The sequence below is a fragment of the Euwallacea fornicatus genome, chromosome 5 (assembly GCF_040115645.1).
Source record: "Euwallacea fornicatus isolate EFF26 chromosome 5, ASM4011564v1, whole genome shotgun sequence".
NCBI lineage: Eukaryota > Metazoa > Arthropoda > Insecta > Coleoptera > Curculionidae > Euwallacea > Euwallacea fornicatus.
This window is the reverse complement of record NC_089545.1, coordinates 2,529,398-2,640,067: the sequence shown is the minus strand read 5'-3', so window position 1 is coordinate 2,640,067 and position 110,670 is coordinate 2,529,398. Positions and strand designations below refer to the sequence as shown.

The window sequence follows — 110,670 nt, the reverse complement described above, 5'->3', positions numbered from 1 at the left end:
TCTCACTGCGTCTAAACTATTAAAGATGCACGAAAAATGAAAAAAAAACACGTACTACTTAATTTTTTAGAGCCATGTCATAAGTGTCTTTGCAAGGATATGGAATGTTTCGTAAAAGTGGGTCATGCTATGGACGACTCTGCTAGGATTCACCGGGACCAATTCTATAAGCTATTTTACGTCCCCATTTTTCCTTAGTGTATCTTTTTTCACTCTTAATCCGCTATGTGTGCACTGCATGTTGTGAAAATCAAGTAACTTGAACTGCCAATGAATTTCTTTTCATACGCTCCTTCAAGGTCCGAAACATTGGGAATTCTGAACAGCTCTTCCTTGAAAGGAATTTAAAATAAAGACATTAAATAGCAATCACGAAACAAGCAGACACAAAGACATTCCCTTATCCCACAATAAGCAAATTACACCAAGTTCGCGGAAAACTTTTTCAAATTCCTCCAACCACCCACCGCCATCCCTGGCAATGCCGCCTGGATTGCGCCAAGATAACGTTTCCAGAGAGTTCACTCGGTTACTCCGTGTCAAGGGTGATGTTCGATGCAGGCAGAGGATCTGCAACATTCTGTCTGGATATCTATGCAGTGTTGCTAAATGTCACAAAATGTTTCATATAATAAATACATAAAATGCAATAAATAAATGTTGGAATTAGAACCATTTAGAAGGGCTAAAACAATTGCCGATATTGCAATAAAATTGGTCCGAACAGACAGTGGCCATTTATTAGTACCCTTGTGGCGTCATTTTGTCGATAGAGACGTGTCATGCGTCGGCGCAATCGGCGAATATATAAATAGTAAGATGTGAAGGTGACGTCAATTTTTTAGATTTCGACATCATAGATTAATGTCCAATTTATAAAAAGGAGAGGGAAATTAAAAAAAAATATTTGGGAATTTTATCAAAAAATGGCATACTACCCACAACTGCAGTGCCAGTATGGAGGTGAATTTTTGAAAACATTAAAACCCTGAACCACCATTTTACAAATTTTGAAACGGCGGCGTTCCAAGTTGCTACCGCAGAGCACTGAGCGACAATGTGACTTCGGTGTTGCGATGGTAACCGAACTATACCGACTTAACCCATGACGACATTTGAACCAAACTGATCAGTGGCCATACCGCACAGGGTATAGAGATCTAAGCCCAGCTAAGTTATCATAGAGACACACCTCCCAACTGTACACCCTCTTCCATCCTTATTTGTTTTGAATATCCAACGTTGAGTAGTAGTTAGATAATAATGACATTTTTATAGGTGGCTCCATCTCACAATCCCCTAAATAAAATGCGATAAAGTGAAGAATATGAAGAATCAAAAGGTATTCTGCGTAGAGCAAGTTGTGCAGAGCCGCCAGAAGATGGCGAGGAAGCCGAGATGAACTTTTCTCATTGGATCTGAGTTGCTCCGTTCAGACAGCCAATAGTTGTACACTTGCTGACGTTTCTCTTCCGCTCAATGCCACGATAACCCCTTCCAATTCAAAACATGTTTAATTGAAAGCTTATTTTTATTGTGAATTTCAAACAGACTGAGCTTTACTCTGCCCAACGTGTGCAATGATTGTTGAGCTTGTCGCTTGGTACCTATATGCTTCCTCTTCATTGAGAAAATGCAAAATAAATTCAAAAGATCAAAAGATGAATAAACAGGGTAAAGTTCCCCCTCGTTTAATGTGGATACCGGTTGCCATCAACATCAGCTCTGCATCAGACGTTGGCGGGCGGCATGGGGCGGGGCCCAGAACACGTTTCACCGTTTGGCGGCAGCGGTTCGCCCTGCTTATTTTCTCCCCCGTATCTGGGGCTTTGATTTGGGGCCATTAATTTAACGGCGAAAAGGAAAACCTGGTTGGAAAATGCCTGTTTCTTCCAGTTATAAATGATGCAAAAATGTTCCTCATTAAATGATAAATAGGCGGCCGTTTGCGCGGACTCAAAGAATTTGATTGCCGCCTGCATCCGCCTCTATTATGTTTTGATTCGTGTAATTAAAAAAAAAAATTGTTTTTTTTAGATTTCATGGGTTGCGGGAATCCCGAATGAACTTATTACGTGCATGATGGTACTTTCATTTTCATAGGATGAGCAAGGGCTGCTAGTTCTCGAAACTGATGAAAATCAATCAGATCAGTGACTAGATATCTATAATAACAAATTGGTTTACTCATAAACCTACTGAAATGAAGAACTAAAAGCAATTGCCTTCGCCATTTGGTGCAGAAAACAATTCCTTTACTGTAGGATTCAAAGAAATTCTGTTTCTCCGTATCTCTCGTATGGCTCAGGCACAGATCATATTCCCTGATTTCTTAGACTTTCTCTCTCATTTCTTCGAATAAATAGACCAAGGAACCGATATATGATCGCGAAAGCATCGAGTATTGTTTATATGGTGGAAGCACATTATTTTAGATTCCTGTTTTGACTTTTAAGATTAGTCCAATTACTGATTTTTCCGAGTCTGACAAGTTAGAAGACTTTTAACATTTTTCAAAACTGTCAAATTTGACATTTATGTTTATCTTATATTGCTGATAAGAACGATTGGATCGATCTTTCTGGTAGAACCCTGGACACTGTTTTCCATTCTCACACAATTACGTTTGTGTTTAAAATGGATGCCTATTGGCTGGGTGACAAATTAAAGAAACTTTATATTTTTCTACCACAGATCAGTTTAAACTTGCCTGTCCCTTTGTGCCAGCTTTCCTCTGTTACTCCGCTGTGGATATATCCAATGATAACTTGGCAACCATCCATTTTTCCAGCAGGGATAATCCGTCCCTGAACTCAACGCCAGACCGGTGCTTCCTGGATTCGCCCGCGTTTTCCCCTGCGAAATTATTGCAGCAAAATCCAGACGGGGTTTATGGGAGCAGGGTGCACATCTGGATGCAGGTTAATGACTCTACTGTTTGGCGCGGAGGGAGGGAGAACCGCGTGGTTTTGAAATTTCGCTAAACGCGTTATTCTGTTATCGGACACCCGTTTTTGGGCTGCACTCAATAAAGGTAATCTTCCTCGTGAATGGTCATTAAGTTTTCCACAATGAACAAATTTAAAATAAGGATTTTATTCGGACAAGGGCTTGGCCGCCATAAAGGGATTTGTCTACTTAGCACAATGAAACTCCCTAAGTTTTCAGGGGAAGCGGGCACTGCTGCTCCTATATTTCGGCAGCTGACAGTGATTAATGTTACATTTAACGCTTAGATTAGATATGCGAACTAACCGATATCAAGCCAAAATGTTTAGGGTTCAAGTCTACCTCTTTTCTCGCCCCTTTAGGACTTTCGAGCCATTTTGTTTTAAAAGCTTTATGTAGAGATATATAGGTATGTAAATAATTTTTCAAGTTTTTCTTCAATTTCAGATTTCTGTCAACGCGAAAAATCCATTTATATGCAAATCTGGAGAAATCTGTCCCCAGCTGGGATATGCGATATTTTCCGTGTCATTTTTCTTCCAGATCCTCGGACTAAACCGCGCATTTTTTAGCTTTTACCCTCTGTTGCAGGGCGACCCTCCCTCGAAATTCAACAGTGATTTCGGGAACAGCAAACAGAAGCCCACAATAAATCTGGGCCCTTCTCCATACAGAAAATCTCAATAAAAATAACGCTTGTTACTTAAAGCATTCGCAATAATTTCGTCGATCTGCTGAACTCTGTGACCTTTTGTAGAGGGTAATACTTATACACGGTGGAAAATAAAGCTAAGATAACCTTAAAATCTCAAAAACTGTCTGTTGTAATTCAGTATTTTTTGGAGGGAGGCTAGTATTTTTCAGAGTAGCTACCGAACCCGATGAAAAAGGCGTCCGAACTTTGTTTTCATATTGAACACCCTATTTAAAGCTATTGATATTAGCAGAACTCATTAAGATTATTCCAGTATATACCGGGTGCAACATATCACTGTAGAGATATTTCGTAGGATGATGGTACTTTGCAAAATGATAAATGAATGCTAATAAACCCAGGATCTACAAAGAATTGGTACCTTTTCTACCACGACTGAAAGTTTCGTTTTTTGACAATAGGGGTACCAAATTTGAAATTTGAATGTGAGAAAACCGCAAAATATAAGAAAAAATGTAAAACTCTTCCACCCTGTATATTGTCATACAGGGTCTCTCAGAAAAATTTGTAAAAGTGAAATATGGCTCAAAATTCATTATATAATTTTATCATATATATTCAAGTAAATATGTCTTAGAATTAAGTCGTTTGTCTTCATTCTACAGGACATTTAATTTTCTTTTTTATTCTGCAAATTGGAAATATTTCTTGCAATTGTTCATTTACCGGTTTAAAGATGCCCACTTTTTAGACCCGACCAGTCGGACACCAAAGATTTTCTCAAGCAAGTTCATGCAATTTCTATAGGAGGTTCCTCTATTTTAAACGATTTATATGGATTATGCACTCTTAACTTCCTGGTCGCCCCCCATCACACTTTTGTCGCTGATTGATGGCTAAGGCAGACCTTCTCACACAAGATAGTGCTAAGAACAGACAACCAGTGGGGGTGCTTTTTACGCTTCTAGGCAACGCAATAAGTAAGGGCAAGAGCTATTGCGGTGGTTTTTAGATTAGCGCTCATCCCACAGCTACTTCCTGCCAACGGATGCAAAAAGGTCCCCTCAGATGTTGAGTTTGCTTATAGATTTTAGCAAGAATCACGCTTAAATGAATGTAATTAAACATGCCAACGTGCGTCCCAAATATCTAATAAGTTAAAGGGCGACCTGAATGAAAAGAGACCGACAAAGCACGATGTATTTACAAAGAGTCTGCTTCATTTTCCTGTTATCTCGTTTTAAATGGGGGTTGCTATGGAGTCCGGATGGGGGGTGACGCGAAGTAGGAACAGGTGATCAGAAAATAGTCTCCGCAAATTAGATTACAGACAGACATCTCAGATTGCTTCACTATTTCACAAATTTCACAAAGTTAAGTGAATGAGGAATGGTGCAATGGTAAGTCTCCTGATAGAGAAATCATTATTTTGCTTTTCGTCTCAATGATCAAACTTTTTTCGACAGAATTCACCAAAGTTTATTGAAAAACTCAAAACAAATTTTTGAAATTATAAACATTTATTTTTTATCGTGAAACTAGAAGAAAAACTCTTGGTAACGCGAATGACGACTCACACACAAGTAGAGACTATTGGAACGTTGGAATTGCACACTATTCTCAGTTAAAGTTAACTGAAAATAGCGTTTACTTTTCACTAACGGGTCGAATGAAAATCCTTATTAACTCTTCGGTGACGTATCTGTTCTATCTTCAGAGCAGCCAGAAAAATTGCTGAGCAATTCTCAAAGTAGCAGGAGTAAAAGGAATGTAATGTCAGTTCGGAAAATATGTGAAACTCTCTGAAGCTTCGTCGTTGCAATGACTGATAAATGACAAATATGTGACATACTTCAATTGTACATGTCAGATATAACACATTTTGACATGACAAATACGTCACCGTCTTCACAACCAAAAAAAAAATTCTTATTACGGAATGTCATTATGTAAAATATATGAAACACTGAATATTCCTCGTCTCAATCGCGAATAACTAAAAAATGCAAAACCTTCTTACCGAATACCTCGCATGCTTGAAGAGGGCACGGGCATTTGACGTCATGTTTCAGTAGGGCATAGCAGGTTTGGGAATATTTATCGAAAGTATCGATTATGTGAAACGATTTGAACTATAATGTACAGCTCAGGACTACACAGTAAACGTATACATAAATCCGCACCAAGACAATGAAAAATTCGATTATTCCACCGACATGCAAGAATTCCTCGATACTAAAGAATTCACCCTCAATAAAGCAGCTCTTAAGAAAGAACTTGAGTTTAATAAAGCTTTTCTCACTTTTAATATTATTGGGTACGTTAAAGCCAGTAAAAGTACGCCAAAAAGTTTTCTTTTCAGATTACGGGGCAAGTTTCTATCGACACCAAGCCGCCTCCTACTCTTACATTTCTCTTGGTACAGTGTGAATGAAAAATTAAGTTAATAATAGAGCATTTTGTCAGTATAAAATTGTCAAAAATTATAGATTTATTTTTGATATACGAAATGTATTTGGGAAAATTTCATGAAACGCATCGTCGAAAAAATCGGCTGCAAAACCGAAATTTTCAGTTCTTTACAAGATTTTCAGCGAGCAAGGAAAATTATCACGTGATAATGCTCTATATGCGAAAACATGTTTTAAAATTATTGTCCAAATTCAATTTTTACTTAACATTAACACATTTGAGTGATGCCCGCCGCGCACTTATCAATAGCCAGCGGGCAATTATCGTTACGTGCCGGACAATTACTACTTCAATGTTTCGAGAATTGCATTCTTCAATCCTACAGTTTAAGATAGAATGGAAATAATCACGTTAATTGCACTGATATAAATTATCTCCGTAATTCATCAGTCATCAATTCAGTGCAACAATGAGAAATCAGAACTGCATTGTTGAAATATCAAATCAGATTGATAAGTAAAATTTTCAGTTACCTAGCCAACAAGATGACTTATCCTTGTGAAAAGTGACTTTTCGACACTACTTACACAACGTATTATTCTATCTCCTTGATGCCTTCATTGCTGCGTTTAAAAAAATGTGAAAACAATTCACCATATCCGTTAAAAATAATAAAAATGGAATATCGTACAAACATGATGTAGCTATTTCAAATTCTATGTGTATTCGAGGTTAAAATTATTAAAAGAATTTTATTCATCACCTGTTCTGGTATTTCACGTTTAGGTAACAATTATTGTAACTACCGTAATATGCCCTGAAATAAAATATATCTCAATACACTATTATAGAGCATGTCGATGTTCAGTTTGTATTAATACACCATATTTAATCTTAATGGTATTTAAAAAAATCTTAATTTAATATAATATTATTCTTTATTTAGTTTTAATTTTAATTAAGACTTGTACTAAATTTAATATCGCCAGACTTTATTGTACGATATTATTTACCAAATACTCTAGTGAAATCACAGCTGTTTTACATTCAAATGCATACTAATGGCAACATTTTCCTGGACTAAAAATCAGACGGAAAATGTAGAAATCACTCATTTCATTCCAGAATTATTTAGCATCGATCAAGGAAAAAGCTCGAGTAATTTCCTTTGCCGACATTCTTGGGGGTATAATTATTTTCAATTTTATACTTTGAACACAAACTTTAATCAAATTCCGGTTAAAATCTCTTCAAGGCTGGTTGTATAAATTATAAGAGGCACAAAAGATTAAAATGGTTAAAGGCTCGTTTCATAGCATTCGTTTAACCTATTGTTAAATTTTCAATTTATTGCAAGCTTAATCTCGAGATTGATCTAAAGGTTAACACAGACTCGATATTAACCGTTTTCGCGTCATCCAGTAAACGTACATTACAAATGTAATAAAAACATCTTCAACTCTAATACGGTAATGTATTGCTGTGTTTTAATATACTAAAAAATTGAGTAGAATCCTGCTAATTTGCCCAGGAAACCGATACTACAGAAATAGGAGAGTGAAAATTCAACTTTTGAGGACGCTAATATCCCAAAAAACTCCAATCGCAAATTTCATTAGACAAAACTTTCATTTTCACTTCCATTTATTCCTTCCTATAGGCCGAGAAAAACCATGAATATTAATGACCAGATGAACGCTAAATGTCCACGATATTAATTTCCAACTTCGTCGGTGTACTACAAGCTGAAGCTTTAATGGTGAGGAGTTAAACGACATAATGTTATCAGATTATGAATTTACAGAAATCTCGCAAGTAATCGTAATCTATAAAATGTGGCATAATTAATGTTATACGAGATCCATCCATTCTAGAGAATCAATGCCATATAAAGGACGTGCTGTCTCTGAAACTGTTGCATGCACAAGATCTGTTAAGTTAGGAAAAAATTGCCTTTTGTCACGATCACTTAGGAAACCTCCATAATGATATGAAATTTTAAACTGTTCATGAAATATTTAGTAAAATATGAAAAACTAGCACCAACTTAGAATTTATCGATGATGGCTTTTTAGTATGGAACCTTTAAAAACTTAATCAAATAATACACCTTTGTAACAATATTTCAAACTATAAAATAAAATTTCCAGGTCTATATTTACGAAAATTTTTTAAGTGGATTCTCGTAACTCGGTTGTTGAACTACGAATGGAACAAGATATATCAATTGATATGTCAAATTCTGTGATAAATTTTTTTTCTCCCCAAGTAATTTACAAAGTACGACATTGAAATTTTGCCCAATTTTCACATTTTTCCAAACATTTCGTAAATCGTTTAAAACTAAAGCAGAAAATTTCTCTTTAACATTTTTTACCGTTCTTCCTGACATGAACAGAAGATTTTCAGGAGAGAGGAAACAAAGGATTACAATTAAGGGTTAAAGAGGTTGCTATAACTTACACCTCTGCACATAACAAAAAAACGAAATTTGCGAAGTCCCTAAAATTTCTGCTTTTGACCATACCCCTCAACTCCACGAGGAAATTCTCCACTGCATCGCGCCATGGCGGCCATCGATCCCGCTGCACCCGGCCGCCGGTCCCCCTGTCCCTCCCCCCAACCTCAGACTGACTGCAGCCCCCCATTTCCATCCGCTGCTGCCGGCTAGGAAACCCCTTCCGTGTTTGCGTTCTGATTCAATCCTATTAATTTTGCACTGGAAGCTACCTGAAATGGGAAAAGTCCCCAGTAGAACCGTATGCTGATTCGGCCTATTCAATATTTTTGTATTGATGTAGAAAAAGAAAAGAAATCCTTCCTTTTCGCGGAGAACATGCAATATTGTTACAATTTATTAAAAATCCCAACTTTTCATCAATACCTCCCCTGCACAAATAAAGGAAAGTGACAGGTGCCGATATTTAACAAATGAGCGAAGTTAGAAATTTAGTAGAGTTCAATTTTTTTTCCGATATGCAGTAAAATGTTTCTTTCTGCACTTGTTACGTAAATATCTATAATAAGTATTTGCTATATTTCGAAATGTTTTACTAAACGAATAAGGCTAGAAATGCAGCACGTTCCTAATAAAATGTTATTTCTAATAAAAATTCAACAAGACATGGGTGCACCCTGTCACTTTAATCATTTAATATTGGGAAGTGGCCACAGCTTTTAACTTTCAAATGGCATCCCCTGTATATATGGATTCAGCAGATCGCTTTATTTATGATCATTTCCGCAACTTTTTAATAAAATGTGAAAGTATTTGCATCGATGTCTAGGTTTTTGATAAGTCACTGAGACCCACCCCATTTCCATTAAAAAAAATTCCAATTGCAATAATTTAGTATCCATTTTGGGGTTTTCAAAGCTCATGTATTCTTTAAATGCATAAAATTAGAGCCTCAACTGGTAGGGTTTTTGAGAAAATGCGTTATGGGGAAATAAAATATTTAAAATTGTAAAACTCTCAACCCACATCACTCTGAAGGCACAATAGAAACCACGATAAAAATATATTACAATTTTTATGAAATTTGGGAAAAAGTTGCTCATTGCAAAACCGGAAATTAACTTTTCATATCCACATTCTTAGTTGTCTTTGACGATATCAATAACGGGCTTAAAGATAATAATGGAAGAAATACAGTTCCCAGGTTTTGTGAGTAGGGCAAAAAGTGAATTGAGGAATTCATATATTAGCAATCAATGTCGTGGCAACAAACTTCTTTTTGCACATGAAAGTAAGCGAAAAGGGGCAATATATGCTAAGAAACGGGGAAACCAGAATAATTTGTGAGGGTTTTCCTGTCTTTTTTCTTAATAGTCTGGGAGCTAGACTAATACTTATCCCAAAATTTAGTCTACACGATATACATAAATTGTAATCACGGGAAGAAATGTAAAAAAAGAAACCGTTTGTCTATGGCAAGCCAGAAATTACGCACTTTCTATTCAAATTTCATATTTGAAAGTGACGTTTTGTCGGTCAAGACCCAAAATTTGGTCTAATGGATCGGGAAAACTGTTTTCCGACCCGTTTTACATTGTTTTCATGATCGCTCTATCTCGATTCGAAATAACTGCTGACTCTTTTCAAAGAGTCCTGTTCTAGATGATATTTTTAGTACGACTTTTCAAGTTCTATTTCACTTTTGCCATTCATTACTGATACTCGGGAGTTTCATCTCAAGCACAGTGAAGATTGAAGTACGCCAAGGGCCGAAAGCGCCGCAAAAGAGAGCAGACAAACTCTAATTGAGTTGTTGTGTTGTGATAATCCGAGAGGCGGCTTTTAACTTCATTTTGAAGGGATTTAGGAGATGTTAGAGAATGTAAAAATCTTGAATACTGTTTTCCTACTTATTGCTTTACCACCAGATCCTTCCAGATGGCTAAAAATATCTAATTTTCCGGTTCGTTAATCCTAATTTCAGACAAAACCGTTGACATTGTTTTTTTCCAAAACTCTAATTTCAACTCTCAATCAAGGCGATATTAATTATTTAAGGAGGATATATCGGAAGAACCTAAAGTCATTCAGAACCTCAATATGGACCAAATTATTTAATAAGTAGAAGGTATAAAAGAAAGATTAAAGAATCATATGAATTTAACTCCTCTGTCAATAACAGAACACCTAAAGTTACTGCATAAAATTATTTGAAACCTTTTTTTAAGAGAAGAAAATTGGTGGGCCATTTTAACCATCAAATTAATACTCCTTCTTAGACTACCATCTGGGTATTCCAAAGCCCAAAATTCGGACCCAAATGTGCTTAAAGCATATACGATAATGGTGAAACTTGTCTCGAAATTTCCCAAATCGCACCACTCTGTGGCGGTCTGGGTCGACGACGGTCGTTCACCTGGAGCAGCTCCGGCGGAGGTTCCGCATTTGACGACCGTCCGGGATATCGAATAGGGATGAGGGTTGAAACGTGGTTTCACCTTCATGACTGATGATGTGTTCCGCTAATGTAGTGTGCCGGATTAATGTATTTTTCTTCAGGGTACAACCACCTAAATTTCTCGTCACAGACAGGAAAATAAGTAGGTTGAGACGGAACTTTGAACTCGGGCTCGAAGTTAATATAATATAATATATCTACACTCCTACAACTATAGAATAATAATAATAATTTATGATTTATTAATACAGATGAGTGAACACATTTGGCGAGAGAAAATGGTGGTGCTGACATCTTCGCTCGCTTAAAACAAAACAAGATTAATTGTCCGCAGGAAGCGGCAATTTAATCACCATTACCCCAGTCTCATACAATTTTTAGGACAAAATAAAAGCCGGAAAATGTATTTGGAATTATAAATGATAGGGCTAATTCCTTCTTTTAACACTTTACTTTAAATTGCTTTTAAATGGGCACTTTATCCCCCTTGCCGGCAAATGTTAAAGCCGCACAATATTATTTTTAGCAACAATTTATTTCGCATTTAATTTCGAAATGAAAAGCTATAGCTATGATAACTGGTGATTAGTTAAAACAATACCTCAATAAGCGCTGAAATATCACAGGTGAATCTTGGATAAATTCATATTTTATCTGATGTTTGATGGTAACTAGCAAATGGCGTAATCAATGTTCTACGTTTACGGTTCGCAGCCTATTGCGAGGTTTTCCCGTAGTAATGGCAAAAACAATCAAGATTTGTTAAGTGCACGTAAGTAAAGTCTATTATGTGCACGTAATTTAAATAAAATAAAAATTACAGTATTTCAGAGTGTGTTCATATAATACTTATTGCGTGTATTGCTCTCTTTAAGTATGATGCTATAGCAAATAAAACAAAAAATACGGCTAAACCCGGTCGTCTATACATACCCGCTGCATGCATGGAATGGAAATATTGAGAAATTAATTTTATTTCAATTTTTCATTTAATTTTTTGCAAATAAATGAAAGATACTTTAAAAAGAAGTTGAGAATTTGGTTTTCGCACATATATCTTTGGGCGCATTTGGAGAATTGTATTACTCTTTCACAGGTTTTAACCCTTATTAGCTCTGTTCCATAATCTAACCAGTTGACTTTCGATCATTTTACCACATGCAGAAACGTGAGTCGCACGATGTTATTAACCAAATAATTATCAAATTTGTTCATTGAATCCCGCATTATAGCGCTCAAGAACCATTTTTAATCTCAAATATATTTCGCTTGTTTTGCCAATTGAAAACAAATAAAATTTCTAGAATAATAAATCTTATCGACTACAGCCATGATTACAATGGAGCAGCTGGAGCCATATACGAAGAGCTAGACTAAAATACAACGAAATTCTGGAAAATAAGATCAAAATAGAGGATAATTACTCATCAACGTTAAATGATGAATGGATACTTTTCAGTTCTAATGCAAAGAAATAATTTTTGATGGAGCTTCCAAGTACTTACATGAAATAGATATAATTCATAAAAGACTTTAATATGGAAAATTATGAATCGGATGAGAAACTTAATTTCTGTGGTTGGTTCAAATACAGGATGTATGCACAGTAAAAGTCTTTTCGGTATATTTGGCTGTGTAAAACTCCTTACGTTAGTAAGTCTTGAATTTGATAAGATAGGAATCAAAAATGTTTTCTCATATAATGAAATCTTGGAGCTCAACGTGCTGAATATTGTTTCAGACTTGTAGGAGTCGGTATACACAAGTTCTCCATTTCTTGAAAAGATGCAACCAACGAATAGACGGCAGTAAAGGCTTTACCAGACAATTTAAATGTTTTCAAACGTTTTTGACCTAATACAAAGCTACGGGACTTCAAACTTAAAAACGATGCTATATCCATCTTTTCAAGATCATAGGGCTATACTATTACTATATATTACTAAATCTCTGTTAAATTGTGTCTTCTGAAGTTTTAAAGATATTCACATTGAAACTTTTCAAACTGAACCCATATGTACATCTATGTTACCCCGAACAATTCTGTTCGCCCTATAGTTGATTCCCAGAGTCAATCTTATTACACTTAAAAAAAGAAAGCTCCTTTAAAGTGTCATCTTGTCAAGATCAATTATTACGTCAATTTGTCAAATATGTGAAACATTTAAGTCAAATATTGGAAAAATAGTTTTGAAAACAAATAAGTTCACCAAAATTTGAATTAGTTTGGATTGAAACTTGCAAATTCGGAAGAAAATGCCATTATTGCGTGACCGTCCTACTCTCAATCAGATCACGAAGACACAGTATTTATAGCAGTGGCAATTTACAATAACACGTAACACGCAATATTTCCATTGAACGATGTCTCATCCTTCAGTACATAACAACATCCCCACGAAGAAAATGGGGCAAAACGGTATTATCCAACCCCTACTTACAGATTTGTATCAGATTACTATGGCATACGCTTACTGGAAATCTCAGAAAGACAGAGCTTCAGCAGTCTTCGATTTGTATTTTCGTAAAAATCCATTCCATGGAGAGTTCACTATATTCGCCGGATTAGAAGAGTGTCTCAAGTTCCTGGATAATTTCAGCTATTCAGATAGCGATATTGAGTATATTAAGCAAATATTGCCCTTACATGTTGAAGAAGAATTTTACAATTATTTAAAATCTATTACTGCCAAGGATATAAAATTATATGCTGTTAAAGAAGGTACTGTAGTATTCCCTAGAATGCCTTTAATGAGAATTGAAGGCCCACTCATAGTGGCACAACTCTTTGAAACCACATTACTAAATTTAGTGAATTATGCCAGTCTAATGGCTACTAATGCTGCTCGATATAGAATGGCAGCAGGAAAGCTTCAACTTTTTGAATTTGGACTGCGCCGAGCACAAGGCCCAGATGGTGGCTTGTCTGCATCCAAATATTCATACATTGGAGGGTTTGATGGCACAAGTAATGTGCTGGCAGGAAAACTTTTCAATATTCCTGTGAAGGGCACACATGCCCATTCTTATATAACGTCATTTAGCGGATTTAGTGAAATGAAAAACAAAATATTATCACCCAAAACTGATGGGTGTCCTAAGAACCTGCTAGACCTAGCCATAAGTTTCAGAAAAAAGCTTGTCTCATTGTTCAATGTACTATTGTCTGAAGTAAATGATGGAGAACTGGCAGCATTTGTATCATTTGGCATTGCCCTCCCTGATAGCTTCATGGCCTTAGTTGACACCTATGATGTAATAAAAAGTGGACTAATCAACTTTAGTGCAACAGCTTTAGCTTTACATGAATTAGGGTACCAAGCTTTGGGTGTTAGATTGGATAGGTGAGTTTTTTAAAGCTTATTTCAATTGGCGGTTAAATGTTGAGTTTAAGTGGTGACCTAGCTTATCTGTCCTGTGTGGCAAGAGAATATTTCAAGAAAGTTGCTAAAGACTACAACATTCCATATTTTGCGGATTTGATGATTATGGCTTCAAATGATATTAATGAAGAAACTATTCTAAGTTTGAATGAGCAGGTGCATTGTATTGATTCATTTGGGATTGGCACTCATTTGGTGAGTATAACTAGTTTTGTTTTTTCACAAATGGGACTAATTAGAAGATAATTGTATAAGGAAGTGATGGTAAAAATAATTCTGCAAACACTTTTCCCCACTGTTGAATTCCTTGCTGTTTTCTGGCCAAAATGATGGTCATTATTTATTCTCATTATTGCGTGACTATGCACAAGAAAACCCCCTGCAAATCCCAATTTAACAAATACTCATTTGGTTTTTACTTGAAAAGTTGACATGATTTCACTTACCTGGAAGTTAAATTAAACTCAATGTACAATTTACTTTCTGTAGGTTACATGTCAAAAGCAACCTGCTTTGGGCTGCGTTTACAAAATGGTTGAATTAAATGGACAACCTCGGATAAAACTTAGTCAAGATGTCGCTAAAGTGACTATTCCTGGCAAAAAAGATGTGTATAGACTTTATGGTGAAGCTGGATATGCCTTGATAGATATTTTACAAAGGTCTTCTGAGGATTCTCCAGTAGAGAACAAGAAAGTTTTGTGCAGGTAATAACCAGGATTTAAAAATTAATTGTGTGCTCAAACACATTTGTATTTGTTTAGGCACCCATTCCAAGAATCCAAACGAGCCTTTGTAACGCCTTCTAAAGTGGAAAAATTGCTGATTTTAAGGTTTGATCAAGGTCATATATGTCAACCTTTAGAAACGTTGCAAGAAATGAGACAAACTGTAGAAAGTTCTCTGAAAATTCTTAGACCAGATATAAAAAGAACTCTTAATCCGACACCGTATAAAGTGTCTGTTAGTGACGATTTGTATCAGTTCTTGCACGCACTGTGGCTGGCAAATGCACCCATTGGGGAATTATCATAGAATTAGTATTAAATTCTTTTAGAAGAATTCTTTTTGGCACAACTTTAATTAAAATCAATGTTTTAAACAGCATTTAAAGAAACCTGTTACTTTTATATTGACAAAACATATTTTTATTTCTTATATGAAAAATGCGAGACTTAGGTAGAATGAAGTTTGTTAAATATGTATTTGGACTTTAGCAATTATTAATTTAAGTTTTCTGTTTTTGACTGTTTTATGTGAAGTCTAAAACTATATTGTTGAAAGTAAGATAAGTACCTATTAAATACCTAAGACTAATACTGTAGTCTATTGACAAATTGAGGAGCAGAATTTGTGTATTTTCATACTGCTTTAGTGACATTCACTAGGCAAATATAAGAATACATAATTTTCGCATTATTTTTCCCAATAGAAAATGTCACAACAAACCTATTTAAACATTAGATATATGTGCTTCTTATACTTTAGAATTAATTGAAACCCATAGAACTTATAGTTTTTTTATGTAGATAAAGCAGCATGAAGTAATGAATATCAAGAATTGATAAATAAGTACCTAGACAATTCTAAATTAGTAAGTTTAAAAAGGCATCGAAGAACCTCTACTAAAAATTTTATTAGACAAGGAATTTTATGATACGAATGTAATCTATAAGAAACAACAGTCATTTTTCATTATAAACATGTGGGCGTATAAATATTGTAGCAAAGAATGACATCAAGATATTTATTAAAATGTTTAAGTTTTCCAGTTGTGTATTTTCATTTTCTTATTACTTACTTACTTCCAACGATAAAATACAAGTGTTTACCTTTTTGCCAAAGAAGAATAATTTTAGAAATTACCTCTGGGATATTACTAATTAATGTTGGCCAGAAGATCTCCCAGGGCTCCATTGAATTCTTTACTATTTCTTCCACATTATGTAAACCGACTGAGCGAAAATGACTTGAATAGTAAATAATTGATTTCTGAAAAAGCGGAACTTAACATGGAAGAGTATGCATTTTTAAAATGGTGAAAGAACTAGGAATAATCAAGGAAAAATAAAAACATCTATCTATAGATCTCAAATTTTTTTATGTAGCAAATATGTATTTGTTGCACCCATCGATGCCTTCGGATCGTCCTCAACTTCATATAGAATATACGATATGAGCTTTGCCCATCCCGAGGATTTGGAAGCCTCACATATGAATAACCGAACTTAGGCCGCAATACCATACTAAATCCCAGTTCAAGAATTTAAATTGGGTTGTCAAGTTGTGCTACGAATCCGGCGACATTCGGGGCTGGCAGCGAAGCCAAATCCAATGGCGATTTTATAAATCCGAAGTAATGCTTTTAGCTACTTGAGTTGTCGTGAACTTTGGAGTGATACTAAAAAAAAAAAAAAACATTTTTACACCCGATAGTCAAAGGATGGGGAAAGTAGCGACATCGATCTTTATTTCTATGTGCGTTACTGATGTGCCATAAACAAATTATTATTGATCTCTTACTCAACTGTTCTGTTTTTGAAAAAAGACAAGCAAAGTTACAGTTGAGTCATTCAATACACCAAATAATGATGCCTTTTTCAGCTACAAGAGGAAAAATTTATTAAAACACTTCTGAAAATTACCATTAACACACAAAAACTGCTGAAGTTCTTCCCACATGTCGGGCATGAAAACTTTTGTGGCTTTTGACGATACTTGTCGTGTTTTCTTTGAATATGTGTCCTAAGGTGTTGTTTCAATTTATATCTGTTGCCACATGAGTAACATATGAATTCTTCGCCTTTGTGATTAAAGGCTGTGTGAAATCTTAACTCTGGAAAATGCAACCGAAATATTAATGCACATTTCATTTGATTACGTCTTGCAACAATTTATTTTGGAGATTTTCTAATTTACTGTACAATGTATGTCAAGTCCTAGAAAGGTAAAATATTCCAGGAATAACTTTCTTATGAGCACTTTATAAAGGAGAAATGTTATACTCAGTTAGTTTTAACTGAGAATAGGGTGCAATTCCAGTTCTCCAACAATATGTGCTGGTGTATAAGTCTTTATTCGCAAATACAAGAGAAAGAAAGTATTATTAAAGTATTTGTTATTTTCTAGTAAGATCTTCAAAGCAGTTATTTTTTATTTCTATTCAAGGTTAATTTCGTTTAGTGCATTAACTTTTCGCATTTTTTAATATGCATAAATATTAAAATTAAAATAGGCTATCCAAGATGCCAGATGTCCAATTTTGAGGATGAAATATTTCCATAATGTAGATATAAATGTATGTTCAAATGCATACATACATACATATATAATTTCGTATTGTGCATCGCGTTTCGAACCTGTGAATTGTACGTTTACAAAAAACTAAAGTTTTTTTGTGCGTTTCGAGGCGATATTATTTCGTAGATGATTCAGTTGATTGGTGGTGCGGATACAAAGCAGGTGCTCGTAATCCGGAACTATTAATCGGGACAGTGCCATGTTCGATTGTTCTACAGTGTCGTGAGATATGTCACTAGTGTAGCGGATATTTAGTGACCGAAGTGAATGTCGTGTAACTAACTTCAATGTGTGAAAGTGAACATTACCAAATACTTTTTCCAAAGAAACGCAATCAACTCACAGGTTAGTTGTCATTGGGAATTTACCATGTTACTTTACTCGCTGAAATTTGTGACCTCACCTGTGACTCGGTCATCAACTTTCGTTTTATAACATGCCTCTTACTATTCTTGCGATATAATACATTATTAACATTATTAATGAAACATGGAATATTCGTACCTTTCGAAACATATCACCATAAATAAAATAGATTAATGACAAAATATAAAAATTATGAGAATCAAAAATACAAAAAATGTACTTACTAGAGCCAGTTTGAAATTCCATATTACACGTTGAACATTTAAATTTTTCTTTCCAATTCGGATTATGCATAGAACTTTTGTGCCGTTTCAATGCAACTTTATTATCATAAGCGGAGTTGCATATGTCACATACATATGCCGCGATATCCTCTTTTTTAAATTGATCTCTGATTATTGTTGGTTTACAAATGTTTTTCGCAACGGTTTTGTCTCCATTTTCCACATCCGCTAGCGACATAATAACAAAATTCTTGAGGGATTTCTGCTTTTTTAGCACAGATGATATCTCCTTAAGGGAGTCAGTGTCTTCCATTTTTGCCGACTTTGCAGATTTTTCTGACTTTACGTAAACATGTGATTCCCTCTCATCCCATTGTAATTGATCAATGGACTGGTCTGAATATAGGTTAATATCTTTGTCTGTGTTATAAATAGAAGAATCATCATCACCAGTTGCTTTTTCAGGTTCAGATCTAACGTCAATTGGTTCTTCTTTTAGTTTGAATTTATCGTTTATTAACAAATAATTATTTCCAGTCTTTCCACACACAACTTCTGAATGAGAAGAGCTTTGGTACTTTTTCAAAAATTTCTCTGATTCCTTGTATAATGCAATAAAATCGTAGGCTGCTTTCAGAGCCACTATACATGACGCACATATTTCCTTCACAGCTGCCTCAGAAATTATGATCTAAAAGTGAGACATAGAACATATGTAGGTGTTGCTATGATCTTTTCAGAATATAATTTTGTGGAATTGTGTTGATTAATGCAATCACTCACTAGGCCCTGAAGCACATTATAGCCAAAGAAACATCAGTAACCCTTGGGGAATTTGCAATGACTGTGAGAATGTGTAAGTGATAAAATTCTCTTAAAGGATGTATTTTTCCTCAAATCAAACTTTCCAGAGAATGAGAAGATATTTTGTGTGGTATGTTTTAAAATGAAATCTCTATATACTTTTTCATATTACATACTTGAAAAAAATTTTAAAAATGGTTTGGTCCATAGGACCTCATCCATTTTGCCATTGAATTGTAAATTGTGTAATCAAATTACTTCTACACTGATTTAATTGGAGGAATGTAATTTAATTACTTAAATTAGATTAAATTACTATAATTGCCCAGGGAATTACTTTTGCAAGTAATTGGTATTTAAATTACTTTTATTTTGCTCTCAAAAACTAGTAGTTTTAACTGTTTTGTTTAGCTAAGAGATTTTAAATCAAGATGGTTGTATAAGTATAGGCCAATCAGGAAATTAATCAACCCAAACAATATAAAAATCCTTTTGCACTCTAACCTATTGTCAAGTTCGAAATATCGACATGGTTTGCAATACCTTATTTGTGTACAGAAAAATACCTCAGAGATCTGTTCCTTACTTGACTAATTATATGAAAATTCTGTTAAGTGACTGGAGCTTTTCCACATTTAAGGTGTTGATAAGGTGATTCTGACTTTTCAAATAATGGTTTTTAAAATATTTAATCCAAAATTTTGAATATGTCAAAATAAAATCAGCATTTTGATGACAACTAGAAATAGAAGCTTATTATGATGTTTGTAAAAAAAGTCTTTGCTTGTATATTATGTAGCTTGGCTTTGATTTAAGTATTTTCCATTTAACTTGAAAAGCTTGAAGTAAATTTGACTGAAAATAATTTTTTCAGTTGTCATTCAAATTGGCATATCATACTGAAGGTAATATATCAAATTTCAAAGGCCTGCTAGGCAACCACTGTCAAGTGATGCAAACTTTATATCAGGTTTGCCCTATTTACTGCGGAAATAGGAGTGTCCTGTTAAAATTTGACCATCCGGTAGGTACATTAGTACATGCCGGATTTGCCTATACCTACCTAACATTCAAAACAAAGCTATAATGTAAACACTATGAGAATGAAAGCTTACTGAAGATGAAGTCACTATTTCCAATACTTCAAAGATGGACTTGCCATTCTTCCCGATGTCTGATAGAAGATAATCTAGGGGTATAAAATTATTACTTTCTTTAGTGTTTAAGCAACATATACAGCGAACTTTCTCCATAACTGCAACGCACGCTTTTTTCCACTTATTTTGATTTTTGATTAACTATACTCAAATAATCAAATTGGAAACACTGCAAACTTCACAAAACTTCAATCTCAAATGACAAAAATGAAATGACTTACGGTTGGACTCCGAGGTCCGCAAAGATGAGCCATGAAACTGAAAGACAACACCGCATTTGCGTGACGTAAGCTATCCTGTATTCTAAGTACATGTATCGAGGATCAGCACACGTAAATAAATATGCTATAATTAAATAAATATTTAAGCGTCATTAATTAACTGCTTTGTTTTATGAAAGAAAATACTTCATAGTTACTCAATTTACTTAATAAAATGGTGTATTTTAAAATTAATAATGGAAACGATATATTAAATAAAGTATCAAGATTAGAATGAACATGAAATATCTGACTAGCAATAAAAATCCTGATGGTCCCTCAATAATCCTCGCGGCCCCTCAGTGTACTCGCACAATCCGAACTTCTTAAGCAAAACGCATTTAGTCTTTGGGTTGCCCCATTTTCCTTTGAAACTCATCCAAGGAGGCATCTCGGTCAGCCCGAAATGGTGGAAACTTATGGAGGCCCAGGTCTTCCACGGAGTCCCATAACCTGTTCGGTCCAAGACTTTAGGAACCCGGATAAATTCATGGTCGCCCGGGGTTGACCAAAGGCCATGGGAGCCTTCCGCTGCGAATACTACTGGATGTCCGCCTGCAAAAAAAAACAGGTAATGGGTGTTTATGGAGCCCCATATCATGTTGACTACCTTGTAACCTAATAAATTCGGGGAACGAGGGAACTTGCGCTACTCCTTTTCGTTTAAGTTTGGACTCAAATTTAAAGACGTTGATGTTTCTTTCGTAACTGTAGTAAGCACCTGCATCGTGGACCGACAAAAACAGTTTGTCTGGATGATGGTGTCCAGAAAATGACAAGCTCATGTGTTCCCAATCCCCGATATGGTTCCCTATCTTACGATAATGCCCCAGGCATTTACTAAATATCAGCGGTGCCGGTACTTTCCCTATAAAATCCCTACGAAGTTAACTCATCAAGTTGCGAAAACCCACTGACCTAAAAAGCAGGCATCTTTCCCTTCGTTGAAGGGATAAAACATCCAGTAAGTTACGTGAAATGGAGGAACTAGGTCGATTCTTTGACTAGTGAGATCTCTGAAAGCGGGCGCGGAGCAATAATTCACAACAGCGTAAATAGGAACTGAATGATGCCCTTTTGGGTTCTTCCCGTAGAGAAATGACGACACGTTGAGTTTGAGTCCTTCTAAAACACAAAAATTCGTCATTATCAATTTTCTCATTAACGGTCCATTTTTAGTTTTCCTCTACGGTTTTTCATTTTGCGCATGTTGACTATTAAATTTACCTAACGAGTTGTTGGGCACTAGAAAATATTTCTTCGAATTATACTGTAAAAATCTAGCAAAATGTTTGCTTTGCGTTAAAATAGATCCCTTTTCGTCAGCTATGTGAGTGTTTTCTAGAAATTTATCTACATCCAATGGCATGAACTTTTCGTCTGGCGCTAGCCAGATAAGGGGAGCCCATTGTCTCACCAATGTTTCAACTAAAAAAAAAAGTGCGTATTATATCAACAACATAGCTTTGCTAAAAGTGTTCAAAATTAAAAAAAAAATTATCAAAAAATGAGCGTTCCTCCAGCAGTTTTCAATCGTTAACTTTTCGAAACCAGATCAAATTTGATGTAAACTATACTGCATTAAAGTTATATAATTAATTTATAATATATATTTTTACTAATAATAGTAGTTTAAATATATTACTCATAACAAAACTGTTTGGGATACCTAGATTTTCTAGTTGGCATAGTGTGTAATGATAGGATGAATTTTTGTGATGCCTGTTATTTCAGACTATTTCGAGGTAGAAGCAATAAAAGCTATGTATGTTATCTCTTTATAAACAGCAATGAGGGAAAAGTAAGAAAACACATAATCTGCAACTTTCTCGTAACGCAAAAATGCTATTTTCTCTTTTAAAAAAGAAATGTAAGTGTTTCGATAGTTGGTTATCGCAAGATATCTAATTTATCATATAACAACTATGATACACAATGGTGGCCAATAACTATCACATAACATAAAGAGGCCCTATACATGCAGGGTGGCAGTTTCACGTTTTTTTCTCCCATTTTATGTTTTCTTATCTATGCCTTATGTTAAATTTTTGATATTTCGTGCAGCTATTTTTTTAAGGCTCTCTAGAAGAATAGATTAAAATCGTAGGTACCCATATACAGAGTGTGATGTTTTTTGGTTCATGTATTATTTTCTGCTTTGTATTTTTTTTGCAATACCTTATATGAGTTTTGACACTTAATTTAAATTTCTTTTTCAATTCTTTAGCTTTTTGGGCGGTTACAATATTTTTATATTTTTTACCGTTTTTACCTACCTAAATTGATATATACTTAATTATAAATTTTGTCAAAAAATATATTGAAGACTTATCTTTACTCTTAAAAAAAGTTGTGGATAGTTTTCCTTTTCTTTTGAAATTTCCAATAAAATATTAGCACTATTACGTTTTAATTATTAATTTAGGATATGCACTAAAATTATTTTAATTTTTTTAGTTGGAAACGGTCGGCTGAACGAAAAAATTTCAAGGGAGACTATTTCTTCAGTACTGAAGGAATTCAAGAATAATTTTTTATTTTCAGGTATACCAGTAGCGTACCACTTTTTCTGAAATAATATATCCTAACATAGATGTAGGCACGCCTCAGGGAAAGCTAAAAACTATTTTTCAATTAAAGCTATGCGTCGTTTATAGTTGCCAACACCTTCAAGATTTCGTTAAAAATGCGAACCGTTCGTTCTTTTTGAAGAAATTAATATATATATTTTTTTAATTAAATTTGAACCCCCCGTATCTGCTGAATGAAGGTTTTTTCTATGTTAGTTTATATAGCAAACTGACATTATTTTTGGACGTTTAATAGTCTATGAAAGTTATGCGGGTTAAAACTGAAACATCCTATATATTTAGAGGAGTAAATTTCTTCGTTTGTATAACATCTAGACCTATTGTTCTGCTTTGGCTTCATATGAATTTAATTAGCGGCTTCATGTTATTGTTTTTGATATTGTAGCATGAAAAAAACTTTCTCTCTTAAACCATTTTTGATTCGGGCGATGTCGTAACTTGTATGTACGTATTTCAACCTAATTATTTTATTACGTGTGCATTGTAATCGAGAATTATATATTCTAATCTTCAAACATCAGTGCGCAAACACTTAGACATCAGCCACTCTCGGGGCGAAAATGTCATCAAGCGTGAAGAATAAGCAATTATGTTTCCTAACAAAATAGAATTAACAAATATCCATGTGCGAAACGAGCGCTAGAATACTGAGGCAGCCTTAAACTTGAAGTTTTAAAAGGAGATAAGTTTAAAATATCTATGCGATGAAAATGCGAAAATCGTGAAAAGTCAAGATGTTTAGGGTTTGTTATTAATTAATTAGCGATTTAAAGATAAATCAGTTAGAAATTTGACACAAAACAAATCGTGTGTAAATCAGCCGTAAAGGTAAACCTAAAGATTTATTTAACTGAAATTGTTCTTTAATTTGGCAAAAGTACTGATGTTTGGCTGCGGTCACCGACAAAGTGTGGTCTTGCTCTCGCATATAATGGACATCATCCCCGCAGCAGAAAGTACTACATTTTTAACTAGTGTTAAAACTAGCAAGTATTAAAGGGATAGTTTGTATTGCAAAATATGCTATTCTTCATATTTTTCTCAGTGTCTACAAAAGAAATACAAATTTTAAAGTAACGTTGAAGGCACAGAATTCAACGACGTGTAACGTTTGTTCTAAAATAGTGAAACATCTAGTTCACGAAAAGGAATGCATTATGAATCAATATTTAACATATAGGTTTTGTTGGAAACTGGGTTAATTGGTAGATTTTCATTCGCAAGCGAGTAGCGCAAATGATCACCTACGTAACATTATATGCATACTTTTCTGTTTAATGTTAAATGGTGCTGTAACCTTATCTCTTTCACATATCTAAAATTGCCTAAAGGCGTTCTAAAACTACTTACTTTTTCCAAAATCGTACCAACTGCCACCATCGCAACCACCAAAGAAGCACCAAAACACTAACAGAACTAGTCCAATTCTAGCGCTGGACATGTCTCACTAACGGACATGCTTACGTCCTTAGTCAGCAATCCTTAGTATCCAACAATTATCATTTGCTATTGTTCAGTGTTTTCAATCTTCATTTTATTGACCTTGATTCAGAGATACTCACCCGTTAACCGATATTTGGCGAGTGCAAGCCTTCATTATCAACCACTGTGAAAGAAGCAGCATTTGCTGAGCTTTCACTTTGTTTTCCATCAGAGTAGGTTTAAGTGTGTTGTATTTTTATTTCGGAAAGGTACAAAGGGACTCGTCAAGGGGGGTTTATATGTAGGGACGTTGCACGGGAATAGTGCATTGCAAATATTTTTTTCGGGCCTGCTTTGCAGGCGCGAAAACACGACTTTCGCGAATTTTTTTCTAGCTCATTAAGTGAAGTTTGTGTTTGGGATTTTAAAAAGTTGATTAAAAAAAATTGAGGTTTGAAAAACACACAGCTTTTAAGTCAAAAAATGATTTAAGAAACTGAAAACAATTTTCTAGCAGTCCGGAAATACAGGGTATTAATTATGTACATTATACAAACTTTAAACAGTGTTTCTTATACTAATTTTGAGATAAGCACACACATTAACATGGGTACGTATTAGTCTGGGTCTTAAGATATCAGAGCTTCAAAAAAAATGTTTGGGTGATATTTTGATTATATTTCTGTTCAATAACAGGTCAATTTGACGAAATTTTGGATACAGGGCGTATCGGTGAGAGAAACTCAAATATTTGCTTAGTTTTTCATATTCATATGAACTCTTTATCTTAAAATCAATCAAAGATACATTCTTTAAGGTTTGTAGAAGTACATTATGAACACCTTATATAAAAATATATGAATAAAATGTCTAGAAATCGGTTTTTCCCTTTTTCAGCAGATTTAGATTTGGATAAAATTATACAAAAAGTGCAACATTTGCAAAGCAAGTAATGTCCTCGCTCTTGAAGAGTTTCTAGGTCGTTGCGTCAAGAAGCGGTACCTGGGTCAACTGTTACTCAATAAGTCGTTTTACATATTCCGTCAATTTGCGAATTTAAGGTCAGATAAATATAAAATTGTTATTAAGAAATGACCATTATTATATTGAGGAATCGCTATTTAGCACTTAATTTGGATGCCTACGATCTTGCATCTCAGATCTGTTAAGGACAATTTGCGCAACAGAGCCGCATTTGTCCTGATTAAACTTATATTTTTTTTAATTATATTTCATTACTTATGCTATTTTTTAAATAATTATTTACACTTTCTATTTATTTATGTTTCCATTTCTAAAAGATTTTCTAATAAGCACGTGGTGCATTTTTCAAAACACCCTTAAATAAAACCACAGTTTTCATACTCTAAATTCATAGTGTTTCCACTAATTATCACTCACATGGCTCTTTCAACTGTCTTTTGCCCAGAAATCACTAAAACATCCTCATATCTCTGTTATCTCACTTCATCCTCCCAACTTTCTTTAATCATATCACTCGCCTTCTCCCCAATCATGAAGATAACAGCGTTGGTGTGTCCGGCCACAACGTTGGGCATGATGGATGCATCCACCACCCTTAGATTTCCAATACCATGGACTCTGAGCTGCGAATCCACTACTGAAGATGGATCGTCAATGGGGCCCATTTTGCACGTACCCACATGATGCCCCAGGGTGGTAGCTAGTTGCCGAAGAGAGCACGCCCAGTACTCGTCCGAGTCGAGGACTAATTGCTCGCAGTTGGGGAAAGGTAGTGGACTGAGGGTTGCGTTGTAGCGTTTGAAGTGGTCGGAACGGGCTATAGAGATCGCCTAAAAGAAAATCCAAGTTGATTGGATATGGGAGTAATTAAGTGTGCAGAGATACTGTTGAGGACCATCTGATACTAAGAGGAAAATTTCATATAAACGTGTCTCAGCAAAAAAAGAGGTTTGGAGCGAAAAAGGGAGGATTTCATATGTTCAACTGAATATCTCAAAAACTAAAAAAACTGTTTTATTAGAGGCAAAATCGGAGGCTTTCTTGAAGATTTCCGAAATGTCTACATTTTGAAAATATTTTCAATTAAAAAATCTTGGACTCAAAGGGCTGCATACCAAACTGTAATTTTCTAGCTTTTGCAACTCTTTAAGTATTTCTAATAGGCACTCAGGTATAGACATTCTAAATAAGAAACAATAAAAAAAGGGCCATCATTTTTGAAAGCTCTTGGACTGCGCTCTTAACCATTTTAAGTGCGTAATACGACCATTCACGTTCGTTAATTAAGTTTTCCCACACAATGAAATCGAGCCCTATGGATGACACTAGAGCTATAATTTACCGTAATAAAGCAGTATCGCAAGTTGCGACCTAAAAACGATACCGCTAACACAGACCCTTAAGGTCCTTTAATGTTGACATACACTTTGTTTCCATGCCGGTATCCATGGCACGCAATGACACCCGTATGGTCTTCAACCTGAATTTCCATCGATCATTCCTTTCAGCCCTCTGTTTTACCTATTATAACCATGTAGCTTCTAAGTCACATTTCGTCAAACATGCCCTCAAAGGGCTTCTTAGTGAAAGTGGAACTCGGGATCCAAAAAGTGAGCTGTCCGGGTGTTTGGTTGTGTTCCAATGGAAAAGTATCATTGCAGCTTTACATGCTGGACTCTACCATCCAGACTGACTCCCACAAGCCCTTCTTTCCGGTTAGCTTCAAGGAGAAGTTCATATTTTACAAGACCTTTTTGAAGGAGAGGAGGCTCGGCGAGCTACAAAGAACGTTGGGAAGAGAGTGGATTTGTGTCGAGTTTATCCAGTGGAAAAGCTGCGAGGAAGGAGTGATATTGGCTAGTTTCCAAACCACTTTAGACGACCTCCTATACCCAACAAAACCTGTAGATCGAAAAAGCACTGAGGTAGACCTGCTGATGGAACCTACACAGATATTCCCTGGCACCATATCTCCTAAGTTAGAATTAAGAACCAGAACTACTATAGAAGAAATCACAGTTCCAGACCAGGATCTACAGCGCTTTGATGGTAATTTTAGAAAGCGGACCTGCCCCAAACATAAGAACCTTTGGAGGAGGCCGCAAGTGCACCCCAAATGGGTGTGCCACAGTGTAGCCTATAGCAAAGCTCAGCAGCGCTGTTCTAAGGGTTGCAAGGGAGAAAAAAGGCCCGCATTCAAGTATAAAAGGGCAGAAGATGACCTCATATTGAGGCTTAATCCGAATAAGGTGACCAAAAATGACGTGATTAAAGCCGATACTGGTAAAAAGCACATTAAAGAAAAACGCTGTTATTGTCGAGATGTTTCGCAGGAAATCGACGAAACTGAAGATGATAACTCAGAGATAAAGTTAGAGCGATCCACAAAAAGTAGGCCGTATGGGTGCGTCTGTGGAAACCAGCATACTCCTCAGCTATGCCCAATTTGCTCAAAATACGAGGGAACATTTGCCAGAGATTCAACCTTCAATCCACTTTCAAAACCGAAAAAATTTCTTAGTGCGACAGAGCCATTAAATAGCGTGAAATATTATTGCTCCTATTGCAGAAATACATATCTAGTCAGAAGGTGTCCCTGCGAGGATATAGAGGTGCCATCGCAGAAGAAAAAGGTTTGTTTGTGTGTGCCTGAAGAAAGTAGGGCAGAAAATTTGGTGACGAAGTTGCATGAAAAAGTAATGAATACGGTCCAAGCTGGAAGAGTGAGAATCGATGATTGCATTGGAGATTGTGAAGTGGCGGAATAGTGATTTTATATGTATGAAACATAAGTTTTATAGAAATTGTTTCACATAATGGGTGCGAAATTATTCCATGTCTCGTTTAAGCGTTGAGAAGATAAAAAAAAACTCTTTGTTCTTCCTGGGTCGTTAGGCAAGAAAGCACCCCCTCCATTAAAGATTTTTGTTTGAAGAAAGAAAAATCATTAACCATCGCTTTTTCAAGATATGACTGAAAGTTACATTATTTTTTAGTACAGACACCTTGTGCATTGTTATTAGAATACAGGGTGTTTCAGTTTTACTCTGCGGCCTTTCAGGGGGTGGAAAAATATCGCAAAATGAACGTCTTTGCGCGGAAAAATTTTTAGATTTTCAGATAAAAAAAAAAAAGAAGATTCCTTTGCAGTTCTTGCAATTCTTTTATTTGCACAAATTCCTATTCAAATTTAATTAGAGAACGGATACGGATGAAGTTGAATTTTCAAACAAAGGTGTTTCATTTTGTAATTTTCTGAACTCCATTCGAGAGTGGGAGATTAAAACTGACTAATGCAAAAATATAGGGTTTAGTGATAATTAGAGGGCTTTAATGATACTTATTTCAATACGTGTTACCTTTATTTTGAATATTTTCAACGTTATCGTTAGCATTACTCGAATTAGCGGTCATACGTTTCACTATACAGGATGTATCTTGTTATCATGAAGATATTTCAAGAGGCGATAGCACTCTGCAAAATAATTTTAAAAAAATGTTAATAAACCCATGGTCAAAAATATACCATTTTTCATAAATAAGATGGCAAAATTTCGTATTTTTTCTCAAATTTTACGTTTTTTTTAACCTAAGACGTGCATTAAATTTTAAAAATTTAGTACATCTATTTTCGTCAAGGCCTTCCACAATAAAATATCAAAATCGACGGTAGCCATACACTGAGTGTTATGTTTTTTGGGTCATGTATTATTTTCTACTTTGTATCTTTTTCGGAAACATCTTGTACGCGTTATGGTGAAAATATAAATTTCTTCTGCAATTTTTTAAGTTTTTAATCTCTTGCAGTATTTTCGTATCTTTCAATATTTCCGAAGAATTTTCAAAAATAAGTATCAATGCAAATTAACAATAGAAGGAAAGTAAAGAAAAAAACAATCATCCTACTCCATTCTCAATTATCTAAAATAATTTGTAACATTTCATCGAATTTTTTAAAATAAAAATGGTTTTAAACGAGAAAAAAATGATAGAAACTGTTGAAAATATCCTCCTCCTCAGTGATGCCCTCCTAGATCTCCCGATCTGAATAGCCTAGATTTTTCTTGGGACACCTCAAATCATTGGCTTATAACACCGCAATTGAAACAGAAGAAAAATTGCGAAATGGAATAGTGGATTCCTACATTATCCGCAATACTCCTGGAATATTTGAGGGAGACCATTAGTTTTTGAGGTAAAGAGTGGAGTCTTACATCTGAGTAGGAGGACGTTTCCAACAATTTTTAGGGAAAAAATTTGAAACTTTGCTGTATCTCCAAAAATAGTGCTTCTTTCACCATGAATCTGCGAGCATTTTTTATTATTCTACAAAGTACTATCGCTCCTTGAAATATCTCCATGATAATATATTATACTCTCTACAAACAATACCCGTTAAGTTAAGCAATCCTCTAATGTGTTACCGATAGCGATGATTTTGCAATTTTCACTATGGAAACTAGCAATCGCTAAAAAAAGCGAAATACTGCCAAGGTTCATGGCTAATGTTAATTACGTTTACGTCTTTTTCTCACGCGATATCAATTTTGGTAGTGCAAGAACTCTCTATTATCTGTATTAAGTTAACGGCAGTTAAAAATTTCTATTCTATAGTATTCACCTTTTTATGGAACAAAAATGCTTAATTTGCGGGAAAACTATTAAAGGCACTTAATATCCATAAAGTTTAGATATAATAAGGTAGAGCGATAGAGTAACTCGTTACGCATCAATTGGAAATTAATGTGTGCTCTTTATACTTTAGGGCACTAAATTAAATCATTAACTAATTTTAGACGTTGTTATGTCTATGGTTCTGTTTGGAAATTTAATGAATTATTAGTTCATTAAGGAACAGTGTATTAACATAATAATTTCAGCGAAACTGGTACTGACTTAACATGACACACTAACTTACTCTCACTGCAACAGACTTATAATCCATATCTCAAGTAACTGGGTTGATCACGACTATAAAGAATGCCGTCGGGGAAAATATGCAGGCATTTTCAGAAAAACTAAAATATTTGTGTGCAACTAATTTTGCAATTAAATCAGATAAGTGTGCGTGTGCCGTACGTCCAAACCAATTGGGCTGGAAAATGACCCATTAGCACCAATGCAAGAGAGCCACTTTCTTACGAGTTTTATATCGTTATTTTTCCAATAAAGAAATATGCTGTTAGTCATGTTACGTTTTTGCCTTTGCGCGCTTAATTTCCATCAACGTTGCTTAATTAATAAATTTATCTTACCATTTTAATTCCTTCCACCATCGTCTGGACATCCTTATCTTCAGAAAGGTAATTGGGGTAAATAACAGGCCAATGCCACGGGTTGGAATCCTTCAACATCACTCTGCCCCTGCTTTCTGGCCTCAGCAGGACCACGGCTATGCTGAACGACGGAGTACCAATATAAGGGGCATAGATCTTTTGGAAGGTGCTTTCAGGGATCCCTATGTAACTATACAGCTTTGCTCCAAACCCTCAGAGCCACTTACCCAACAAACTTCTGAATCCGCCGTAAACATCCCCGTTCAAAGCTCCAGCCCCCAACACGAGTTCGATATCTGGATAATCATTTCCTTTGTCAGCAAATTTGGTCTTAAGAAAAGCCAGCGCTTCAGCTCCTCCGGGTACCGTGAAAGGCCCTCTCCCTTTAGCCAGATAGTTAAAGATATCCTTAGGATTTTGAACGCTCAGATCCGAGATAGTCACACTTTCATTCACAAAAATTGGAATCACCGACATAGCCAGATGATCCTGGAAATTATAGCCCACAGGGAGGTCTGCCAAGACATCGATCCCAACACTTTTCAGATGTTCCTTGGGCCCCACGCCACTTAGCATCAACAATTGGGCACTATTGATGGCACCTGCGCTCAAAATCACCTCTTTCTTTGCTAAGATTGTGTACTTCAGCTTATCTTTAGTAAATTGCACCCCATAAGCCCGCTTTTGATTTGAATCGATTAAGATCTTTGTGACCCTACTTTGGATGGATATGTGCAGGTTTGGTCTATGAGCTACAGGGCGAAGGAAAGCTTTTGAGGCGCTGCAACGTCTGCCATCCTTAAGGGTCGCCTGAACCCTTCCAAAGCCTATAGATTAAATGATGATTTTTGATGGTTCATACACGTACCATAGTGTTAGCTTTACCTAATCCTGCATCGGCATTGAGGTCTACATTCTCGTATCCTAGGTCTTTTCCGGCTCTGATGAATCGTTCCAAAAAGGGGCTCTCGTATCGCGGGTGTTCAACATGTAAATAGCCGGATCTTCCGTGAAATTGCTCATTGATGTTTTCGGAGATGGAGCAATTTTCGGATTTAATGAAATAAGGCAACACCTTTGGGTAGCTCCATCCTGAAAATATTAAAATTAATTGTGTTGAAGGTTGTATTATATCGTTATTTTGAGTTTTAGCTTTTTTATATTTTCTTTCGTATATACAGGGTGTCCCAGTTGTCAAGGTAGTAAATTCAACCACGTATTCTACATTGGAAAATATTGTAGTTTGTTATATAAATTATATACCAAAAATGCTTCGTCACGAAAGTATATACTTATTATTGTATATATACTTAATTAATTTATTATTTTTTATTATTATTATTAATTTTTTTATTGTACTTTTTACTTACTAGAAGTTCAAATTAGGAAAGCATAAATGAATAAATTTACAACAAATTCGTTACCCTCACCTGCATTACCCATTTTCTCCCACATATTAAAATCCTCCTTGTTCCCTCTGGAATAAATCATGAAATTCAGAATACTGGTACCACCTAACCCTTTGCCCCTGGCCATGTTGCAGCGCCCTTCTACGTGCCCCAGACAAGCTGTCTTCAGTTTTTCACTCTTGTACCCCCAATTGTATCCAGTGATAGAAAGAATGGAAGCCGTTAGGGGCACGTCAGTAAGGAAAATTTCGTCTTGTCCCGCTTCGAGAAGCAGGACTGACCAAGAAGGATTTTCGGTCAGGCGGTTGGCCACCACTGACCCTCCAGATCCTTGCAGAAATTTGTTGGTTAAAGCCCGGTATTCAAAAATTTTTCGCAATATAGCAAGCATATATATTCACTGAATATCTAACACTTACCTGCACCGACCACTATGAAATCATATTCTTTATAAATTACACTTTCGTCGCGAATGGTATTTTCTTGACCCGCAAACAAGCTTCGAAAGCTCCGTAAAAGGAATTCTGATAACTGAGCATCACACAAGATTGTCCTGGATAGCACGAAACCTAGTAACAACCAGAAAAGCGTCTTTTGACCCATAACGTTTGCTTTAAACTGAGCAGTAAAAATTTTGGCGTCTTTCCAATGTTATCAGGTGTGTATTTCTTAAGCAGCAACCAACCTTGGAATCAAGATCCTCAGGTTAATTCGAATTCATAGTAAACCCATCGGACTCGGTAAATGTTCAAATGTTGTAGTCCATAAACGACAAGAGCTGCAAATATTGCATAAAGGATCTGCTTGATTTAAGGATGGTCAATACATAATTTAGTCCTTGTCTGATGTGCCTGTGTGTTATTAAGCACATCTAACAATAGCGACTTATTCGATTTAGTGCTCAGCAACATATGCATTATTCAGATCGATAACATGCGTAATGGGACCTCGTTACGAATCTTTATTATCTTGACGATCAAAATCTTAATCATATTCGCGAATAATTAGTGTGTAGCATCGTATACGGTGAAGAATCTTTGACCTGAATCTATGGAAATTTATATCTAGAGGAAATCAGCGTCTTAAATCTTCATATGTGACGTTTAGTGTTTACTGGTTTTGAAAAAAATCAATGCTTCAGCTATTCCAGTGTTGATTGTGAAAGTCCTTTCCTATCAGGCAATTACTTAAAAATACCTGAGGCGAACGGAAAAAAAAATGTTGAAAATGTGGTTCGCAGCCGTGGCCTCCCAGATATCCCGACCTGAACCATTGAGACTTTTTTTTAGGGACACCTGAAATCATTGACTTAACAGCCCTAGTTATAATTCTAATAAAGCTCTTCAATTTTATTATGTTCACACGTTAATAAAGATGAAATTATTAATATATACGACGATTTTCCGTTGACCGAAACGCGAAAAAACGAAAGTACATTTCGACCTTAAATTTAAAAAGTCACTTTACTTGTTGAACACGGATTTCCAGTTTAGCCGTATATTGAAAGTTTCTGTGTCAAAAATTGATCGGCGATGAGCCGATGACGTGTCAAGAATAGGTGTTGTAATTGGTCAGATAGAAACAATCATTGGTGCCGCAGCCTCACCAACCCAATCACAACGCGCAAAAGTTAATGAAGAATCATATATTAATTAGGGACATTAATGGACGATTTCGTGTGCATAAGTTAAAAAAAAAACTTTGTAATGTTGAATTGACGGAAAAACATTTCTATTTTCCTTTTGAAGAATTCGTGGTATTATCTCGTCGACGTTTTTCCGAGACGACATGAGTAAGTGAGCTACGCAACAGCGTTACTCATTAGAGTCATTTTGAAATAATAAATAAATATAGTTCTAATTTCCTCACTTACGTATCGCGGATTTCCATTATCATCCGGCAAACTGATAACGATAATATGATAAAAATATCAACCTGCTAATGAAGATGAGGGAACAGTTATCTGCCTCTTGTTGAAGCGAATCAGCCTGAATTAAATATGTAATATGTCAAAAGAAGTATAATATATATAACTTATAATCATGATTAGGCTGGTAATCGGCACAATTGTAGTTCTTTCGTGCTTCTACCATCACGTGTGCCCTCAGGAATCCGAGGCTGACATTGAGGCCAGACTAGGTAAGATCACTGAAGCACTAGGTAGGTGAACATTTTTATCTCTATCTTATGTGAGGTGATTTTTGTGAGCGATAAATAATGCCGATTGTCATAAACTGTATGTCATTTTTCTATATTGTAGTGTCATACCAAAGATGTCTAGTCGATGCCGATTGCAGAGATAATTCATTTTGCTACGACAACGACAATAACAGAGTAGGTCTCTGTAAGTGCCAAATGGGCTTTGAGTTGCTTCAGAGGAATAGGACTTTCTATTCCTGCCTTACACGTGAGTTAAGATGCATGTGGTACTGCTTATTGAAACGAATGTGTAGAGCTGCATCGAAGGATTAAGTGATTCTGTTACAATGTCAGGCTCTATCTATGTATGTGCGTATATAAATTTTTTTCAATATCTGCGTTATGTAATTGTATAGCGACTTAAATTCCCTTATTTACTTCGTGAGTTATTTAAGGAATTGGAGGTGCATGCGATTAACCACGTTCCCCTTATTTTACAGGGCGTTTCATAATGGCATGTCAAAAATTCAAGGGGTGAATCTGTGGATAATTTTAAGCGAAAAAAGTTCATATAAATGAGAGTCCGTTTTCGCTCGCTTGTCGGAAATGCAAACTGATATAAATTTATTTTTTTAGTTTTTTGTAATAAGTCCGTTTGAGCATTAAATATTTTTATGGACGTTTGATAGCGTGAAATTTATAGACACATTTTTAAAGGAAAAAAAATTAATTTTACCATTGGCGTCCCCATTGATATTACTCTGTGGATTTTAACCGAAAAACAATTTCTGATTTTTTAAAAACTAAAAAACAGTGAAGCCCTAAAATGCGGCTAGACCGACGAAAAAGTAACACCCTGTAGATTTTCACCTTAGGGGCTTCGCCATGCAGCTCTTTAACTTCTAACCAACAAGCATAATTTGATTTGATAGTTCTTAAATATAAAAATATTCGATTTTGTCTTAGTTGCCAAACATAACGAACCATGTCAAATAGACGAACAATGTGTGGATAATCTAGGATCTCTGGCAAAATGCGACACAACCTGCGGTTGCCAAAAGGGATCCTTCTTTTTCCAGCAAGACGGAAGATGTCATACTGCTGTTTGTAAGTACCAAATCGTTGTAATTAATATTGCGCTGTTTGGAATTGTCGTTATTAACACAATTGTTCAATAGATACAGGGTGTCCCACAGGAACAGGAGATGTAACACAATCCGTCTTCCAATTTGAACATTTTAAAGGGGTGATTTCCAGGGCTGAAAGGATGATATTTTGAAAATGACTTTTTCACCAAATGATATCCCTGTCCTTATTAAGGTTGACGTGTTTTGGCGATTTTTTTAGTAAACAATAGAAACGATATTCAGAGTGCACAATTTTCCCTGGGACACCCTGTGCAAAAGTAAATAGTTAATACCTTATTTTAATTGGGGTAGTGCTCGAAGAGTTCTGCAGGACAGACGCAAATTGCTTGTTGGAAGATGGTACTAGAGCCTACTGTACCTATGGTCAGTGCCGATGCAATTTAGGGCAACGTCCTTCTACTGACCGAAAACGCTGCGTGGTAGTCAAAAATTTAGGAGACACTTGCACAGATGACTACCAATGCTCTTTCATAGGAAATGGCCTCTGCAGAGAGGTGTGCAGATGCTCTTTGGCGTACGTCATTAGCAGTAATGGTACTAACTGCTTGAAAGGTGACACAAAGTTCAAAATTCTTATTATCTAGAGAATAATCAAATAACGTCTATAACAAAACATTTAAAATTCTTAACGTTTTAGCTGCGACATATTTCAATGAACAATGTGAGGAAAACGCACAGTGTTCAGAATACCTCCGTGATAGTGTGTGTTCTGGCGGAATATGTACCTGCCAAGAAGGGTACCATGGTTTTGCGAATAAATGTGTTAGGGATGCAGGCGTGGGAATGACCTGTTCAGGTATGCAGATGTTGTTCTGTCGTCAGCAAGTAAATCGAAAATAAGTTCGTCAAAAATTGAGAACTTGCCTACGATGTCGTGGGAGGCGTCACAAAGCGCATTGGATATTTGCAATCATAGGCACTTTACAGTATAAAACACTCAAAATGCGATTTTTCTAAGGAATATAAAGTCATCAGTAAAAGACAAATTTCTCCTGTAATCCCCAATTTGTATCCGTTCAGTAACCCCCTGATGGAATTAATAAAAATTATCAAAAGCTTTATAGCTTAAATGTTTTTATGCTACCGCCCAATATTGAAAATTTACGATTTCCTATTCTGTTTATCACAGTAAAGTGTTCTTTTGCATTTTATTTTTTTAATATAAAATCTAGAGTTTTTTTTCTATTTGGCTTTAGCCACAGAAGAGTGTCTTCCCAATGATAATTACCGAGGTATGGCTGAATGCGTGGAAGGTGTCTGTCAGTGCCTACCAGGAGTCTCAGATCCAGAAGGACGACTTGCTTGCTCATCTGTGAAGTTCTATATTAACGTATTTTTACATTTTTTTGTTATCTTGCCATTGTTTAATTTATTAATGTGAGTGTTTCTGATTCATAATTAGGGACAGCTTATCTATAAATCAACGCTACGTTAGTTCCGTCTGAAAATTCCTACGAGCGCTAATTTTCTCCACTTCAGTTAGTTTTTTACAGGCATCTTCATAGATAGCCTGGCAATCAAGATTCATTAAAGGCATTTCTAAAATCCCTACACTGTTTAGATTTTTTTTTATGCATAAAAGCTGCTGGTAGAATTTCTTATGGCGAATTCGAGTAGCCAAAAGTGCCCACTGAGTGCGGCAAATGATCGACAAAAGCTATCTGTGCCTGTTTCAATTAAAAAAAAAGGACTGACAAACAATGTTACCATATTGCCGCACTGGCGCGTATACCCAAATACGCCATTGATTTCTATGCAAAGGCAAGAAAGTACAAATGGGGTTTTCATTTAAACAGAATTTTTTATTATTAAGACCTCTAACGTTTAGTAGTTTGTAAGTTACTGTGACGCTTATTTTGATAATAAAGAATTTATAATGTGAATGTGAAACATATGTTGCGAATAAATCAAACGATAATTATCAATTTGAAAATTAACGTTTATTTTTTTATAAAAAAATCAAAATGTCTTTATTAAACAACTAACAGTTATAGAGCGCATTTTAATCCTATACCTAACAAGTAAGTATATTTACAGCTTTGGTTCGTAAGTAATATGTATTTTAAACATAGAATCATGGAGATCTAACGATATAAAGACTAATGGAAATGAACGATGCATACAAAACCAAAATTTCCTTTTTTTTACATTTTTTGTAGTCAATTCTCACTTTAATTAGTAAAAATATTTAAAAAAAACTTTAATGCTTCATCAGCTTGAACAAATTCTATTTTCTACTGTAAAACTTAAATAGACATTTTTGTTCAAAACCCAACTGTGTCTAAATAAAATATAGACATTTAGAAAATATGACACAACAGCAACTACTTTTTAACAAGTAGTATTATGGCCTCTCTAACTATTAGAGAAATAAATTAAATCTTTGAATGATTCTACTACGCGCATACCTTTGTATATACACAATATCTTATTTGTGATGGGTTTCCCAGATACCTAATTTATTAAAGAAGATGCGGTTTTCGTGAATGATTGTTACTTTTTTGAGAAAGAAACAATGACAGAAACATTTTTTTTCGCCTTTTTGATGTTCATTGCATAAAGCAATTTGAAATTTGATATGTTCAGAACGCAGTTTTTTCAATTTTTTGATAAGTGAAAAACGCTACCCAAGAAAGTTTTTGATTTAAAATTCGATTAATCAAAAAAAGCAATAAGTAACAAAAATGAGATTTTATATCATTTTCTCTTTAAAATTATATTCTGTTACTTCTTTAACAAGTAAGATATCCAGCAAAAACAACGAAAATTGAACACCCTGTGTATCAATGGTAGAAATAGAAGAGCTTAATAATTTAACTATAAAAATATATATAAGAAAAGGTAATATATTACTACCTACGTGTAAAAAATAATTCTTAAGTACCCATCAAATTCCAACCGAATAATCACACTTTTAGTTGAAAATTATATCACCGTTCACTAACACAAAAATAATAATTTAACAAAATTAAACAACACTAAAAAACGTAACTAAAAAAAGTTCGTTAGTACATACCGCTTAGGAATGACGAATTCCTATTTTGGCCTATACAGGGCGCGGCAAAAATATAGCACCATTTCATTTAAAACTTTGAAATTATTTCCGGAAAAATACTCGAATGTTTAAATACGCATTTTTCAAATAATAAAGAAGATATACAGAGTGTCACAAAAATGAAAATAACTTTATTTGTTCAAATGGAAATTCGAACTGCCAAGAGTTTGTGAAAAAAGCTAAAATGTGTTATTGGATATGATTAGAATTTTATGTAGATTCGAAAACCAAAATAAACGTTTTGGCTTTCTCGTTGAAGAAATAAAGTCGTTATCATTTTTGTGCTACCCAGTGTATATCGTTTATTATTTTAAAAATGCGCATTTTCCAGATAATATGGCATCAGTTTTGAATGAATTTTTTCCCTACTTTTGCCTGGGCCTGCATACTTGAGACGAGTTAAAACTCTTAACGAAAAACACTGCAACTTTACCTCTTTCATAAAAACATAGTTTAAGTATTAAAGTAGAGGGCACCCGAGACTCCTAAGCTTAATGCCCACATAGTCCAAAGTTGTCCAACTGCTGAACCTGAAGAATCTGCAATGGGACGATCTTTTGTATTTTATTATACATCGCTATTCTTAAGGAGTCAAACGCAATTCGTCGATACTCACTAACGCAGTACAAGTTGTCCTCACTAGGATAGTAATCGTCTTGTTCTCTGCATCTACACATTTCCCACCCTTCGGTACCGGTACAGTAAGCGCCCTCAATACATTGGTTGTCATATACACATCTGGAACCTACGTCTGAAACAAAAATATTCGTTTACCCTACTAGTGCCAATAATTATATTACACAGTTAAAGCCAGAAATCAACATTTTCAGGTTTTTTTTCAGGTACAATGAAATTCTTGTATGAGATGTAGCGTAAAAAAATCAAGATTTCCCGAGTAATTTTTAAGATTGTCTAAAGCTAGCTTACCAGCATTGAGCGGTAAAATAGTAGCATAAAAGAAAAAATAACCGTAGCAGTACGGTAATACAAATCATAACCAAGGTGCTAACAGTGCGGCAAAGTGACCACAACCATTCTGAATTAGGATAAAAAAAGGTATTTTTAATCTCATCTGATTGTTTTTAAAGATACTTACGCCCTATACACTTCGTCCATTGCCTGTTGGGTTTATACCCTGGCCCGCATTGGCATGTCCTATTGCTTGAGCAGAAGTACCCTATTCTGTTGCATTGGCTTACGTGAAGACAACGGCCGTTTAAATCTGGAACAGAGTTTTCATGATTAAATGCGTAATGAAAATAAATAGTCATTAAATTGAGCAGATAGTTAAGAAAATTGAGTATAGAGTTCTCGTCCAGTTTCAATCCATTATAAGGGGATTGAAAAACTACTTTCTACACGTGCCTAAGTGAGTCTGCTCCGTGAGTGCCCTTTATCTAAATTTAAGATTTTTTAAATAGTTTTTTGAAACAATAAGTATTCGAATAAATCTGCTGTGACAGTTTCCATGTGTGAAAAAATTGACCATTTTCTAATATTCTCAACAAATGAGGAAACATTACGAAAAATTAAGTCGACCTGAAATACTGAATGGTACCAATACATACTCTCCCACACAAATTCATGATGTCCAGTTGTGCGACATCACAGGCATTAATAATTTTGCAAAACGTTGGACATCGTGAAAATGTGTTTTTTTTAACATTAATTGAATTAAATTAATTACAGGTCTTATCTTCGAGTACGGAATAGATAGCAATAATTTCGTGTCTAAATTACACAAAAAAGTATTTACTGCAATTTTTTTGGGTAATTCGTGCTTCCTCAGACAAATACTCAGCTGATAAATAATTCATAACACGTTTCTCTACAAAATGTTGCTGTTGAAATTGTAGTAGCTGGGCTGGTTAACAGCTAATACCCACCAAGCGTATAACTTGAATATAATAATGCTTTTCTAGGTACATGGTCGCATTAACAAAGGAGCTGAAATTCTTTGAACTTTGCAATGCAAAACGATGCAATTATTTCTAATAAGGTCTTGGTATTAAATTGCCATTAGTTTATTGCATCAAATATGTTATCTGAACTTTGGAAAATAATATAAGCGAATTCGATATTTTAAAGGAGGTGGGGAGGATATTAATCTACCTAGAGTGAAGAAAAATTAAAAAAAATAATAAAAATATAGCGGTAATTTGCCTCCATTGAAGGATGGATTTATTTTTTTTTATCACAAAGAAAACTACGGCACTGATAAGGGAGCTGAAGAGAAGAACGAAATACCACTAGTGGGCATCTAAATGCCCAACACCACATATATATTTTTTAACCAAATTGTTTAAAGAGCATAAACGTTTTCTTTGACATTTACCCCTCTGCGCAGGTAACTCACATTTAGCAGCAGTAACCCAACGCAAAATCACGTCTGCGCACTAATCAAATCTAACATTTCAAGAGCGCCCAAAGCAATTACCGACACACATTCGTCTGGTATCCCAAAGACCACTTTTTCCACGTTTCACACCAATTTACACGCAATAATCTTCTATAAGCAGAAAAAAGGTAAACAAAATTAACGAACCTTGTCTTTGCTGGGCAAGAAGCGTGGTAGTTCCGCAGGCCATTAATAAACAAACCAATATGATCAAATCGGTGCACTCCATGACTGATTCACCGACCTTTTCTTTCATGTGGTGTGAGACGGCCGGTTATCCTTGTGGGTACCTACTGCCCGTCGATGTGCTGCGGTGGTACCTCTCTATGTATTTCTTGTCGGTCTAAAACGAAAAGTTATTTAGTCAAGGTCTGAATATCATTTAAGATTCAAAAAAAAAAATTATGAATTTGGTAAGACTTTTTTGCCTGTTATAAGTTTGTGAAAATGTTATTTTTTAAATGATGACATAACGTTTCAGATTTTGTCGGAAAAATGTTAGAACACTTTTTTGCCCCATTTAGAAGTGACTTTCACAATATGAAGGTCTACAGCCGAGCCCAATATGTACAAAGTTTTAATTCAGGCCCATATTTTATGATTTTTTCAGGTAAAATTCCATTTTTTTTTGCAGTACCTGGGTGTGCAGTGGTGACTGATGATATCCCTTCTTGGCCCCGCCCATATTATTTAAATAGTACGAATAGTGCAATTAATTATTGAGTCCATGACTACATTTGCCAGCACACCCAAGATAATTACAAAGGTAATAAGGAAAAATAAAAAGTATTTGTCTTGTAAACATAATGGAGGGAAAGATAGGTCAGGGTCTATTAGAGCCCATTAAACGGCAATAATGGAGAGATAGCAGGGCAATTAGTAGGACAAAACTGACGGGAGATGAGTATTATATTGCCTAAAATCTTTTCAAAAAGTTTTTTTTATAATATACATGGCTTTCATAATAGTATGTAAAAAATTTAGGGCGTGAATTTATGGTTAATTATAAGAAAAAAGTTCATATGAAGATAGTTTCGTTTCAACTCTCTGTCTGAAATACGGTGTTTTTCTAATAAGTCTGTTCTGATACTAAATACTTTTATGAAAATTAGGGGTCGCAAAATAGGGATAAAGATGCATATTTTGAGGAGAGAACAATATTCTGTATTTCATCAGTGGCGGCCCCATTGACGTGACCCTGAACATTTTAAACGAAAAAAATTATACGCTATTGTTTTTTTTAATATAAATAATTTTTTTCAATGCTCTATATTTCTATGAAAATAGGTCTCTTGGAAAATTTTCATAACGTTAATCCTTTTAATGGAATCTATAATTAAAATTCCGCTTAAAATAGATAAAAAATGCTCATTTGGAGTATTAAAACATGCGAATTGCAATATTTTTTGACATAGTAATTCGATCCTTGCTAGTTTTCAGAGTATCCCGAAAATACATGTCAAAAATGGTATCATCAGATTATTTGGGTCAATATATGATAATATTTCAGCTAATAAAATTATTTGAAAAAAGTATCTCGTTTAGATACTATTGGCAGTCAAAGTTCTTGAAAAAAAGTAGTTTTTGTTGTATCTGAAGAATGCTTCAATAGATTTCAATGGAACCCTTTGTGCATTTATTTATTAGTAGAGGGATTATTTCCATCCAACATTCATGTCTATTCGCAATGTGCAAGGGGCAAGTTCTTAGCATTTTTCGTAGAAAATTGATCATAACTGTTTACTGCATCGCTGCATCACATTGATTATTTTCTGGTAATACGTAAGCTCTTTCTCCAACTTTTCCATCTCTTGGAAAATTTTCGTGCGTTCGAAATTTTATACCACAAAAAATTATTCTCTTTTCTCAGATAGAATACCAATTTGCAATGACTTCGATAATACAATTGTCGATACTTGTCGATGTGAAAGGTGATATCACTAATGGAAAATGTCGCGAATATTTGTCAACAATTTTTCAAGTTTCTTTTGAGATCAATAATGGCGTTCTTTTGATAAATTTTTTTTTCAGTTTTCGTGCAAATGGTTTCACAGTTGAATGACAGGTCAGCCCTTCTAATCTGTGCCGAAGACTGAACTAATAAAAAAAATAAATGCACTAATAAAAAATAATTTAAATAAATAGTGAAAAATCCAAAATTTTAACCATGTCCATCATTTTTTCATCAGAAAACGCCATTATTAATTAAAAAAAAAACAACTAAAAAAAACTTAAACATTTTGATAAAATTTTGAGACGTTTTCTATCAGTGACATCATCGTTCACATCGCAAAGTATCGATAGTTATCAAAGTGATGAAAAATAGGCATTCTGTATAATGCACAAATTTTTTTCTCAGCGTGAAATGTTAACTGTACGCGAAGTTTCCAAAGAATAGAAAAGTTGAAGGTACGGCTAATGTATCATCACAAAAAAAAATCAATACGATGCAGCTACTCAGTGAAAAGTTCTGGTAATTTGTGTATAAAAATTGCTAAGAACTGACCACTTGCGCATTACGAATAGATACGAATATTACATGAAAATTACTCTTGCACTAATGAATAAATGAACAATGGGTTTTGCAAAGATCCATTGAAACATGCTTCAGATATAGCAAAAAACATGTTTTTTTTTTCAAGATGTGTGACCGCCACTAACGTCTAAACGAGACATTTTTTCCAAATCATTCATACTATCAATCTTCATTACCCAATCATTCATTCCCTCACATTCTTTACCCAAATAATCTAATGATACCATTTGTAACATGCATTTCCGGAACATTTTGTATTTTTATAGGTATAGTAAGATCGTTCCAATAGGAACGTAAAACGACTTTGAAAAGGGATCACAGTAAATCTGTACCTACCTTTGCAATTTTCAAATATCAGACAAATTGATACTGAAAGGTGCTTTAACAACGTTAATATTGCACAGTTCATGCAAGGAAATCAGATATCAAAAAGTGCACGTTTTTGTACGAAATGTGTTTCGCTTGCATTCAGATTTTATCAATGGGAACATTCTCGTTCCTGCGACTGAAGTCGGGATACTACGCACTTACTACGCGGGAATGGGGCCAAAGCGGGGGATCCTGTTCCTCTCGGTCCCCTCTTTGGACCGTTCGTTATCAGCAGGAACTTTGATAAAATTACGACCAAAATGGTCCACGTACGTTTGTTAAATGTTTACCTAGTAAAATGCCGCGGCATGTAATATTCCTCACAGGTGGCACCGAATGTACAATTGTGATTAATTATTTTATTTTCGATTATGTGAGTTTGTAAAAAGGTAATTGGTTCACCGAAACGCGAAGGTTTTATATGACGAAAAGTCCTTTTTAAGTTTCTTTGCACACTTCCACTGAGCTATTATGCCACTGAATACTAACTGTGTGCAAAGCACACTGTAGGAGGGTTCAACGTGCCTACCAGGTATCAACCCCCTTTTGGATGTGTGAATAAAAGAAAGGAGATTTAGCATAGGCTACGGTAATTTTTCAAAACTAACCGTTAAAACTTTTCTATAGAGTTTTTTCGACACTTTGTTTCTACTATAATAACACCTCCTTTCGGGAAACCAGAGATTGATCGTCCCATACAAAAAATCTACAGGGTGTTGCGTCACGAAATGTAGAGTGCTAACACGGGAGACTTACAGGCAGCACCGTACACTCTATTTACGCTTTGTGAGCGTTGCGTCGTTAATACTAAAACTACAGGGCGTTCTATAAGTTTCGACCGAAACTAAAATCGTATTTCTATGAGTTTCTAATGATATGAATTCACGCTTTGTGAGCGTTTAAACTGGTATGCGCTGGTCAAATTAAGCTTTTTACGAAAATTACTGGGTTTAACTCGGTCACAGGCGAATTGTGGATTATTAAATCCCTTCAGATTGAGGACGTAACGTGAGGTGACTGCCAGTGGTTCTGGTAAGTAATCCAAATAATTTTCCGAAAAATCCTGAAGCAAAAATTTTTAAAATGACCAGAGCCGGACTAAGACCACGTTTTGACAGAAATTTCGGAGCGCGATTTGCGAATTCTACTATGAAATTCTATTGTCAGCTCTGAAATTCGCAATGGTCATATTTGCGATTTTGCCGCTCCGCAACGAATTAAAAATCGGTTGAATATATTGTTGCGTTTTTTGCGCGAAAGCGCAATGGAGACTTTACTCACGGGCATAGATAAGATGGGCTCCGGACAAATATTCAAACAAATAAAACAAGATAATCTTCATAGCACACAACAATAATATTAAAAAAAAAAACGTAATTTCACGTTCCAATTTGAGGTGATTTTGCTGATTTCGCGAGGATGCGAACAGAGACAAATTTAAGGAAAATGCGGACTCAATTCCGCTTCGCGTTCTTCGATCGACTGCAAATCAGTGTGTCAAAGGACATGCAAATGTGATAAGGCAAATTTAGAGAATTTTATCGAGTTCTCCATAAAATCGGGTTTGAAGAAACTAGGAAAACTACGTTTTTTCACATAAGTAATAAAAATAACTCCTAAAATGCAAAAACTCCTAAACGTATTTATTATTTGCTACATAAAAACCAACATTAAATTAAAACTTCGTAGTAATGATGAAAAGAGTCATTTCAAATTGAAGCCATTTATCTTCCTAACTTATATCGATTTCAAGTTCCGATTAAAAAACATCGGTATCACCCCTTCAACTAGATTGACACCCTTTGTTTGTTTTCTGGGTTACCTTGGATTTCCACTGAACTACTTTTTCAAATAACCACTACAAAGCAAAAATAAATTTACTTGAGGACTAATTTTCCTCAAGGAGGACAGTGCCTTGAGTAAATATGTATGTGAACAACGAATTTGGCAACTCTGTATACATTCCAAATTGCTGTATGTACCAATTATGTTCCAAGCAAATTAAAGTTCATATTTCCTTACGGTATTTAGAACATGATAATTGTTTTGAAGCATAACTCAAACGATTATTATTATTTCATAAAATGATACGTAGGGTGTCCTAAAATTAGAAAAAATAATTTTTCAACTCCGCTCCCTACTTTTTCAGAAGAAAGTCAGACCTGTAAAAGAAATCATGAAATACTAGCAGATATTGGCAATATTTTAACGTCCCCTGTATGGTCTATCATGTTTGATTATCAATTTCGAAATGCCCTGTAAAATCTTTTAATAATGGAAGACAACGATCTTTAATCAGGATTGTCTTTAATGAACAATTAGGTAACAACCAACAGCTAATTTAATCGTATACTAAAACGGTAACTAATGATGAACTTAGATATACGTTTTGTGTTACAGCTTTGGCATTCAATACTAATTGATTTATGGCCGCAGTATCATAACAGTTTTGCTTAGAAAATAGTTAAGAGACTGCATAACAGTTTTTCATCAAGGGCGTGAAACTCAACTTTTACGTCCTCATTTGTTCGTTGCTCTCGCACAATTCGGGACCGCTTGCAGCAGCGGTTTTGAATGTTGGGTTCTAAACCCTCTGTGAAAACATCTATTGTGCATTTCGAAATTTGAACAATTTATACAAATTCAAAATGTTCATATTTTTAGCTAAATTTTGAGCCTTTAAGATATGGCACTGCCTTCATAAAATATTACACACTAATAACTTATTATAATAGGTACCTAGCTACGTTATTTGCCTACATATTTACACAACGATATAGAGGTGGAGCCTGAGGTTCGATCTCTCCTTCTTCTAACTATATTAGATGTACCAGGCGGCCTAAATATCCCTCCCCCCTTCTGTTAACTTTTTAACAAATTATTCCACCACCGTGCATTGAGACGCACGGTATACAGAATGGTCCGTAATGGATACATCTCACTCCTATGAAATTTTTAATCGTGCTATTCTCATGCCTAAAATTCACTATTACTCTAGAGTAGACATTATTTAACAGAGTGGTTAAGAAAATCAAAGAGCATTCACTACCTTCGATAACGTTTGCGACGAACATGCCGATATTCGAAATGACCTTGGAAGTACCTTTGGATTTCTGTTTAAGTACTTCATCCTATAGTCATTTTATTTTCAGTTGTCCACGTCATATTCATTTCAAAAGGCCAACTCAGTACCATTTTGACGTTATAGTCATGATTGCATATTAAAGCGGACGCTTGTTAATTCTCCTTGACTTTCCTATCCACCTAGCGCCGTGATTGTGGCTGTACGTCGAATTTATAGGTACCACCATGTAGGCGCACTAAATTTAACAAGAATAACTGTCAGCAATCACTGCAGTCACAGGACACTAATTAATCCTCGTCATCTCTTTGAGTCATCGAAACAAACCATTAGTCAGAAATACACCAGCCCACAATAGTGATAAATTTGACACGATCATAGCGGAAGATTTCCTTCTTATCGAATACGAGGAATCTGCAGTAGGAAAATCAATTTTATTATGATTGTCATACTCAAAAAATCTACAATGTTTATATACAGCGTGTTCAAAATTATATTTACAGCCTAGTAAACTTGTAAACAGTAGGAGACGATAAAGTTGATTTGTGCAATATAGAGGTCAAATAAAAGCTGCATGGAAATTTTATACTTCTAGTCCCGACTGCGTTGGCATATGTCCAAAATAACCGAATACTTCAATTTTGTCCTTACGAAATAATTAGAAAGCTATTCGTCATAGTCAAAAAGTGAGTCTTTAACGCGATCAGTTAATTATTCTAGTGATCCATGTCTTCTTGAACACGCTGTATGGATCGGTACTCACTGATGCAGTGCAAGTTATCTTCACTGGTGTAGAAATTGTCCTGGTCTTTGCACTTACACTTTTCAAAGTCTTGAGCACCGGTGCAATAAGCACCTTCTATACATTGGCTGTCGTAAAAGCATTTAGATCCAACTACTGCAACAAATGGAAAGTATTGTAGCTTACAATTCTGTGCTTGAATGTAATGATCCTTACAACCAACACACTTGGTCCATTCTCCATTGGGGCGATAACCTGGGCGACACTGGCATGTTTTGTTATTAGAACAAATGTACCCTATTTTCTTGCATTGAGTTATATGGAGGCAATGGCCGTTTAAGTCTGTAAAAAATACTCAGAAGTGTAGAGACAGGAAGTGTGAAGACTACCTGACTTCAAGTTTCAAACTCAATCTTAAAGAGTATTTCAATTTTATAACAAATTTGACTTTAATCTCTTAGCGAAATATTCACTGGTTGACAAAATTATTCACGCAACGAGATCGGGAAGTAAAATTTTACGGGCGAGCCAAATTAATTCTCGCGCGAGCTCTATGTGAGCCCTGAAAACTCGCAGAGCTAAACACATAGTTGGGCGCGTGAACTAGAATATTTGTACCACTCACCTTTAGCTGATAATAGAGTGGCAGGCTTATTTTATGTTTTTTTTTAATGAGATGCTCTATTATAATCTTCTATTTTTCATAGTGTCTAAAGGGCTATAATTTGCGAATTATTTGAAATAAAAGATAGCGATTTGGGCTTTCCTACATCAACGTTATTCCATTGTAGATATTTCCCCTAATTACTATTTTTACAATGATCCACAAAGAAAAATCAGTTACTTGTAGTTTCATCAATTCTTCATATTTTTCACAATGACTCATATTCGCTACTCTCATAGTACATACTCATAATTCCCAATGGAAAATTGTTTGTTTACGTTTAATTTCAATTTACACCCAATATTCAATCATAAACTAGTCGCACAAAATAAATAGCAGAAAAACGAACCTTGTCCTCGCTGGGCAAAAATCATGGTGGTAGCGCAGACCATAAATAGGTAAATTACTGTGGAGAAGGTAGTGCACTCCATTGTTATTATACTTGAAATAATCCAATTTTCATATACAAAAATTGAGTTCCTATTGCCTGTTGGTGTACTTTTATAAATTAGTTGCAAACCTAAAAAATAAGATTATTCAATGTGCCTTACCTAAATCTTTTGTTGATATTTAAGTACCTAATGGAGTTACCTAACGGTACCAGGACATCACTTTAATGCTTTATGAAAAAGGTTTGAAGCAGTTCTATATAATGAATGATGCTTTCCGGGATGATGTGCCTAAATATTTGGGGAACTGATTTGTTTATTTGGATTAATACTTTATCGGTAAACTATGTGTTTACAAAGTTAATATACCGAGACGTGAAAACGAAGTCATATAATTTATTAGAGATACAAATCTTGAGACATAAATATGTAGGTACCGTATACGGTTTTTCATAAACAAAAAAATCTCATGGGAATAACATTCACTTACCATTTGGATTGTAAATCTCAGGGAATTTTCACTCTTTTAATACTTTTTTAGAGCAATTTACTGCCCTTCTGTAAAACTTTCTCTTATGCATGTGACCCAAAATCATGCACATATATAGTATAGAAAAAAAGCAATGCAATCGTTGGAAAATATGATCATGAAAATTATTTTTCTGAATATTTATTGCTAAACTTAGATTACTCCACCATTAATTAATCAGTTGCCGATTTCTTCATGTTTGCATTTAATTTCCTCAATTACGTAATACACATTAAGCTATTACACACTCCAAAACTAACTCCCCAAATCTGCAGAGCCGATATCCAAAAACATTGACATTCCTCAAAGCCTTAAAATATTGTTTCCCCGAAATGGCAAAACAAACTAAGAGGGGTTGGAAAATGGTTTTTTCAATCCCTTGTGTCATCTTTCCGGCCTTGGCCGGTAAAACGCTACTTTCAGGCAGAAAACTTCAACAAAAAGTGCATACTTTCTGGCTAATCGTAAAACAATGCTTTCATCTATCGCTCTAAGAAATGTTCAGTAGGGAGATTAATTCGTCTACTTTATATGATTACTTGATGTTTCATGTTAGCCAAATTACATATTCGTGTGACCGAATACTGTGAAATCCATTCAGTTTTTAAAAAATGGCGTGGAAAGAGTCAAAGAATAATGAAATTTAGAAATTCGAAAAAAAAAACGAAAACCCTGGGGTTCGCAGAATTGATTGAATTTATGAATTAATTAATTTATGAGGAAATTGGACAGAATTCAACCAAAGATGAAGAAAGATAAAATTTAGGTAATAGATTGAAGAACTTAAGAAAAATATTAAAGTTCACTAACGGCCTAAGAGCAAAATTTTCTAAAACACTTTATGGACCAAGACTTCAGAACATACACTACCCTGGATAGTAGTTGGGCGCCAGCTACTCTCATATTAAGCAACACCTATAACCTACTAGGCACATAAAATTTGAAAAACCTATTACTAGTACGTCGACCTTAATAAAATAATGCTGAATTTTTCTTAATTTTTAACACCCGCTACCACGCACACCCCTCAACTCTGCTACTGATCGAGATCGGACACATGCTTACATGAACTTCTTTCTTTATTTTCTACTAGAAAATATATACTTCAAATAGTGCTACATAATTCTGAGACACCCTGTATTTAGCGCACGAAAGATAATTTTTACTTTTGTAATAAAACTACCAAAAAATTAAGTGATTTCGATTTCACAGTATTTTTTTCTAATTATTCAAATTCGACGAATAATCAATCTCCCGATTGCAGGTTTGAGAAGTAACATTTTTTGAAGTTAAAAAATTCAAATTTAACGTAAACTCTTTGATAAAATCTTGATAAATATCTCTGAGCAACGCTACAGATAGGAAAAAAGGCTTAAAAATTAGTCCGAAAATTATCCCAGGCAATGCCTAGAAATTGTAGAAATTCATTTCACTCAATTTTAATGATTCATTGATACTGTTTGTTGATCACTTCACAGGATGGTTTGATCAATACAGAGCAGAAGTTTTGGAAAATTAAGCGACTGATCATTTGTGCGTTTTCTGATTGAGTAAATCAGACAACGATTTCGAGTTTGTTAGTTTGTACGGGTGAAAAGGAGGAAAAAAATTATTAATAAAAAAAATTGTTAAAAATATGAACTGAGAAAACGAACCACTGTTTATGAACCCTGAATATTTGTATGAATTAATGCAGTTGACAAGAAGGGATAGACGGCAAATCGATGAATTAACTTCAAAAAACATTTTTAACTTATGCATTGTCTGGTCCTAGTTAAAGGAACAATTTGAAAGTAAACGATGGAAAAATGTTTAGCTTTTCTTGATCTTTACGTAAATTCGTAGTCACCGGGAACGAAACAACAAAAATACCGGAGCCTTCGACGATTCCGATGCTTTGATCTTCCGAGACACCTCCGGATTGGTGCAGTTTTCTGAAAGGAATCTGGAGATTTTAGTGGGTAAGTGGATTGCTGTAAGCGAATCCCACCCTACCCAGCTGCCAGAACAACGCGCTGAGAGTCTTTAGAAATTTTTTTCTAATTTTGAAAAATTTTACTCGTGAAAAAAATGTCCAAGAAGTAATCCATTGATCCCACTTGGTTTTATAGGAAAAGCAGGTTGATCGTGGGGTGCTGAACATCACCTAATTTTCAATAAACAATAGATCTACTTACCGATAAGTCTGCCCCTAGACTACTCACCGTTATCTCTGCTGCACTCAAGAAACTTAAACAAAACTCACACTACAAATTTGCATCATCCTCGATTATTCTCATGTGAAGAGACACCATTAGTAAATCCATTGACACCTTCCTCATTAACATATTACAACGCACGCAAAAATTGCCAGCAATTATTTTTAATTCTATAGTTTCGCCTAATTAGCGTTCTTCCACTATGGTGGTGATCTGCCTCGACCATTCTTCCAAACAACACATACTTTATATGTTGCTACATGTGGAATGTTGTTTTTTTTTTATCACGAAAAAGATCAGTTTGAAAGTAGTTACTTTCAGCACGGTCATCTGTTTTTCATAACGCGAGTTCAGCATTGGAAATAATGAAGGATCATATTTCCATATTTCTTGCTGTGTATTAATACGGGGTGATGTCCGTAAGATGTATGTGCCGAATGGTTCATGTCTTGCCCTTACCTTAGTCATCCGAAAACCCCGATGAAGGAAGTTGAAACTTGCTTTCTGCACTTAACGACACGTTTTCTGCATTTTCATTCACTTTTTCCTTACTTGTTTCACTCTTTGCGTTCAGACGAATGTCTGCACCACCGCAGTCCACTTTTAACACTCAGACAAACACTCGTTTGTATTTTGCCAATTTGCATGAAAAACACATACTTGTAGGATGGTTCTGGGTTAGTACATACTAAATGTAGATGAACTGTTGGTATTGAAAGTAGGTGCGCTTTAAAGGAGGCTATGATGGTGTTAATTTGCATATGTTAGCATAATGGCTGGAATTTTACGGGGGATTTTCTGAAAATATTTATTGTGATTACTTGCCGTTTTACCAAAAAATAATAAATAATATGCACTTACGATAATTTTAAGTTAGAAATGTTGCTCGGTGGTCATATCGCTCAGTTCGAATGCACACACTCATTGCTGAGCAAAATCACTTCATAGGAGAAGTATTAATTGCTTTAAAATCGCTACAGGAAATTCGAGTTTTGATATACATTTATGTGCGACAACGGGCAAGCATTGAGATAAACTGTTGTGAGTAATTTTTTATGTATAGAGATTTATGGGAAACGACTACAAACCGGGAAAATAAACCTGAAACCGATAAACATACATGATGTTTTGGTATGAAAACATAAATTCCAATATTAACACATTAATTTGCAATTCTCTCATTTAACATTGAGTTCGTATTTTCATTTACATTTATATGCAAAAATGTAAATGAAAACAGTTGTTTAATGACTCAACGCGTCATAGGTATGCAATAGTACTACTTATAAGCGATAGTCTTTAGGCGGCTCCAGACCGATCGCGCCACGTTGTTAAAATTTACTCTGCGCAATGCGACGCGTTAGATACGACAGGTAATCTGCGCGGAACTGCGCCAACTGGAACAAAGCACAGATTCAAATTTTCTTTCAAACATTCAGCGCTAGTCAATGCCACTCCTCGCCGAGCTGCGCAGTTCAGCGCGGCGCAGCTCAGCTTAGCGCAACGCTTTAAGGAACAACATTTGCTGTTGCAACATGTTTCTAGAATTTCTTCGATGTAGACACTACATTTCCTACATTAAATGTTGTTCCGCACTAGAAACGTCTCGAAAAGAGATGCAGATCTTATGGATATTTGATTCTCTGTTGTTGCGACATGTTGAAATTATAATAAAAATAGTTCAACAAAGCTTCTCTGTGAGCGAGCCAATGTTTCACTTTAAGACGGCTTGATTAAGAGTTTGATTAGCAGGCAAAACGGTTAGATTGTACATAACGTGAAAATGTCCAGCATGAAGATATCGTAAACGGTTTGATAAGAGACGCAAAGCTAAATATTCCGATTAAAATTTTTTCTATTTAGATGAAAATTCGGAAATTACTAATCGGAAAAAGAAGATTATAAAGCATCATACAGACACTCTATGGATAATTTAAATCATCCAAAACACAAATCTACAGGCAGAAAATCCATATTTGTTATGGCTGCATGCGCCATATTCAGCGTCATACAGTCGTATTATGGATCGGTCAGGTCACAATATAATCACGGTCATGTTATATTCCGGTCACGGTCAGATCGGAGTCTGGTCACCATTAGGTCAAACACTGAACATTAATTTTTTGTTCCTTATTCACACATGAAGTCACAGCCAAATCACAGTCAACCAATACAACATGTATGGTAGTAAATCAGATTTGACCAAGATTAGAACGGAACCTGACCGATGATATGAGCCTGCTTTAAAACTGCAATTTGGTTTGCATTTTTTGTGCTTTAATTGACATCGTTTGCTTGGGTGCACTGTATTTTTCATGCCTAATCTGTGATATCTTGAACTGAAATAAGTAAAGAAAAATAACGCACGTATTAGTACTTATATCTTGATTATATCGTAATTTGGTATATTTTCAATAATATTTTCATATTTGTTGATCTTACTAAAAGTATTACGAAAATTTGTTATAATTTGCCAGTGCTCCGAAGCCTATAGGACGAAACGTAACTTGGAAAGTTAAAGAAAAAAAATACAAGTTACAAGAAACGAAAACGAACCCATGTTCCAGTAACATTTTTTTTTACTCATCCACACATTCACCCCCCGAATATATGACATATTATTATGAAACGCGCTGTATATACGAACGTTTAAATTCCATTTCCGCATTTACCGAAAGTGACTTATCCTTCAGAAAACACCCTGAGTATAGAGTAGTTTAAGATTGACTCATCCTTAAGGTAGCTCTGTGAAAAATTTTCCCAGTTCTTTATTGCTAGTTTGGCGATATTGAATATATTCGTAAGAGTGAATAGAGGGAGCATTGAAAAAAACGAACCTCCAAAATATTAAATTTCAAAAAAAGAAACAACCTACCTATACAGGAATATTACTGTCTAGAATGGTCTAGTTGAATATAACGAGGAAATTCAATGCATTTTCTCAAAATAACATGCGTTTTGGCCGACAGACAATTGAATCTTTAAGAAAATAATATGAGAACGTAAAGAAAAGACCGAACCTTAACCTCTTAAACAGTTTCAACTAGTTAATACTTTCCAGACAATTAATATAACTTCTTTAATTAACTTTTTTTACAAGTTTCCAAATACCTTCCTAAGGAAATAAATAGTGAATTTTGGGCATTATTGTTACACAAACTTTGAGGAATGTTAATATACACATTGTGCGGTGAGAGTAAAAAAAGTCTTTTAAGAGAATTCATGCCAAACCTGTTTTCTTAGCGAATGCTGGAAAAACACACATTAATCCTTGCAAGGTATTATAATATTTAACATAAAACTAAGCATTTAACTTACCACAACGTTTTAAAAAATACTTTCACTCCATAATTTATTTGAAATTTTCAATCGTTTTTTTTTAAATTAAAATCATGAATAATTCTAGATACTAAGTACTAAGCAAGTAATACGCATCTAAAGGATCATTAAGAATTAAGATATTTTATAAGCTCAGCCTAAGAATACCTTTTTTGTACATCTTGTTATTCTCAATCTATGCCTCCGTACAGTACAAATTAGTATTCCAATATGGCCGACAATATATATTGACGTTGCCACATTTCCAATTACGGCTCTTTAATCACATTAGTTGTCTGAATTAGCGGACGTTGACTCCGTAGGAAACGTCAATTGTCATATCAAATTGAGTATTGTTTGGTGTTTTCTGTTTTCTCTTTTCCTAATGCTTTTTCCTAAAATTTACGGCTGATTTTTGAATATCTTTATACTTCTGGGATAGTTCGCACTGAGTGCAAGTCAAGTAAGTAATTAAAAAATATTCCACATTCGTTCTACTAACTCCAATTAAGTTACCACTAATAGGCATACTCAATGCTAGTCCATGCTGCAGTTGCATTATGTAGCTGGGCGCTGGATACTGTTACAAAAATTTTTAGCTTAAATTTAAAAGATTCTTTTATCACTCGAAATAAACTATTTCCATTTGTGTAAAACTCCTTATGACAAAAATGATTTTATGTAGTTTCATTTTTTATTTACTCAAAAACAACATCGACCATAGACTTATTTCTACTCATCATTGCTAGACAGGACTAGTCGGATTAGTCACACTGTGAAATAGACGATGGCTAGTCCATCTCCTTCCAGCAGTCCAATGCCACCTCCACAAGCTCCCAGTCCAATGGGTGTTCCACCATCACACAGCCCCGCTCCTCCTTCACCAGCATCTTCGCAAAGCCCATACCCTCAAGGAGCTCCTCCACCACAGGGACCACCAAATGCATGTAAGTAAACTGCCAAAGGAATTATTGTAAAACAATATGTAGCAATATCTATTTCTCTAATCAGTGTTAAAAGATTTTAGGAAAAATATTAGATTTAAAGTCTTAAGTTGTTGATGAGGAAATTATCATAAAATTGTACACCAAAATTACACTTTTGAAGTAAAAAATGTTTTAGTTTAGGTTTTTATATAGTTTTAAAAATTGCCATTTAACGTTATAGCTCATCAACAATATGGTGGATACCCTAGTCATGCTCCTCCTGATGGGCCACCATCGCATGTGCCACCACATGCATTGCAAGGTCCACCACATCATACCCAACAGCAAGGATATCCTCCACCACAAAATCATCAAGGTACAGATTTTCTACTTAATGATGTTTTCACTTTGATATGAAAAAATATAAAATAACATAATGTCAATGAACTTTTAAAATATTTTCTATATTCAAAATCTTGTATATATAGGATGGCCACCACAACATCAAGGCCATGGTCCTCCACCCTCGCAGGGTCATGGCATACCCCCACAAAGTCACGGCCCACCTCCACAGGGTCATATACCACAACAAGGTCCACAAGGTCATCCCCCTCAAGGTGCTCCAGGTGGTCATCCCCAGGTTGGTACATATTAGCACCTGTCCAAGTACTTGATTGTGTATTTTAAATATTTTACACAGCATGCCCCACAAGGGCATCCAGCACCTCACCAGGGCATTCCACCTCAAGGACAGCCTCCTCAAGGCTATCCTCCTCATCCACAAGCAGCTCCTGGCCAATATCCAGGTCACCCTACTCAACATGGTGGAGCGCCCCCTCATCCAGGAATGCCGCCACAGGGGCCGTATCAAGGTCATCCTGGATATCCACCGCAGGGTAGACAGGTAAACAGTTTCTTGATTTATTCTTAGAAATTAACACAACAAAAAACATTACATTAACTTTGTTTTGTTTAATTCTGCATTCTATATGTTAATTGTCTATTAAAAGTGTTTTATGTGAGAAACATATAGTAAATATTTATTATTGATTTTAATATCTCATGAAGAGGAGTGAGAATGACCTCTACTAATATTCTTTCTCTAACCTTGCTCAACCATAAAAAACTTTTATGAAAAAAAGTTTTTACTTCTCTTTTATTAAAGAACCCAACCTCTCCTGGGCCTCAACAGCCCCCACCAGGTCCTCATGGACAACTACCAAGACCTCCAGGACCGTCGTCTGAAAACTTAAATGCCTTGCAAAAAGCGATTGATACAATGGAGGAAAAGGTATTTTAATTGACATATTTTTATGATTTTAAACTCTTTTATTTATATTTTTGTTGAATATGAATTGTTATGTTTTTATATAATATTTAGACATTTATTGACAAATACAAGTTTTGGTATTGGTGCAAATACGAAGAAAAATTTTTCAGGGCATGCAAGACGACCAGAGATATTCTCAACTCTTGGCTTTGCGGGCGCGCACAGCGCAAGCCCAAGCCAATGCAGTATTTACTTCCTTTCAAATGAATCAGCTTCGCAATCAAATTATGGCCTATAGGTGTCTGGCTCGGAATCAGCCGATTCCGAGCCAAGTGTTAATGGGTCTACAGGGTAAAAGACCTGATGGAACTGGGCAATTTCCGACTCCACCGACTAGTCCTTTTCAGCAGGGTCAAAGCGGAGACCAACCTGCGCAGGGAGCAGCGGAAGTTCCAGGTAAGGTGATCTTACTAATTGAAGCCGCACACTATGTAAAATAACACAATAGCAGCTATTTCTTACGCGCGGCCTAATATCAAAGACATATTTAGAAATGTGGGGAAAACATTTCTGGCACCGTAATTGTATCTTGGAATAAAGCAGTACAATTCAATGAAATCAACGTTTATTTATGTAACGTTTTGAAATGATTAAAATTGTGAGATTTGACATTTCCTATTGACTTTTCATATGTAATGTTTGAAAAGTTTCAATATCATTCTTACATCTGAATACCATTTTTTTTTAAACTTTAGTAGATCAAAATAAACCCGGTCCTTCTCAACAAAGACCAGGTGGTCAGTTGGTAACTACCAAACAAGCCAGGATCACCACTTTGCCTAAACCATGCGGTATTGATCCCATTGTACTGTTGCAAGAGAGGGAAAATAGAGTGGCGGCCCGAATAGCTGCTAGAATTGAGCAGGTAGGGTAATCTATCAATAAGTTTGCGTTTTAACCGCGTTCACAATAAATTTAGATTTTGAGCTACTTTGGTAATGGTTCATTGTATAAAAATATTTTACTAGGTGAGCAATCTTCCTTCGGATATAAGTGACAAACTTCGCCTTCATGCTCAAATTGAACTGCGAGCTCTCCGTTGTTTAAACTTTCAACGGCAGTTACGAAGTGAAATTCTCAGTTGCATTAGACGAGATACAACGTTAGAAACCGCGGTAAACATAAAAGCTTATAAACGGACGAAACGTCAAGGTTTAAGAGAAGCCAGGGCCACGGAGAAGTTGGAGAAACAACAGAAATTAGAAGCCGAGAGAAAACGCAGACAGAAGAACCAAGAATTTTTGAATTCTGTGCTTCAGCACGCCAAAGAATTCAGGGAATTCCATAAAGCAACGCAGGCAAAGATTGCTAAAGTAAATAAGGCAATACTGAATTATCATGCTAATGCAGAGAGAGAACAGAAGAAGGAGCAAGAAAGAATTGAAAAGGAACGTATGAGAAGGTTGATGGCCGAAGATGAAGAAGGGTACAGAAAGCTGATTGATCAAAAGAAAGACAAACGATTAGCATTCCTTTTATCCCAAACTGACGAATACATCGCCAGTTTAACTGAAATGGTGCGCCAACACAAAGACGAGCAAGTGAAGAAAAAGAAAGAGGAAGAAAGACGCAAGAAACGTCAGCTACGCATGCTTGAACCGGATAGGAAAGTGACGGTTATGGAGCTTGCGACAGGAAAGAAGCTCAAAGGAGAAAATGCGCCAACGTTCAGAGATTTGCCGGAATGGATGAAGACACACCCGGGTTGGGAAATGATAGATTCTGACGATGAAGGTGAGTGATTTGGAAGCCCGAAAAAAATAATATTACGTTTAAACTGTCCAGATGATGAAAACGAAGAAAATGATGACGCGAAATCAAGAAATGGTGAAGACGGAGAAGAAGATGAGAGTACGAGAATAATCAAAAAGGCGAAAGTCGAAGACGACGAATACCAAAGGAACGCAAAAGAAGAACAAACTTATTATTCCATTGCCCATACAGTGCATGAGATTGTAACTGAACAAGCTTCCATTTTAGTCAATGGAAAGCTTAAAGAGTATCAAGTTAAAGGCAAGTTGACATCGGAAGACTTGACTAGTAGAAAGATAAACACATTTTTTTGTCAAAATTCGTTGTTCAGATCTAAATTTAAGTTTTCAACGTCCTGATGTTTTCGTGAATAAGATCAGTACGTCGATTTCGTTCTAAAATTTAAAATAACTTTGTAGGAAATATTATTAGTTTCGTCTTAATACCCGATGGGACTCCATCTTAGGTCTAGAACTATTAAGGTAAGTTTTACTTTTTTCAAGTTTAGGTCTTGAATGGATGGTTTCATTATACAACAACAATTTGAATGGAATTTTGGCCGACGAGATGGGTCTAGGAAAAACTATTCAGACTATAGCTTTGCTCACTTATCTAATGGAAAAGAAGAAAGTGAACGGGCCGTTTTTGATTATCGTGCCATTGTCAACAATGTCGAATTGGATGTTAGAATTTGAGAAGTGGGCTCCATCTGTGCAGGTATGGAAATAGTGAAAATATCTTCAAATTTTCTGTTTATATTAACTGAGAATATTTTTTGTTCAAACAGATTATTGCTTATAAAGGAACCCCAGGTATTCGTCGCACAATACAAAGCCAAATGCGCGCGGCCAAGTTTAACGTTCTCTTGACCACCTACGAATACATTATAAAGGACAAGAGCGTGTTGTCGAAAGTTCCGTTCAAGTACATGATCATCGACGAAGGGCACAGGATGAAGAACCATCATTGCAAACTTACTCAAGTCTTAAACACTCACTATTTAGCACCCCATCGCTTACTTCTCACTGGTACCCCGCTACAAAACAAATTGCCGGAATTGTGGGCCTTATTGAACTTTTTATTGCCGTCGATTTTTAAGAGTTGTTCCACTTTTGAACAGTGGTTTAATGCTCCTTTTGCCACTACGGGAGAAAAGGTAAGAAGAGCTTAGGATTTCATTAATTATCATATTTCTGAAAATTTATTTAATCAAAATATTTATGATAATCTACTTTGAAAAACCATCTCAAATTATTGTCAAATTTCGTCAGGTGGAACTCAATGAAGAAGAAACCATTCTCATCATTCGTCGTCTACATAAAGTGCTTCGGCCATTCTTGTTACGACGTTTGAAAAAGGAAGTCGAATCTCAATTACCCGAAAAGGTGGAATATATCATCAAATGTGATATGTCTGGGCTACAGCGAGTGCTTTATCAGCACATGCAGAGTAAAGGAGTGTTATTGACAGACGGATCTGAAAGAGGGCATGCCTCCAGGGGCAAAGGTAAAAAAACAAATTATAAGAAAATTCGATCGTGTTCCTTGTCACTCCAATAAATTAGTGCCGTTATTAAAAATAAAAATATTGATTAAATTTTCATGAATAATTATTTATCAATATTAAGTGGATGCAAAAAAATCACCGTTGTCGAAAATATTGCACCACATTGACGTAACTCATATACATTTTAAAGTACGGTAATATATCCCACAATTTCTCCTCTTATAGGAGGATCAAAAGCATTAATGAACACTATCGTCCAACTGAGAAAGCTTTGTAACCACCCTTTTATGTTCCAAAATATTGAGGAGAAATATTGCGAGCATGTTGGTATTCCTGGTGGTATTATGAGCGGGCCTGACACTTACAGGTAGCTGTCCTTCTATATCTTATATTATCTACTAACTTGTATCTTAAATTGTCAGAGCTTCTGGCAAGTTTGAACTACTCGACAGAATTCTACCTAAGCTTAAAAGAACAAATCATCGAGTGTTGCTGTTTTGTCAAATGACGCAGCTTATGACGATTATGGAGGATTATTTGAATTGGAGGGGATTTAAATATCTGCGTTTAGATGGAACTATCAAAGCTGGTAAGATGGTTGTCTGTCTCTATGTTTGTCAATACATATTTTTTCTGATAATTTTCAGAGGATAGAGGCGATCTGTTGAAGAAATTCAACGACAAGAACAGTGAATATTTCCTATTTTTACTCTCTACCAGAGCTGGAGGATTGGGATTAAATTTGCAAACAGCTGACACTGTTGTTATATTTGATTCAGATTGGAATCCGCATCAGGTAATACCACTTTTCTTATGTTATATAATTTAGGAAATAAATTAATTTTTAACTGGTAGGAAATGCTTAGTTTTTATGTACTGAATGAGAATCTGAAAACCGACCGAAGTGAGGTCCCGTAATATGAGACGACTTATCCAAAATACGTCAATACCTTTGTGTTTTAAAATTGAATTTGTTTAACAGGATTTGCAAGCTCAAGATCGTGCCCACCGTATCGGTCAGCAAAACGAGGTGCGCGTACTTCGCTTAATGACGGTCAATTCTGTTGAAGAAAGAATTTTGGCCGCCGCTCGTTATAAATTAACCATGGATGAGAAAGTAATTCAAGCCGGTATGTTTGATCAAAAGTCCACGGGCACAGAGCGACAGCAGTTTTTGCAAAGCATATTGCATAATGATGGCACAGATGACGAGGTTCGACTGAAGTTTTTTTAAATTTTATATCCAGCAATATTTTCGATGGTTTTAGGAGGAAAATGAAGTGCCCGATGATGAAACTGTAAACCAGATGGTTGCTAGAAACGAGGACGAGTTTCAACTATTCCAAAAAATGGATATGGAAAGGAAACTTGAGGAACTTAAAACGGGTAAAAACAGGTTGATCCAAGAAGATGAGCTGCCGGACTGGTTGGTGAAAGTAAGTTATTCATGTGCCAGCTGATAGAGAATATACTTGTCCATCTCTTTTCAAAACCAACAGTTGAAGTAATGGTTCATAAAATCTGTTGGAATATCGTTTATATCTTATTCTTTGTATTACCCGGCAAAGAGTATTCATGCTTCTTGGATCTAATTTAATTTATGCTTATAGGATGACGATGAAGTTGATACTTGGAAGTTTGAAGATGATGATGTTCTCCTGGGTAGAGGCACCAGGCAAAGGAAAGAAGTAGATTATGCTGATAGTTTAACCGAAAAAGAATGGCTAAAAGTACATGACAATTTTATATTAACTCCATTTGCTTAATAATTACAATAATTCTCATGTAGGCTATAGATGAAGACGGTGATTATGACGAAGAGGAGGAGGAAGAAGAAAAATTGAAGCAAAAGAGACGCGGTGGAAGAAAACGCAGGAAGAGGGAGGATTCGGATGAAGAGGAAGCGCCTGTGAAGCGCAGGAGGAAGGTTCCGGGTCTGGCAAGTGAGGCCAGAATGAAGAAAAAAATGAAGAAACTGATGAACGTTATTATAAATTATACTGACCGGTGAGTGGAAAACTTCAGAAAAATATAGGAACCAAAAATCATAATTGGGATTTTTTTTTCCCAAACATTGTTTATAGGTAAACGGGTCATTATAGCCATTTTATGTCTAACTCTCATACTGGCACGAATATTAGACAAATTTTGTAATTCGCCGGTATATGACAGCAAATGCGACATAAAATATCGTTTAATTATAATTGCTTATAAATACATTATTGTCTAGTTTGCATCGTTCCCGTCCACAGCTAAACTTTCTAATTGTTATTTAGAGATGAACGACAATTGAGTGACCAATTCATGAAACTACCCAATCGAAAAGAATATCCAGAGTATTATTCCATTATCAAGAAACCCATAGATATCAATAAAATTATGCTGTACATTGATGATGGGAAAGTAAGTCCCTGTTTTTACATTTCTTTTGTGGGTATTTCTGAATTTATTTGTTTTCAGTACTCGGATTTCAGTGATTTGGAGCGAGACTTTATGCTTCTATGTCAAAACGCCCAGATCTTTAACGAGGAAGCGTCGTTAATCCATGAGGATAGTATCGTTTTACAGTCGGTAAGTTTAAAAACGTCGGGACACTTCGAAAGTATTTTGAATTTTTCTGTTTTTGGAAGATATTCTAACTTAACAATTAGAAAACTCAATTTCGTTAAATTTGTATGTTTTATTTTTCCCAAATATCTATACTTTTTACTTGAATGTTTAAATATTGATTATCGACCCTAACGTTTTCTGTCGGTTTATTTTATGTTTTATTTAAAGGTGTTTTCAAATGCAAGAGCCAAAATTGAAGTTGACAATTCAGATGACGAAGACAAAAACGACTCAGATGACGATGTTGATCCCACGCCCAAAAAGCGAACTAGCAAAGAGCCAAAAGAAAAAAGGAAACGTGGAAGGCCGAAAAGAAGCGCGAAAAAATACATTTCCGATGAGGATGATGATGATTAGTATTTTAATTAAAGGGTGAGACGTGAAGTACTTTAGGTTCTGTCCTAAACTCGTTCAAATTTTTTCATTGACGTTTTCTATCCTCAAGAAAATAATGGGGTTCTAGAAATTTCGGTGTTCAAGGTGTATTGTCATTCATGGAACTGAAGGATTTATTAATAAACCAACCACCACTATCATTGATCTTAAATATAAAATTATTCTTTTTGCTACCTTCCGAACTATCTCATTAGAATTCTGAGGTTGACAAAAAATACGTTACAGATGAACCATTGTTTTTACTTCTCGGTCTTCATTCAATTATTAGATTAATCATATTTTTTAGTAATTTAATAATTTTAGATGAATTTTAGGTTGATTATTATCAATTATAGTTCATTAACATTTTTTTATTAGCGGACAAAATTTCTGTAGTAATCCATAATTTTCCTAAGCGTTTCCAACTCGTGTGAGTAATCTAGGAATAGTATCATTAGGCCTTAGCTGAAGTTCCTAGCCACTACAGCCTTATGTAATCTACGTGAGTAGCAAGTTTTAGTTGGAACAAACGAAAAATGTGAAAACAAATTAATGTTTAAATTTCTGTGTCTAAAATCGAGTCATGATTCATTCAAAAACCGGATATTTTGGTAAAACATCAAAGGAAAGTAATAAAAGTGTGGGCCCACCATTGGGCGATTTAGACCGAACGAACGTAACCAGCAGGACGCTCAGGAACAAACAGAACGAACATCTCTAACAAGAATTCGGCACATTCAGCACATGTGATGTATTAACTTTGTTCGTATTTCCCATTTCATGTTTGACTTTCTTCGTGATTTTCTAATGGTATTGTTTAAATTGTTACAAATTGAAAGAATGAACTTAACGTATTGAGAGAAAATAAGTGGAAGTCGGGAAGGTTTTTTTTTAATTTCGTTTGCCAACAATACTTCAGACGTAAGGAGGAGTTGTTGGTGCAATGGAATTTCATATTATTTTCATTTAAAAGTAACTGCGAATAACATTCACCTTTTACTAAAACCTCGGACGAAACCTTTGTTGCCGTTTCTATGACAAATTTGTTAGTGCCTTCAAAACCAAGAAAAGATAATGAAAAAACGAAAATCAACGTCACCAAAACTTTATGAAATGTAAGTATGTAAAATGTGTCAATCCCTCTAAAAATTCTTTGCCTCAACGGCTGAAGAATGACAGTTTATGACATGAGTCATATCATTTTTCAATGCTAAATTTGCGTTGGTGTTTGGTACAAGTAGCGTTTATAGTTTTCGGAAAAAAGTGAGTTAAGTTCGACCCGGTGAAGAGGCCACACTGCGAATTTTAGTTTTTGGCTTGTTTTATTCAAATTTCTACCTATTTTAAGAGGCCAGCGTACTCTGAAGATCACTAGAGTGTCAAAATTTATGTTCAATTAAAATTCTTTGAGTTTATGCCAACATTCGAAGGCTTGCCCTGGCGAGGTCTACAATTATTTATTCGATTCTAAAGTCTGTCCAATTAGAATCACATTTTAAGCAATTTGACTATGAAATTCGTTGCTTAAATGTCCAACTAAAATTTGCTTTAAAGTGAATTTCAGCAGAAATAATTATTTTTCACATTGTACTTGTAGTAGTATTCCATTGCAGCATTGATTTGAATGCTTTGAATTTTAATGTTTTGGTTGCACATAATTTCAAATGTAATTCCATGTTAACGACTTAATAACATGGACTGAAGTCTAAATTTAACCTGTCGATGGCATCTGTAAATCATGGAATTTCTCTTGCAAATTATTTTTAAATTTTCTTCAAATGAGTTTAACCGTTAATTTTGGATCATAGGTATTCATCAGTTTTATCAGTTGAAATAAATACAGTACAATTTGCTTAATACGAAGACTCAAAAGTCAGGCAGATTTGCTCGTTATAAATGATCGGTTTGCTGTATTTCATGTCCCTTGTATTAAACAAGTTTTACTGTAGAAGATTTATTTTTTGCAAGTAGTTTAAATTTGGAATTTTTAGCTTTTATGCACAAGTAGAGTAAAGCAAGCTCACTTTTGCACCTGCAGAAAACGATTTTACATTCGCTTTGACCAGAAATGGGTAAGTTTTTTTATCCATTTACTTTCTGTTATATATGTTATTTACTTCACATTATCTCTGACTTATAGTTCAAAACCCAACCTCATGTTCTGCTTAATTTCTTCAATTGTCTGCTTTATTTTGTGACTATTTATGCTCAATTTCATCCTCTATCTACTTGTAATAATCAATTGCAATCAATCGAACGATCGCATAGCGACCTGCAAACTTTAATTTTGTGATTTCATTACTTCGTATTGATTATATCTACTTATGCGTAAACCCTAAAAATTCCAGTCTTAAAATTTTAGCAGGGTGTCTATTCAACGCAAGAGAGCTGCGACAGTACAATTCAACATTTTTTTTTACGCTTATAGCCGTAATTTTCTATTATGTAATTACCTTTCTTGTGTTTAAAAAATTAAAATAGACAAGTTCAGGTTGCAACGTGTATACAAAGCAAGGATATTATGTCATATAGATGGCTTAAACGTAGTTCGGTTCAATTTCACTGCCCATAATGGTCCGGTCGTCATAACTCTTATATATAGGGTGGTCCATAAAAAATGTAATAGAAAGCGTGACTGCCAGGAAAACATCTTAGCGACAAAATTTGAAAGTGTTTTTCTTTCTAGTTTCCATTATTTTAAATGGGAATAGAAAATAACATGCCTATACTTTGATGTTTTATTTTAGGTATTCAGTCGCCTCGTTTAGAATATACGAAGCCTTGAAAATTCACTAGTTTTTTAGAAAATGCAAATATTAAATGGATTTTATTCATAACCTTGTAGTATCAGTGAAGGAAATGCAAAAGAGTTTTGTTAATAAGCAAACTTGAAAGGTTTCAGGTTGGGCCATCCTCTATAGGAATCTTAGTTTTACGTGTTAATACAGTAAAGGTCAAAGATACAGTAGATAATAAGTTATTCCGTATCGTATTTTGCAGGGATGTAGTAGCTTCCTAATAAGCAAGAAAAGGATAGATTTCTTGGCCTGAAAAAATGAAAAGGAGAATGCAATAGGTCCTTTCGTCTATTTTGGCGTAGGAAGCCTTGTAACGGCAATAATAATAATTGTCAACACAATAGTCAAAGAAACCACATTATGGGATATTTCGAGCATCACCTGTGTAACAGTGGCAAAACTCTTCGTCAGTTAGGGTGACTCATGTCAAACGATTTGAGCAACGCTAAAAGTTGTTAGTCATGCCCTGCAGTACTTCTAGTGACAATGTGCTTCCTTTGATCATTGTGTTGTTGAGAATTATTTTTATTATCTTCACAAGGCCTGCTATCTCAGCATAGACAAATGAACGTATCCATTTTTCGTTTTCTAATAAAGGGAAATGTATACGATTGTAATGTTTTATTCCTTTACCCATAAATAGATTGATGTACGGGGTGATTCAGCGCTTCCTATAAATCGTAAACAGAGACCGAGAAAACAGGTTCATAAAGAAGTATTCATAATATTCATTAACAATCAATGTGTGTAATATAGCTGCTGCTGCTACATAATGTCACTGCTCTTCAAGAAAATTCAATTTTTAGTGATCGAAGTGTGATTCAGCAGCAGTAGTATCAGGAGTGGGATTAGGAACGAAATACTCTTACGAGATGTTGAAAATTTAATAGGATAAAACACCACTATTCTACTACAACAAACATCGAGCTAAACCCAATTATAACAGCCAAATAAGTCGGTCTGGTCTTTAAAAACCATCCAAGTAACTTTTCACTAAAACTAATAGTATAAAAATAAACACAAACCAATTCTGAAAGTTTTTAACGTCCTCATTGCAAATTACTTCAGTTTTTCTTTCTCGATTCCATTATATTGCACGTTTCACTTAAAATTAAAGATTTTACTGCTTGAGCATGCGTTTATTCTGGTTTTCGGATAAAAATGTTCTCAAGAGTGGATAAAATGACGTTCCAAAAAAGTTAGGCATGAAAATATGTTAATCAACAACTATTAATAGGTACTATAAAATGTTGGCTGGAATCAAACACTTAAAAACGAAACACTTTTAGATCCTAAAGAATTCAGTATCATTTTAACGTTTTTTTTTTTCGACAGCTTTTGAGAAAAAGTAATATTTACGTACCATAACAAAATACGTATCAACATTTCGCTTCAAAGTCAACCTAAACTGAATTATATGGGGTGGCTCGTTTTAAATGAAATAAACTGGATGCCTTTTTGTTTTTACCCACCTGTATTAGGTAAGTACCTGTACGTTAGAATACTTTCCATTGGAACATCTCGCACACTAGTTCATCATTAAATTTGTTTTTTACAACTTTATACTTAGATGGAAATTGGCTGCCCTTACTCAAAACCGCAGCAAGAAGAAATAAAATTATTATACGTACTTCCAGTATAATAATCGTGTTTATAGTATAAAAAGCTTTTTGAATTTGCAATTCACAGGGTTGAGCACTTTCAGAAATGGCTCGTAAAGCGCGAAACGATTATTGCACCTTATTGTAGTTTAAGAGTATTATTACCACTCTTTAACTGCAAAACTCTAAAGTTATTTTGAATGCTTACCTTAGAAAACAGGTTTTATAATATTGTTAAAAGTTTTCATAAAACGGTATAAGCACTAGGTACTGTGATTGAAAATTGTTATTATTCGTCGACATAAAGCGAGTGAAAAATTGAGCAACAACTTATAAAATAATCACATCCATTTCATGGCACCAAACGTAAGTACTAATAGGAAATTATCAAGGACATAGCTTATTATCCGCATATGATAGATTTGTTTCAGTATACTAATTTATACTTAAGTCAAAGTTGTTATTGCAAATGCGATTTTAAATTGAAATTACAAGGTTTTTAATAGTTCTTTAACCAAATCTTAAAGTCACCCTCGGTATATTCGATTTGTAGATGGCATTGAAGGCGTTTATGCGCAGTTGTTTTCCATTAAAATAATTTATCTTTAGTTATAATGACGGGTAGAATTTTCACTAATTCTCTAATGAAAACAACTGAAACAGCCAGTAATATTGCCAAGCAGAGTTCCTTGCTATACATAAAAAACATTAAATACCTATTCCTACCCCAAATTTCGAACAACATTTAGATCGAGAAAGAGCAGAAAGATATATCGTTAGCTAAAAACTGTTTCTAGTTTTGGTTGCTCTAAATTTCCAATTATTTTTAAATCCCCAAATTTTGACGGTTATTAGTTTCACGTCAACAAAAAAAGAGCGTTATAATTGCCGAAAATACTAATTTAATATTTAATTGTCGTTTTCTTCGTCTTCAGAACCGTATTTTCGAACGTTCTTTCTACGTTTTGAAGACGACGATTTCTTACCTTTTCCCAACTTAATTTTCATTTTAACGGTGGCATCTGCCTCCGATTTGCTAGTCGATGTGTCGGATTTGTCGTCTGCCTTATAAAACACAATGTAATCAAGTAAAAAATATATTAGTAAAGTTTCATTCTACGAAGACAATCTACCTCTTGTTGCTTTTCATCGCCATCAGTCTCCAATCTTGCTTTGGCATTAGTAAAAACTGACTGCAGAACGATGCTGTCTTCGTGTATCAGCGAGGCTTCTTCGTTGTAAATTTGCGCATTTTGGCACAATAGCATAAAGTCACGTTCTAAGTCAGCCATTTCTGTGTACTAGAGTTTTGACTTAGTACTCAATTTAAATTTAATTCTCACGTTGAAATTTACCTTTCCATCTTCTATACGTGTCATAATTCTTAAAATATCAATGGGTTTCTTAATTACTTCGTAATAATCTGGGTAGTCTTTTCTTGGGGGCAGCTTCATGAAAGGTTCACTCAACAAGCGACCGTCGCTATAAACACATAAAGATGTCGATATTAAGTTACGATATTTAAAGTCGTACAAGTGATCACCTCGGAAAGTTTGTTAATGTGTTACTGAAATGCAAAAACTACGTTTTAATTACCTGTCAGTATATTTGGTTACTACAGTCATCAGTTTCTTCATTTGCTTCTTAAGCCGACTTTCTTCCGAAGGCTTTCCTTTTTTCTTTTTCACGCTCGGTCCTGGATCGCTTTAAATTAATTTAATTAAAAGGGTATCAAAAAAGTATGGTAACACCCAAATATTAAAAAAAAAAAAACGTATGTTTTTGCCAACACCCAGACTTATATGACACTACTATAATATAATAATGTAGCATCGTATCAATACGTTTTACAGCTTACATAAATAAAACCATAAATGATAAGATCTAGGTGGACACTGCAAACCAAAGGTACCTGTCAGAATCTTCACGTTTACGCCTCTTTCCCCTCTTTCTTTTTTTGGGTTCTTCTTCCTCCTCATCTTCATCATCTTCTGATTCATCTATGGCCTACATTATTTTAAAAGAGAAATTATTATATTTGGACTTGAAATATGAACATACCTTCATCCACTCCTTTTCAGTCAAACTGTCCGTGTAGTCAACTTCTTTTCTTTGTCGAGTTCCTCTACCCATAATCACATCGGTATCTTCGTAATTCCATGGATCGACCTATAGGAATGCGATAAAAATCAATAGAAATTTACCCATCTCCAAAATTCTTTGCAAGACTTTTGGTGCCGAATATGTCAACTAATTAAATACCTTCAAAATGAGAAACGAGGACGTTAGGAAAATTGCTCAATTTTATGCTATGCAATAAATATGTAAAATTAAGATTTAAAGCAAATAATACGACTACCTCATCATCTTCCTTAACGAGCCACTCAGGTAACTCCGTCTCTTCAATAAGACGAGGTTTGCGAGCTGTTCCCAACTTCGCTTCTTCTCTTCGCCTTTCTAGGTCAAGTTTTTGAAAAAGTTCGAATTCTTCCACCGATCGAGCTACCATCTGGTTGACGGTTTCGTCATCAGGAACCTCATTTTCTTCCTAAATAAACAGGAAAAGTTTTCAAAACTGAAAAGTGAAACTATAAATAAAAATAATACAAAAAAATATTTAGATTTTTTTATGGAATCTTTTCCCGTGAATTACAATATACTGCAACATATTTTATTTGCCCACTAACTTTTCTATTTGTTGGTAAGAATCAGATTTTTTTATAATTAAAAGTGATGAAACACCCTGTAGTTAATTTTTTGTATAGCCTGACTTAACATTTTGACGGCATGGTAAATGGAAAGGAAGATGTCTTAAGTGGGGAAAAACAATTTCATCGTATACCTCCTCGTCATCACCATCCTGATGCAAAATCGTCTGCAAAAACTGCTGTCTTTCTGTCCCCGTAGATTTCTGATCAAACATTCCAGCCTGAATAACCTTTTCGTCCATGTTCAATTTATATCTTGCGGCAGCTAAAATACGCTCCTCAACTGAGTTAACCGTCATTAAACGCAGTACTCTCACTTCGTTTTGTTGCCCGATACGATGAGCTCTATCTTGGGCTTGCAAATCCTAAATTTTATTATTCCATTATCGAGATAGAGGTAGTATTTTTCAAGTTTACCTGATGCGGATTCCAGTCCGAATCAAAAATAATTACGGTATCAGCGCTCTGCAAATTAAGACCTAGACCGCCAGCTCTTGTGGATAGCAGAAATATGAAATATTCGCTGTTTCTTGCATTAAATTTTTTTAGTAACTCCCCTCTATCCTCCGCTTTGGTGGTACCGTCTAAGCGCAAATAAGCGAAACCTCTAAAATCATTCCAGAAATATGTAATATTATTATATTGTATGATGGAAATTAAGCACCTATAAGTGAGATAGTCCTCCATAATTGTCATCAGCTGCGTCATTTGACAGAACAACAGAACTCTGTGATTTGTGGGTTTTAGTTTAGGCAAAATTCTATCAAGCAGCTCAAATTTGCCAGAGGCGCGATAAATATCCGGGCTAAATTTTTTCCAAATTAATCATTTCAAATTGGACTGACAGTGACAATGTTCCTACCCAGATATGACTCCTCCAGCAATCCCCACATGGTCACACCACTTCTCTTCAATGTGCTGGAACATAAAAGGATGATTGCACAACTTTCTTAATTGAACGATGGTGTTCATTAACGCTTTAGCTCCGCCTTTTCCTTTGTTGCCTCTTTCGGAGCCGTCAGTGAGAAGGACACCCTTACCTTGCATGTGCCTGAAAAATGTAATTTGTCGGCCAGCATTAAAATTTTGTAAAAAATGTAAATGTTCCGAAATTTACACAGAATTTAGGGCCTTCCGATTTTAGAGAGAAAGCAATAGTCGTTGAAAGGATTTGTGAAGCAATATTGACAAGTTATTCTTACCTGTATAATACTCGTTGCAGGCCTGACATATCACATTTTATAATATATTCAACCTTATCCGGCAACTGCGATTCGACTTCCTTTTTAAGTCTGCGCAAAAGAAACGGTCGCAATACTTTGTGCAAACGTCGAATGATCAAAATTGTTTCTTCTTCATTCAACTCGACCTAAAAATGTATTTGCTTTGCATTAATAAATGCCAAAATAAACTACAAAGGGCCTCTTAAAAAGAGTCAGCAGAAAAATTAATAATAGTAGAACTGAAGCCCTTTATTAGACGTAAACCTACCTTTTCACCTGTTGTGGCAAAAGGCGCATTAAACCATTGCTCGAATGTAGAACAACTCTTAAAAATCGATGGCAATAAGAAATTGAGCAAAGCCCATAATTCCGGTAATTTGTTTTGCAATGGTGTCCCGGTCAGAAGCAATCGATGAGGCGCCATATAGTGGGTATTTAACACTTGAGTAAGTTTGCAATGGTGGTTTTTCATCCTATGTCCTTCGTCAATTATCATATATTTCCATTGAAGCTGAAATTGATATAGGAATTAAAATAATCATATATATAATTAAATAAAACTCTTTTTAGTAGTCAATTTCTGACCCATTTTTTCCTTCAGTGTGTTGTAGAAAATTTTAATATATTTCCAAAATTGTTTACTATCTGCGTAAAACTTAATTTTGAACACATTGATGCTACTTTTTAAATGTGTACGCGCAAAAATGTTTATCTTACTTTAGCTAAAACTCCTTTATCCTTGATAACATACTCGTAAGTGGTCAGTAAAACATTAAACTTGGTGGATCTCATCTGGCCTTGTATTTGTCTGCGTCCACCTGGCGATCCTTTATATGAAACCACAATCACAGAAGGTGCCCATTTCTCGAATTCCAGTACCCAATTTGACAATGTTCTTGAAATTAAAATAAAGTCAGTGATATTTATGGCCAATCAAAAACGTTTTAATGAAACGGTGTATTATTTGGGACAATTCTGTGTATGAGGATGAACCTATAAATAATTGTGGAAAAGCAAGTTTCTGATCATATATATTATAATAGCTCATGAATGTGGGATTTATTCGAAAAATCTTAAAGCAATCTGAGTCATAGTTTGGCAGGTAAAAGTGGGACAACCCTTCAATGTCCAGCCATAAACAGTAAGTGTTATTTTCATTTGATTACGAATAAAACCACATCAATTTCAACTTTCTATTTCTTAAGCACTACATGCCAGGCAAATCTTATATGTTTCGCGTAACTTACGATAATGGGACGATAATCAAAAATGGTCCATTAACTTTTTTCTTCTCCATCAAATAAGTTACTAATCCGATGGTTTGAATTGTTTTCCCTAGACCCATCTCGTCCGCCAGAATCCCATTTAAATTGTTATTGTAAAGGGAAACAAGCCACTCCAAACCTGAAACGTTTTATTCTATTTACACTTGATGGTCTTACATGCCCTTATACAAACCTTTAACCTGATACTCCTTGAGCAACCCGTTTATCATAATTGACGCCTGCTCAGTGACGATTTCATGGACCGTATGAGCTATGCCATAGTAACTCTGTTCCTCGCCGATTTTTTTATGATATTCATCGTCCTCTACTTTTGCTTTCTTAATCAAAGCCTTGGCTTTGTCTTCTTCGGTTTTAGGTTCTTCGTTGTCTAAATAAAAAGATTTTGACCTTCGTTTACGCATATAAACAAATATGAAAATACGTAGAGGATGTTACAAACTTAATGAATTAGCCTTCCTATTATTGTAATGATATAAGATAAAGAATTGATTAACTTTATGCAAATTCGCAGTGAAAAACAAAATTTAAGTGTTTAAGTGTGCCACCTTACCATCGTTTTTATTCGTTTATTAACATTTTGATGTGGGTAAATTAGGTTAATACTTTTAAATGAGGAATGTTGGTTCAATTGAGTATGCTTAATCATGGGAGATGCTATAATTATTTCCTACAAATATGGGATATCCCGTAATTGATAAGTATTAAACCTTGTTTAATACCTCCTTCGCCTTCATCATCCTCTTCGTCGTCAGTATCAGCAATTTCCCATCCAGGGTTCTGCTGTAGCCAGGCCTGTAGTTGGCTCATCAACGGAGCACCGTCTCCAGCTATCTTCTTACCCGTGGCGAGTTCTATTACCGTAATCGGCTTATCGGAATCTTGGCTGCCATCGTCGCCAGGGATGAGTACCCCTTCTGCAGCCAAACGTTTCAGTTTGCGCTAAAATACCATCCATCACCTGTAATTTAATTTAATTAAACTCAATCCCCACCTTTTTACGTCGTTCTTCTTCATGTTGCTTTTTCCGTTGCTCGATTTTGTGCTGTTTGACCATCTCGGTTAAACTCGCTATATACTCATCGGTTTGGGACAGCAAAAACGCCAATCGTTTATCCTTCTTTTGGTCGATCAGCTTTCTATAACCTTCTTCATCTTCTGCCATCAGTCTGAAGAAAAAAATGCGATAGAACTATGCACATTGCTTCCTGGAAGTGAAACTTCCAAGATTCACCTTTCCAGAATCAGCAATAATTTGGGAGTAACGCTTTGCAATTCCTTAATACTCATTGAGATGTCAGTTTATGTAGTGCAGTGCCAAACATACCTTCTCATACGTTCCTTTTCGATCCTCTCCTGCTCCTTCTTCTGCTCCCTCTCAGCATTAGCGTGATAATTCAAAATGGCTTTATTAAGTTTCCCAATTCTCGCCTGATGATTTCTGTGAAAATCCTTAAAATCTTTTCCGTGTTGGAGAACTGAATTCAAGAACTCTTGATGCTTCTGTCGCCTCTTGCGCTCCGCCTCTAATTTCTGTTGTTTCTCTAACTTTTCAGTAGCTCGGGCTTCCCGAAGACCCTGTCTCTTTGTCCTTTTGTAAGCTTTCATATTTACTGCTGTTTCCAAGGTAGTGTCCCTCCTAGTACAGGCTATGATTTCAGTTCGTAACTGCCTCTGAAAGTTGAGACAACGCAAAGCTCTCAGCTCAATTTGTGCCTGAATACGCAATTCTTCAGACATATCGGAGGGCAAGTTAGTCAATTGTTCCATGCGAACTGCAATTCTGGCTGCAACCCTTAGTAAGTCAGAAAGAGATTTTTTTAAGCCACCATATGTTGTGTAGTAAAGAGAATTTTACCTATTTTCCCTCTCTTGCAAAAGCATTATGGGATCGAGGCCTACAGGTTTAGGAACAGTGGTTATTCTTGCCTGTTTCGGATGGAGTATGGTGCCGGTAGGTCGGGGTTGCTGTTGTTTATAGGGCTAGAATGTATGAGGCATGCATTCTCAATAAATACAAAATTGTTATCCTGAATTGAGTCTACCTGGCGTAGATTTAATTTTAAACATTGCTATGCTTTCAGTGCTCAGCTAGACATAATTTAACGCAATAAATCTTGTATATTTAACACCTTATCATAACATAAATTTTATATTTGGAATGTTGGGATTTCCTTACAACTCAAACCGTTTGTTGTAGGCGCAACTCCTGAAGTTGCAAAAAGCGTCAAATTTCGAATGTTATTATCTCCAAAACAGTGAATGAAACTAAAAATTTGAATATTTTGTAATGCCCGAAATATACTTAAAATTTCAAGACAATTCTAAATATGCTTCGGCCAAATACCAGATTTGAGGCCGTTTTTTTAATTCTTTACTACATTAATAGGCCAACTACCGTGAATCACTCCGTATAATAGTGCAACCTTTCTTTAAATAACGAATGTTTTGTTTTACATCGATTACGAAATATCAATGATAGTTACCAATCCAACTACCCTTTGCTAACCTAAAGAGTCATTTAACACACAAATCCAATCGATTCTCCCAATTGATGCCGAAAGTGCCAATATTTAATGCTGCGTTAAAGAAAAAACAAAATTTTCAAATCCACAAAAAAAATTTAAATGGTTCGCTCGATTTGGTCCGTAGATTAGTAATATATCAAAACATTTATTTCAGATATAAAATTGAAAAGAAAAAAAAATTATTATCTGAAATAATTAATTACTCAATTCATGTAGAATTAGTACCTGACAAACTTGCCCAGGCGGAACATGACCTGGATGTATATATGCCCCTGGTGGAGCCGGTGGTGGCCCATGAGGATGGGGCATGGAAGGCGGCCTCATAGACTGAACAGGTGAGGGCGGCATCGGCAGTGGCCCCGACATATCTTGGACGGCGCCCTCCATGTTTGGGTCTCTTGAGCCGTCCTATGACAGCCCCGTCAATTTAGACACACTTCTAAGAGGTCTTTTGAGCGTCCACTGAAAGCCAGCCATGCAAAGCTAGACATTTCCTGTTAAGTGTTTTCAATTCAGCCCAAAATTTCAGGTTACTTGACTTTTTTATATGGTATTACTTCACTATTGCTACCACCTCTACTAAATTATTGGTAATTGCATCTTCCATAAATCACAATCACTACCGAGCATTATTTATCTCGAAAGCATAGCAATCTTTTATACTTTAGCTACTATGAGCTGCAATTTCTAGTCTACTAAAAATTCAGTCCACTAGGCTTTAGTACTACATGATTCTAAAAGCGACTAACAGTACCTGGCCTGGCGGTGGTGTGGACGATTGCAATGGCGAGCCATCAGACCGCTTTCCTTGAAGAGCCATCACAATTTGTTGTGGAATCGGTTGGTTTCTCGCCAAGTACCGATAAGCCATAATCTGATTCCTAACAATAATATATCTTAAAACCACAATCAGCTTAATAAGCTTTAGGACAACCTTAATTGAGTCATTTGAATCTGTGACAAAGCCGCGTTCCCGTTGGCTCTCGCTCTTAGCGCTAGAAGCTGTGAATATCGCGGATCCTCCTGCATCCCTTTCTCGTCCATGGAGTCAATCGCAGACTGCAGAGCTCTTAAATTCTCTTGTCCCTGATGGGGTTGACCTTGCGGCGGCCCTAAATTCATAAAGGTATTCACATATCACAGCACGACAACTATCCTGGGCCTTTAGTTAACAAATTACAACGGCTGGCCCAAGTTTTGTAACACAGTTCAGACCGTTATTTTTGCAATGCTAATACCTTTCTGATAATTAAAAAAAATACTCATAGAGCCCTAATAAGCGCCACTTTTTAGTAGCCTCGGTGTACCCTTTTATATCGGCAGGTAGTAACTTTTACAGGGTCGGGGGGGGGGGGGGGGGGGGGGGTGTTAAAAAAGGGGTATTTTAAAACCAAAATATACTTAAAATTAAGGCGTTTAAACATAAAATTTGTTTTTTTATTTAGTCTTCCTTTGAATTTCAAACTGAGTGGTTTTGTGTAGTTAAGACCGTTTTTTCAACGACGAGAATGTCGAATCAAACGTTCCGCAGTTGCAAATCATCTCCTAACAAGTTTTGCTATATTTGTGAAGAATTTCTTGTGAAATCTCAAGCCAGGCCATATTCAGAAAATGTGAAAAATGCCCATTCCATATATTTTGGAATTGGAAATCAAGAAGAGCATTGAACTCTGCATATGTTCTGTGTAAGCTGTAGTATATCACTAGTGCAATGGATAAAAGTGAAGAGGAAGAGTATGCCTTTTGCAGTTCCAATGGTATGCCGAGAACCTACTAATCATTTTAATGATTGTTATTGTTGCATGATAAATTAAGGTTATTCCAAAAAACAAACCGGAAGATTCAATATCTGAATTTGCCTCTTGCCACAAGACCTGTTCCTGACAATGAAGACTTACGAGTACTGACTCCGCCTTTAGATTCGCAAGATATTGGTTTGGGAGATAATGGAGATAACGCATCATCGGGCAGCTCCCAAGAACAATGTATCGACCCGCCTTTAATTCAGGTCCCAGTTCCAGCGAGCCACATTTTATTGTTCAACGTGAATTAAATGATTTACCACGAGATTTGGGGTTATCAAAGCAACAGTAACAACTCCTTGTTACCCGTCTTAAGAAGTAAAATTTACAAGCTAAGGAAACAAAAAAGACAATTTTTAGGAAAAGAAATGCTACGTTTTCTGCATTTTACAATATGGAAAATTATTTACGTATATGTACCGATACAGATTGTCCAATGGAGGAACTCGATATCCAGCATTCCCCTAACGAGTGGCGTTTATTCCTAGACTGTTCAAAGTATAGTTTAAAAGCTGTGTTTTTATATAATGGAATGTTAAAATCCATCTATAGCAGTTGTCCATTCAGTGACAATGATAGAAACCCATGGAAGTATGCGCACACTTTTAGATAAAATAAACTACAACCGGTACAAAAGGCAGATATTTAGACATTTAAAAGTTATAGCGATTTGGATGGGACTTCAAGGAGAATTTGCAAAGTATTGTTGTTTTCTGTGTTTGTGAGACAGTCGCGCAGTAAATAAACATTAAGTAAAAAAAATTTGGCCAGAAAAGAGTGAATTTCAACCAGGAACTCAAAATGTTAAATATGTGCCTCTTGCAGACCCAAAAATATCCTGTTACCTCCTCTTCACATTAAACTTGGGCAGATGAAGAACTTTATGAAGGCCATGAATAAAGAGGGTGAAGGATTTAAATGCCTAAGGCAAGTCTTTCCCCAGTTAAGTGACGCGAAATTAAAAGAAGACATTTTTATTGCGCCACAAATTAGAAAATTACTAAACGATGTGAACTTTGTAGAAAAGCTCGAGAACTTGGAGCTTGGAACTCGTTTGTAAGTGTAGTGAGGGGATTTTTAGGCTGCAATATGAATTCCAGTTAGGAAGAACTAACTGATGAGAGAGTCCTTGAAAGTTCACTTTCTCCATTCTCATTTACCTTTTTTTCCTTGGAATTTGGGAGCTGTCAGCGATTACCAGGGCGAAAGGTTTCATCAAGATATCGAGACAATGGAAATTCGGCACCAAGGATGATGGGATCCAGCCTTGATGGGTGACTACTGTTAGTTTTTAAATAGGGAAGATGTGACTCCCCATATAAGGAATAAATGGAATTATGGTCTTCCAAATAAATGCGTTTGATTTTTGCTTTTTCTTAGGTGTTACCACAATACTCCACACGAAAAACATTAAATATATATAAATATAGTCGATATATAGGATAAAACTCTTTGTAAAATAATTTTTTAAATATATAAATGGTACCCTTGTAGTACATGCGCTTTGTATAATAAAACAAGGAAACCTTACACATTACAGCTTTTTTTGGTCATTTTCTGATTTATAAGGATCTATTCTACTACAAAATACTATTCAGCTTTATGTTACAAAAAAATAATTCTTGTTATTGACCAGTGTTACCCTTGAATACTTATTTAAGTAATGGACACCTTCAACAGTGCTACAACTGTTTCGGGGACAACAAGGAAACTGGCATAACTAGTCGAATTGCAAAAAACATAAGTAGATTTACCTGGGGACGTGCGATGATTAGGGGACGGGTGTCCTTGGGGAGCGTGCCCCTGAATGGATTGATGGGTTTGAGGAGGCATCCCTAAACTCAAATTCCATAAACGTCACTGAATTAGGACTTCGAAATGAATACCTTGCTGAGGATGGCCTTGCGGTGACAAGTGTGGCGGAGGAGGGTGCATTTGTCCCTGTGATTGAGGCGATATTAGATGACCCTGACTCTGAGGAGAAGAGCGACCTTGCATTGGGTGTCCTTGATGTGGCGGCGGTCCGGGATGGCCTTGCATTTGATGAGGCTGTCCTTGGGGAGGGTGATTAGATAGCTGATGGCCTTGAGTGGGAGGAGGGTGACCCTGCTGTGGGTGCGGTTGATTCGGGTGTCCTTGTGGGGGATGTGGCGGAGGTCCTGGAGAGGGTGAACTCTGCAAGATATTACAATATTCTTCACAGATTTGTAATGTTAGAAATAAGTAGCGTTTATCTCACCATGTTTTTATAGTATGAAACGTTATCAGTCGCATGGAAGCATTAAAGGGACGGTCTCGATTTAACCGAGTGAATTTGACACAAGTGTATATGTTCGACTAAGCGCACAGTTACTTCAGTAATTAATACATATGATGGATTTAGACCTATAAAACTGCACTATTAACAAGCAACCGTATTGTAAATAAAACGACGGAGAATCGATAATTTTTAAAAACAAATTATATTGTGAGACCAATTGCGTAAGTAGCAACTAATTTTCCTTTTTGCCTTATCTAAAAACAAACGCGATAACCCGTTTTCGCTTATAAAAAAAAAACAATTTAAATAGTTATCTCGGTACTTATTCATCACTATAATAGGTAATTTCTACTGGTTCGTACTGTCGTTGGAATTCCATGTCTTGATGTTAAGTGTTTAACCCAAGTACGGTGAAATAAATTTGTAATATACAACGTAACATATCATTATGGAGATATACACAGAGGGTGATAGTATTCTGCAAAATATGCAACAATGCTAGCACACCCATGGTCAAAAAGTACCAGTGTCGACATATAGGGTGGCAAAGTTTCATAATTTTTCTCATATTTTGCTTTTTTCTCACGTAAGGTTTAAGTTAAATGTTCGAAATTTTGGCATAAAAAATAGAATGATTTTCCACAACCCACTAACGAGTTGCAAAACTTTTATAGAAACTAAAAGACAGAGAGAAAAAATAGAAAATAAAACTTCTTTTTTATTTCACTCCTATCGTTGGATTCACTGCGGAAATACTTGATACTCACGTGAAACGATTTATTTACACAGATAATAATATTTATACTCATATAAAATCGTTACGAAGTCGTAAGTGTAAGTACACAGAACCGACAAAACATGTCTAAAATTTGTTTTTTTTGTCACATTGCCACATTAATTAGAGCGTAATATTGTATTACTGTCTTATACAGAGTGTCCGAAAAAGTATTCCAATCCCTTAACTACAGATTCTCTGAGCACAAAGAAACCCAGGGGCAGCTAATTATATTCTTAGTTCTCAAAACCTTAAGGCTACACTGGTTTTTAAAGTTCAATCACCTTTTTGTCTTTAATTTTAGAGTTATTATATGGAAATTTGAAAATTTTGCAACTCCTTTGGGGTTTAGAAAAACAGACTTCTTAGATTTTGAACTAAATCTAAAGGGTGACATTTTGTCTAAGGTCAAGCCCCTTTTTTTATACCAAACTTTTTCTATCGCAAATCGATGTTCGCTTATTTGTCAATATTTCAATATCCTGTTCAATTTAGAAACTTTCTTGTCTCTTGTATCTGTTCAGTTCTTGCCACCATTTTCGAACTATTTGCAAAACTACCAAGCAATGCATGACTGATAGTGTTTAGGGTGAGAATTTGGTTCCTAGTTTAAGTTACAGCATTCTCAAAACAGGCAATTGCGAAAATTTAAACTACTCCCCTGAAACTGTCCATTTAACCAACTTTCGAACTCTGTTGGTTACGAAGATCCCTATACTGAGTCTCAATAAATATTTCCCCTGTATTTCCCACAAGACTATTGACTTTACACCAGATCGTTTATTATTTAAGTTGAGAATCGTAATATTGATTTTGCGTTTGATTTATTGCTTTCAGTATTACTATGACTTCTGATGAGTTACAAGACTATTACACCTTTATTTTAAAGGAAGTCAGGGATGCCGGTGAGGTAGTATTTAATGACTTTGCAATAGCAGAAACTATATCTAACAATACTCATTCCCATTACAGTACTTCTTGCAGTCCAAAAATGAAGCTATAGCAGTAGAAAAGAAGTCTGCCCACGAGCTGGTGACTAAGTATGACAAAAACATAGAGGCACTGTTGGTTAGCAAAATTAGGGCCAAATATCCCAATCATAAGTGAGTTTCTAGCAATTATTCCTGAGCATGAGGGCAGCTCTAAGACATTGCATGAACACTTAGGTTCATTGGAGAAGAAGCCTCTGAAGTAGCCAACACAAAAACAACCCTCACCAATGATCCCACATGGATTATAGATCCCGTGGACGGAACTACTAACTTTTCGCGTAAAATACCCATGAGTGGCATTTCCGTGGGCTTAACCATAAACAAAGAACAAATATTAGGAGTGGTGAACATACCATATCTCAATGAATTTTATTCGGCTTTAAAAGGCCACAGGGCTTTCTTGAATGGAGAACCAATTCGGTGCAGTAATATCACAGGTAGAACGAAACATTAGATTTCTGATCAAATTTATTAGAAATGTTACAGATCCGAAAGAAGCTGTACTGTGTTATGAAATCGGAGCGGCATCCAGGTCCACTCAATACCACAAGTTGATTATGTCAAGACTGAACGTACTAATGAACGAAGTTCTTGCGTAAGATACAAACTTGAAAATACATGAAACATATACATACATTTGGAAAATATTTAGGGTAAGGTGCTTTGGATGTCCGATTCTCAGTCAGTGTTATGTGGCTTCAGGGAAACTGGATGTCTACCAATGTGATGGTTTACATCCTTGGGACGCCGCTGCTGGGACCATAATTGTGAAGGAAGCAGGGGGATCTGTGATGGAATCGTCAGGTAAAAATGGGTTCTGCAATTAAAATCTAGAGAATAATGAATATTTCTCAAAAACGTAAACTCTCTCAAAAAATAAAAAAAAACAAGTTTTTAGATATTTTTGTATTGGTCCTTATTAAGACAATGATAACACAACTAGAACTTTTACCAGTTAATTGCCTTGAAGTAGTATGTGTCCTGAAACTACAGCTGTTTAACGTTGCTTTAACTTTTGCACTGTTCTAAATCAAACAGAAAGGCATGAATTTCTCCGAAATAATGACCTTCATTTTCTTTACCACCTACAGTAACAATGGATACTTTTTTTTCACTCACAATGTCTGAAGATGACTTGTTTGGAGAATAATCCTTGTCTAATACTGAGTTAAAAAAATATATTTGCCCAAATAATGGTTTTATTATCATTGTCTGAGGACTAACAATAAAATTGAAAGTAATGCGAATGATGCAAAATACTGCAGGTGTTGCGCTAGATTTAAGACTTATGTCAACAAGTGTGTTCACGCAACGCTGCATGACCAATTTCAATTACATATTATAAATTTATTGGAATCTTTTTGTAAGATATTCAACGCAAATTTAAGTAAATTACATATCAAGTATGTGTAACATAAAAAAAAACAAATTAAAAATATCGGAAATCAATCACAATAAATTCACCTATTTTATTGAACTAAGACTATAATGGACCCCTTTATGATTGCGAAACAGTATAATAAAGCGCCCTTTGAAACCAAAGCTGACTTAAAGGTGTTTGAATAATTCCTTTCCAGGCGAGGCATTCGATGTCATGCAGCCCAACTTCTTGGTGAGTGCTACGCCTGAGCTGGGCGGAAGGATAGCTGCGATAAACAGGAGTGCCAGTGAAAATTAGCTTAATTTAGTTCTAATTAAGGCCCCTGCATAGATTTAAAAACTATAAAGGCAATATGAATAAATTATGAATCCCAAAAAAAGCGTTTTGAACACGAGAGTGATGAATGGTAAACGTTCCAGCGTCGCGCCTACCTCCGCAAAACCTAAGGAGATGCCGAAATAGTTTACCCGCCAAACTTAAGAATTCTTATAAAAGCAAATCAAAAATATATATTTGTGCAACAACGTCTAATCAAATGCACATATTTGTTGTTTTTCGTTGAGGACGAAAGTACCTACTCACTACATAATCAGTTAGGAAATGGGTAGTTTTGCGTAACAAGCGGGAATTTGCTGGGCGAGCGCAGCGATTCTGCAATATGATGCCTTTTGTGCCCAATTCAAGAGCTATCCTCGCTGAAAGAACAACGAGGTCTATGCGGTATATTTTGTGATCTCACAAAGGCATTTGACTGTGTTAACGAGAAATAGGAAATGCTGATATGTATCAAAGACATCTCTTGAATAAACTCGTCAGTTACCTATTGTCAATGTTAGATGTGTGATGGTAGATGATAAATGGCTTAATCAATGTCCTACGGTTAGGGTCGACCGCCTACTGTGACACTTTAATTCAATGGTCACCTGTTGCTAATCAATATTCAATCAAATCTGCTGCAATTTTTTTCCGAAAACTACTCCTAAAAATGACCTTAATCACTTGCGTAACCTTTATTTTATGTATCAATATTAATATGTTACAGCATGTATGTCTTAATACGTTTTCAAATGTGCAATTTTCAAGCATTTTTTTTAAGACAATTAGTCAAGTTAATAATTTATGGAAAAAAAACTATGGCAATAGACGGTAGTAGAAAGGAAACCCCCATGAATAACAATGTGCCTAAAAAAAATCGCCTTCAACAATAGACAGGCGATACACGGATCTTTTCCGTATAAAATGCTGGCTTCGTTAATAGCTCTGGAATTAATTACTGTTTCTCTCTCCTTATTACTATTTCGTTAATGTGCTTTGCCGGAAAAATCTAATTTTTAGAATACTGTCAATCGTTCATTAGACCGATCTTAGGCGGATAATAAGTGTTTGAAAAATGACCGAGAGTGAGATTCAGAGTTACATGGATTTCGTCTTGCCTCTAGTTCTGGCATCGGGGAAGGTAAGCCGAGGTGTGATCCAGAGGAAAGGTCTTTAAGTATGAGTGTTTGTGAAATAAGAAGATTTGGACATATTTACACGAGTGTCAAAATATATATTCTCTTACCACATTGTCTTAGTCTTAATGGGGCACTGAGAGTTCTAGAGAAGTTGATTCTTCCTCGAACACATGTTCTGCAATACGAACGCACATACCGTACACCGTAAGAGATTGTGAAACGCACATTTTAATTCTGATTATTCTCAAAAATACTAAAAAACATAATTTCCCTTACAATTTCAAGAGCGAACAGCCCTAGCGGGGTTAATAACCAAAGCTATAATGTAATATTCTGCTAGTGGATTTGTGCTAATTTATACGTGGATATATCTAATTTGAATAGAATTTCAAGCAAGCCATAACATTTTCAAAACTAGTAATTAATTTTCATATTTCGACTTTAAGGAATTGTTAACTGCAGACGATATAAACATCGAGACCAAAAATGGAAACTCATGGGACTTGGTCACCATGTACGACAGGAGAATTGAAGATCTGCTTATTGACAAGCTCAAGCAGGAATATACAGACCACAAGTACGTATAAACATAATTGAAGTAATTCATGTCACGTTCTGGTAGATATATCATATTCCGAATCTTTGACACGCTTCCATATACGTTGAATTTCACGAAATTCACCAACGTTTTACGGGGGTATTCATTATTAAAGTAACTTTCATTAAACGTGTCACATGTCCTAGCTCACCATTTATAAGTGTTAGTTACCACGTCACAATTGTAACACATGCCATTAACAAATAATTTATCGCGACTACGTACAGGGTGGTCACACTGGGACCGTTTTCAAACTCTCTCAAATTAAATTTTTTCTGGAGTATGAAATCGATAAGCTTCTTCGCTTCCACGACTGAAATTGAACTTAAATCCCACCTGTTAATTCAATGCATTTAATATCGTTGCAACTTCCAGATTTATAGGTGAGGAGGAGTCATCAGCCAAAAAAAACATCGCAACCCTCACAGACCGTCCCACCTGGATCATCGATCCCATAGACGGAACGGCGAACTTCGTCAAATCAATGCCCTTAAGTTGCATCTCGGTGGGTCTCACCATCCACAAAGAACAAGTACTTGGGATTGTGTATAATCCTTACATGAACGAGCTTTACACGGCCGTAAAGGGCAAAGGGGCATTCTTGAATGGACGCCGCGTTTACACTAGTGGAGAAACTGGTACGATAAGGGTAATTATTATTTACCTCTAGATTAGAATAAATAAGGACATTGTAGAGTTGAAGAAGTGTCTGTTCGATTATGAGCTTTCCCTGGCGATTCAAAATGAGCACCTGAGGGATTTGTACTTGAACAGGCTGCACTACATTATCAGCAAAATCTCAGGGTAAAAACGGCTCTGCTAATAGCAGCTTCGAATGTAAACACTTAAAACGTCATTGTAGAATTCGTACGTATGGATCGGCAGCTTTAGGATTATGCTACGTGGCTTGTGGAAGAGTTGATGCTTATCAGTGCGATGGATTGTTTCCATGGGATGCTGCAGCTGGTAGTTTGATAGTTAGAGAAGCCGGAGGGTTCATCACAGACACTTCCGGAAAGGAGTTCGATTTAATGAAACCCAACTTTCTCGCCACGGCCACCGAGGTTTTAGCTGGGGAATTTATGAAGATAGAAAGAATGGCCGATAGCCTGCTATATAACAACAAGGAGATCAAGTTTATAGTGGACGAATGCAAATTTAACGGACAAAAAGCGAAATAATGCATTTGTGGAATTATCGGAATTACCAGTATTATTACAAATAAAAATATTTAAATGGTCGTTTTATTTTATTAATTTCACCAAACAGTGAAGTCAATAAGCGGCTCTCAGACAATACGCAAATAAACTGATGGCCTTATTTTTATTAATCCTTAAAAACACATGGCTTTATTTATCTTTATTCGTTTTTAACAGTGGCGGATATAGGGGCAACTGTGTTTTGATACAACGTAAATTTATGTGGACTCGGACCCGCTCACAATTTGCCAAAATTACATCTCCCCTTCCTCTTTTGGTTCTGGTTATCATCTCAAAGTTGCCAAAGATCACCTTTTTTTTAGTCTAATGAAAATTTTTTTTTACCGATTATACGAAACACCTATAGCACAACTGTATGCATTAAATCATTGGCCTATAACGGCATTTTATGATCCAGCAATTTTTCGCATTTTTCTCTCTATTTGGATTGTTAGTTGATTTTTACCGCAAGATAATTATCATGCGGTTGCCCTAGGTTTTATTGGCTTCAAATCCATGTTTTCCTAATAAACTTTATCTCACAGTCAGAGGCGGGTCTAGGAGTGAGTGAGCTTCCAAGCAGAACGCCAATCTGCCCGACCGTACATCGGGCACTGCTGCTATTTACAACAGATAACACGTAACCCGACTAAATAAATTCGCACGACCTTTTTTTTATTTGAAATTTTCCTAAATCCATTGAATATCATGTTTGAATATTGCAGCAGCACAAATTCGTCACCTACATATACATATGTGTATATGTATATACTTAATTAAATTAAATAAGACTTAATATGCTTGCTTCTATTTAAAAAGGAACTCGAATCAGATTACTATCCAAACCAGTTTCCTACATTAGCAAAAACGGAATATTTTTTGTTTTTCAGTATTGAAGAAACATGACTTTGAAAGAACAAGTTCATGAATACTACGAGTTTATAGTTCCGTTGGTGTTGCAGGCTGGAAAAGTAAATATAGCACAACTTGTATTAAAAATCGGAGATTCAATGCCTTTTTTCAGATTTTAACCAACGCCGATGAAATTGAAACTGAGTTTAAACAAGACAAAATATGGGACTTGGTCACAATATACGACAGAAAAGTCGAAGCAGTCCTCATCCACAAAATAAAGGAACGATATCCGCATCATAAGTAAGTAAAAACCTTACACAGGGACTGAACTTAATCGGAACTTTTTGGCATTTACCTGCCCATCATTAGAATATTTTAAGGGTCAACTACAAACACTAGGGCTGGGCCAGTTCAGCCACAATTTTTCCCATTTTCAAGCATTTTTCCATGGTTGGTTCTGCTGAACCGAACCTCATATCTTACGAAAACCCCTACGGGATTTGTTTTAGATCCGCGACTGAGTGGTTTTAACGGCATTTAATAAAATTTTTAATTAATTCGACAGGCTCAACACTGATTTTTTTTTACATTTTTAACTACCCACCTAGAATTAACAATTTCGAGAGGACATATCGAGATTTTTGACCAATAGAAAATAAGCAATTTTAAGTATTTTTTGATTGGCTTAAATTAGGGGATTTTCCGAATTTTTAGAAGATCCCATTGTTAGGAACTACTAAAAATTCCCACTCTATTTATACAGTATGCTCCAAATAGAGTTTCAAGTAACATTTGCTTTTACTTTCAAAACAATATTTTGAAAACTACAAATATGTGTAGCTTTCTCTTCGTCACGTTTAATTTGAGTTGAATTGAATCTTTTAACGTTTTCACAACCCTCACAGCATTTGCTTTATTTTGGACATCCTGTACACAAGGTGCGAACGTTATACACACTGCAAAATCCTTTAATTAGGCATATTGGAGAAGAAGAGACCGAAAGGGATAACACTGTACTTAAACTGACCGATCATCCCACTTGGATCATAGATCCAATTGACGGAACTGCCAATTTTGTGAGAAACATGCATATAACGTGTATCTCAGTGGGGCTTACCATCAATAAGGAACAAGTCTTAGGAGTCGTTTATAATCCATATACCAACGAGTTATTTACAGCTATCAAAGAAGAGGGAGCTTATTTGAATGGGAAACGGATTCAGACGAGTGGATGCAAAGGTAAAAACTTACAGTACCCGTAAATTCGCAGTATCTCAAAAGAATAATGTTTAATGTTTACATGGTCAATATGCAAACTTTAAATTCATTAATTCTGGTTAATTATCATTAAATAAGCATAACCATGTCACGTAAAAAACTTATTATACACCGCATAATTACAACTGTTTTAGAGATACAAAAATCAGTGATGAACTATGAAATTAGTATAGCAAGGAGGAACGAGTATTTTTACAATTTATACTTGTACCGATTCAAACACTTAATAAAGATTATTCAAGGGTAAGTGAAGAAAAGTTTAAAAACAAATTAGGTACGAAAGGTGAGTTTCTTTTTAGGTTCCGTTCATTGGGTTGTGCCGTTTTAGGGCTTTGTTATGTAGCTTGCGGCAAAACTGATGTATATCAATGTGACGGTTTGTACCCATGGGATGCAGCTGCTGGCACTTTGATAGTGACTGAGGCTGGAGGATATGTTACTGACTCATCAGGTAAAATATCGACAAAGCGATAATAACAATTGCAACAAAACTAATATTGCAAAGGGGAAATGGATTTTATTTTTAACATCGATCATAAAGAATTGATTTTTAAATTCCTGCAGTTTCTCAAAAGGTTACTGGGGAGGAGTAACTACATAGGGTATATTGAATTTTCTTTATTTTAAAAATCTAATAATATTTGATATAGCGCTCGAAGGTATGTATCATCCGAATCTCAACAGTTCTCAATGCATTACAATGGAAAGAATGCTGCTTTTTGCACTTTTTTATTACTCGAACGAAAAAAATTAATTTTCAATCTCTGAAACAAAAACGAATCCAAAAATCTAGCACAATGCCACAATAAACAAACTAGATTAAATTGGGACGATGTGATACGCCACACGATATGCGCCATTCATTATGCTTGGTTAAAAGTATGATTTATCGCAATGAAAAAAAAGATGATATTTATAGGAAAAGAATTCGACCTTATGGATCCTAATTTCTTGGGTGCAGCAACCAGAGAACTTTCCGATCAGTACATGAAAGTGGAAAGGGAAGCAGACGAGGAGCAAATCAATGCAATTAGACAGAAAAAAGGAATTGTGCCATGAAAATAAAACATTAAACCTTGTGCAAATTGTGATAATATTTTGAATGTTAATAAGTTTTCATTCAAATAACACTTGTTTATTAACTTCTTATATTTACATAAATACCTAAAATGTAATAAAGAAAGTAACTATTAAACGTTCTATCTAAATCCTTGAGCATAGAACTAAGAAAAAATTAAATAGGGAGCAATTTTTTAACCACAAATGCGTTTCTGACGAAAGCACTTTAAATATATAGCGATAATAATTGTTTCGCACTAACCTTGGATCAGTCAGACAGAATCACTCGTTATATGCTTAATTTAAGTATAAAAGTAGGTGTCGTGCAGAAGCGCAGAAACCCAATCAAGGTTTCTTGGGTATTACTTGCTATCTGATACTAAACAGCTTTATTGTTAGTGAGTAGTTGAAAGTGAAGCTAGAAAACCTGTCAAGAACGATGACTGCTGAAAAAACAAACGAATATTTCAATTTCATTCTACCGGCAGTGTTGCATGCAGGAAAGGTATTACGACTAGCATATATTGTACATATTATGGACACATCAAAAATAATTCTAGATTCTCTTAGAGGCTAAAAACATCAAAGGCGAAACTAAGAACGGCGTTGATTGGGATTGGGTTACTGCATTCGACTCAAAAATAGAAAATCTGCTTAACAATAAGATCAAAGGAACGTATCCCGAGCACCAGTGAGTAAAAGCAGGTAGCAGCGAAGCACGGATTGACCCCAAAGTGAAGATTTATAGGTGAAGAATCTACCACCGAAGACATCAGTCTCACCGATGACCCAACATGGATAATCGATCCTATAGATGGTACCGAAAACTTCATAAAAAAATTGCGACTCTCCTGTATATCTGTGGGAATGACTATCAACAAAGAGCAAGTATTTGGTATAGTATATAATCCTTATATGGATGAGCTGTTCACTGCAATTAAAGGGCAGGGTGCTTATTTAAACGGAGAGCGAATATTTGTTAGTACCCAAAAAGGTTTGTCTACATTAGAAGAGTTTTGGAAGTACCGGAAGATTTTCTACCAGCTTTTGCTTTCAGACCACACTCAATCTTTTTTCAATTATGAAGTCAGTATGGCCAGAGTTGGAGACTATTTTTACAATCTTTACATGTTCAGATTGAAACATTTGATATCCAAAATAATGAGGCAAGGAAACAAATACCGTTTTTAAAAAAAATATATTGTTTTGAGCCTGCAATTTTAGTTTCAGATGTTTGGGATCTGCAGCTTTAGGGTTATGTTATGTTGCCTGTGGGAGAACAGACGCCTACCAGTGTGACGGATTGTATACCTGGGACGCTGCAGCCGGGACCTTAATAGTTAGAGAAGCTGGAGGATATGTGGTGGACTCATCTGGTAAGACAACAAGAGGGAAAATTAAACAAAACAAAAATTAAAAATTTCAGGAAAAGCTTTTGATCTCTTGAAACCAAACTTTTTGGCAACGTCAACTAAGGAGTTGGCCGACCAGTATTTGGAGATCGAACGTGAAGCCGATATTGAAATGCAAACTAGTGTAAAGAGTAATAAAATATTTACACCTTGATATGCATATTTTATTTTATTTATTATTTGAATCTGGGAACAGGGAGAACAAAATTTGTGAGAGTTTACTAGTTTGCTACTAGAATCTATGCTGACTATAACGCGTACTTTATAAAGTTGATTGTATCCATCAACTTAACCATCTGATATTTAAGTATTACTTACGATCACATATCTAGGTATGGAATAAGCTTTAGAGTAATTGTGCAGAATCACCCGCACAGAGCATATGAAGATAAAAATAATGAGAACATGTCATTAAAAAATAATAATAAGAATTTAGGAACACCATTTTTTTTTAGCAACCCTGTATATATGCCAGCAATTTTACTTTATACTCTTAATCCTTCTCTGTAACTTAAGAATATAAATTAGTATTTAATATTTTCCCACCACCAATAATAATAATCGCAGAGTTTTTGTTAAATACACTGTTGGACACCCTGTATATATTATTCCAATTTACAAAACAATTTGGCTCACCATGGAACACAGGTTTTTTTTCTTTTGAAGAAATAATGGATAGTGACAATTGAATTAGTGAGCTTAATACTTCAGCCAATGTCTATTCAACCTTAAACATTCTGACATTGTTTCACAAGATCAGGTGCCATTTTACGAGTATTACCTGTAAAACATAATGGCGGACGTGATGGCTTAACCAGAACTAACCTGAAAGTACCTGTGACATGTTTCTAATTTTTACAGAAAATGTCTTTCCACACTGGTTTTTAAACAATATTTGTGTATGAGCTTTCATCAATCATAACTATTATAAATTTTCTGCATTTTAATAAAATATATTTTTTGAAGAGAGTCTTTTTATTCTCCTAAGCAATACATAGACGGCTTTAAACGCCCTAAGCTTGGACACACTGTATTGCGATATTCCTCCAAATTCGATTTAAAAAATTACAGTTTTAATCTCGAAAGTCCCGGGATTTGCATTTTATAATTCCGAGCTCGTCCCAAATAATTCGACACTAATATAATCTGTAAAATTACAGAATTATATTCTCGATCTGAAATATTCCCAAACCAATAGTAGTTACTTCGACTGTATTCAGACCCCTTTGTATAACCTGTATGACACAATATGAGCAAGAGTACTTACCTCTCTATGGGGAACATGACTACCACCAGGTTGTGGATACTGATGCGAACCTCCACCAGGTCCTGGCGGATGCCCTTGAGGCAGTCCCATGTGATGTCCCATTTGTTGTTGGTGACCTTGACTTTGACCGTGCGGTATATTTGAATGACTTTGGGGGACCGGTGACGGGGCTCCTGGTGAATGCATAGGATGAGATGTCGGCGGTGGAGGACCCAAATTGCCCATATGATGCCCTTGGGGCTGCCCCTGGTGATGTGGTGGAGGATGCATGTTATGGCTCTGAACATGAGGAGCCATTCCATATTGAGGCATATTATGTTGTTGTGGAGGAGGACCATGCGATGGTGGTTGTTGATGTGTTGGGTGTTGAGACATTCCTGGGTGCGCCTGCTAAAACGGAAACTTTGGATGAGAATTTGATCAATTTAACTTATCAGGCTTTAAAAAAGTTCATTTATAAAGCAATTAAACTAAACTAAAAAACTAAACTTAACAAAATGCTATTAGATTTCATCTTTTCACCTTAAAATAGAATAAATAAACCAGCGGTACCCGGGACGCTTATACGTACCCGGATCATAAAATAGCTTGTAACAACTCAAAATTGGTACTTGAATGTTTAAAGCAGTTCTCGTCTGTTCTGTTGCCATAACCCGTAGAAAAGTCAGGTCTAATTTCAAATTCAGTTACCAATATTCACCTGCATATGAGGTGGAGGATGTCCAGCCTGACTTGTTGCTGGTAAATGTGGTTGATGCAAAGATGGGCCCACTGCATGTGGTGGAGGGTTCATGTGTCCTCCCATTGGAGGAGGCTGGTAAGGGCTATGGGGTGAATGTGGTGGAGCAGGGCTTTGCTGAGTTGGCGGTCCCATAGGGCTTGGCGTTTGTGGTGGAGGCATTGGGCTACTTTGGGGAGATGGACTCGTCATGACTTATCTAGAGTAAAGATGACATGGTAATTGTAAAAACTAGGAGCAAAATGTTGTAGACGAATAACCTTGTATCAAATAACCTTGCTACAGCAAACGCCTTTTCGATAGAGTTATAAGGTTTTTTTTTTTGACTTCTTAGTGAACTTTTATGGTATCATAGTTCTACAGTTAAGTTGACTCATTTTAGTAATGCAGGGCGTTTTAAAAAAATCTTCCATTCTGGCATTGTGCTTTATCTCAACTCTGACAAAAGACAAAACAAAAATTCAAATGGCAAGTCGATAAATAGCATTTTTTCAATACTCATATAAACTTGTGATTTTATAAATAGACCATCCTGTATGTAAGTGGCTTATTTGATACTCCTTCTTTAGCTGAGTACAATAAAACAACACCTTGGTAGAAAGGAATAAATTGTTTTTGTTATACTAGGCTCATGAATACCACTTTAAATTTGAAGATTGTTTTTCAAACTTCTGAGTAGATTTTCTCTGATGTACACAAAAGATATACAAATCTTCCTTAGAAAGCAAAGTTGACTAGATAAACAATAATGGACATTGAGGCACAATAGATCTCCTAAGTCACTATACAATAGCAGTTTCAGGCCCACTTATATAGGATCAATTTTTAGAATAAAGGTAACTATATCTATTTAAATTAAAAATAACAGTGTTAAAGCTAAGACTTAGCGACAACACTTCAATTTGAGTTTTTGATTTGGCAATTGAGTTGGATGTACAAAGAAGAGTACAACAGATGATGCATTGAATTGGAAAACACTAAAATTTATGCAGCAAAATTAATTTACTTATTACAAGTTAAAAACAAATTAACAAAGGTGTTGAGGCATTTGATACAGTTTTTTCATATTTGCCCAGGACAACAATAACAATTTAATCAATAATTTATTAACAGCTTACTTACCTTTTAAATTTTTGTGTAACTACGAATCCCAAAAATTTCATAACTCGCAATTATTATTATTATTATTAAAATGCGATTATTGACGACTTTAAACTCTTTAGTTTCGGTAAAAATCTATTAATTTGAATTTTTTTTATATATGAAATATTTATTTTAATATGCGCCATTTTCAATTTCAATATCCATTTTTTGTTTATTATTTTTTAAATTTTCATCACTGTTCTCTCTTGTTCCTTCAAGATTATACGATTCGGTGGTCACCTGAGGAAGATAGATAGCATTGCGTTGGTCGTGAACTGGTCGAAATTAGCTGCTATCCTTATTTAGTGTATGAGAATCGTAAAGACAGATGACATTGACATAAAACGACAAGTAAATTGATACATCAAGAATAGCAACCACATGTATCCACAATCCACCGAAAATACACATTTCCGCCTTTAATAGATTTGTTATTTTTTATTTTATGCCGCTTGTCATTAAAGGGGCGACCTTTAAATGCTACGCAAAGTACTAACAAATTCCTTTACCTTTCTAAAAAAAAAATCTCCCAAAACACGTAAGTATTATTCTACCCTGTTTAATTTGCAGGTTCTTTTAATAATTATTTACTGAACCAACTTAAATAAAATAAAAAAACAATTATTCAAATAACATTATCAAAATAATAATTTTCCCTTAGATTACTCAACCATGTCTTTCCGAAATAATGTTTCTAAACCTTCTGGTTCTAAAATGATTAATATCCAAGCTGAAAAGATTGTATGGATGGACTTGGAAGTAAGTAAAGGTGTGTTTATGCAGCAAGTGGGGAAAAATCAAAGAACAAATAGGTAATCATTTGTTTTGGGAAGAAATTATAAATTGGACAACTTTCATCTTATTTCTTATTATTTTATGTCATTTTTCCATATAAACTATTAGACATATTTAAACTTCATTTCCTATTTTATTTTTTCTTCCAATTTTATTTAAACACATAAATCCTTTATAGATGACTGGACTTAATGTAGATAAGGATAAGATTATGGAAATTGCATGTCTGATCACAGATTCAAATCTGAATATTATCGCTGAAAGTCAAGACATAATAATTAATCATTCTGAAAAAACATTAAATGAGATGAATGAATGGTGTAAAAATCAGCATGGAAGGGTATGTTCACATTTTTATTACTTGCTTAATTTTATTTCACAACTTTTTCTAGACAGGGTTAACTCAAGCTTGCCTAAATTCTAAAATTTCACTTGAGAAAGCAGAGGTTACAATCCTTAACTTTTTAAAAGAACATGTGGAGGCCAAATCTTCTCCATTGGCTGGAAATAGTGTATATATGGACCGATTTTTTCTTTATAAACATATGCCCCAAGTAAATGATTATTTACATTACAGAATAGTGGATGTATCCACAATTAAAGAGTTATGCCAGAGATGGAATAAAGTTTTATATGAAAATATTCCAAAAAAGGAATTTACTCACCGTGCTTTGAATGACATAAAGGAGAGCGTTAATGAACTCAAATACTATAAGGAGCAGTTTTTTAATATATGTTGAAATCCTTAGTAAATATTTTTTAAATCAAATTAATATTAATGTCTTGATTTCTTCATAATGTTCTGTAAAAAAACTTGTATGTGTATGTGTCTTCTGAAATAAAACATGCAATTCCATACAAATAACAATTTCTTTTAATTCACTAAACAAAATGTACATCCTAAAAATTCATGTTGATACATTCAACTCTCTAAATGCTAATAGGGTGTAATTCCTGATTTATTTTAGTTCGTTATGATCTAAAGGGCTATGTATAAAAAATAAATAAAAAAAACTTAGTAATATAACCATTAATTTACCAAAAATACCTTTTACATAGAGCACGGACATTATTAATATTTGTTACATAGAGTGAACGTTTTCAAGGATAAATATATTGTAAAGGATGATTGGTTACATTTCATCTTATATGCTTATCATACCAGTTGTTAAGTCTTGTCAAATAATATTGAATTTAAAAGTTGTTTGCAGGATGACAATAATAGAAATAAAATTATAGGGCTTCTGTTTAAAATGTCTTGGTGTTTGCTGAACTAACGCAACTAAACTCATTTGTTTTTTTTTTGAAACACCAATATAAAAGAGACTTTTATATTTAACATTATTTAATGATGTCAGCAGCTTACGAAATAAATGTGACAAAATGCAACCAATCGGCCGAGTGTTCCAAATTCACCATTGTACGTTTTTTTCCAAAGGATAATGAGTTAGACAAAATAAAATTTATTATAAGAAAGATGGATGGACGTACGTGTTTGAATTGTTTTTTTTCTTGTATCTTGTGTTGATTTTTCCTTTCACTAGAACTCTGTCGCAATTTAAGCCACCTTATATCTCTTACGGATTTCGAAATCATTCTTGTGGTGAGCCTGGAATTTGGACCACCCTGTACATAAAAACGCGTATAACAAAATAGAAAAAAATTATTTTAATTGATCAGCTTATATTGATATGCACACATGGCAAGGTGAAAAACAATAGCTTTTCTAAAGCTTTTTACACACCACTTTCTATAAACGTTTCACACTAATTTAGCATAACTTGATAAAGTTATACTTGTAGGTGTTTCCTGACATTCCTAATAAAGCAAGCAAATACGACTTAATTTAATATCATATTAATATAATACAGCAACTGTTATATACACTATATAGTGATATCTACTTATGGAATAACATTGATTTTGTACATAACATGATTAGTTTAAACAAAAAATTAAATTTGTATAAAAATACGTTCCGTTAGCACGAAATAGAAAGTCCCCCAAAAACAAGGTGTCACATTGTCTTACATTTTTTTTTTCAATGTTAGGGTGTTTCTCTTGAACAAGATTACATTTTATCCGACAAATACAAATGCAGGCCAACTTCTGATACAGAATACAAGCAAACCGTTATTCGCCTGAACATACATACATAAATATCTAATCGACTTTTTTCGCCCTGTATCTGGAGGATTTCGAACTAGAGAATAAAATATGGCTATAAACTAATTAGTTTCTTAAATAGCGAGGAAATTGACCGATTTCACTGCCCTATAAGATGTTTACTTTAAAATGGAGATTAATTAATAAAACATTGAACCATTGGGATATGTTATAATGTAAGAAAGGCAATGTGTTTAAACTTTTAGAATGAGCTATTCCTCGCCAACACTACTTCAGTCATCAAAATTTGAATTTGATATTATGATTTCGAACCAAAATAAAAAAATTTTACACGGAAATTAAATTATTGATAATTGCACGTCTAAAGCACCCTCATTTTCTAACTTTTTTTCGCTTTGCTCGGACTCATAATAAAATTTGGCATTACTGTTTTCAAATGTGAGTATACCATTAAATTTAGCAACTTATTTTTCATTTAACCAATCTTTTAACTCTAATGGTTTAGGAAGTAGCAACAGTGAACCATGGCAATTGAACTACCATGTAGAGGTCATAAAACCGCTACAGTAAGCAGAAGTTTTTTTTTCAATGGCACAGTATATCTCTATATGTATTAGTACAGTTAATTCTTTACTAATAATAAGCAGATACCTATTATTCTTTTTCGTAAACAACAGTAAAATCTATATATTTCAAAAATAGAAATGTAATATTTTATTAATTACTTCCCCATTTGATACATTTTAGCATATCTTTATAAACTTCGAAATTGTATAAAAACAAAAGTAAAGAAATTAATAACGGGTAACGTTTTAAATACCTACATATACATCAACAATTCCCGCAGCGTGGGTTTATTAACGTGGTATACACAACACGTCGAAGCTTGTAACTGAATTAAGAGCTGGAATATTACACACGATACAAAACAAATCCATCATGCGAAGACTTTGTCCCAGAATATTGAATTCAAATTACATATCACAAACTTACTGGCTCAATACGAAGTTTTCTGACAAAAGACCATGCTCACCTTGCCAAAACTCTCTCTTTTCGGTACATCAAAAACCGATAATTTGATCAACAATTCTCAAATGCGTTTCGGGAACATTCAATAATACTAATTGACTAGGCTTTAGTTAGGTTGGCTGAGGTGCTTGCGCTCTCAACGCTTTGTCTCTGAATCGGCGTCTAGCCAACTCGGACATCGCCACTGGACCTAGGTGGGCGACCTCTGGAGATGTGGCGATTGCCCTGAAAATTAATAATTTCTAATATGGTTATTTGGGAAGTATCACTTACTCAAAATTTTAGTAATTTAACAATACACCAAATATATTTTTTAATTCTGTTTTCCAATTATTGATTAAAACAAATAAACTTACCTAAAAGTAGCTTCTACAGTTTCCTTCAAATGCGGAACAGCTACGTGAGCGTTATTTTCTACTGATGTATTCAGAGGTTTTAATTGATTTGAGCTCTAAAACAAAAAAAAACAATAGATTCTGGCCGCTCATTATACAGGATGTTCATTATATGAGCCACAACGTTGGGATATTGGTGATCTTAAGAGACCCAAGGTCGGCGAAATAAGGGCAAAGTTGCACGATTTAAATTCGTTCGTCAAAAGTTTTCTCCACTTTTATTCCCAACTTAGTAAAGTAGAAGAAAACTAGCAATACAGTTAAAAAATATTCAGAAGAGGCCCTTGAGACGGTTTCGGTTAAATCTGTTTGTGATGCTTGAGATCCTAATGCTGTGGCTTGCAAAACAAACACCCTTTCTCATTTAACATCGTTTCTTCACCCTTTGAGCATAATATTCCTCAACTTGAGCATTCAACCACGGATGTTGTACTAATTGAGAAGCCGTAGGCCGTCTGTCTGGAGCAATATGTAACATTTGGGATACTAACGTTCTAGCTTCGTCAGATAATAACTTCCACCGGTCATTCTAAAATACATAGATGCATCGAAAAATTACAGAAAGGTATACAAAAAACCTACTGAGTCTAATTTTCCGGAATATATTCTCTTAAGGATCACTTGAGGACTATCGCCGGGAGCTATGCTAAAGGGCGACCATCCGCATAACATTATATAAAATATCACACCTAGGGACCAAATATCACAAGCGGCGTCGTATCCTATAAAAATTTATTCACAAGTCAAACATTTTTAACTTAATGCACCTTTTATTATGTTTTTTTACCTTGGCGTTTCAGTACTTCGGGAGCAACAAAATTTTTAGTATAACAAGGAGTCATCAACATTCCATTATCAGCTCTAAGCTAAAAGATTCATATTTGGCAAATAGTGTAAATAACATTCTGTTAAGATCGTTTGACAAATACTTTTTTTTTCAGAAAATCCACTCAAAATACATATAAAAATAGCTAGGGGATTGTATAAAAATAGATGTTTTGCATGCTGCAATTTTTTCAGTTATTTATATATGTCAACTATTAGTTATCAAATTTTGAAGTAAAAATTAGCATTATGTTGTTAATTTGACCAACGTTTGTACATCGTTGAATATTTTCTTGTAAAGAAAAACAATTATTTAAGAAACCGTCTTTAAACATCTTTACCTGTTTTGCAAATCCCATATCAGCAATTTTAACACTATCTGGAGCATCACTGTTAGCCAACAGAATATTAGCGGGTTTTAAATCCCTATGCAGTACTCCGTTTTCGTGTAAGTACGCCACTGCTGTGGCTAAGGTTTTTAATATTACAGCCGATTCACGTTCGCTTAACCTTCCCTGCAATTAACGTTAATGTTTTTCAACTAACTAAACATAAAACAGACTAAGCACCTTTTTAATTAAATAATCCAACAAATTGCCTCCTTTCAGCAATTGCAAAACCAGATACACTTTCGTCGATTCTTCATAAACAGTCTTTAATGTCACCACCCCTGGATGATTGCCGTATCTATGTAATATTTCTACTTCTTCCCGGCAATCGCAAAGTGATTTATCAATTATCTGCATAACAGGCATACTGAGTGTGAACTCTTATCTGCAGGATTATTCCAATTCGTTGTCCAATATTAGATATTGAGTTGGTAAAATTAGAACAAAATTAGGCTTGTAAATTTAGGAAATTCCAACAATTTTCTAGATTTTCAAAAATAGTTTTGTGTTGCGTCAAAATCCACAAATTAACCCTAATTTGACATAGATTTCTCTTGCGGTTTTCAAGATTTTAATAATGAGCAACAAATTTGAATAACCCTGTTTATCAATTTGTACCTTAATCGCAAACTTTTGGCCCGTGGCTTTGTGCTCTCCCAATTTGCAGACACTATAACTACCAGCTCCCAAAAAATCGGTAAGTATGTAGTCTTCAAAGAAATTGCCATAATTAGTTCCAAATGATTTCATAGGGGTTTCCATTGACTTTTTATAAAGAGTTCCGTTTTCTAATAGACAAGGAGCTACATAACTAAATCTGAAATTTAGACTAATAGGAAACACCTTGTGAATATCATACGTTCGCTAACCCCCTAAATAACTCGTATGTTTCAGCACCTAGAGGAAGTCCAGGAGAATCTTTTGGGGTTTTACACGTATATTCTGCATCAAAGTACGCATCTTCGGGCCCGCAAACTGCGGGTTGAAAAGGAGGTTTAATTTTTTTGGCAAGAAGTGCTTCAAAATCTATAGTAGCAAAGAATTCGTGGCGTTTTAGGCCTTCGACTCCACTTGCACCTGCTCCCAATCTGGAATAAATTTTTACTTAAAACTGTGTAACACTCACAGTTTGAGCACTACCGATTTGCAGGATTCCTTTTAAAGAGAGCTCTAAGTAAACTTTGGGCTTCTGGACTAAGATTGGAAGGCATAGAAAGTTTGGCTTTTAGGATTTGGGTAAGAGTCTGCTTCCTATCTTGACCTTGGAAAGGCAGACCACCTGTCAACATCTCATACATTAACACCCCAAACGACCACCAATCTGCTGCATATGAATGTCCATTGCGATTTACTATTTCAGGGGCCATATACTCAACCTAATAAAATTGTAATATAAGTTTAAATTTGCTACATTCAAATGAACTTACAGTTCCACAAAAACTATAAGTTACTCCCTCTGCAAGAGGGAGTTTGCAAAGACCAAAATCTGTGAGAGCAATATGTCCATCAACATCCAAAAGAATGTTTTCTGGTTTAAGGTCTCTGTAAATAATTCCCACTGTATGTAGATGGTTCAAAGCTAATGCTAATTCAGCCAAATAAAACTTTGCATCTTCTTCAGTAAACATAACCTGGACCCAAAAACCGGTTATTTGCAAGCAATTTTCAAAACAAATCAGCCTCACCTCCTTGCTTAAACGAGTAAATAAATCTCCCCCTCTCAAAAAATCTAGAATTAGATACAATTTTCCTTCTGTTTGAAAAGCATAATGAACTTTGACAATAAAGGGATGCTCAACATCTACTAAAATATTTCTTTCCATTCTGGTACGATGTCGGTCTTTTACCTATTGCAACAAGCTGTTAAAAGTAATGTCAGGGTGAGACAACTTTAGATTACAGTACCTTGAGGGTGGCTTTCTTCAATACTTTCATAGCATACAGTGTACCCGCGTCTTTACCCACAATTTTACGTACCAAAAAAACTTTTCCAAAGGAACCCTGTCCAAGGACTTTAAGAAGGATGAATTGAGATGGGGTTGCTCTTTCATGGCCATCTCGAACAACCTGAATGCAAAAGGGAAACTAATCTAGTAAGAGAATGCATAAATAATTTTGTGAAAAACCAGGATTTTGTTTTGGTCCCTCTTCCCTTACTATTTCTTTACCATAACTATTATAAAACTGTGGTTAAAATATTATAATTCAACCTTCTGAGGAGATAATTAAAGGAATTTATAGAAATTTTAACTTGTAAAACTTTTAATACTTAATACTTACCTCATCCACTTCAATTTCATGTTCCTTCTCACTTGAATCACCTAGACCATCTTCACCCCCTCCAGCTTCATCTGTGTCTCCAGACTGTGACTAATAAAAGTTAGCATATTTATTATTAATTATTGCTAAAAAAGGTTTATTGCTAGTTCGTTAGAATATTCAGGGCAATTCATTAATAATCTGTCGATTTTAAGACGCTTTTTATAGCTTTATCTGTTTTATTTACATTCAACTTCTTTTCCTATCTATCTGTCACAATCAACTGATATCAATAGAATGGCTGCAAGGCAAATATAATTGCTAATATCCATCTTGTAATTATTTGTGGAAATTAGGATAGAAAACTAGTTAAGAAGTGTTAAAAACTCTGCAGTTTACATGGCATGCCCTTTTTTTGCTATAAGAGATATTTAACTTGAGGCATTAATTAAAAAATGTTTTCAAAATCTTCCTTATGTGTTTCAAAATTACAATAATTTAGTAGATTGGCATAGGCATCCACCCTCCTACTTTTACCACTTTTATTTAGGGTCCTTCATAAGTCTTTGCTAAGAAAATATTTATTGGATAATATGACTCATAGATATTCCTGGAAACCTTATTTATTATTTCAATACAAGCTACAGGTGTTTCAATAGTAAAAGAAATAAATATTGCAAGGAAAACATGAGCAACAGTTTGTATGGGAAAATTAACATTTCTGTCAATTAATCTATGGAAAAAGTACATAATTGAGCAAAATACTATGGAATATATTATAGTTTTCAAAAAGGTGGAGTTGTACAAGTAACTCAAGTAAAAAACAATACAAACATAAGGCCCATGATTTACGCTATGGCTCTGCCCTTACCTCGGTTTCGTTATGTTGAATTTGCCACAATTCTCCGTTATTTGCAAGCGGCATTTTTATGAACACATTAAACTTAAAGAGCGTTTAGTTTTAATTTATAAATCTATTAATTTTCTTTATTAACTTTCTGTCAACAAATAGAGACGCAATGAAAAAAAAATGAGAAAAATTTCAATATTGACGTTAGTTTGACAGTGACAGTGATAATGATTAGTTTGAAGTTAATAGACGTGGCCTGCCAACACTTCAAGTCTTCAAAAACATCCATAAGACGCTATTTTCTTTATATTTTGGCACCTTGAATCACTATAATTCTTGATTTTAGAAAGTAATGAACCACGTCCATTCAACATATCTGACTTGCTCTGAGCGCTTTATATGAAAATATTAATATTCATAAAAAATTAATCGATGCTCACTGCCGTGTTGAACCACTGGATCCGGTGTGCGTGCGCATTCAATCGAGTCATTTCCTCCAAACCTTAGTTTCAAGTTGTTAATCGTGGGATTCTTTCTGTAATAAATCGTAAGCGAGTCGTTTCCTGTACAAAAATATGGAAATTCAAGTGAAAATGTTGTTAAATGTTAAGTTTAGCCATTAATGGTAATGGTAGTCTGCTACCATGTCCACTTCCCTTGAACATAGCAATTCTGGTAAGAATTTTTGAACGTTTTTTATTTACAATTATGTGAGGGTTAATTAACATTGTTGCATATTTGTTATAAGGAAAAGTAAGTAGAGTTATGCAAAATTCGGTTAAGTTTATGGGTTATAGAATTTATAGGCCTTATCTTTATTGCAGCCATGTAACTCTGTTTAGATGTGAACTGGAATTAAAACATAAACGTTGTTGCCATATGTCGGAAATTCTCCTATAATTCATGTAAAATGTTATTTTTTGTTTTTTATTAGTTGTTAAAATTTAAAATGTAATCTCCCCAATGTTGTAAATTCATTGGTTGCTAATATTGATAACATTTCATTTCAATAGAATTATCAAGCATTATTGAATCCAAACATGTACTCTTTCCTGTACAAATGCCATAAAGGCAACATTACTAACTTGCTGTGAATTTTAAAATCAAGCCAGATTCCATAGAAACCAAGAATCTCATTAATATCTAGAACTTATTCCGACATTTATTTAAATAAATTAATCTAATTGAAGTGTCAACTCCTTAACAATTTGGGCCTAAGAAAAGTCAAGCTACTCTTTATCCATTAGCAATAGATTTAATATACCTATCTATCTATAACATTTAAGTACCTTTATATATTTATTTTAAGATTTTATTTTATAATTGTTTTTAATCTATGTATTATTAATAATTATCACTGTATAATAGATTTAGTAGAAGATGCATAAGCATTGCAGATGTCATCTAAAATACATTTGAAAACTGTTATCTGTAGTGAAGTGTATTACCCTATGTGTGTGCAACAAATATTAACTTGCAGATTGTAAATTGATTATTCTAAAAATGCAGCATGCAAAATTGTTTAAAATTGAGAAAGATTTAACCTGATAGGAAGTTTTTGCACATTACTGAATTGAAATAAGATTTTCCACAAAAACCTGACTTCATGACTCCTTTTTTTTTAGTTTCTTCCCCTTCAGGGAACAACTACATGTTTCTACATGTCTACTGAAGTTAATATATAGAAACATGTGTCATCAGATTGCCTAATATCCCCTCTCTATTTGCACTTAAATGCTGAATTAGTTTTGTGCATTTGCAACTATTTCTTTGTACATATATATATATATATATATATATATATATATATATCTGCATAAAACGTTTTATAAGGTGTGGATATATTGAAAAATGGGAATAATAATTTATTTGCAGGTTCGCCATGGCGCAAGCGAGTCCACGAAGATCTGATGTTAGATCTAAAAGACTTTAAAAAACCCAGGTTCAACAACTATCGCCTTGAGAGTGAGAGTTCCAAGACCTCAGAGGAAGATACAGAGAGCGTGTGCAGCTTACAAGCAAAGGACACTGGTAAGATTTATAAATAACATTCTTCCCCTGATTCTTTTCACTAATCCTTAAAAATGTTAGATTTTGTAAAAGACACCTCTGATACAGAGTCAAAGTCATCTAGCAACTCAGGTGATGAATATGAGGTGGAAGTGGAGTATGACGTTGATAGTTTATCAGAAAACGATGACATTGAGATATCAACCACTGACTCTGAGGTAGTAAAGGTAACTTTTCCTATTTTTAAATGTTTTTATTTTGAAATTAAATAATTTCAGAGAATGATGCTGGCTGCAGCAGCTGCAGCTATTTGCGATAGGTCATTGGAAGCGTGGATAACAGATGCCGAAGACTCTGACAGTACATCACTGGAGGAACCTTCTGTTGAGAGATCAGGCTTTTCAACTTGTGTACAGTGCAAGGGTGAAAATCTGAACCCTCTATACAGATACTGTGAAAAATGTTTTCAGGTACTTATTGAAGAGATTTGTAGTAGATCTGCAAGGTATTTGTGGGTTTTGTTTGTTGGTAATTTTTTTTTGTATTTTACATTTAGTTGAACCAATGTGGTATATTGTTAAATTATTAGTCTTTAGGGTTATGTATCCTATAGTTACTGATTTAATTATGATTAAGTTTACTTCAAATAATATATGTGAAGCCTTCAATGCTTGTTTAGTGCAATCTTCAAGCTTGCTTGCAGATGCCTATTCAACACAATCCACAAATAATGAATGCAGACCTACTATATAATTGGAGTTAAGTTAGTATTGAGGTTAGCAATTGGATCTAATAAGTGTTTAGGATTTAAATAATGTGTTCAGTGTGGACTAAATTTTAAAAAAGAAGGAACTAAAGTGTTTTAAGCATGTCATGTTACATAATTTTAAAGGACTTCTCTGCAGATTTTTTAAAGGGAGTTACCCACTCCTCTTTTTATGTTCCAGCTTATCAGGTAATAATTTCTTTTATTATTTTTTTCTTATTGTTTGTCAGGAAAATTGGTAAGCTTTTCCTTTTTTTATCTTTTTTTTCCATTTAAAATGTACCCAACCCCCCAACTTTACAATATTCAGAAGCTTTGATGAAAAATGAAACTATTTTTTCAGTTTTTTTAGGTACATAATTGAAGTATAAGGGCTATTTGTAAGTAAATTATTAATATACATTTCTGCTGACATAATTTAGTAGATGATTAAAATTCCCTTTTTGTATTTATTAAATAGTGTCTGAGTTTTTTGTTTAATAGGATGCCTAGAGTGCCCTGATTACCTTGCTTCTTTGAAGATCGTAAAGTAGAAAGTCTATGAAAGTGGAAAAGGTTTGCATTTGAAAACTCTTTTGAAGAAGTGCTACCTACTTAATGAAGGTAGGTATAAGAAAACAAAAAAGGTTTGTGATAAATTTGAGATTGTTTAATTTGTTTTTAATTTCATTTTTTCCCGTAGTATGAGCAACTATTTTTTGTTTTCTGCTAAAGGTAAGTTTTATTTAAGGACATAGTGATAAATTTACGGGAACGTTCATAAAACAATTTTTCAGCTTTCTTAGTTCTTGCAGAAGCAATATTATGATTTGGAAAGATTTTATGTGCTGAAATATTTGTTTGGTAATTTCTCGCTTTAATATACAAAATTTTTTAATGAGAATATCCATTTTACTTATTTTAATTTACGGTTAAGAGTAACCATATGTCGAAATGTATCTGTGAATTGCAAAGAAGTTCAGATATCTGTCCTTCCTTTAACTCTTAGTTAAGTAGTAACTTCAGTTTAAAAAACTTAAATGCCAGTTAATTGATCTTGTAACTGTTACCCCTTAACCGGATATTGTAGATAGTAAATATAACGCACCTCAATGTTCTGCTAAAACTGCAAGTAAAAAAGTGTATCTGTTAATTGCACAGCTGATATAATAATCATTCAAGCATTGGTGGAGCTTTAACTTCATCTGTTAGCTAATTGTAATCTAAAAGCAAGTAGTGTTCAACAACGTCGGTTGCTCCTAGATTTACAGATACGAGGCAGAATTTGAATAATTACAAATTTCTGCCTTTTCTTTCAATAGATATTTAAAATGTCGGTAGCGGTTCTTGACAAACGAAATCGATAAATAGCATATTACATAACAAGAAAAGAAAGTCGGTCTTATTGGCAAATGCGCCAATCACACGAGTGTATTTTGTAGGTGACACGTTAAGGAATTGGTCGGCGCTTTGCACGTTATAATTTCCTAGCGTCCAGTTAAAAGGTATTGCAAATTTTCTAATACCTTTTCAGCGCGTGTTACGAATATTATCGTAAATGGTCATATGGAAAAAAAAATTGGGTATTACAGTCATTTTATGGTTTATTTGAGATTTCAATGAAAAAATGCGGTGAGTTTTGTACGTTGAAGTCGAGAATGTCATAACCGTCGAAATTAATGAGAATCCTTGGCTTAATGTGAGATGACGTTTTCCGCAACCTAATCTGTAAATCCAGGTTATTGATCATAATTATGCAATGTAGTCCTTGGCTTGTAACTGTTACCATTCACAAAATCAACCCATGTTGATCATTATTTTTTTAAACAAACACGCTGTATATAGGAATAAATATACGGCGGTTTGGCTTATAATATGGTTACGGTTACGGAGAAGAATTAGGTGTCGCACCATAATACTAACATTAGAGACAACAAAAGTATTGAAATGTTAAAGGAGTAATCTAGGCATTCTATTACAAAACGAAATCGAGACACGCTAAATTCGGTGGTTGGCACTTTTTGATGTTAGATTTGATAATTATTTGTCAAATAGACATTTTGGTTCCTAATAGAGAAGCTGTTAAATGCATATGTATCAAGGAAATATTAAATTGCTGAGAAATATATGAGATTCAATATATTTCGTCCTACATTATTAACAAGTGTGAGGGCCATGTGCAATTTAATGCTGAGAAGTTAGCGTTTCATAGGTTTAATAATATTGTGTTGTTATTTAATTCCTATGTTTTCATTTTGAAGTAAAAACCAAAAGGAAAATTTAACATAAAATCTTTAGACAATTTTTATTACAGAAAAACTAAATTGATCGGGACACTATTTAATTTATTGTTATGAAGTGAATACAACTATATACAAATTTCTGGTCATATGATAAATAAATCTAATTAAAATAAATCTAATTTTTTTTCTTCTCATTTTTTAACAGAATTGCAGGCAGTGCAACAAAGAAAAGAAGTACCAAGGTTTTACTTTGTGCCAGTATTGTTTCAAGGTGGGTGATAAAAAATTCATATTGTTCACCCACCACATTGCAATGTGTCTGCGTTAATGTCATCAGCGCAGTCAGTACAACAAAACGTTTTGACGCTTTTCATACAATGTTAATAGAGGCACAATGATTGGAATTGACTAAATGAGTTAAATGTGCTTTTGCCGTCAGGATCGGAAAAAATATTTCCCACCAAGGCCCCGCAGAAGACGGCGGAAGAAGCCAGAAACTTCCGAGCTGTCTCAGGAATCCGTTAAACTGGACATGCTGAAATACTGTTTAAGTGGACTCTCCCAAGATTCTGGCGTCAGTTCGAATCAGGATTGTCCATCTTTAGGATTGGATCGGATCGTCATTCCAGATCATTTGCAATTGCCAGGTACCACATTCTTACTTGCAGGTTGGCGACGATTTGAGTACACGACAAGTTTCTCTCCTCAGGTACGTCAAAAACCGAAGATAATACCCCAACTATATCAATTCCCTTGGAAAACAAGACCGCATCCTTTAAAACTGATTTGGCCTTAAAACGTAAACGGCAAAGCTCTGAAAGCAGCCTCTCGGACTTAGATACTATTAAAAAACCAAAACGTGAACAACACACTTCCGATTTGGGCTCTGAAATTAGCTCTACTTCATCTTTCACTTCAGCTATGTTAAATATCGGGGGGGACACTGGGGAAACTAAAGGTGTTGGTTCAAATAAACCGTCACCCACCCCTTCGCTAATCGGAAATTCGGAAGGTTCCGTTTCGGAAAGATCGGAAAGTGAGTTGTGCATTTTTTGCAATAGCGCGCCGAAAAACAGCATATTCTTACACACTAATATCGCGCATCGCTGTTGCTGTTATCCTTGTGCGAAAAAGACGTTGAAATCGACTAAAAGGTGTCCGATCTGCAATTTGTCGGTCAATAAAGTGGTTAGAATATTTACGTCTTAAGTGGAAATTATTTTTCCCAGGGTTGGCCAATTTTGGTCAGGGAATGCAAGTGGCTAAAATGGTCAAAACTAAAATACACCACCAATGCAATAATTAAAATGTTAAAATAATTTCAATAAGTTGCGATATTAATGGGGCAACTGACAATTGCGGGCATAAATATTAAAACTAATACGTAATATACCTATCGGGATATCTATTTGTATGTACGCGGCCTTTGAAAGTTTATTCAAATTACTCATACATTTATATTTTTAAAATTCGATTTTCTAAACTGACGTTGAACTTAAGAGAAAAAAAAGAGCAAAAATCGATTATTATATAAAGGAAATATGCGTTTATCCAGTTTCACACATTGGTTATTACAATTTAATCAGTTTTACCAAAGCTTCTGTAAAAGTACAGAAAAGTAACCATTCACATAGCCCTATTTTTCTCGTCTTAATTTGTGGATTAAATTACAAATTGCATTTAATTCTTCTTTATTTTTAATCAATGTGATAATCAGTCGTCTCGTGTTATATAACGAACTTCATAGGAATTCATTGTCTAACACGAGGAATGACAATTTTTTTTTTTACTTGTGTCCCGTTATTTGCTTTGTCTATGTTACAGAACTTTCCCTTGTGCAAAAACTCGTGAAAAAACTGTTAATTTATATTAAGTTCTTCCAAAGAACATTTTCACAAATTTCTGTATAAATTTGTGAACTTTTTTCTCTCGTAAAACGGTATTCTTGTTTGCAAAACAGCTTACCAAAACTTAACAATTAGGAAAGCACAAAATAAAAAGATATATGTCACTTCGTTATAACTTGATAATGTTATATATCACAGGGGCTTCGCTAGTAAAATAAATACCTAGGTGTACAGAATAAATTTTTAACTTATAAAGAGATTTTAATAGGCTAATAATAATTAGCCCTGCAAAAATTTAAGAGCTTTAGTTTTTAAAACGAATATTCATATTGCTGACAAATATGTAGTTTTTTATGCTCATTGTGTTTTCTCCTCTTAAATTTTTGAAGTGGTTATTCGAGTGTTTATAAAAATTCAGCAAAATGTTCCAGTATGTTTTCTATGATATGTATATTATTCCTGTTTGATCACATGAGCGGCTATTTTCTCAAATAGAAAATATGTGTGACATGTTTGGCAAGCTGTGTTGTCATTTTTTTCATGTGGCAGTAACAGATTTGGACATTCGGATACTGAATGTCAGAATACTTTTTTATGATGTTTCATAAAAAAAATCATTCTGTATTATTCTCTTTCCGGTGTTTGTATAATAAAATTCAGGATGGAAAAATATATGGAATTTCTTTTGATTTTGTATATTTTTTTCCCGCTTCATTCAATTTCAAGAAGCAGTCGTAAGCAATGACCGCAGTGAGGTATATTTATTTTCTACTGCAGCACGTTTTTCTTCTAATTCGTAAAGCCTACGTAAAAGTAATGTAGCTATTTATATGGTGTTAATTATAATGAGGCACGTAAAAAATAAATAAATTTAGAATATAGCTAACTCTTTAGTAGCTACGCCGTTAGATATACCAGTTGATTATGATAATTTACAAGGTGTTACACTTTTTAAGATCATGCTCCCTTTTCCACACGATCTTTTAGAGACGCGCCACCGATCGTTAAAATTATGCAACTTAATTTCGGGATACCCTGTATGGTACACAGACGCGTTCGGCGGCCATATAGTCGCATTTTTTGGATAAGCGAATTCGCCGTTAAAAAAGCTAGAACGATCCAATATCGGCCGTACCATTAAATGGCAACTTTTTTAATTTAAAAGGTTCTTTGACACGGTCTATTTTCAAAAAATGCACAACTGCCATGTTACCAATTTTATAAGAAACCAATAAAGACGTGAGAATTTTAAGGGGTGCACCCTGTATATTTTAAGATTTGTCTTGAAGATTAGAATATTTTAACGGACTCTCTGTAGCTCATACTATGAGCATTGAAACTTTCTTTCCAGGCGAGTGAGGACTGGATGCTTGGGAAACTTCAAAGGTTCTATGAGAAATTTCTATGACAAACTACTGATTCGTGTTTTTTAAACACATTTACTTATAGAAGGTTAGCAAAAGCGGTATGCGATAGAAGAAAATAAGCAAATTGTGTTTATATCCATTTACAGTATAAACTCCACACTGTGTACTTAATAACGTGTTTCGTATTTTCTATGACTCATGTCCTCTCCCTTCCAATACACCATGTAAACCAGACATATTTAATTGGAAAGAGTTTTCGC

General features: G+C 34.9%; 15 protein-coding genes across 48 annotated transcripts; 9 read left to right on the top strand and 6 right to left on the bottom strand.

Moving 5' to 3' along the window:
- The first annotated feature begins 13,088 nt into the window (after window positions 1-13,088).
- On the top strand, window positions 13,089-16,086 carry LOC136339371 (nicotinate phosphoribosyltransferase-like). Its single transcript, XM_066282563.1, has 4 exons — window positions 13,089-14,276; window positions 14,327-14,510; window positions 14,805-15,022; window positions 15,080-16,086. Exons 1-4 carry the CDS (start codon window positions 13,297-13,299, stop codon window positions 15,348-15,350), a joined length of 1,653 nt encoding a protein of 550 aa, XP_066138660.1. The 5' UTR covers window positions 13,089-13,296; the 3' UTR covers window positions 15,351-16,086.
- Window positions 16,087-16,397: 311 nt separating this feature from the next.
- LOC136339375 (zinc finger protein 354B-like) lies at window positions 16,398-20,514 on the bottom strand. Of its 3 annotated transcripts, none has more exons than XR_010732137.1 (4): window positions 20,073-20,354; window positions 18,206-18,896; window positions 16,961-17,151; window positions 16,398-16,716 (listed from the first exon to the last, which is right to left on the bottom strand). XR_010732137.1 is itself a non-coding variant. In XM_066282568.1 (4 exons), exons 1-4 carry the CDS (start codon window positions 20,418-20,420, stop codon window positions 16,681-16,683), a joined length of 951 nt encoding a protein of 316 aa, XP_066138665.1. In that variant the 5' UTR covers window positions 20,421-20,514; the 3' UTR covers window positions 16,398-16,680. The 3 variants fall into 3 exon arrangements, 2 of the variants coding, with proteins under 2 accessions (XP_066138665.1, XP_066138664.1); XM_066282568.1 differs by lacking the exon at window positions 20,073-20,354 and adding an exon at window positions 20,388-20,514; XM_066282567.1 differs by having other exon boundaries at window positions 20,125-20,354.
- Window positions 20,515-20,579: 65 nt separating this feature from the next.
- LOC136339373 (uncharacterized) lies at window positions 20,580-24,645 on the bottom strand. Of its 2 annotated transcripts, XM_066282566.1 has the most exons (6): window positions 24,580-24,645; window positions 24,368-24,498; window positions 21,654-21,854; window positions 21,345-21,551; window positions 21,037-21,294; window positions 20,580-20,981 (listed from the first exon to the last, which is right to left on the bottom strand). In XM_066282566.1, the coding sequence occupies exons 2-6, from the start codon at window positions 24,456-24,458 to the stop codon at window positions 20,680-20,682; spliced, it is 1,059 nt and encodes a 352-aa protein (XP_066138663.1). In that variant the 5' UTR covers window positions 24,459-24,498; window positions 24,580-24,645; the 3' UTR covers window positions 20,580-20,679. The 2 variants fall into 2 exon arrangements, with proteins under 2 accessions (XP_066138663.1, XP_066138662.1); XM_066282565.1 differs by having other exon boundaries at window positions 24,368-24,582.
- An 884-nt stretch (window positions 24,646-25,529) lies between these two features.
- LOC136339370 (glucose dehydrogenase [FAD, quinone]-like) lies at window positions 25,530-32,995 on the bottom strand. The gene is made up of 6 exons (XM_066282562.1): window positions 32,528-32,995; window positions 32,130-32,438; window positions 31,585-31,791; window positions 30,927-31,526; window positions 30,679-30,881; window positions 25,530-26,253 (listed from the first exon to the last, which is right to left on the bottom strand). Exons 1-6 carry the CDS (start codon window positions 32,709-32,711, stop codon window positions 25,897-25,899), a joined length of 1,860 nt encoding a protein of 619 aa, XP_066138659.1. The 5' UTR covers window positions 32,712-32,995; the 3' UTR covers window positions 25,530-25,896.
- LOC136339372 (uncharacterized) lies at window positions 26,315-30,686 on the top strand. The gene has a single exon (XM_066282564.1). The coding sequence runs from the start codon at window positions 26,986-26,988 to the stop codon at window positions 28,189-28,191; it is 1,206 nt and encodes a 401-aa protein (XP_066138661.1). The 5' UTR covers window positions 26,315-26,985; the 3' UTR covers window positions 28,192-30,686.
- Window positions 32,996-33,400: 405 nt separating the features above from the next.
- LOC136339376 (prion-like-(Q/N-rich) domain-bearing protein 25) lies at window positions 33,401-37,328 on the top strand. Of its 2 annotated transcripts, none has more exons than XM_066282570.1 (6): window positions 33,401-34,268; window positions 34,369-34,515; window positions 35,214-35,354; window positions 35,687-35,947; window positions 36,033-36,191; window positions 36,592-37,328. In XM_066282570.1, exons 1-6 carry the CDS (start codon window positions 34,151-34,153, stop codon window positions 36,774-36,776), a joined length of 1,011 nt encoding a protein of 336 aa, XP_066138667.1. In that variant the 5' UTR covers window positions 33,401-34,150; the 3' UTR covers window positions 36,777-37,328. The 2 variants fall into 2 exon arrangements, with proteins under 2 accessions (XP_066138667.1, XP_066138668.1); XM_066282571.1 differs by having other exon boundaries at window positions 33,885-34,247.
- LOC136339377 (fibrillin-1-like) lies at window positions 37,314-52,737 on the bottom strand. 12 transcript variants are annotated; one of them, XM_066282578.1, is made up of 6 exons: window positions 52,219-52,737; window positions 51,817-52,155; window positions 48,591-48,761; window positions 47,794-47,919; window positions 47,599-47,733; window positions 46,044-47,249 (listed from the first exon to the last, which is right to left on the bottom strand). In XM_066282578.1, exons 3-6 carry the CDS (start codon window positions 48,670-48,672, stop codon window positions 47,149-47,151), a joined length of 444 nt encoding a protein of 147 aa, XP_066138675.1. In that variant the 5' UTR covers window positions 48,673-48,761; window positions 51,817-52,155; window positions 52,219-52,737; the 3' UTR covers window positions 46,044-47,148. The 12 variants fall into 12 exon arrangements, with proteins under 12 accessions (XP_066138670.1, XP_066138669.1, XP_066138674.1 ...); XM_066282579.1 differs by lacking the exons at window positions 51,817-52,155; window positions 52,219-52,737 and adding exons at window positions 48,820-48,921; window positions 51,364-51,793; XM_066282573.1 differs by lacking the exons at window positions 46,044-47,249; window positions 47,599-47,733; window positions 47,794-47,919; window positions 48,591-48,761; window positions 51,817-52,155 and adding exons at window positions 37,314-39,004; window positions 39,067-39,201; window positions 39,547-39,672; window positions 40,996-41,191 and having other exon boundaries at window positions 52,219-52,613.
- Window positions 52,738-55,001: 2,264 nt separating this feature from the next.
- LOC136339033 (ATP-dependent helicase brm-like) lies at window positions 55,002-66,583 on the top strand. The gene is made up of 23 exons (XM_066281954.1): window positions 55,002-55,138; window positions 55,425-55,622; window positions 55,843-55,977; window positions 56,090-56,241; window positions 56,302-56,505; window positions 56,767-56,892; window positions 57,042-57,327; window positions 57,627-57,796; window positions 57,900-58,665; window positions 58,717-58,944; window positions 59,192-59,400; window positions 59,471-59,839; window positions 59,955-60,189; window positions 60,415-60,556; window positions 60,612-60,778; window positions 60,837-60,985; window positions 61,172-61,402; window positions 61,458-61,625; window positions 61,800-61,919; window positions 61,979-62,196; window positions 62,466-62,592; window positions 62,650-62,760; window positions 62,968-66,583. Exons 2-23 carry the CDS (start codon window positions 55,463-55,465, stop codon window positions 63,154-63,156), a joined length of 4,662 nt encoding a protein of 1,553 aa, XP_066138051.1. The 5' UTR covers window positions 55,002-55,138; window positions 55,425-55,462; the 3' UTR covers window positions 63,157-66,583.
- Window positions 66,584-66,842: 259 nt separating this feature from the next.
- On the bottom strand, window positions 66,843-93,700 carry LOC136339032 (ATP-dependent helicase brm-like). Of its 12 annotated transcripts, none has more exons than XM_066281941.1 (28): window positions 93,509-93,699; window positions 92,348-92,585; window positions 91,648-92,037; window positions 79,004-79,292; window positions 78,872-78,952; window positions 76,250-76,427; window positions 76,070-76,196; window positions 75,541-75,723; window positions 74,646-74,770; window positions 74,115-74,582; window positions 73,782-73,956; window positions 73,510-73,729; window positions 72,963-73,157; window positions 72,752-72,908; window positions 72,222-72,399; window positions 71,773-72,015; window positions 71,484-71,650; window positions 71,144-71,332; window positions 70,946-71,086; window positions 70,699-70,888; window positions 70,416-70,646; window positions 69,930-70,121; window positions 69,635-69,742; window positions 69,486-69,580; window positions 69,170-69,277; window positions 68,929-69,055; window positions 68,707-68,874; window positions 66,843-68,638 (listed from the first exon to the last, which is right to left on the bottom strand). In XM_066281941.1, exons 2-28 carry the CDS (start codon window positions 92,576-92,578, stop codon window positions 68,483-68,485), a joined length of 5,112 nt encoding a protein of 1,703 aa, XP_066138038.1. In that variant the 5' UTR covers window positions 92,579-92,585; window positions 93,509-93,699; the 3' UTR covers window positions 66,843-68,482. The 12 variants fall into 12 exon arrangements, with proteins under 12 accessions (XP_066138038.1, XP_066138043.1, XP_066138040.1 ...); XM_066281946.1 differs by having other exon boundaries at window positions 66,843-68,634; XM_066281943.1 differs by having other exon boundaries at window positions 69,933-70,121.
- Window positions 76,324-85,803, top strand: LOC136339038 (uncharacterized). 3 transcript variants are annotated; one of them, XM_066281971.1, is made up of 11 exons: window positions 76,324-76,441; window positions 80,990-81,062; window positions 81,125-81,255; window positions 81,319-81,581; window positions 81,631-81,739; window positions 81,797-81,948; window positions 82,722-82,756; window positions 84,426-84,556; window positions 84,953-85,215; window positions 85,273-85,381; window positions 85,440-85,803. In XM_066281971.1, the coding sequence occupies exons 2-11, from the start codon at window positions 80,997-80,999 to the stop codon at window positions 85,756-85,758; spliced, it is 1,578 nt and encodes a 525-aa protein (XP_066138068.1). In that variant the 5' UTR covers window positions 76,324-76,441; window positions 80,990-80,996; the 3' UTR covers window positions 85,759-85,803. The 3 variants fall into 3 exon arrangements, with proteins under 3 accessions (XP_066138068.1, XP_066138066.1, XP_066138067.1); XM_066281969.1 differs by lacking the exon at window positions 76,324-76,441 and adding an exon at window positions 79,466-79,598 and having other exon boundaries at window positions 85,440-85,773; XM_066281970.1 differs by lacking the exon at window positions 76,324-76,441 and adding an exon at window positions 79,734-79,782.
- On the top strand, window positions 86,585-89,104 carry LOC136339041 (uncharacterized). The gene is made up of 6 exons (XM_066281983.1): window positions 86,585-86,747; window positions 86,801-86,931; window positions 87,608-87,870; window positions 88,044-88,152; window positions 88,209-88,360; window positions 88,829-89,104. The coding sequence occupies exons 1-6, from the start codon at window positions 86,679-86,681 to the stop codon at window positions 88,966-88,968; spliced, it is 864 nt and encodes a 287-aa protein (XP_066138080.1). The 5' UTR covers window positions 86,585-86,678; the 3' UTR covers window positions 88,969-89,104.
- LOC136339042 (uncharacterized) lies at window positions 89,293-91,345 on the top strand. The gene is made up of 6 exons (XM_066281985.1): window positions 89,293-89,473; window positions 89,529-89,659; window positions 89,709-89,962; window positions 90,026-90,134; window positions 90,193-90,344; window positions 90,395-91,345. The coding sequence occupies exons 1-6, from the start codon at window positions 89,408-89,410 to the stop codon at window positions 90,532-90,534; spliced, it is 852 nt and encodes a 283-aa protein (XP_066138082.1). The 5' UTR covers window positions 89,293-89,407; the 3' UTR covers window positions 90,535-91,345.
- Window positions 93,701-93,879: 179 nt separating the features above from the next.
- LOC136339043 (oligoribonuclease) lies at window positions 93,880-95,358 on the top strand. 2 transcript variants are annotated; one of them, XM_066281987.1, is made up of 5 exons: window positions 93,880-94,067; window positions 94,191-94,288; window positions 94,503-94,664; window positions 94,717-94,836; window positions 94,902-95,041. In XM_066281987.1, exons 1-5 carry the CDS (start codon window positions 94,007-94,009, stop codon window positions 94,923-94,925), a joined length of 465 nt encoding a protein of 154 aa, XP_066138084.1. In that variant the 5' UTR covers window positions 93,880-94,006; the 3' UTR covers window positions 94,926-95,041. The 2 variants fall into 2 exon arrangements, with proteins under 2 accessions (XP_066138084.1, XP_066138083.1); XM_066281986.1 differs by having other exon boundaries at window positions 94,717-95,358.
- A 619-nt stretch (window positions 95,359-95,977) lies between these two features.
- Window positions 95,978-102,452, bottom strand: S6kII (Ribosomal protein S6 kinase II). Of its 2 annotated transcripts, XM_066281963.1 has the most exons (15): window positions 102,220-102,452; window positions 101,370-101,459; window positions 100,995-101,156; window positions 100,775-100,936; window positions 100,517-100,720; window positions 100,230-100,465; window positions 99,959-100,177; window positions 99,708-99,906; window positions 99,270-99,440; window positions 99,042-99,215; window positions 98,663-98,741; window positions 98,458-98,597; window positions 98,258-98,404; window positions 97,837-97,931; window positions 95,978-97,705 (listed from the first exon to the last, which is right to left on the bottom strand). In XM_066281963.1, the coding sequence occupies exons 1-15, from the start codon at window positions 102,271-102,273 to the stop codon at window positions 97,591-97,593; spliced, it is 2,247 nt and encodes a 748-aa protein (XP_066138060.1). In that variant the 5' UTR covers window positions 102,274-102,452; the 3' UTR covers window positions 95,978-97,590. The 2 variants fall into 2 exon arrangements, with proteins under 2 accessions (XP_066138060.1, XP_066138062.1); XM_066281965.1 differs by lacking the exons at window positions 101,370-101,459; window positions 102,220-102,452 and having other exon boundaries at window positions 100,775-100,949; window positions 100,995-101,117.
- A 117-nt stretch (window positions 102,453-102,569) lies between these two features.
- On the top strand, window positions 102,570-109,732 carry LOC136339039 (E3 ubiquitin-protein ligase Mdm2-like). Of its 4 annotated transcripts, none has more exons than XM_066281973.1 (7): window positions 102,570-102,873; window positions 104,074-104,229; window positions 104,290-104,426; window positions 104,487-104,678; window positions 107,402-107,467; window positions 107,636-107,843; window positions 107,906-109,732. In XM_066281973.1, exons 1-7 carry the CDS (start codon window positions 102,843-102,845, stop codon window positions 108,403-108,405), a joined length of 1,290 nt encoding a protein of 429 aa, XP_066138070.1. In that variant the 5' UTR covers window positions 102,570-102,842; the 3' UTR covers window positions 108,406-109,732. The 4 variants fall into 4 exon arrangements, with proteins under 4 accessions (XP_066138070.1, XP_066138069.1, XP_066138073.1 ...); XM_066281972.1 differs by having other exon boundaries at window positions 104,290-104,435; XM_066281976.1 differs by lacking the exon at window positions 107,402-107,467.
- The last annotated feature ends 938 nt before the right edge of the window (window positions 109,733-110,670 follow it).

Coding starts and splice junctions, on each gene's coding strand:
- LOC136339033 (XM_066281954.1), top strand. CDS start 55,463: ATGGCTAGTCCATCTCCTTCCAGCAGTCCAATGCCACCTCCACAAGCT. Junction 56,242..56,301: donor CTCCAGGTGGTCATCCCCAG/GTTGGTACATAT, acceptor TATTTTACACAG/CATGCCCCACAAGGGCATCC. Junction 60,986..61,171: donor CAGATTGGAATCCGCATCAG/GTAATACCACTT, acceptor TTTGTTTAACAG/GATTTGCAAGCTCAAGATCG.
- LOC136339038 (XM_066281971.1), top strand. CDS start 80,997: ATGACTTCTGATGAGTTACAAGACTATTACACCTTTATTTTAAAGGAA. Junction 81,256..81,318: donor GCCAAATATCCCAATCATAA/GTGAGTTTCTAG, acceptor ATGAACACTTAG/GTTCATTGGAGAAGAAGCCT. Junction 85,382..85,439: donor ATTATCAGCAAAATCTCAGG/GTAAAAACGGCT, acceptor ACGTCATTGTAG/AATTCGTACGTATGGATCGG.
- LOC136339043 (XM_066281986.1), top strand. CDS start 94,007: ATGCTACGCAAAGTACTAACAAATTCCTTTACCTTTCTAAAAAAAAAA. Junction 94,289..94,502: donor TTGTATGGATGGACTTGGAA/GTAAGTAAAGGT, acceptor AATCCTTTATAG/ATGACTGGACTTAATGTAGA. Junction 94,665..94,716: donor GTAAAAATCAGCATGGAAGG/GTATGTTCACAT, acceptor AACTTTTTCTAG/ACAGGGTTAACTCAAGCTTG.
- LOC136339370 (XM_066282562.1), bottom strand. CDS start 32,711: ATGGGTCAAAAGACGCTTTTCTGGTTGTTACTAGGTTTCGTGCTATCC. Junction 32,439..32,527: donor TTTCATAGTGGTCGGTGCAG/GTAAGTGTTAGA, acceptor AATTTCTGCAAG/GATCTGGAGGGTCAGTGGTG. Junction 30,882..30,926: donor CGGATTCAGAAGTTTGTTGG/GTAAGTGGCTCT, acceptor ATAGTTACATAG/GGATCCCTGAAAGCACCTTC.
- LOC136339032 (XM_066281941.1), bottom strand. CDS start 92,578: ATGACGAGTCCATCTCCCCAAAGTAGCCCAATGCCTCCACCACAAACG. Junction 71,087..71,143: donor GCTGGAGGAGTCATATCTGG/GTAGGAACATTG, acceptor GAAAAAATTTAG/CCCGGATATTTATCGCGCCT. Junction 69,743..69,929: donor TTAAGGAAGATGATGAGGTA/GTCGTATTATTT, acceptor GCATTCCTATAG/GTCGATCCATGGAATTACGA.
- LOC136339039 (XM_066281972.1), top strand. CDS start 102,843: ATGTCCACTTCCCTTGAACATAGCAATTCTG. Junction 102,874..104,073: donor CCTTGAACATAGCAATTCTG/GTAAGAATTTTT, acceptor ATTTATTTGCAG/GTTCGCCATGGCGCAAGCGA. Junction 104,230..104,289: donor CTTACAAGCAAAGGACACTG/GTAAGATTTATA, acceptor TAAAAATGTTAG/ATTTTGTAAAAGACACCTCT.
- LOC136339042 (XM_066281985.1), top strand. CDS start 89,408: ATGACTGCTGAAAAAACAAACGAATATTTCAATTTCATTCTACCGGCA. Junction 89,474..89,528: donor CAGTGTTGCATGCAGGAAAG/GTATTACGACTA, acceptor AAATAATTCTAG/ATTCTCTTAGAGGCTAAAAA. Junction 89,660..89,708: donor GGAACGTATCCCGAGCACCA/GTGAGTAAAAGC, acceptor CCCAAAGTGAAG/ATTTATAGGTGAAGAATCTA.
- LOC136339376 (XM_066282570.1), top strand. CDS start 34,151: ATGATTAGGCTGGTAATCGGCACAATTGTAGTTCTTTCGTGCTTCTAC. Junction 34,269..34,368: donor TAAGATCACTGAAGCACTAG/GTAGGTGAACAT, acceptor TCTATATTGTAG/TGTCATACCAAAGATGTCTA. Junction 36,192..36,591: donor CGTGGGAATGACCTGTTCAG/GTATGCAGATGT, acceptor ATTTGGCTTTAG/CCACAGAAGAGTGTCTTCCC.
- LOC136339375 (XM_066282567.1), bottom strand. CDS start 20,262: ATGGAGAAAGTTCGCTGTATATGTTGCTTAAACACTAAAGAAAGTAAT. Junction 18,897..20,124: donor AAATAGTGACTTCATCTTCA/GTAAGCTTTCAT, acceptor TCTCACTTTTAG/ATCATAATTTCTGAGGCAGC. Junction 16,717..16,960: donor GCAGTTTTTGTGTGTTAATG/GTAATTTTCAGA, acceptor TTTTTTTTTTAG/TATCACTCCAAAGTTCACGA.
- LOC136339041 (XM_066281983.1), top strand. CDS start 86,679: ATGACTTTGAAAGAACAAGTTCATGAATACTACGAGTTTATAGTTCCG. Junction 86,932..87,607: donor GAACGATATCCGCATCATAA/GTAAGTAAAAAC, acceptor TCCTTTAATTAG/GCATATTGGAGAAGAAGAGA. Junction 87,871..88,043: donor TCAGACGAGTGGATGCAAAG/GTAAAAACTTAC, acceptor CAACTGTTTTAG/AGATACAAAAATCAGTGATG.
- S6kII (XM_066281963.1), bottom strand. CDS start 102,273: ATGCCGCTTGCAAATAACGGAGAATTGTGGCAAATTCAACATAACGAA. Junction 101,157..101,369: donor ATGAAATTGAAGTGGATGAG/GTAAGTATTAAG, acceptor TTTTGCATTCAG/GTTGTTCGAGATGGCCATGA. Junction 99,441..99,707: donor GCCAAAAGTTTGCGATTAAG/GTACAAATTGAT, acceptor CCTGTTATGCAG/ATAATTGATAAATCACTTTG.
- LOC136339371 (XM_066282563.1), top strand. CDS start 13,297: ATGTCTCATCCTTCAGTACATAACAACATCCCCACGAAGAAAATGGGG. Junction 14,277..14,326: donor TTGGGTGTTAGATTGGATAG/GTGAGTTTTTTA, acceptor GTTGAGTTTAAG/TGGTGACCTAGCTTATCTGT. Junction 15,023..15,079: donor AACAAGAAAGTTTTGTGCAG/GTAATAACCAGG, acceptor GTATTTGTTTAG/GCACCCATTCCAAGAATCCA.
- LOC136339373 (XM_066282566.1), bottom strand. CDS start 24,458: ATGTCCAGCGCTAGAATTGGACTAGTTCTGTTAGTGTTTTGGTGCTTC. Junction 21,552..21,653: donor AGTGCCCAACAACTCGTTAG/GTAAATTTAATA, acceptor TTTGTGTTTTAG/AAGGACTCAAACTCAACGTG. Junction 20,982..21,036: donor CGAATTTATTAGGTTACAAG/GTAGTCAACATG, acceptor TTTTTTTTGCAG/GCGGACATCCAGTAGTATTC.
- LOC136339377 (XM_066282573.1), bottom strand. CDS start 41,104: ATGAAAGAAAAGGTCGGTGAATCAGTCATGGAGTGCACCGATTTGATC. Junction 39,673..40,995: donor TCTTGCCCAGCAAAGACAAG/GTTCGTTAATTT, acceptor ACTCTGTTCCAG/ATTTAAACGGCCGTTGTCTT. Junction 39,202..39,546: donor ATGGACGAAGTGTATAGGGC/GTAAGTATCTTT, acceptor TTTTTGTTTCAG/ACGTAGGTTCCAGATGTGTA.
- LOC136339372 (XM_066282564.1), top strand. CDS start 26,986: ATGCCCTCAAAGGGCTTCTTAGTGAAAGTGGAACTCGGGATCCAAAAA.